We start from the raw sequence: 116,735 nt of genomic DNA, 5'->3' as shown, positions 1-116,735 counted from the left end.
TAAGACCGATCATGACACTCTGTTCGTAAACGGACCTGCAAGTCTTCTGGGACTTCTTAAATTCGTGTCCTTGCTGGTGAACTGCTCTAGTTCCAAAAACAGATGTTAATGAGGACTTTTCTGATTGCTTCAGCTTAGCGACCCTGCAGAGAACCCCTTTCCTCTTGGTGACCTAGCAAGAAGATAAATTGTTGCTTGCGGTTTGAATTCACTTTCACAGGTCACCTCTATCGTTTGGGGGAAATAAAGTAAATTGGAGACTGTAAAAAAATATCTTAGATTGCTTTGTGTATCCCCTTAGTCAAAAGAGTAGAGCTATCCTATTAAGCTCTTCCTTGGTAAATTTTTTGTGTATTACCTCCAGTCGTCGGTCTCGGGATGCTTGTGTAATGCAAGTGTTAACACTCTTTTTATGAGTGAGGAAATGAGCTCGGCTGAAGAAACTTGTTCAGGGTTCTGTGTACATAGAGCGAGTAGCCAAAATCTGGATTCAACCCCCCAGCGTTATTTAAAAATAACTTTTGATTTCTTTTTGGAGGCATCTTTTGGATAAAGTAAAATTTGCCCACCTGGGCAATTTGCAGCCACTTGCTTTATTGCTGAAATAGGTCTAGGTTATAGATTCCTAATTCTTATTCGGGAGGTGTTGTCTTCCAGGGTGGACCGTGACTACTATTAGGGGTACAACAGCTTGGTCTTTGAGTAGAAGTTGCAGAATTTGAGAAAGCCACAATTGGGGTTCCTCTAATCAATATTTGTAGGATTTCATATGCAATAAAATGTGTTGAGCTATAGACCATGCTAGGAGCTCAGCCAGATACTCTTACTTAACAGTCTTTGTGTTAATCTTGTATAGGTCTTAACCCCCATCTTCTAGTTAAAACAGATGTGGAGTGACTGGCTCAAGTTAAACCCAGTAGTAACCCTCTATTTTTGCTACCTAGAAATTAGGATGAGTAGAGCGAGCTTGAGCTTTAGGTTTCCTTCATGGGATACACTTGGCTGACTCGACTCCACTAGCTATGGACCGTGAGAGTACTTGGGCTTAGAAACCAAGACACCAGGCTTGGAAACATGGTAAGGGTATTTTAGACCGCCACAATACCATGCTCAGTGCCAGCCTTGACCTGAACTAAGTTTGATCACAGTGCGATAATAAGATGGCCACATCTCCCTCTGGCCCCATCCCCAAGCTTTTATCCCATCCGTGGGGAACAGTCACCATAACCTGTATTAGGATAGATGCTTTGGACTTTTAAGTAAAATAAAATGACTTCCAACTGGAGGAAGATCTGTCTCCCTATGAGAAGTCCTGAGGTGGGGTGGTTCTAAGGACCCAGCTGGTTATTTCCAATTTTTCTGCCCTGTTGCCCTCAGTACATTGTCCAACCACCTCACCTCCCAAGGCAGCTGCTCTGGGCCTCAACTTGACACTCCAGTATCCAGAGGCAGAAGACCTGTTTGTCCTGAAAATCACGAATTATTTCCCAGAAGCCCCTCGGCAACCTGAGTTTCTTTGGGCAGAACTGGATGGCCTGCCTACTCCCAAACCAATCGTGGCAAGAAAGATGAAGCCACAATCTGTTTAGGATTCAGCCAGTTCCTGGACTTAAATAGGGGAGGGGTGGAGGATGGAAGAGGGCAGGTGCAGTGAGTGAGTGGACAGCCGCTGCTGTGCTGGGGTCTCACGGTCTCCAAGCACCCCCTGGCCTGGCTTCACTGCAGCATCTGCTGAGCACAAGTCCAAAGTGGAGATAGAATCCACATTAAAAACTCACCACTTTATAAAGCACACAATTCAGTGGTTTTTAGGATATTCACAAGGCTGTGCAACAATCAGCACTAATTGCAGAATATTCATTACTCGAAAAAGAAACCCCGTGCTTCACAGTCACTCCCCATTCCCCCCTTCTGGACCTTTCTCCTACAGGGAATCCTAGAATGTGTCATCCTGTGACAGGTGCCCTAGCATGGGGTAGTTAAGGTTCATCTGAGCTACAGAGTGCTCTTCGTTCTACTTGTCAGATAACCTTACTTTACGGATCTATCTCCCACTTTTTAAAAGTTCACGGTATGCCACTTTGCTTTTACAAAAGACCTAAAAAGAAAGGCAAAACGTGGAAATACAGTGTTCGCTCTTGGTTTTGTCATGAGCACATCTCCAGGCAGCACTCACCCGGAGCAGCTGGGGTGGCCCTGCAAGGCCCCTTCCCCAGGAATTACACTCTGCATCAAACCACTGTACTAAGCTTTAAACTGTGTGCGTATCTCTGCTTTATCTCCATTTATCCTGTGTTTTCCATTACCGAGAGTATCCTAAGGTCTCAGAAGAGCCTGACATTTTTTGGGTCTGGGAAAGCTCAAAAATGTTTCCCTAATAATTAATGGTAATTGCTTCACTTTGTACCATTTGGCTTAGGAAAGGTTTCACTGGAATGCTCTACTTTTGGGTAGCGGGGAAAACCTGTCCCATATTTCATACATTCATTGATCAGTTGACAAACATTTGGGTTGTTTCCACATTAGGGCTATTATGAATACTACTGTATTGTGTACAGATTTTTGTGTGGACATATGTTTTCAGTCCTTTCAGGCTTATACCTTGGAGTAGAAATGCTGGGTTGAATCTCTAATTTTTTGAGGAATGGCCAGACCACTTTCGCATAGCAGCTTCACCATTTTACATTCCCACCGGCAATGTAGGAGGGTTCCAATTTCTCCACATCCTCATCACATATTTTCCCATCTTTTTTTAATTATAGGCATCAGGGTGGGTATGAAGTGATATTTTGGTGTGGCATTGATTTGCATTTTCCTTTTTTTAAAAAGTTTATTCCATGAAAGAGATATGGTGCAAGTAGGGGAGGGAGAGAAAATCCCAAGCGGACTCTGTGCTGCCAGAGCAGAGCGCAGTGTGGGGCTCAAACTCCCAAAACTGTGAGATCATAACCTGAGCTGAAACCCAAGAGTCAGATGCTTAACTGAGCCACCCAGGCACCTCTTGATTTTTATCTTCCTAATCGTAAGATGTTGGGCATTTTCCCATGTTGACCGGACATTTGTTAACTTTAAGTGTTCAAATCCTCTGCCTTTTTTTTTTTTTTTTCCCTAAATGTGTATTTATGTTGAGAGAGCATGTGCACATGAGCTGGGGAGAGGCAGAGAGGGAGGGAGAGTCCCAAGCAGGTTCTGTGCTGTCAGTGCAGAGTCCAACATGGGGCTCGATCTCATGAACTATAGCCGTGAAATCATGACCTGAACTGAGATCAAGAGTCAGACACTTAACCAACTGAGCCACCCAGGTGCCCATGCCCCCCACCCCCACCTTTTTTTTTAAGTAAACTTTATGCCCAGCATGGGGCTTGAACTCCTCATCCCATGATTGAGAGGCACACGCTGTACGAATTGAGCCAGCCAGGAACCCCATTATATACTCTGGATACTAGATTCTTACCAGAGTCACAATTTACAAGTGTTTTCTCCCATTCTGTGCGTTTTCTTCACTTACTTGACAGTGTTATTTGACACAAAGCAGTTTTTAGTTTTGGTGAAGTCCAGTTTACTTAAATTTTTATTGCTTGTGCTTTGATGTGCTATCTAAATCTGTTGCCCAGTCCAGGGTCATAAAGACTATTTAAACCTGTGTCTTCTAAGAGTTTTAAATAATTTTAGCTCTTCTGTTGAAGTCTTAAAACATTTTGAGTTCATTTTTGTATACAGCGTGAGGTAAGACTCTATTCCCTTCTTTTAAAAGCTGTTCAACTTGAGAAACTTAACAGAAGACCATGGGAGAAGGGAAGGGGAAAAAAATAGAAACAGAGAGGGAGGGAGGCAAACCATAGAGACTCTTAAATACAGAGAACAAATTGAGGGTTGATGGGAGGGTGGAGGAGAGGGGAAAATGGGTGATGGGCATTGAGGAGGGCACTTAGGATGAGCACTGGGTGTTGTATGTAAGTGATGAATCATGGGAATCTACCCCCAAAACCAAGAGCACACTGTACACACTGAATGTTAGCCAACTTGACAATAAATTATATTAAAATAGTCAACTTAAAAAAAAAACTGTCCTAGGGGTGCCTGGGTGGCTCAGTTAAGCATATGACTTGATTTCAGTTCAGGTCCTGATCTCGTGACTTGCCAGATTGAGCGCTGCATCCAGCTCTGTGCTGCAGCGCAGAGCCTGCTTGGGATTCTCTCTCCCTCTGCCCCTCCCCACTCATGTGTGCTCTTTCTCTCTCTCTCTCAAAATAAATTATATATATAAGCTGTTCTAGACCTCTCTGGGGCCCTCCAGTTTCTAAGATACTGTAAGTCTAGTTGACCACTCCTCAAATCCCTTTGTGCACCCTTCTCTACAGTTTCTCCCTATGATGTCATCCAGTGACTCACATTTTCATTCCCTGCCCACATCTCTCTTGAGTATTTCCACCAACCTTCTGTGCAGTCCCACCCAGATATACCACAGGCACCCCAAATCACGTGATCAAAATAGAACTCTTCTTGTTCACAAACCCACCTCCCCTACTTTTCCTAGATCTGGTAAAACACCACCACCCATTCCATTCCTCGAGCAAGAAACCTGAAAGTTACGACAGATACTTCCTTCCCTCCCCATCATCATACATTTCCAGTGAGAGCCTAAATCGTGGTGACTTGGCTTTGGAAAATTTTTTTTGTCATGGAAAATTTCAAATATGTGCAAAAGAATAAGGTGACAAAGCCTGGGGCGCCTGGGTGGCTCAGTCGGTTAAGTGTCCGACTCTTGGTTTTGGCTCAGGTCATGTCACGGTTTGTGAATTCAAGCCGCATATCAGGCTCTGCACTGACGGTGGGAAGCCTGCTTGGGATTCTTTCTCTCCCTCCCTCTGCCCCTCCCGCAGGCGTGCTCTCTCTCTCTCTCTCTCTCTAAATAAATAAATAAACTTATAAAAACGGAGTCTTTTGCTGACATATATATATATGGAAATATATATGTATATGAATATATGAAAAAAGGACCACAAAACCCCATGTACCTATCACATAGCCTCAGCAATTATAAACTCCTAACTAATTTTGCTTAATTTATAACACTGGCTCCTCCCCCTTACAGTAAGGTGATATATCATTGCATCCATAAATATTTATATGTGTCTTTAAAGGATAGGAACTTCTAAAACATAATACTATTAGCATACCAAAAAATAACATCAACTCCTTAATATTCTGAAATACTTAAATTCTCAAATTTCTAATTGCTTTTTTTCTTCAGTAGTTTTTTTGTTTGAATGGGAATCCAAATGGGGTCTATGTGGGGTAAATGGTTGGCATACTCTTGTAGTCTCGGAGCCTGTAGATTCCCTCCATCTCTGTTTCCCAGTCTGGATTTTGCTATTATGTCTCTGGTGTCATTTCATAGGTTTCTTTATCCTTTGTATTTCCTATTAAAAATAGGAATAGATCCAGAGGTATGATTGGATTCAGATACAGTGATAAGAAAACCTCAGCATTGTGTGCTTTCATCAAGAGACGCATCGTATTTGGGTGTCTCTGTATGTTGTAGCCATTGAAGCATAATACGTAGATTCATTAATTCATCACGGGTTGCAAAATGATGATATTCTAGTTTTGCCATTCCTTCTTCATATAATACCCGAAATGTTGTAAAGAGAAACTTTTACTCGTCTGCCATTTGGTTACTAGGAATTACAGTTCATACTGGAAAAAGAGGATACAATGCCCAGTTTTCAAAGTAACGAGTTTTGGCCAGTTTTCAAAGTAACGAGTTGGTTTACCAGCATCCTCCAAAAGTGACCAGTGGATTGTTTTTTTAGCATCATTAGGTATCATGATCACTGAATTAAACACATTTTATGTGTTTGAATTCATTGCGTTTATTCAACTTCATGATGCTCAAATTGTTATTTTTATCCAACAGGCCACCTCTTCAAGTGGCTGCTGAGCCCTTCTGATACAATCCTTTGGTAGTTTAGGTAGCATTTGGTAACTTGTTATCTAGTATGATAGGATGTTCCAGCCTTATCTTGTATATCTTCTGCTCCAGACCTGGAGTCAGCTATTTCTAAGAAAAAAACAAAATCCTGCATTCCTTTTGGTGGTGAATGGTATCGCAAGACCAAAATCTAGGCTCTAGAATGCCCATTGCTGCTGTGTTGGTCGTCGTTTCTAGGCCTTTGGGATACAAAGCTAGGACCCGTTTTCTTTTTAAGATAACACATGTTCATACTTTCTATCCAAATTGAAGACTTAAAAGCTTTTTCTTTACTATCTTACGTATTGTTTCCTCAACATTGAGAATCCCAGTTCTCGTTTGTAACCTGAATTATGACATTAGATCATCCCAGTTATTCAGGTGTGAAACCCATATCACACAACAGTATCAGAATAACAAAAGGGAGTTTAAGGTTTTGTTTGTAGTTCTTTGTTTGGGGGATAGTTCACTGTGTTTTAAACTTACTTGGAGCCCCTGGGGGGCTCAATAGGTTAAGTGTCCACCTTCAGCTCAGGTCACGATCTCACAGTTCGTGAGTTCGAGCCCCGTGTCAGGCTCGGAGCCTGGCACCTGCTTCGGATTGTATGTCTCCCTCTGTCTCTGTCCTTCCCCTGCTCGTTCTCTCTCTCTCTCTCTCTCTCTCTCTCTCTCTCTCAAAAATAAATAAACATTAAAAAAAATTAAACTTGCTATAGTTCCTCTCTGTGTGGCTTGCCACTAACTGGATACGCATTTACATTAACCTCCCTGTTTTAGTTTTCCATTTCTTGAGTTTCTTGCACTTGCTTCAGTGGCAGCATATACTAGAATTGGAACGCTACCGAGGGGACTAGCACGGCCCCTGCCCAAGGATGACACGCAAATTCGTAAAGCTTCCATACTTCGGGCAGCTCTCCAGCGTCCTGCCACCCTTTGTGGGTTAACTCGGGGGACATGATGAGAGTCAAAGTACAACGTGTGGCCCTGAATAATGAAAATGTGATATCTCACTGTGAGAATATTCCCGTAAAGCCTTTTGTGACATGTGAGCAAAGCTGAGTTACACCTGGAAATTCTATATGCAAATACGTCCTTTCTACAGATCTCAGAAATGAGAAAATGTCAACTCGCATTTCCTTACAGAATTAAAAAAAGAATTTCAGTTTAATTATGTAAACTATTGACATAGTTCCAAGTCTAATCTACAAAACAAGATCGATTCAAAGTCTGATTTCTATTCCTCTGTCCTCCACTTTACGCCCTCCCTTCCCATTTAGTGGCCTGTTATGTTCGATTTAATCATTCCCATCTTTTTAAAAATTTAAACATAAGTATGGCATAGTTCCCCTTTTTTCTATAAAGACAGCATACAATACATTTCTCCACCCTCCTTATTCACTCAACAGTGTGTGCTGGAGAGACGTGGACATTCCTCAGTTCTTACACAGCAACGCAAAATGAACTATGTTTGGCCTCTACCCATCATACTGTTTCGTGTTATATTTACATGTATTCCGTGTCTTTTATATATAGTCCTTACGTTGCCTATTATTTTTTCTCTTTTTGTTTTTCTTTTAGCTGTTTGATTTGGGTGTTTTCGTCCAGTGGTTAACTTTATATTATTACTGCCTTTATGGAATAACAGTCACTGCTTCCAGCCTCACTGACCCTACCTCTTCGCCTTTTCCCCACCAGCCACCTCTTCTCTCACCTCTCCTCCTTCTGACTCAGCTCAGATTTCATTGCCTGGCTCGAAGCCACACTCTGCTCCCTCCTCTTCTTCACACTCACGGCCCCTCACCGGCACCCGCACCCACACAGCTCAACACTGCAGAGCACCCACCGCCAGGCTAACCCGACTCACACCATGGGTAGGACTGCACTTCAAGTGGGCCCTCGGCGCCGCCAAGCTCTCCTGTTACGTGTCCCTGAAACACTCCCCTTTCTTCGCTCGGATAACCTACTTCCCACCTTCATCTTCTCTCCCGTCTCCAACACCCTCTTCGATGACTTCCCTTCAAACTTCAGTTCTGGACAACACAGTCAGAACGGAGTGACTTTGTCTTCCTCTTCCTCTACTACCTACAGCGTAGTGTGGCCACACCCCACATCCCCTCCTACTCTGGGGGGACCCTCTCTCTTCTCTAAGTCCAAGCCTTCAACCTGTGATCTGGACCCATCCCTCTCCGTTCTGAGACTAAACCCACGTGCAGTTGTCCCCTGTCTCTCTTGCCTTATCCATTTCTTCTCTGCTGGGTCATTCCTACCTGCAAACACCTTGAAAGCATCTTCCTTTGGCTCTCTTGAGCCACCACCCCATTTCTTTTCTCCCCTTTACAGCGAAGCTCCCCAAAGAAGCATATTCTCCATCACCATTTCCAACCCTCCATTCTCTCCTCCACCCACCCAGATAAGGAGGCTTTTGCCCCCACCATCTATTAAACAGGCCACCAATGGTGTGTATCTTGCCAAAGTTTCTGCCTTTCCGTTTTCTTCTTTTTTTGAGAGGGCAAGGGAGAGGAGCAGAGGCAGTGAGAGAGGGAGGGAGAGAGAGAGAGAATCTTAAGCAGGCTTCATGCTCAGTGTAGAGACTGACATGGGACTCGATCCCATGACCCTGGGATCATGACCTGAGCCAAAATCAAGAGTCTGATACTCAACCGACTAAGCCACCCAGGTGCCCTACTCCTGTCTCTTTTCACCCAACCTCTTTTCTTAGGTGTCCAAAACCAGTATTCTGACTTTAAATACCATGCATGTGGCAGTAACTCAAATTCTGATCTCCAGATAGAACCTTACCCCTCAGATCCAGAGTTAGACCACTTAATAGACTTCACCAATTTAACATGGGCAAAAAATTAATTTTCCTAGCAAAGTATCTTCCCCTCAAGCTTTCCCCATCTAAGTAAACACCATCATCCACCAAACCTTTAATTTCTCCCTCTCCCTCACACTCCATTATCAATCCATCAATGTATCCTCTTGGCTCAATTTTTAAAATCTGCTTTGGACCCAACAAGTTGCCACCTACCTGCAATGAATGACACAAATCCTATGGGTTCCCGTAGATTCCTCAACTTCGTCTTTAGTGCTCTCATTTGGGCCCCACCTGCATTAAGTCACACCTCCATTTTCACACTTGGTTGAAAAACCACTCCTAGGGACATGAGATCTGGCTTCCTCAGAGGCAGCCAAGTGGCTAATTCAGTCCAGAACTGTGGAGACGTTAGCTCCCCAGAGATAAACGTTGAAAAATAGGAAATGGTGGATGGAAAGGGAGGGAACTAGGCTAACTGCCTCTTCCTTTTCTCCAAAAGTTCTCCTTTCACTTTTCCAGAAAAGTCTTTGTACCAATTAATCCACTTGCTGAGTGACCTACCATGCCTCTTTGCAGCTTGTTGAGAAGCAGTAGCCAGGACATAATGCACCACATCTCATTGCTTTGCCTCTTCCCTTCCTCGCCTTCGGCGCCCTGGGCTTGCACCTTCCAAATAAAGTACCAGCATGTTAACCCCTTCTTCAGCCTCTTCTCTCTTGAGGGCCGAAGTTAGCACCAGGGTAAGACGCAAGGCACCAATAATTCTGGGACCAGCGCCTCAGCATCCCTGTGAACTTGTTAGCGGGCAGTTCTCGAGCCCTGCCCCAGACTCACGGAGTGAGAATCTCTGGAGAAGGGGCCCAGGACTCTGGCTTTAAAAGCTGTTCAGATGATTCTTGCACCCACCAAAGTTGGAGAAAGATTGAGGAAGGAAAGGAGTTTCCAGAGGAGAAGGCCTGTTGCCGCCCCCACCCCCCCCCCCCCTTCCTGCTTGACTGTGTTGTGCGAGAACATGAAGCTTGGGGTTGCAGCAGCCACGTTGGGATCATTAGGTTAATACACTGAGGATGGCAGAGCAGAAAGAGCCTGAGATAGCTACCCAGCCAAGTCTAGAACTACCAAATCCAGACACTTAAGTGAGAGAATGAAACGCCTTTATTGGTTTTGTCAGGTAATCTGTTACTTGCAGCTAAAAACAGCCCCCGATGACTCAACAGATGGTGTGGTTTTATCCTCACATTAACTTAGGAGTGGGAATTAATTTCTCCATTCTACAAGTGAAGACACAGGACCTTGGAGACCCAGTGTGGCCCAGCCAGGAGTCCAATCCAGGCCTGTCTGGCTCTAAGGCCCACTCTCTGAACCATGACTCTGTTCTGCAAATACTCAGATAGCATTTGCTGTGTGAATTAATGAATTGGGCTTGAAAATGTGAATGGAAACCATCAGAGTCCGCACAGGGCCCTGGACTGAAAAGTTGAAGCATTACTGACTGACCACGGCAGAAACACTCCCTTCATTTTCCCACACAAAACGCCGAGGGTCGAGGACCCTGTTCTCAGCGATTCAAGAGCTTTGTCATTCCTCAGGGCTGCAGGTACAACTGAACAGAAGGGGGCTGGCCTTACGCTGCCCTCTAAAGAAGCTGGGTCAGACATGAGAGAGGAGGACTTCCAAAACCAGAAAGAACCCCCAGGGGTCACTTGCCACATCCACAACACAGGAAATTCCAGCAGGTCTGCCTCGTTAATGGGCCCTCACTATAAGCCTGGCGCCCCTCTAAGTAATTTATTTGACTTATCACGTTTCCTTCTCACAAGTTAGTGTCGTCGTGGCTCCCATTTTACAGATGGGAGAATTGAAGCACCGGAGTGTTAAGTAACTTGCCCCAAATCACATAGTTGGCAAGCGACTACACCTGATCTGAACTTGGATGGGCTGAGCCTGAAGGAAGGCTGCACTAGAAAGCTCCACACCATTCTGAGGCCCCCTGGCGTGCCCTGGACCACGCCAATGGCAGAATGGAGACTAGAAGCCACCCCTGCCTCCACACTGGTCTGATCCCCACGATATGCCCCCGCCCTTAAAGCTGCCAACTGCCACCCCTCTACCCACCATGTTGTACCACTCAACTTCTGGAAGTGGCCACTGCCCCAAGACAGGGACTCGGATAACTGTCTCTTTCTGCTCCAACCAGACAGAACACTAGCCCTTGGGATCCCATCCCCGATTTCCCTACGTTTAACAGGAAAAATCTTCATCCCCTCTCACCTCCTTCATGAGGGCTACAGGGTTTAGCTGAGCAAAGACTGGTTCTTAGAATATCCTTATTCTTACCCAAGTTTCTTTGTGCTAATTGTATGGTATACATTATCTCATTTTGAACCCTCACGACATTTCACACAAAGGAACACTGAAGCCCATAATGGCTAAGTAACTTGCTCACAGTAAGTTGGCCAAACTCCTGACCTCTATGCCACGAGAAGGCAGGGTTCTCAGTACCACAGGGGGGCTCCCATGTTCCCAGCATAGCCCCCAAATTGAACTGAGACCCATCCAAGGCCCACAGCAGGCCTCATGCCAAAGCAAAGGCCCCATTTTCCACCAGGGCACTTCAGGCACAAGGCTAAGACCCCTCACAGCCCCGGGCCCTAAAACAACCTTTTTGGCTACTCTGATCTCTGGTTACTCTGGGGCTGGGGCAAAATGGTGAGACCTGATAGGGCCTGCACTGCAGAGGGCCAGCCCAGAAGCCCGACATCTCCCCAGAGTTTCAGCAGCGACTGGGAGAGTGGTCACTGCTAGGCAGTGAGTTCATGACTTCTGCTTCTTATTCCTACTTACCTGCCTGCACATTCTCAATTTTCCACACTAGCCAGGTACTCCTCGGGTGGGCTGGGAGGAAGGTGCGGGGGCGGTGTTTTCCTTTCCTTCTAAACATAAAGGTCTTGCCCGCTTGCTATGAAAACATTTTTTGAAACAACTCAATACAGACATATAGAGGGCAAATGTGAAAATCTTCTTCACCTCTCCAAACCCACTCTCCTCCCAAAGGCACCCACAGTCATGTTGATGTGGACCCTTCCAGGCTTTTTCCTGGGCATTTACAAACACAGAGGAGTCCAGATGTCTTCTGAGGCCTCTTTGCCTCTGAGATATAGCGGACAAACTGAGCTGGGCTCCCACCTCCACCTCCATGAATCATGGGAGGCTGAAAGTCACCTCTCTGAGTCCCAAGAATGGCATTGGGGAAAAAGAAGGGGACCCTTATGTGTCCGGTCTCCTCAGTCCCTGGTCTTTGCTTCTGCCCTTACTTCTTTTCCCTGACCCAGATGAAAAGCTCAGCTTCTTTCTGGATTCCACCCTAAAACTCATGCACACAGACATTGGTCAGTCGAAAAGACTTCACAGAGGGCTCGAGGGTCCCCGAAGCGTTCACACTGTACCCAAGGTAGCAAACAATTTTAAGCATCATCTCTGTGATGGGTTCATATCCTTTCAGCCATCCTCCTTCCCGGGGAGGGGTGCTCCCTGGCCCTTTGCCCCATGCATTCCACCACCTTGGCCCTTACCCGTTCTTCCCCGACTGGGGAAATTAAAATCCTCCTCCCTTCCCAACCCAAGCAATTCAGTCCATCAGACTCCTCTTGGAGCTAACACAAAGGCCTCCCATTGTTCTGGGCCCACTCTCCTGAGCAGGCATCTGTGGCACATTTCATTTTTTCCTGCTGCTCTCATGGATTGGGGTTGGAGCTCTCATAAGGGGAGGAGACTTCTGTTAACATCTGGGTTACATATTTAACATATATAAATAGTTTGGGGGCGGGGGGTTTCTATGTTTGCACAAGTGAAATCATGTTGTACACAGTGCTCAGTGACTTTCTTGTTTCACTCGACCCAAAGTACAGATATCTTCCAGATCACTAATAAGAATAGCTGAACTTCATTGGGAACTTGTGCCCCCCGGCACTTCATATCTGTGCTGTCCCAATCTGGTAGCCACTAACCACATGAGGTTCCTGAGCCCTTGAAATGTGGCTGGTACTACGGAGGACCCAAATTTTAAGTTTACTTAATTATCTTATTTATTTATTTAATGTTTATTTTTGAGAGAGAGAGAGAGAGAGCGAGCACAAGTGGGGGAGGGGCACAGAGAAAAGGGGACAAAGGATCCAAAGTGGGCTCTGTGCTGACAGCAGAGAGCCCGACTGGGGGCTCGAACTCAGGAACTGTGAGATCATGATCTGAGCTGAAGTCAGACACTCAACCGACTGAGCTACCCAGGTGCCCCAAATTTTATTTAATTATTTTAAGTTTAAAAACAAAAATATTTGTCTGTTAAATACAGCTTTATTTTTTGGTAGGACGTGGCTTTACGATATTATTGTTATGTAGCTGAAATGTGCTATAGTAAATACACACCGGATTTTAAAGACTTCGTAGGAGTGGGAGAGAGCCAAAGCATAAGAGACTCTTAAAAACTGAGAACAAACTGAGGGTTGATGGGGGGTGGGACGGAGGGGGGGGTGGGTGATGGGTATTGAAGAGGGCATCTTTTGGGATGAGCACTGGGTGTTGTATGGAAACCAATTTGACAATAAATTTCATATATTAAAAAAAATAAATTAATTAAAAAGAAAAAAAGACTTTGTAGGGAAAGAAAAGAACAAAATATCTCAGAGGTGCCTGGCTAGCTCAGTGGGTAGAGCATGTGACTCTTGATCTCAGAGTCGTGAAATTAAGCCAACGTTGGGCATAGAGACTGCTTTAAAAAAATCTCAGTAAGGGGCGCCTGGGTGGCGCAGTCGGTTAGGCGTCCGACTTCAGCCAGGTCACGATCTCGTGGTCCGGGAGTTTGAGCCCCGCGTCAGGCTCTGGGCTGATGGCTCAGAGCCTGGAGCCTGTTTCCGATTCAGTGTCTCCCTCTCTCTCTGCCCCTCCCCCATTCATGCTCTGTCTCTTTCTGTCCCCAAAATAAATAAACATTGAAAAAAAAATTAAAAAATCTCAGTAATAATTTTTATATTGATTTCATGTTGCAACGATATTTTGGATACATTATGTTAAAATATATATTATTGGGGCACCTGGGTGGCTCAGTCGGCTAAGCGTCCGACTTTGGCTCAGGTCATGATCTCGCGGTCTGAGTTCAAGCCCCGCGTCGGGCTCTGTGTGGACAGCTTGGGGCCTGGAGCCTGCTTCGGATTCTGTGTACCCCCCCCCCGCCCCTCCCCCACTCACACTCCTGTCTCTCAAAAATAAACAAACATTAAAATATTTTTAATAAGTAAAATATATATTATTAAAATTAATTTCACCTTTTTCTTTTGACTTTTTTTTTAACATGGCTACTAGAAATCTCAAAATTATAAGTGGCTTGCACTGTATTTCTATCAGACACTAGTTCTATTTTATATGCATGATCTCACTATTCCATAGATTTGTTCAACAAATACTTGTTGAATAGCATATATGTGTCAGGCACTGGGCTAGGCACTGGTGATACAGCAATGAACAAAACAGACCCAAATCCCACTCTTATCAAACTTCCACGCTGGCTTGCTAATTTCTTATAACTTTACCAGGCCCATACTATTATTATCCCATTTTATAAATGAGGAAACTGGGGGAGAGAAAAGTTAAATAACTTCCCCAAAGTCTCAGAGCAAATAAGAGGTCAAGGTGGGATCTGAATTCAAGCATTCTGAGTGCATCCACAGGTGCAACCATCCTGTACAACCATGGATACCCGGTATTGTATGGTATTAATGTATTGTAAGTTATTCAACCTGGCCTTTACCACTGCGGGCTATGTAGGAACCAAAAGAGACAAGCTTTAGGTCTGAGGTCATAAGCAGGATCAGAGATGTGCAGGGCCTGCAACTGCGCGAGGGGCAGAGAGAGAGTGGGAGACACAGAATCCGAAGCAGGCTCCAGGCTCCGAGCTGTCAAGTTCAGAAGCTGGGGGAAGGGTTGTCTGGAAAGAGACCACAAACAGGGTTTGGGGGTGCGGGGTGGCCTGGCAGGCTGAGGACCCACACAAGGTAGGACAAAAGGACTGGAGAGGAGGCTGCACGTAAGGGGCAGCACAGGACAGGGCCAGGTACCAAGAAGCCGATCCTCAGAGGCCACCATTTCCAAGCCAGGCCCTGTGCTAACAAACCTTTTATACGCATCTGATCAGTCAGCTGGGTCACTCAACACACATGTACTGAGCGTCTACTGGCACCAACCTCAAGACAACAATCTTGCAAGAGCCCTCATAAGATGTTTTATTTCACCCATTTTACAGCTGAATGACATGGGGCTCAGGGAGATGAAGTGATCTAGCCTAGTCACCCGGTAAATTTGTGACAGAGCTGAATTTAAACCCGCGGTCCACTCTTCTTATCAGCTTGGGCCTGCCTTCTGTGCCCTGACTGCCCATGTCTGGACATCCCCAGGGGCCACTGGGATGGGGCTGGGGGTAGGTCTGTCAGTAGCTCTGGCCCAGCACTGGAGATGTGGTAGGGGTTGAACCTCACTCCTGAAGATAAGGAGTTTTATGCATACCTTAGATCTGGAAAAAGAGCATTCTGGGTCTCCTAATGAAGAAAGCATTTCCATCCTGCCCGCAGAGGGGTCAACAACATGCTGGGGACGCAGCTGGTGCAGCAGGAAAATGCCAGGCTTGGGGTTTGGGCCGGCCCAGTTTCTAATCCTGGCTCTGTCCCTGACTGTATGACCTCTCTGAGGCCTGGCTTCCTCATTAATAAAATCGAGATAAGAAAGTATCCTTCCTCCTGCTCCAGGCTAGAGCAGAGAGGAAACCCCCACTCCCTGGTGATCACCACCAACCAGAGTATGAGAAACAGCAGACCCCCACTGGGCAGAGGGAGTTCAGGAAAGGAGATAATAACACTTACCTATACCCAAATAAGGTAAGTACTATTATCATCCCATTTTGCAGAAGGCAAAATTGAGGTATAGGAGGCAGCAGATCTGACTGGAACCCACGCACTCTGGCCCTTAGGTCTATGCTTCTAACCACTGTACCACACTGTCCCTCAAGCTCTTACTTCTTCTGTGTAGTACAATATGACCCCCCCCCCCACACACACACACACAGGGCACCCAGAGCTTTGGCTATGAGAAGCACCCTTAATCCCCAAGGCTTCCTGCCTGCCTGGCCTCTAGGGTGCAGTGAGGAGAACAGGCTTCAGAATCGGCAGACCCAGATTTAACTCCCTGATCAGTTCTACTGATTGTGGGCAGTCACTTCTCCTCTGTGAGCTCAGTTATACCTTGTTTGTTTTTTTGTTTGTTTGTTTTAAAATTACTTTGTTTTATTTTTATATTTGAGAGAGAGACAGAGAGACAGAGAGAGCGAGCGAGCAGAGGAGGGGCAGAGAGACGGAGACAGAATCGGAAGCAGGCTCCAGGCTCTGAGTTGTCAGCACAGAGCCTGACACGGGGCTCGAACTCATGAGCAGTGAGATCATGACCTGAGCCGAAGTCAGATGCTTAACCTACTGAGCCACCCAGGCACCCCTGTTTGTTTGTTTTAAATGCTTATTTATTTATTTTTGAGAGAGAGAACATAACTGGGCAGAGAGAGAAGGAGACACAGAATCTGAAGCAGGCTCCAGGCTCTGAGCTGTCAGCACAGAGCCTGACGCGGGGCTCAAACTCACAAACTGAGATCGTGACCTGAGCAGAAGTTGGACTATTGACCGACTGAACCACCTGGACGCCCCTGTTTATTTATTTTTAAGTGAATCTGTACACCCAATGTGGGGCTCAAACTTACAACCCCAAGATCAAGAATTGCATGTTCTACCAACTGAGCCAGCCCAGTGCCCCAGTTCACCTATCCTTAAAATTTGGGGTATATGACCCAATACAAGGGGATAAGAGAGAGGTCTGGAAAAGTGCCCAGCACAAAAAATTCCTAGAGGACTTTCAGGGGAGCTGAAGTGAGGGGAAGAAACTCCTGAGTGAAGATGAGGGCAGGCCACCCGGGGAGAGGCTGGGAGTAAGGTGGGGAACGGGACCATCACGGCCTGGTGTCCTCGGTGGCCTGGAGTGACCCTGAGGTGCGTGCCACACCCTGCCTCTCACTCTGGCCCCTCACAGGTCCTTGAGCATCCTCCAACACCCTGGACTGATCGGTGCATCTGAAACCCATGTCCCTTGCCTCTGCCTGTGGCCCCACTAGTCAACCACTCATCAGACTCAGAACCTTGGAGGCCTTCAAATCACTCCTCCCCATCCAGGCCGTGTCCCCCACAGCTTTCAAAATCCATTTCCAGGGCATCCTCCTCCAGGAAGCCCTCCCTGATGCCCTCACCAGGTGTGACCTGCCCATAGCACGGCTCACAGCTTGTTTCACTCCAGAGTCAAACAGACATTCACACGCCCCCAAGACTGCAGAGCTCGGGGGGCAGGCCCAGGGCCCAGCGCCAAGCAACGGCTCAGGGACGGCTTCATTCAACGGAAGCCCTACCAGGCCCGGAGACCTATCACTTCCTCTCTCAGGACTTCTGTCCCTCGCCTGTGCACAGGCTGTATCCTCTCCCTCCCAGGTCACATACCTTGTCCATGGTCTCCCCTTCAACCTCTCTGTCCCACCATCTCGGCAAGATGACACCTGTTTTCATCTGGTTCTTTCAATAATTATTCGTACAGCAGGTGACTATAGTTGACGATAATGTACTGTACATTTGAAAGTTGCCAAGAGAGTACATGGTAAAAGTTGTCATCACAAAAAAATAAAACAAAACTGTAACTGTTGTGGTGATGGGTGTTAATTAGACTTATTGTGATCATTTTTTCTTTTTTATGTTTACTTATTTTGAGAGAGAGAGAGAGAGTCAAAGTACGAATGGGGGAAGGGCAGAGAGGGAGGGAGACACAGAATCGGAAGCAGGCTTCTGGCTCTGAACTGTCAGCACACAGCCCAGTGCGGGGCTCAAACTCACGAACTGTGAGATCACGACCTGAGCCGAAGTCAGACACTTAACCGAGCCACCCAGGTGCCCCGATCATTTTGTAATATATATATAAGTATGGAATCATTATGTTGTACACTTTAAAACCAATCCGACGTTCTAATCGATTGTATCTCAATAAAACACCAGAACAATTTTTTAAAAAATTTGCCGAGCCCACTTCTGCATGCCAGGCCCAGTCCTAGTGCTAGGGACACAATGACGAGCGAAAGAGGCAGATTCCCTCCCTTGCAAACTCACCCTCTATGGGGGAATCTGACATTAAACGGGATCCCACCAATGGCCACAATTGCAGACTGAGGTAAGAGTCTGCAGAAAAAGAATATGGTTGAAGGATCAGACTGGGGCCAATGGGGATGGGGAGAAGGGGGAGGGGGGAGGGGCAGGTGAGGAGTGGCCAGAAGGGGCGAGGCTGGGGAGAGGATGTGTCAGGCAGCAGCAGGAGTGATCAGAGTAGAAAGGGTGTAAAGGAAAACAGGCCGGAAGGGGAAGGTGCATGGTGACACTGGTCCTGTGTGCAGGTAGAGACCCACTCTCACCCGGTCATTCCCCTGCTCCCACATCTTCTGTGGCTCCCTTTGGCCACACACTGCACAGCCCATAGTTGGCCTCCAAGGTCTACACTAGCAGGAGAAACCTGCTAGTCCTCATCTCCTCCCTTCCTCACCTCCCCCTCACCCCACTGTGTCCATTTACAAACATTTTATAAGGTGTCTCTGGTAGCTAGGGACATTGGTAAGCTCTGGACATGCACACAGCAGGGCACAAAACAGACGCGGTGTCTCCCCTCACGGCACCTGTCCCAAATGGCTCCTTCCAGCCCTATAGCCATCACCATTGCAAACCACCCTGCATTCACCTTGATCTTCACGGTGGCTTCCTCACCTGCGCCGACTGCACACGTGTTCCTGGATGGCCTCTTCTCTTCACAGGAACGAGGGAAGTAGTTTGAAGACACAAATCTGTGTTTCTTAAGTCTGAGTCCTCCTGCCTGCTGTGTTCATCTTGGCCTCAGGTGTGTTTCCCTCGGTAGCTTTCACAGTCTGTAATTATTAACCTGCTTACTGGTTTAGGAAAAATGGAAGCTCTGAAAATTATGGCAGATTGAACATGTGGACCTAATGTCATCATGCCCTCCCAAAACCCCACCAAAACTACAGTAAAGAGATTTTGTTTAAGGCACAAACTCACTAAGACGAGGAGAACGACGGAAGAGACCAGAGCATAGCATCGGGAAGTTGGAAAACAGATGGTTGGGGAATCACTACACAGCAAAGGCAAGGAAATCTTAGCCTACGCTGGACGTGGGGAAGAAGGATCACAGACACCCCCCCACACACACACACACACAGATACCTGTTTAAATATAGGGGGGTATGAAATAAAAAGAGTTTGGAAACCGTTTTAAGATCAGAATTGTCAAAACCACAGTGAGGTACCACCTCACACGTGTCAGAATGGCTAAAATCAACAACACAGAAAACAACAGATGTTGGTGAGGATGTGGAGAAAGGAGAACCCTCTTACACTGTTGGTGGGAATGCAAACTGGTACAGATACTCCGAGAAACAGTATGGAGTTTCCTCAAAAAGTTAAAGAGAGAACTACCCTACGACCCAGCAATTGTACTACTAGGTATTTACAAAAGGATACAGAAATGCTGATTTGAAGGGGCAAATGCACCCCAATGTTTATAGCAGCATTATCTACCATAGTCAAATTATGTTAAGAGCCCAAATGTCCAGCAACTGGTAAATGGACAAAGAAGATGTGGTATATATATATATATATATATATATATATATATATACAATGGAATGTTACTCATCCATCAAGGAGTGAAATCCTGCCATTTGCAACGACGTGGATGGAGCTAGAGTATATTATGCTAAGCGAAATAAGTTTGCCAGAGAAGGACAAATATATGATTTCACTTATATTGGAATTTAAGAAACAAAACAGAGGAACATGGGGAAGGGGGAGAAAAGAGGGGAGGAAAGCAAACCATAAGTGACTCATAAAACTATAGAGGGCAAACTGAGGGCTACTGGAAGGGAGGTGGGTGGGGGGTGGGCTAAATGGGCGATGGGCATTAAGGAGGGCACTTGTGATGAGCACCGGGTGTTATATGCAAGTGATGAATCACTGAATTCTACACCGGAAACCACTTTTACCATATATATTAATAAACTAGAATTTAAATTAAAAGTTGGAAAAAAAAATCAGAATTGTCAGGTTCCTTCCTGAATCCTGGCAGAAGACTGGAGGTTTACTCTGGAAAGGATGAAAAAGATTCACCGGAATGGGGAAACCGCAGGTGCAGGGGAGGGCGGGAGCGTCCTCCCCAAGTCAGGCGGTGACATGAATGTATATGCTGTGAATGCTGGACACCCCCCAACCCTGTTTCCCAGCCGGCCCCCCCCAGAAAGCTGGCAGCCAAGACTTTGCTCTCCGGGCAGGGGATCAGAATAAGTTTTCTCAAAGGTAATGTGACCAGGCCAAAAAGACCTACTGTTAATATCTTCAGAGAGAGAAGAGAATATCGTGCATCCATGAAGCAAGAGCAGGATGTTATTTAAAAAGAACAGGGGCGCCTGGGTGGCTCAGTTGGTTAAGTGTCTCACTTCAGCTCAGGTCATGATCTCACAGCTTGTGAGTTCAAGCCCCACATCGGGCTCTGTGCTGACAGCTGGGAGCTAGGAGCTAGGAGCTTGGAGCGTGGAGCCTGTTTGGGATTCTGTGTCTCCCTCTCTCTCTCTGCCCCTCCCCTGCTTGTGCTCTGTGTGTGTGTGTGTCTCTCTCTCTCTCAAAAAATGAATACACATAAAAAGAAAAAAGAAAAAAGAAAAAAGAAAGATATCTCCAAAGTGCTCAGTGCATGGATGAAAACAGACCAGTATCAAGATACTGTTGTGACCTGTCAGAACCCTGGAGAAACAAAGAAGATCCTACACCTTCCAAAGTGGAAAAGACATTCCATACAAAGCACCAGGAATCAGGATGCCTTTGAACTTCTCAGTAACAACACTTAAAGAAAATAATCTCCAACTAGAATTTTTTATAATAGTGATAGCAAAACTCGTATAGTACTTATTATGGTCAGGTCCTGTTCTAAAGGTTGTTTTTTTTTGTTTTGTTTTGTTTTAAGTTTATTTATTTTGAGAGAGCAAGCGAGAAAGCACGAGTTGGGGAGGGACAGAGAGAGAATCCCAAGCAGGCTCTGTGCTGTCAGTGCAGAGGCCAACATGAGGCTCAAGCCCACGAACCGTGAGATTACAACCTGAGCCAAAATCAAAAGTCAGACACTTAACCGACTGAGCCACCCAGGCGCCCCTAAGAGTTGTTGTTTTTTTTTTAAAATATATTCTGTACCCAGCCATATTATTAAGGGTGAAAGTAAAATGAAGTTATTTGCAAATATACAAGGTCCCAAGAAGTGACATTTCTTTCTTTCCTAAGAAACTACTGGAACGGGTGTTCCAGCAAGAGGATGGAGTAAATCAAGAAAGAAGTGATTGCAGGAGAACCCAACATAGGTGTGAGGTGAGCCCAGTCCCTGGGATGATTGTGAAGATCCCAGGATCAGAGGAGAACTTCCTGAGAAGCTCCTATACCCTAAGCTCCAGGTTGCTGCACTTCCCTGGGGCCCTGTGAGGGCTGGGGGTTGTAGAGTATTCTGGGTGGTCAGAAGCCAAGCTGTAATCAGAAAGCATTTCTGCTAGATTGTCTGATGAGATCTCAGAAGAAAAGGTCCCGAGTGTCTAAGGGATTCAAAGCTCCAGGGATTCATTGGTTTATCTTATCAATCTAAATAAATTATACCTAATTTTGTATTCTTGTTTTTGAAGAGTCCCCAGCTTGCAGAAGCTTAAAAACTTGAAACCCTACAAATTCCAGATCTTTCCCTGCCCAGAGTGCTAACTGTTCGCCAGGTGTAAAGAGAAAACACTCCAGATTGGAACAGAAAGTTCCAGGAAGACTTCAAGAGAAGTTTCCTCAAGGAGATGCATTTAACAGAATACATGAAGTGGTAGATAGAGACAGAGATGTGTCCCCAGAGGCCACTTCAAGGAAGGGCTTGCTGCCCAGCAGCAGGAGGTCTGGACAGCAGACTACTCCCAACTGTCAACTCCTTCAGGGTCAGCCCCAGATGCAGAGCAGCCTTGCGCAAGACAGCATTCTTCCCTGGGGCAGCCCCCACGATGTGACTGTGAGCCACGCAGGGTCTAAGGACCTGACCATTTCAGCCGGGCTTGGGACACTCTGATGGGCAACACTTGCTCCAAAGCTCCTTGCCAGTTTGGGGGAGGCTTTACCAGGCCTCACCAAAGTCCCACATATCCCTCTGCCCAATCCTGCTTCCGCCCACTTCCTTTCCCAGCTGTTGATCCCAAATAAACATCTCTATCTCCCCGTCCGCCCCCAGAGATACCAACCTGAGGCACCTGATGTGTGTGAACATTTTGGGAAGAGATTTAGATAACTGGTGGAGAGTGGGGTACATAAAAACTTAAGCAAGTGACAAAACAGGACAATTATTAACTGGGGAGAACAGCAAGTTGTACAAGAAGGGAAAGTAATCATAGCTTACATACACTAACGTACACAGGGATTACCGAACCAACCAAAATGTTGGCCGTTTGGGGAGCTGGGATTATGTGTATGGTGAGGCACGTGATGGCGAAAGAGTTAAAACTTTATCTTCCTTGGTAGAAAATCAAGAGATAGTGCTTTAAAACTGAAACATCAAAAAAAGGCAAAACAAGCATGCTACTTAAGAGATAATGGAGATAAATGTAAAATACAGTCAGCTGAAAGAATTGAAAGTAGGTGCCTCAGGGAAAGTAGAAATGGGGGAAGAGTGTGATGGGCTGCCTTCTGTTTTCATAGAAAACCTTATTAATACTTGTTAACCTCTTTAAACCATGTGTATATCTAATTTTTGCTTAAAAAAGAATATGGGGGGGCGGGCCCCTGGGTGGCTCAGTTACTTAAGCGTCTGACTTGATCTCGGCTCAGGTCATGATCTCACAATCCATGAGTTCGGATCCCGTGTTGGGCTCTGTGCTGACAGCTCAGAGCCTGGAGCTTGCTTTGGATTCTGTGTCTCCCTCTCTGTCCCTCCCCCACTTGCGCTGTCTCTCTCTCTCTCTCAGAAATAAATAAACATTAAAAAATTGTTTTTAAAAAGCCAAGACTCAGAAATTTAAACGTTAGCTAGCTGTGTGACTTTGGACAAATTACTTGACCTCTCTGAACCCCAAACTCCTCATCTGTTAAGTAGGCACGTCTGTTAAATAGCTCAGCCTTAGAGGGCTGTGGTGAGATTTTAATGTCCTCATGCATATACGAGTACTCGGTAAGTGCATAGCACACAGCAAGCCCTCCTTAAATGTTACCTGTTCATTTTCGTGAGAATGGAGAGCCACGAATTTGAGAGGGCTTTCTCTACTTATTATTTTTTTAATGTTCATTTATTTTGCGAAGGAGAGAGAGAGCACGCAAGAGCAGGGGAGGAGCAGAGAGAGTAAGAGAGCGAATCCCAAGCAAGCTTCTACCGGCAGCACAGAGAGCCCCACGCTGGGCTGTTTCACAAACCCTGAGCTCAGGACCTGACCCAAGATCAAGGGTCGGAGGCTTAGCCGAATGAGCCACGGAGGCGCCCCTCTCCTTATTTTAATGATTTATTTTTGTGTGTCTTTCACATAGCAGGCGCTTAGGAAAAGCTGGTTGGTTGTTGGTGGCATTGCTGCCTTTGGGAGGGATCCTGCTCTTCCTCACCAATACTCGGTGAGCAGGATGGGGGCGGGCTCGGGGTATCCACACCCAAGTCCCACGAGGTCCTGATCCGGATTCACAGTGGCCGAAAGAAGGACGGCCAAGGCAACCTCAACCCCATTCCCAGAAACCGGTTCGAGACGGGCGGGGTGTCGAAAGCCGGTCTCCCCCGACGGCGGCCTGCTCCTTGATCAGCAGGGTCTGTTTTCTCAGCCTGGAGTCCTCTCCGCGTGCTAGGCGGGCGCTGCTCCCTGCGGCCACACGGTGGCAGCGCAGAGCCGAGCTCCTCCATACCTGGGAGGCGCTGGAGAGGCAGCGCCCCATCAGTTGGGCCTCCTGGGCCCGATTCCCCAATCCCGCCAGGGCAGGTCACCGCATTCACGATGAGAGAGCCGCTGGGCCTGAGCTCACGTCTATACCCCCCTTAGGGCTCTGGGTTCCATATCCTTGATCGGACATTCCCAGCTCACGTGACTCGCCCTCCACCCTGACCCGCGTTCCGGGGTCCGCCCCGCCTCGCTGCCAACTCGCTCAGCGCACCTGGCGGGGACCAAGCCAATCCATGCTCAGACCCGGGCCCCGTGCCTGCCGGGCCCCACTGAGCGGGCCGGAGGAAAGGAGGTGGGCGTGGGCTCGAGCTCTGCGGCCCTCACCGCCCTGACCTCGGTCAACTCCACCCTCTGCTTCCGCCTCGGACATGCATATTCTCCGAGCTTCTCAGAACGCCCTCCTTCTCAACCAGCCGAACGGGGGCTCTGAGGGCTGACAGACACAAGGACTGACTTCCAAAGGGGTCGCCTTGCAGGCCAGAGAACCTGACGGAGCACGCGCGGGCACGTGGAGGGGCGGGGCCTCGGTAGGGGGCGGGGTCTCGGGGCGGGATCCGCGGGCTTAGGTTCCAGCGGACCTCGGAGTCCGCGAGGCGCGCGCGGGGTGCCGGGAGCGGGAACTATGCGGAAATGAGGCGCGGGGTTGTGGGGGGAGGTGCAGGACTGGGGGGCGGGGCAGAGGTCTGCCCCGGGCGGGGCGGGCACCCGTGGTGATTTGAGGGAGCGCGCGGTCGAGTAGAACTGGGAGGTGAATGGGCTGGCGGTGGGGTTGGACTGGATTTGGGGCCCAAATGCAAGAAGGGCCAGAAGGGGGAGTGGAGGAGGCAGGAACCCCACCCACTTTCCGGGCCGGGTTCTTGGAAACAGCCAGGATATCCTGGGACTCAATCTGGGGGCTAGATCTGGAGGCGAGGGTTTTATAGAGCCCGCTGATAAGGGCCCCCCGGTGTGTCATCGCACTCATTTCCCCTGCATTCCAGGAACTGCTCAGGCATGTCCCCCAAGTGTTTGAGGACTTAGCGGCTCCCTCCCTTCACACGCTGAGGGGCGGGCCCTACCCTGAGAACCCAGCGACGCCCAGCTGTACCTTCAGAGCCCTCCCCCTTCTTCAATTTCAACAAGATTCAGGGAGGACGGAAGTCTCCGGGGCCACAAGCCCCAGGGCCTTCTCTTCTCCCAGACATCTTCACGGCTCCCGCAAATCTTACCCCCCAGAGCGGAGGTATTGAGCGGTCCCCATCGGGAGGAAGGAAGGAGCAACCTGGCTCCTTTCTGTTGCAGCCCTTGCAAAAGAGGACTTTGGCTAGGGTGGACTTTGAGGGCTGAAGACAGGGTGCTGCCGTTAACCCCTTCTCGCCAACCGAGTAGTGGCTGGAGCTCACCGCACAGAGAGAGGACTGCGGTGCGGAGAGTCTTGGAGTCATGTCCACGACGACGGTCTGGAAATCCGGGAAATCATGACCCGAGCCAAAGTCTGACCCTTAACCGAATGAGCCAACCAGGCGCCCTATGTTAATAATAATCTTGATGGTGTTTTATAAGTTACAAATATGTGCTCATTTAAAATTTTTTAAAAATATGGGGTGCCTGAGTGGCTCAGTCGGTTAAGCATCCGACTTGGGTTCAAGCCATGATCTCGCGTCTGTGAGTTCAAGCCCCGCATAGGGCTCTGTGCTGACAGCTCAGAACCTGGAGCCTGCTTCTGATCCTGTGTCTTCCTCTCTCTGCCCCTGCCCAGCTCACGCTCTGTCTCCCCTCTTGAAAATAAATAAATATTAAAATAAGTAAAAGTTAAATTTTTAAAAAGTAGCGATAAAGGCAAAAAAAAAAAATAGTGATAAAGATAAAATGAAGTTCCCCATGTTCCTACCAGGTAGAAATAACGCCTTTACTTTGTAAGCTACACTTTACAGAAAAATTACTATATGCCAGATACCATGTGAGTAATTCACAGAACAGCAATCTGAGGGTTGCAGAAATATCTCCAGTGAGGCTTTCCCAAGGTCACACAGCTACGAAGCAGCAGAGCCAGGACCTGGGCCCAACTTTATCTGGTTCCAAGGCTCTGCTGGTCTCTGTTCACATTTGGGTGAATTTCCTTCCAACCTTTTTTCTATGCAACAGGACAAAAATAGTTGCATGTAAATATTCATGGCTTTTCCTCCTTCCCAGACTTAGTTCTAAGGAGTCTTTGTAAGGAGGGCAGAGAGAGGAACAGACCTAAGCAAAAGAGTGGAGCAACCTCGTGAAATTTCCTCCCATCCCACTGAGGAAAAGCTGCTCCTGGGAGATGGGAAGGGAGTGAGCTGGCAGAATTTGGGTGGTCAGGAATGTGGAAAAAAGAAAAAGGAAGAAAGAAGAGGTTTGGGGAGCTACTCTGATAGCGTGGAATGTTGAGGAAGAGAGATTTTGGAGATTCTGAAAGGCTGTCTTGCTGTGAGGTATGTGATGTGTAATTCCTTTGCAATGTCCTCTGCAGACCTTTGGTGAAGATTTTTGTTTTCTGACTGCTTTTTGGAGCTGGATCAATTTCTTTTGGGTGAGGAGGGAACAATCAAGTCCAGCTTTATTTGGGTTCACATGCATTTTGTATGATATTTTTTTCTTTTACAAAAATGGAATAGCATGTCTGCCCTTGCTCTCTGTGTGCCCTCCACTTGGAATACCCCGCCTCTCCCCTGTCTTTCTCCATTTCCCTCATTCTCTAAGGCCCACCCCTTTGCAAGTCCCTCATTATAGCCAAAGTCTGGACAGGTGACCGGCCCCCCTACTGATGACCTGGTGGGTAGGCCATGTTAAGTGGTAATTTTGCCACCACTGGAATCTTTTTTATTGTAAGAAACTGTGCTGGATTGGTGGTTTTCTAAATCTCTTGGTGTCGACCAAAGTACGGTGCACCAGTTCTCAACCCCAAGAGAGCAGAGTACTGTGCACCTGTTATGAATCCCAGGGGAGAACTCTAAACCCTCTAACCCATTGAGTCTTGGTATTTGAGTCACCAAAGTAAACGCATGCAGTCAAGCATTGGATGGAACAATGCTTCACTCACATAGCGAAGAGCTAGAGTGAGATCACCTTCAATCTGGGGCATTAGATTAGATTGGCCATATGGTCAGCGGATCTCTCCCAGCGGTGGACACAGGGCAATTTGCCTATGCTCACTCTTCTCGTGCAGTGGTGGAAGGGGCTTGTCCCCTTCCAGAGAACAGACAGAGCAGTGCAGTTGGCCAGTCGCCATATGATGTGCACACTCTAAGAAGAGACAAAAGAATATTCACTGCCCTTAAGACAAGGAAAGATAATCCCACACAAGGTGATAAACCCAGAACAAGCTGTGTGGGCTCTTTATCTCTTAGTTAGGAAGTGTTCCAGTCCTATGGCCCGTTCTTATGGAGCCTGAGTGGGGATCGAAAGACTGCAGGCAAGAGGTTGCCTTTCTCAATACTTGGCTAGCATGACTGTTGTTTCTCTGCTTTGGCTGCTAAAAAGCTCAGAACTTCTCTATTTCCTCATCTGTCTTTTCTCTTTGTCCCAATTTTCTTAATTATTTGCTTTTAGCCTTTAAAAAACCTCTCTATTATGGAACACTTCAAACATACATAAAAATAGAATAAAATGAATTGTTATGTACCTATCACCCATCTTCAGTAATTATCAATATCTTGCCAGTTTTGTTTCAATTACCTCCTCGCTTTTCCCTCTCTCTGGAGTATTATAAAGCAAATCCCAAACATCATATCACTTCACCCAAATTATTTCAGCATGTATCTTTAACAGATAGGGCTTTTGCAAACATAACTATCATAGCTAACAAAGCTAATATGAATTCCCTAAAGTCACTTAATGCCTAGTTCATATTCAAACTTTAATAGTTGATTTGTTCCAATCAGGATTCAAATAAGGTTCACACATTCCAATTTTTGCTTGTTTGTCTTTTGTGTTTAAAAAAATTTTTTTTTAATGTTTATTTTTTGAGAGAGAGAGAGACAGAACATGGTGGGGGGGGAGGTTGGGCAGAGAGAGGGAGACACAGAATCCAAAGCAGGCTCCAGGCTCTGAGCTGTCAGCACAGAGCCCGATGCAGGGCTCGAATTCATGAACCGTGAGGTCATGACCAGAGCTGAAGTTGGACACTCAACCAACTGAGCCACCCATTTGCTGATATATATCTCTGAAGTAACTTTTAATCTGCAACAGTTCCACCTTTCTTTCCCTTTTTTAAAAAAATGCTATTTATTTGTAAAAACAAACAAACAAACAAACAAACAAACCCCAGCGCATTTGTCCCATAATGTTTCCCAAGTCACAGAAGATTTGGCTGATTGCTTCCTGATGGTGTAGTTTAACTTGTTCTTCTGTCACTTGTATTCCAGTAAACTAACAGTTAGCTCTAGTGGCTTGATTATATTAGGTTTAATGGTTTTGGCAGGAATAACTTATTGGTAATGGTGCTGTGTACTTATTACATTTAAAAGTTTTTTAACGTTTATTCATTTTTGAGAGATGGAGAGAGACAGAGCACGAGTGGGGGCAGGGTAAAAAGAGAGGGAGACACAGAATCCAAGCAGGCTCCAGGCTCTGAGCTGTCAGCACAGAGCCCGACGCAGGGCTCAAACCCACGGACAGGGATATAATGACCTGAGCTGAAGTCGGATGCTTAACTGATTGAGCACCCAGGCACCCTTGTGCTGTGTACTTATTATTAAGGCACATCTGGAGGCACATAATATTTAGTTAAAACGTTGTTACTGACTGATCTGTCAATCAGGGCTCTTGGCCTGCTCTCTTCATTACAAAATTCCCCATCAACGTTTAATCTATTAGTTTGAGCATCCACTTATGATCCAGCATTTCATTAAATGGTACAAAGAGGTAATTTTATTTTTAAAATATATTTTTAAAGCTTTTGTTTATTTTTAAGTAATCTCTACTAGACCCAATGTGGGGCTTAAACTCACCACCCCAAGATTAAGAGTTGCATGCTCTGCCCACCTCCCGAGCCAGCCAGGTGCCCCCAAAAGGTAATTTTCTAAGTCTGTCATTCCTTTTTGCATTCATTACTTGGAATTCTTCCCTAAAGAAATTTTCTTCATTCATGATTTGATATTCCTGAAATACAGTTTATACAAGACAGGATAAATGCTTGGTTTCTCTTATGTATGTTTATAATTTGCCTGAACTCCTTTGTGGAACAAAGTGTGGGGAAAAAAGGCAGGCAGAACAGTGGCGTGGAAAGAGCCCAGGCCTTGGACTCCGACAGCATCATGATTCCATCACTTGTTAACCTGTGTGACCTTGGCCAATCCCTCTGAGTCTCGGTTTCCTTAACTGCAAACTGGGGATTCTGATCTCTAACTTCTCCAAATCTTTAGGAGAATCATTTCCAGGCCTAGATCAAGCAACTCCTTGTACCGGAAATAAAATGTATTCATTGTAGGAGGCTTGGAGGATGCAGATAAACACAAAGAAGGGAACATAAGCCTTGTGAAAAGCATCTAACACATGCCTGGCATATAGCAGGTCTTTTTGTTGTTTTTTTTTTAACTTTTAAAAAAATATTTATTTTTGAAGGAGAGACAGAACGTGAACAGGGGAGGGGCAGAGAGAGAAAGAGGGAGCTACAGAATCCAAAGCAGGCTCCAGGCCCTGAGCTGTCAGCACAGAGCCTGACACAAGGCTGGAATCCACGAACTGTGAGATCATGACCTGAACTGAAGTTGGATGCTCAACTGACTGAGCCACCCAGGCGCCCCAGCAGGTCTTTTTTTTTTTTTAAAGGTTTAATTAAAAGAAAATTTTAAAGTAAACTCTATGTCCAATGTGAGGCTCGAACCCATGACCCCAAGATCAAGAGTTGCATGCTCTACCAACTGAGCCAATCAGGTGCCCCCATATAGCAGGTGTTTTTGACGACTCGGCTTGCTTCTCAGGGGCTCCCTGGTAACATCCGCTTGGAAGAGAGTAAATTTAGTCAGGGTGATTACAGCCTCAGCCCAAGAAAATCTCAGCAAGAGTGAGAGAGGGGGCTGCAGGGAGGGAGCAGGAAGTAAGTTCCTCTAGTCTTATGTCAAGAGCTAGTGAACTGAAGTTAGGCAGGTCTGCCACAAACTTGCAGTGAGATCCTGAGAAAGTCACTTGACCTCCCAAGCCACAGTTTCTCTTCTGCAAGATGGACATTATCAAGGTCAACCTGCCAGAGTTGCTGGGAGTCATGTGTGTGGACATGGGCACGCCCACCTCAGTGCCAGCCATTGGGAGGTGCTCAGGGAAGGAGTGGTAGCCGGATCTGAGTCTAGGAGCTCCCTTTCCGAACTTCCCTTAAATGTAAAGTCACTCACGAATTGTGTCCTGTCACTGAGGGGCTGTGTGAGGCGTGGCTTGGAGCCCAGCTTTGTCCTAAAAGTGCAATGTTGAGTTGGGTAAGCCTCTTCCTCGCTGGAGCATGGATTCCTCCACTTGTGAAATGGCTAGATCGGGGTCCCACTCCAGATGTCCCCAGGAGCAGGCTGGTAAACAGAGAGTCAAGTGGGCGAGAAGCTGAGACAATAGGGTTTGGTGGGGGCTGTGGCTATCTAATGAGCTTGCCTTATTTCAGAAGGGCTGCCACTCCCCCTGCTGATGGTTACAAAACACGAATGTGAGCCCAGGTTGCCAGACTTTTAAAAAGGCTGGACAGCTATATTTTTAACTTTAAATTAAAGCTATGGCAAGTTATTGGAGTTATTCAGCAACCTGGGTGGACCAAACAGAGATGTAAAGCAGGGTTAAGAACATGAGCTCTACGGTAAGAGATGTTCATGTGCCAGTCCCACCATTTAATATCTGTGTGTCCTTGAACAAATCATTTAGCCTCTCTGTGCCTCGCTTTTCTTATCCGTAAGATGGGGAGGGTTATTGCACCGTCTTCACTCAATTGCGGTGAGGGCGAGATGAGCAAAGATGGGAATAGGGTAAAGTTAATGAGGAATCACCTTGGGTACAAACTTTAAGGGGGACACCAAAAAAAACTCAACAATTAAGAGACCCAATTAAAAAAAAATTGTTTTTAATGTTTATTTTTGAGAGAAAGAGAGACAGAGCTCAAGCGGGGAAGGGGCAGAGAGAGAGGGAGACACAGAATTGGAAGCAGGCTCCAGGCTCTGAGCTGTCAGCCCAGAGCCTGATGTGGGGCTCGAACTCACGAACCATGAGATCATGACCTGAGCCAATGTCGGACACTCAACCAACTAAGCCACCCAGGCGCCCCATCCTGTCTTCATTTTTAAAGTGAGATGGCACACAAGGAGAAAACCTATCCCACTGCCAGGCCCAGTGGTTCAAGGGTAAGAGACAGCAAGCATTTGACTTTGTTCACTGACATATTACCAGCACCTACAATGGTGCCTCACATGTGGTAGGATATTAATACATGTTTGTTGAATGACACACACACACACACACACACACACACACACACACACACAAAGAAGGGGATGATACATGTCAAACCTTAGAACAGGCCCTGGCACCAAGTAGGTGCTCAGTAAAATAATAATGATGATTATGGTTGAGAAGATGATGTCATTGTCTGTGGGTCTTGTCCTGTCTTCAGGTCAGTGGTAAAGCTTGTGTATCTGACAGCCAGAATGGATCATTTTTTAACCCCAACATGACAGAATTTTCTTCAATAATAATCATGAAATAAAACAAATAATAGGGGCGCCTGGGTGGCTCAGTCAGTTAAGCATCCGACTTCAGCTCAGGATATGATCTCCCAGTTCATGGGTTTGAGCCCTGCTTCAGGCTCTGTGCTGACAGTTCAGAGCCTGGAGTCTGCTTCCACTTTTGTGTCTCCTTCTCCCTCTCTGCCCCTTCCCCACTCGAGCGCTGTCTCTCTCTCTCTCAAAAATAAATAAAACATGAAGAAAAATTAAAACAAAACAAACAATAATGACCAGAAAAGAAACACAGTAAAAATTTCCTTTTATGGACTTCGTATTACACACTCAGACTGATGAAGACTTAAAAAAAAATAAATAAAAATTACAACACAAAAGAGAAAAAAAGTAATGGACCAATAGTTTTTAGGTACAGAAAGTTTTTTTGTTTTTTACAAAAAGGAACATGCACACACATTGCCCATGAAGTGCCTCCAAAGGAGGCAGCCGGGCAGGGTTCAGAGGAGGATTTGCACAGAGCGAGAGAATTGTGGTCACTCGAGTTTCGTTCCTTTGTTTTTACAATCACTATACCACCACTGTTGCCTTCACATCTGCTGTTTGCACACAGGGATGGGGGGCTCCTGAGGTGAGCCCCAATGACTCTGACCTGCTATGAACTTGCCAATTGAAGGCATATGTTGGGGCCCAGTTGTGTAGTTGGGTGCTCTCCAACTTAGCCTTCACGTAATATAGATTATTTCTCAAAGGTGAGGTAACGTAAATGTACTAATCTGAAGCCTACATATATATTATACTCTTAAAACTCGTAATTAGCACAGCAATTATTTAGAACTTAGACTGACAGAAAGATCTCTTCAGGAGGGAGGATTTTATCACCAACGTTGTGTAGAGTTGCCAAGGCCTGGTGATAGCAATAAAAAGCAGACCTACCCGGTTTCATTAATGTTTTTAAATTCTTCACAGACAATGCACGCCTTATTTCTTGCACATGGAAGATTCGCCACCACCCTAACCTGATTCACCTCAGCCCCAGGCCACCAGTTTTCCATGTCTCGCTAAGACAGTCCCAAAGGCCCTTGCAAAGCTGACACTCCACTACTTTCTAATTCTGGATCTGCAAGCTATTTCAAGCTGTGTGACCCTGGGTAATTCAGGTAATTTCTCTAAGCCTCAGTTTCCTCCTCTGTGACATGGGAATAACCCCAACCTGTGACTTATCCCTGTAAGAGCTCCATGAGGGAGGGTGGAAGAAGCCTTTTTATAAAAAGGGAGGCACTGCACATAGGTGGCAGGTGGACCCGTGGCAGGCCTTGATGACAAAGGCGATGACGTTCCTCTGAAGTTACGCAGAAGTCGTTCTTACATTGAGGATCTGAGCGAGGGGAAGGGGATCCAGTGGGTGCTGAACTTCGCAAATCATTGAGTGTGACTTTTTCCTTTTGGGAAAAGCCTCGCTCCTCTTGGTCCAGCAGCAGAGAGCTGATCACAATGACCCCAGCTCCTCTGTGCCTGTAATGTAACCCAGCTGGATGGAGCATTTCCCTTCAGGGGGTAGGTGGCGGAGGTAAAAGCAGAGTGGGAGGAAATGCTTATGCCAGCTGGCTCTTCTCTTCAGAAGCATCCCCAAATTAGCTTACCTGCTTGTTTAACTGTCTCCCCCAAGAGAATGCAAGTTCCTAGAGCAGGGCTTGACAAACTTTTTTCCTAAAGAGCCAGCTAGTAAACATTTTAGGCTTTCCAAGCCATATGGTCTGTGTTGCAACTACTCGACTCTGTTGTTGTAGTGCAAAGCAGGCCTAGATGGCGTAAATGGAGCATGGCTGTGTGCCAATAAAACTTTATTTGTGGATCCTGAAATTTGAATTTCATGTAATTCTCACATGTCATGAAATATTCTTCTCTTGAATTTTTTTCAATCATTTAAAGATGTAAAAACCATTCTTAGCTCGCAGGCACACAAAAGTACTAGATCAGGGGCGCCTGCGTGGCTGAGTTGGTTGAGCACCCAACTCTTGGTTTCGGCTCAGGTCATGATCTCAAGGTGTGTGAGTTCTAGCCCCGCATCGGGCTCTGTGCTGACAGTGCGGAGCCTGCTTGGGATTCTTTCTCTCTTCCTCTCTCTCTGCCCTTCCTGCATGCATGCTCGCGCTCTCTCTCTCAAAATAAAGTAATAATAATAACACGTCACATAAAAGTAGGTCAGACTTGGCTCATGGGCCCTAATTCACCCACCCCTATCCTAGAGGGCAGACACCCTCTCTGTCTATTCCTTTGCTGTATCCCCGGTGCCTGCCACATAGCTGGTGCCCGATAAGTACCTACTGATGACCTATGCTTCCTCTTCTGTCCCTCGACCTCCGAGTCCTTTTCCACACTCTCTAACAGACAGGAATAAGCTTCTGCATCCCCCCTAGACTCCAGGTCTGTGGAGGAGACTACTGGCCAATTCTCCAGCAGCCTTGGGGCTGTCCCATCTGCAGGCGCTTGTCCCTCCTCTTCCTTTCTGACCACTACATCTTTAGCCTCATTCTTTACCAGCCTTGTGATCACAGTCATGCGACTTCCTTTAAACTGAAGTCTCTTCTCACACCAACAGAGAGTCCACCCAGTGAATCCTCCAAGTCCAAGTCTCCTGCCCTCCCCTCCTTTGCCCAGGGCAAGAATTAGGGGGCAAGAGAAATGGGCTAATTTCTATTGAGCACCTTCATGTGCCAAGCACCACACAGATCTTTACCGCCCGATATAACTTAATACTCACAGCCACCCCTTTTACAGATGCGGAAACTGAGGCTATAGGGGTTAACTAAATGCTCAGAGTTACATAGCTAGGAGGTGGGAGAGCTGGGATTAGAGCCCAGGTTGGTGTGGCTCCATTCAAAAGTATGTTTTGAGGGCTTGCAATATGCCAGATGTATCCAGGGATACAGCAATAGACAACACAGACAAGTCCTGCCTCATACAGCTTTATTCTACTGGGAGAAACAATAACACAGGTAATAGGCAATATGATTGTTGGTAGAGGCATGCCATTAAGCAAGGATAGCATAGGTGATGCCACTGATGGGGAGCTAGTTTAGATAGGGCCAGTTCTCTCTGGAGAGGTGACATTTGAGCGGAGGTGTGATTGTAGTGAGGGAGCGAACTCTGAGAGCTGGAAAAAGAACATTCCATGTGGAGGGGAGGGCAGGAACAAAAGCCTGAGATGGGAGCTACCTGGCATGTCAGTGAGCAGTCAGGATGCCTGGTGGCAGGAAGGCAGTGAGCAAAAGGTAGGAGAGGAGATGCCCGAGGGAGCAGGGGGCTGGGTCCCGGGGGGTCCAGCAATCTTTGGGTTTTGTTCAAAATGTGATTGGGGAGCCACAGGAGCGTTTCAAGCAGGGGAGTGATGCCACCCCCGTCCCCCAGACCTGGATGAGGGAGACTAGAGACTCCACCTCTAGTCTCACCTGTTCACCACTACTCACTGCCTGTGCCCCGTCCACCCCTGGGCCCCTTTCTGGGCTTACAGTGTAGTGAAGTGATCAAGAGCACTGGCTTTGAGTCTGAGCACTGGGTTCCCAGACCAGCTGCAATACTTACCAGCTATCCGACCACCGGCAATCCTGTCCCTCTGTGAGTCTCAGTTTTCTCATCTGGAAAATAGGGATAATAATTTCTATCTCTCGGTGGTGTTGGGATGACTGCGTGAGCTCTCGTCCATAAAACAGCTCCAGGCAGGCCATACTGTACTCTCTCAATAAGCCCTCATGGCTGGTGATTATTATTTAAATTCTTAGCCAAGCTCTGGCCTTTTGTAATCACTTGTTAAAGACAACTACCATTATGATTATCCCTCTCATTGTGTTCCACCTGCTGCCCCGAGACACGGATGCCAAGACCCTCCTCTACTGAAAGGCTAAGAAAGAATATGGACAGACTGTCCTCCTGCGGCATTGCCCTGTGCTCTGCTCTTGAACATTGTAGCATGCACATGCTATATGTGCAAGGATGCATTCGAAAGACCCAAAACCCAGTCCTCAGCCCCTGTAGTTCACCCCCCTGCTCCATGCCAGAAAAATCTCTTCAACAGGACACAAAATAATAACCTCACTTGTGTCCAGCAAAGCCCTTTCATGAGTCATTCATTTAACAAACACCTCAAGTGACCGCCCAGAACAGCCTGTTCTAACCCCATTATTATTATTATTATTATTATTATTATTATTAATAGCTAGCACTTATCCACTACTCAGAGTGCAGCATTTCAGAGCATGGGGTTGCATTGCCTGGGTCTGAGTCCTGTATTTACCGTTTCATACCTAGATGATTCCAGAGTATCACTTAGCCTCTCAGAGTACCTACTATGTGCCACATAGTGTGCCAGGTGCCAGGAAGACCATGAAGAACCAAGGAAACGTGACTCCTGCCCTCTCAGAGCTTACTAACCAAAGAGCCAAGTGTTAAGCAAATAATCCCAAAAACACATGTAAAGGTACAACCTTGAGAAGTATTCATTGCTATGAGTGTGTGTAACAGGAAGCTAAAGGAAGATGTCCTGGAGGAAGCGATTGTGGAGACAAGCTGGTCTGAAGAAGAGCAAGGAGCAGCATGTTCCAAGGCCCTGTGGCAAGAGAACCGAAGGAAAGTCAGTGTGGTTGGAGTCTAGAGGGAAATAGTGACAACTGTGAGCTGAGGCTGTGGCAGGATCACCGCCTTGTAGGTGCTGGTTAGGTCTCCATAGCTCTGTGCTGAGTGACTGCTTCACTAGGACGTAGATAGGCAAGCCGACCTGCCCAAGCTGCCCAGGCAGGGCCCGGGTGTCTTCCGGGCTTCCCTTTTCCAGAATGACCCACCACTGCCTTTCCAATACCCTTGGGAGAGGGACACAGGAAGTGAAACTTATTCACAGAAAAGCACGATCACTACTCAGTCCTCAAGTGGAGATGATGCACTTGATAGGGAATCCTTTCCTATAAGAAGAGAAAGCAAGAGGGCCAGGGGTCCCGGGAAAGGGGCAGACAGAAGACAAAATGACTCCTGCTTTTCCCTCACCTCCTCTACCCCTGCCCATCTACTCCATCTCCCTCACCCAGTCTTTTGCCCTAATGCTCTGGGTCTCAGTGTCTCTTCCCGGCTTGCGGTCAGATATTTGGCACCTGTGTGTCATCTGTTCTGTACCCTGAGTAGGACTACTAGCTGTAGCAAATCAAAATACGGGACGCTCAGTTAAATTTGCATTTCAGATAAACAGCAACAATTTTTTAGTCTAGGTAAGTCCACATTTTACAATGTTAGCCCAGAGCAGCAGGTCCTGGGGCATTGCAAACTGGTTCCAGGCAACTGAACTGACACCTACACCGATGTTAATAATGGCTGCCATCCCCTGGTCCAAGCTGCCTCTGGTTTAGCCCCAGCCTTTTCTCATCGGGGAGGTGGAGAGTGAGTGAACAAGAGAACAAAGTCTGGGCCCATGCTGCCAGAGTTGTCTCTCAGCTCTGCCATTTTCTAGCTATGCAACCTCCGAGAGAGATCCCTTCTCCGGGTCTGAGATGCTTAACTTCTGTCCTCAGTTTCCTCATCTGTACCCTGGAGACAGTAACAGCACCTACCTCATAATGTTGTTGTGAGGATTAAATGGGTTTAGACAGGGGGCGCCTGGGTGGCTCAGTTGGTTAAGCGGCCGACTTTGGCTCAGGTCATGATCTCACGGTCTGTGAGTTCGAGCCCCGTGTCGGGCTCTGTGCTGCCAGCTCAGAGCCTGGAACCTGTTTCAGATTCTGTGTCTCCCTCTCTCTGACCCTCCCCTGTTCATGCTCTGTCTCTCCCTGTCTCAAAAATAAATAAAATGTTAAAAAAAAATTTTTTTTAAATAAATGAGTTTAGACAGGTAAAGTGCTTAGAACAGTGCCTGTTCCATAGTAAGAGGTTCATATTAGCTGTGATAATCTATTTAACCACACCAGACTGAATGTAAAATCCACGAGAACAGGGACTTTGTTTTGTTCATTGCTATATCCTCAGCATCTAGAAGCAGTCCCGGTATACAATATATGGTCAGGAGAGGGCCTGGCATGTAATGTATGGCCATACGTATTTATTGAATTAAAATGAATGTAGTCCTCATCTGCATTATAATTCTTTCACAGATAAGGAAACTGTGGTTTAGAGACATAAAGTGAGTTGATTTCCCAATGTTAAGCAGGTGATAGGGCTAGGATTCAAATCAAGATCTGTTGGGTTCTGGAGCAACTGGCTGGCTCAGTCTGTAGAGCATGTGAGCCTTGATCTCCGGGTCATGAGTGCGAGCCCCATGTTGGGTGTGGGGCTACTTCAAAACAAATTTGTTGGGTTCCATAGTCTTTTCCACTGAAAACTCAATAACGTGCTACCCTGGGAAAGTCATGGAATAAGGGGAACATCTGGATTTAGGAGAAATCCTCATACACTTTGATTTTTTTTGTTTATTTATTTTAGAGAGAGCGAGCGAGCACGGGGGAGGGGCAGGCAGAGGGGGAGACACCCCTCACTGCCAGCGAGAGCCTGACTCGGGGCTCCATCTCACCAACCCAGAGATCAGGACCTGAGCCGAAATCGAGTTGGACGCTTAACCAACTGAGCCACCCAGGCACCCCAAGAACAGATCAGGACTTTAAAAACATCAGAGTGTAGAGGTGCCTGGGTGGCTCAGTTGGTTAAGCGTCAAACTCTTGATTTGGGCTCAGGTCATGATCTCTCGGTCATGGGATCGAGCCCCATCTCGGACTCAGCACAGAGCTCGGAGCCTGCTTGGTATTCTCTCTCCCTCTCTCTCTCTCTTTCAAAAAAAGAAAAAAATTCCTAGTCTGCCTGATCTGTTCTTGACCAGTGGTGTGACCTTGGGTAAATCACCTCATCTTTGGGAGGCTGTTTTATGGTTTGTAAACTAGGTGGTGGTGACAATTCAAAGAAATCACAGGTCCATAGAGCTGGTTCACAGGTTTTGGATAAACAATCATTTCCATCCCCCTGCCTTAGAAGAGCTTTGCAAATAACTGGCCATTCTTCCCCACCCATGAAACCTGCAAGCCCATCCCTCCACGGCCCCACCTGTGAATAAATCTCACCACACCTGGACCCCTAACAGCTCTTTAGGTGGAGGCTGAATCTCTCCAAGAGGAATCCTTCTCCCTGGCCTTTTACTCCAAGTGCAGCCCAAGTGTCTGTCAACCCTGGGAGTCTGGTCCCTGTCCTCCTCAGAGTGGGCACAAACACAAATCAACGCGGAGCTGGGCCTGAAGCTGGAGAGATTCTGGGGAGACATGGCTGGAAAGAGGCCCCCTCAAGCACAGATTACAAAAAATGAGTATTAAGAAATCACCCCGGGGAGGCTGTGGGTACTGATGGTGGCAACAGAAGAATAGGAACCTACCTGGAGCTGGGGCGCTAAGATCCCCAGGGCATCCAGTGTTGGCTTCCGTGTAGGGGGATCTCTAGGGCCTCATGAGGTGAGGGCCTGAGGAGAGTGGGGCCCGGGCTCTTTTCAAGCCTCTGCCTGGGTCAGGCCCGGGGACATTGTGTGTGAATGAGTGCGTGGTGGGGGGGGGGGGGGGTGGTGGATGGGGGCTAGGGGAACAGGGGGTTTCATTCCCTCAGGAGGGAGAAGGAATATCTGGGGCATGATCCCAAACTAACAGATGAGGGGAAACAGATGACCCTGGCGTGGTCCGTAAGGAAGGACAAGGTTTGGGAGGGAGGAGTCAGGAAGGCCTCTTCTAAGGCGTAGCAGAGCACCGGCCAGGGGCTCGCGGTAGAGGCGGGGCCAACGCTCCCGCGCGCCGGGGGCGGGGGTCCGCTCCGGGAAAGCCGCGCCGCGGGGGCTGGGGCGGGGCTTAGGCGGCCCCGCCCCTCGCGCAGGTAGCCAATGGGCGCGGCGGTGCCGGGTGACGGAGGGAGCCGAAGTGCGAGTGCCGCGGCGGCAGCGGCGGCGGGCGGCCCTGCCCGAGCGTGAGGGTCTCGCCGGGGGGCGGGGGGCGCGAGGGCGCAGAGCCAGGGACCCTGGGACCCGGGAGGCGGTGCGGCCCGGGCCGCGGGAGGAGCGCGGGCGGCCCGGCGGCGGCGCGATGCCGCTCGCCCAGCTCAAGGAGCCCTGGCCGCTCATGGAGCTGGTGCCGCTGGACCCGGAGGTGAGTGAGCGGGGCGGAGGATGGGCGCCGGCGGGCGGCCGGCGAGCCTGGGTCCCCACAGGGGCGGGGCGGCTTGCGGAGCCGCTGCAGCCTGGCGGGCGCCCGCGAGGGCGCGAGTGCACTCCGATCACTTGCCTTCTCTTCGGCTCCACCAGCCCCCTCCATATCGCGTGCGCGCGCGTGTGTGTGTGTGTGTGTGTGTGTGTGTGCGTGTGTGTGTGCGAGGGACAGTTCCTCCAAGCGCCCAGGACCCCTTTAGCCTGGAGAGAAGATCCCGCGGGGCCGTGAGATCTGCCCACCTCACCCCACACACCTAGGACCCGTACCGGGAACTGTCGGAGCTTCCACTATCAGAGCAGATGGGCAGGGCTGAGGTGCCAGATGTCTGGGATTCTCCAAGAGAAGAGGGTCATGGGAACCCCACTTCTCCTTGACGTCTCCCAGTGCCCTACCCCAAGAGCTCCCGCGTCTGCGCTGCTGACCCTAGCAGGATTACCCCTCTTGACCCTTGGCAGTTGTGGAATGTGGGGTGACACCACCCGTCCAGGGCTGAAACTTGGTTTTCTTTGCCCCGAGGCTAGGGCCAGAGGACACCTGTATCCCCTACCCCAGGCTGTGAAGAGAGTGGGGAAAAGCCCTTAGACCTTGTGAAGATTATTCCTGGAGTCAGGGAGGACCTCGGTGCCTGCCTCCTTTCTTGGGAGCCCTCGCTTAGGAAGGGCTGGGCCCCTGGGGCATTTGGCCTCTGTCACCTAACCTCTACCAGAAGCAGCTCCTGCCCTCCTCTGAGGATTCCGTGGTGCCAGGCCCTGGGATGCAGAAGGCCAGTGCTTCCTGTGCCCATTGACCCTCAGGGTCAAGGTCAAGACCCTGAACCAGCAGATTGAGAAAACTTTCCCCTCAGCCTCATGCTGGGAAGGAGGCAGGCGACACTCCTTTTCCAGAGGGGATGTGGGGGGTATACTGAGAGGGTGTGAAGACCTCAGTGAGCCCAGGAGCCAAGGTGATTTTCTCCTGGCTTTGGTCCCTAGCCCCTGCCTAGCTCCACTCCTCTGCCTTCTCTTACCTGGGGCAACCACCAAGTACCCTGCCTCTCAGGGCCACAGGTTGTGATCAGACTGAGGACCCCAGGTCCCCAGCACCCCAGGTGTGCTACCCCTTTAAAGGGACGGTCATGGCTGACACTGGCTATTGGAGGGTGGGCGCGGCAGGATTAGGTAACCAACCTGAAGGTGCAATTTGGAGTAAATTGCTCTGGGATCCCTGCCATGGGGTTTTTACAGGCCCTGCACGACTCTCGGAGGTTCTCTCGCTGACTCACCCTCTGAGGTGAGGAACACTGCCCTCTGCAGTACCCCCCCCCCCCTGCAGCCCTGGGGTATAAGGGCCAGGTTGGGGGGGGGCGCTCTGAGGTGGATTCCTTTGCCCTGGCATGCCCCTGAGACTTAGGCCTCCCTAGAGGAAGGTAGGCCGGGAAGGACTTAACCCAAGGACTTACCTTGGGTTATACTAGTAGGAAGGCAGACACCCAGGAGCTTGATTCCCAGCGCAGGGCACTACTTCCTGCTTCCCTTTGGGGAATCCTGGGGCAGGGGCCAGCTTAACCAGGATTAAATAGGAAACTCAATTCAGTTTTGAGTACTACTGCACCTGAGCTCTGTAAGAGGCAAAGCCTGGTTTGCTTCCTAGGATTGGGGGGGGGGGGGGGGGTCATGATTTCTCAGAGTTTCACCTTGGGAAGACTGTGTGACCCTCAGTCGGTCCTTAGCTTCTCTGCACCTCTGTTCCTCCAGTGGCCAGGGCTGGGTTCTAGCTTCATGCTTCCTGGGCCTGAGAGGTGCAGAGCCCTGGGCGCTGTTGCCTCTTCTCCCCCTCCCCCACTCCATGGAAGTGCCAGGCGACTGGGTGTTATTGTTTGGGTAATAGGAGCCATGGGGCAGCCAGGGCACCGGTTGGACTGTTCTCACTGGAGAACAGGGCCTCGCTGTTCTTAGCCAGGTGACATGTAAGCGATATAGTAGCCTGACCTACAGGTACAGACGCTGCCACCAGCTCCCGGCCAGGAATGAGGCAGGCAAGGGGCCGGTGGGGGCATTTGGCAGAGGCTTGGGATCTAGACTGCCCTGTCCTCCCCATGACGCTGCCGAAAATGGGCTGCTGGGAGGCAGGGCCTGGCCCAGGTGGAAGTGTGGGTGAGGATTCTGCCTGGGCCTTCCCTGGCCCTGCTGAAAGCAGTAACCTTGTGTTTAGGCCCAGCCCTGCTGTGCACAGAGCTTCCGTATGTGCCACCTACCCTGCTTCACTTGTGTCACCTCATTAAAATAAAATAATTCTTGAAACAACTTCTCGAAGTAGGGATTATTGCCGGGCCTGGCTGGCTCAGTCAGTAGAGCATGCGACTCTTGATCTCAGGGTTGTGAGTTCAAGCCTCGTGTTAGGTGAAGAGCCTCTTAAAAAAAAAAAAAAAAAAGGGATTATTACCCCCGTTTTCATATGGAACAGCTGAACTCGGAGAAGAACTTGCCTGTGAATTAATGCAGAGACAGACTGGGAACCCAGATCTCTCACTGTCTTCCACCAAGTTTTTTTGGGTGGGGATGGGGGTGGGGGTGGCAAAGTTGGGGAAGGGCTGGGATCACACTGGCCCAGGTGGAAGGTACTCCAGGAGAGGCTCCGGATGTTGGCAGACTCTCCATGTCCCGCAGGGCCTCTGTCCAGCCTTTTCGGAGGGCTGGTGGTGCCAGCCAGCCCTGGCACCTGGCCCCCAGCCTCCAGCAGCGTGCAAGGCTGCCAGTGCTGGGCTCTGAACCCAGCTCCTGGGGCTGCTTCCTGCCTGTGGGGCACGTGCTGTCTTTGTCCATCTGCTGCCCGGCCTCTCCAGACGCTGCCCTGGGCCCCTCTTCTCAAGGCAGAGCTGCTTGCGTGGGAAGGAAGGATGCCTTTTGGAATCCATCTCTGAGTTCTGGGGAGGGGGCACAGTGGTCTGGGGGCCTTAGAGCACTCCTATGAACAGTGCTGTCTGAGGAAGAGCAGGGAGAGTAGGAGAGGTCAGAGAACCCTTCCTATACCAGATGTTTTAGACAAGGTCTTTCATTAGTATTCTGCAAGGTCAAGATCATTGTCCCCTTTCATTCATTTACTCATTCATTCAGCAAATATTTATTGAGTACTGTCACGTGACAAGTTCTATGCTAAGCAACAGTGCGGCTGTGAACAAGACAGACCTGGCTTCGTAATACAGATGAGAAAACTGAGGGTCAGAGAAGTGATATGACAGACCCAAGGTCAGAGTGTGTGGCTGGCAGAGCTGGGATTAGCAGTATGTCTTCATTGCTGCAGAACTGTGTTCTCTCCACCGTCTGTGCAGTAGTAAGGCCAGAGAGGCACTTGGACCCTGCCTTCTCAGGACCCTGGCTTGGGTGGGGCGGGGGGGGGGGGGGGGGATACTCACCTGTGGTCTCTTTGCACTCCCAGTCCTTTCTCCAGGGCTGCCTATCCCCTTCTAGAAGACTTGTGCATCAGCTGTTACAGGCATGGGGTTCCATAAGGATGACACCCAGGCCAGAGACCCTGGGGCTGGAGGCAGCCAAACAGGGCCTGTGGGGTTCCTTGAATCATGCAGGATACTGCTCAGGAAGCCCACACTTCTGGGTACATCCATGACCTCATCACACCCCTCATTGGGGATTTAGGCTTGCAGCCATGTGACTTTGGGTTATGGCCCCATGTCTGTCACATGCTAGCCGAGGGACCTCATGTAAGTCCCTTAACTCTCTGAGCTTCATCTGAAAAATAGGAGTAATAGACCCTGCTCTGGCCTTCTTGCTCTCTTTACTGAGCCGAGCTTTCATTTGACAAACCGTGCTCTGGACCCTGAGCTGGGTGCTAGGGAGGTAATGATGGATAAGCTATGCTTCTTCCTGAGTTAACCTATGGCTTGCTCGGTGCTGTGGGGCCCAGAGGAGGGAGGAAAGGACTTGAGGCTTTGTGAACAGAGAAGAGGACATTGGAAGTGAGGCCTGAAAGAAGACCAGGAATTTGCCAAAGGGACAAAGCAGGAAGGGTTTTCTTGGTATTAGGAGCCACCATGAAGATGGCTTGGGGCTATGAAACAAGCTGGTCTTCTCAAGGTCCCAGGTCATTCAGTTAAGCTCAAGAAGAGGGCCCAGTAATAATAATGGCTATTGTTTGTGAACCAGTTATGTGTCAGGTGTAGATATTTATAGGCATTATTTTGTTTGCTTCTTACAGCCACCCAGTGAGATACATTACTTTTATCCCCATTCCACAGATGAGGAAACTGAAGCGCTGAGAAATGAAATAACCTCAGGGTCATGCAGCAGTAGAAGCCAGAATTTGAACTCAGAAGTTCAGGTTCTAGAACCCACATACTAATCACCTGTGTTGGGCAGTTGGGATGATGGCCTTGGATGTCATGCCAAGAAGCTGGGTCTTTGTTCTATAGACAGTGAGAAGTCATGGAAGGGTTTGGGGGCTGGTACATAGAAGGTTCTCAATAAGGAGTGAATCACCAAGAGAGTTGATTGCTCAAGTGCAAGGGTCACAGTTGAGTTTTAGGAAGGATAGGGGTTTGGAATGGGGAAGGCAGGGGGCTGGTGTGCATGTAGGCTGTTGTGACCATCTGTGGATTCCACATTTCCATAATTGTGGAATTATGTCAAGAGTCTAGAATGCTGGGTGAAATGGAACTCAATATATAAATGCACCGTGCACCCCACCCCTCCTCCCTGGCCCTGATCAACCCAGCCCTCTCCCCAGGTCACTGAAAGAGGACAGCATGTATATGTATGTGTGTGTGGAGGGGCCTGCAGAACAGTGGTCCCTGGGGATGACTGGGGGCATTAAAGAGGCTCACGGGGGCAGGATGTCCTGGGAGCGGCAGGGAGGAGCTGCTCCAGGAGCAGGGAGATTATGTAATGGGCAGAGCACAGCTGTGCCTGCTTCTGCCAAGCAAAGCCACAGCTGCCCTGTGGACCCAGCCCCTGGTTCCAAAGTCCTGACCTGCCCTAGGCTGGGTCTTGCTACCGGTAGGAGCCTCTGTCTGCCTCACCACACTTTTGCTTGCCAAGAGGGGTGGGGACAGCTCCTTTCTGCTTCCCAAGGCCTGGTTACTCACCTCATATCACACAGGAAAGGGATGGGCTGGGTTTGGTGTACCCCTGAGGGCGAAGTCTAGGGGATGGAAAAAGCAGGACTACCCAGAAAGTGGCCCATTGCCCGCCTCTCTACAGGTAGTTCCCCCGCTGGGGTGTGGGCTCCTTTTCAGCAGACCTTTTTTTTTTTTTTTTGAGCACCTCCTGGGTGTCAGAGACCAGATTTTGAATCCCCACTTACCAGTTATGTGACCTTAGGTGCCATCATACGCCCCTCTGAACCTCAGTTTCTTCTTCTGCCAAATGGGGCCGGGGCCTACCTCCCAGGTCATGAGGATTTAACGGTACCACAGGTGTGAGGCAGCGAGCCCAGGGCCTGGCATGTGGCAGGGGCTTAGAAGAGAGCAGCTGTTAGCACCAAGTCCTAATCTCTGTCCTCCCAGGACTCCCCGTTTATTAGAAAGGGCGAGCCTATGTGTAAATAGTCCCTGCAGCGTGGCATATGGTACAGTGAAGGAACGCAGGGGCACAGTGGGGCAGCAGCAATTCTGCCTGGCAAGGACAGGGAAGGAGTCCCAGAGTGGGGCAAGGACAGGGTAGCCACCATCTCCAGGCTGGACTTTCCCAGACTTTGTCCCCTTACATCCCTGCAGCAATTCTGGGAGGTGGGTGTGACTATCCCCATGTTACAGGTCAGGGGACTGAGGCCTCTTGCTGTTGGTTATTTGGTACAGAATCACGCAGTTTGTCTCCGGCAGAGCTGGGAGCCACACACGTCTTTTCCTTCTCACTGGGGGGAGGTGACATTTAAGCTCAGTCTTCAAAGATGAGGGGTTTGCTAGGCAGAGAGCACAAGGGAGGGAGGATTGGGAAATGCTGGTGAGGGACTGTCCCAGGAGGGCACTTGATACCTGTGCCCTTACAGTGAAAATGGAGGTAGAGGGCCCCTGCCTACATGGCCTCCCTAGCTACTGGGGGCAGCCATGAGCATGGGTTCTGGCAGGGTCTGTTTTCGCTCTGTCCCACACTGGTAAGTCCTGGTAATGTTTCCCTATCTCCCTTTTCTTTTCCAGAATGGACAGGCCTCGGGGGAAGAAGCTGGACTGCAGCCGTCCAAGGTGAGGACCAAGGCAGGCACCCTGAGCAAGGGACCATTTGCATGGCTTTGGAGGAGGAGGGAGGCCTGCCCAGCTCAGCCTTCCTCTCTGGTCCCACGGAATCCTCGAGGTGACCCTGTGCACAGAGATCACTTGTTCCAACCTTCCTATTTCTGTCTTTTTTTTTTCAAGACTATTTTTTTTTAAGTAATCTCACACCCACCGTGGGGCTTGAACTTACAATTTCAAGATTAAGAGTCACATGCTCTACCGACTGAGCCAGCCAGGTGCCCCTCAACCTTCCTATTTCTTAGGTGAGGGGACTGCAGCCCAGACAGGGTCAGGAGCAGAACCCAGGCTAGAACTCTGGCTTCTCATTACTCAGGCCACTTCCTTGGTTTATTCACTCACAGAAGTAAGGAAAGGGCTGACGGGGTGATGGGAGAGGCTCAGATCAGCTGGGCTTTCATGAAGGCCTGGAATCATCTGGGCATATGGTGCTGGTACATGAAGGAAGGGAATCTGGTGGCCTCTCATGTCTAACCAGGGCCCAGTGCCTGGCCTGTGGCCCATCGGCCATTTCTCTGGGTTCCCATCTCCCAGCCCTGGGCTGGTTCCCTCACCCCTACTATCTTTGCTTCCCTGGGCACCTCCCTTTAGCCCTTCAACCCCTGTTCCTGGTTTTGTGTGTTGACAAAAGCACCAGGGGCTGGGTGACAGTTGTGTGACCTTGGGTGGGTCCTTTGTGCTTTCTGGGCTGGGCTTTCTCATCTCTGGGCCCAGTTTTCAGGAGCTGTGAGGTTCCAGAACTACTGGCTGGGGTAGGGGTGCTTTGGAAGTTGCTTGGGCAGGACAGAGGATGGGTTCTGGCAGTAGAGCAGACCGTTCAAGTCCTGGTTCCACCCTCACCATTTGGCCAGAGGTCTTCTCCCTTCTGAGTCTCCGTTTCCTCATCTGTAAATTGGGGATAATGGTATCTACCTCACAAGAGTGATGGGAAGGACAGATGAGGTGGTAACTGCCTGGCACACTGATTTCAGCACCAGCAGTGTGAGCACTCAGCTTCAGTTCCCTCCAGTGGCCACACCCTCTACATCTGGGTTGGCCTGGGCACTACACCTGCCGTAAGCTTGACCTTTGAAATAGACTCAGGGCTGGTCCAGATGTTTGTCTTATCTCATCCTCCTAAGATAAGGGAGCTGAGCTTCCCAGGATAGGGCAAGGTAAGATCAGTAGGCTTCTTCCCCCTCCTCTGATGGTTACTGTGGCCACCTTGGCCACCAGAGGCCAGACCAAGTGGTAGGGGACTGGGTCCCTTGGTTTGCCTCGGCCCCACATCTGGAGAATCTCCACCCACAAAGTAGCGCTTGCTAGTTGCTTAGTAACAAAATGAAGGGGTTCAAAGAAGAACCAGGATGTTCAGATCTTGGGGCTTAAGTTCTGGGGGTTGCAGAAGAGCTTGCAGCTTTGGGGGAGCAGGGGGTAAGTATAGCTTCTCACCTCAGGAGCTAGAGGGGCTTGTTGGGAAAGAGTGGGAGCTTACCCCGCCAGGTAACCTACATTTGATCCCAAGCCTGTGACCCTTGCTCTCTGGCAGAAGACCCCGGGATGGGAAGAGAGACAAGGCTGGAGATGGATAGGCAAGGAGAGCTTTGAATGCCACTTTAAGGGATAGAAAGAGCTTAACACATACCAGGAGCTTTGCGTTTAGTTTTTACAACACCCCTGATACAGAAATTGTTACCGTCCCCATTTTACAGATGAGAAAATTGAGGCCCAAGGTCACATAGCTGGTGAGCAATGGAGTCAGGTCTTGCTTGACCACAGAGCTCACACTTCTCCCAGCCCAGAGAACGCTGCGTGCTGAAGAGGGGGCATATTGGATCCCTGTGATCCCAGGTTCCACCATTTCCAGGCATCTGCTTCATCTATCTTTTCTGTTGCCCCTAGAACCTCACAGTATCCCCATTGCCCACTTCTGGGCTCCACACACCAGGGGGCGCTCAGCCCGTGGTCAGGACCTCATCGCTTTGTGCAGTGGAATGAAGGGGCAGCAGGCCAGTTTATCCTTTGCTTCATCAGACTTTTGGTGCACCTTGCAGCGGCACTAGGGGACCCTGAAATGAGGTTAATACCCCCAGCCCCAGGGAGCTTGCAGACTTAGGGAGAGGGTGGAGACGGGAAAGCTGTATGGTGGGCACTGTGATGGGGAAGAACATGACTGTAGGCACAGAGAATCTCCATTCTGTGCCAGGCCCCATTTTGGGCACTTTCCAGGTACCCACATTTCTCCCGGTGACATGGTAAGATGAGCACATCCTGGGGAGCCCAGCCAGGGGCATCTGCGCTCAGGGCTGAGCATGGACCACATGGATGGTCACTGCTGTGTGTGGCAGAGGAAGGAGAGCTGTGGTGGGCTGTAGGGCACCAGGCCACCTTCTCTGCAGAACTGGCACTTGGCTGGGCCTCGAAAAGCAGGATTCGGCAGCGCCAGAGAGAATCGGGCCTTCCAGGCAGAGAGGAGACGAGAAGAGGCACTTGGGAGTCAGGTGTTCTGAAGTCAGAATCCTGCCCCTCTTTCTTGTTTGCTGTAGAACTTGGGCAAGTGATTTGCCCTTCTGGGGGTCAGGTGCTTTTCCTATAAAAGAAGAATAGGGTCCACCCCTCAGGGCCACCTGGAGGAGGGAATGTGACATGGCATAAATTAATCCCACAAAGTTTGGGGTGATTGTTTTTTTCCTTAAAGATTTTATTTTTAAGTAATCTCTACACCCAATGTGGGGCTCTCACTCACAACCCCGAGATCAAGAGTTGCCCGCTGCACCAACTGAGCCAGCCAGGCCCCCCAAGTTTGGTGTAATGCGTGTTTATTTTATTTATTTTAGGCAGAAAGGGGGATTGGGGTTTTAGCAGCCATAGTATAGACAGCAGTCTAGGGCAAGAGCCCCCGGATCCCTTCCGCGCCCTTGTGCACCTGGTGCCCTCAGGCACACTGGGGCTCCACTCACCCTCCCTCCCTCCATGACAGTGGACGAGGCATCCCAGGCCCCCTCCCCCGGCTATCTCCGGAGCTGGACCCCTTTGAAGCGCCTGCAGGTCTATTTTGAGAGCTGAGCATTTCCCCCCTCCCCTCCTCTCTTCCTGTTTATGAAACCCTGATCCATCCCGGATCCCTCATGCTACCCTGGCCGGAGCACAAGCAGGATGTGACTGTGGACTTCGGGGAGCCTTGGAAGCCTCAGGTGTTGGGGGGGAACTTCCCTTGGACTGGCCAGGGTAGGCTAGCCCACCCTCCCAGGTCCTGGAACCACGTGGCTGGGCTGTGTCCCTTCGGACTGCCCGAGGGAACTCTGCAGCAGGAAGACTGCCCATCTTATCAAGGGAGAAGTCCTGTTTACAACATCCCTTTGTCTCTGTGGCCCGCTTTATTTGCAACAGCCTTCCGAGGGTTGAACATTTAGTTTTAACCTCTGCTTTACAGAGGGGGAGACTGAGGCTCAGACAGGGAAGTGAATTCGCCTGGTAGCATTCAGCTAATGAGTGGACAGTTCTTAACTTCCTACCCTGTACTCCTGGCTTCAGCCGTTTCATGCTGGTCCCTCTCTACATGGAGTGTCTTTTTTTCCTCTTTTCTGCCTGGCCAACTCCTATTCATTCTCAGGGTTTAGCTGGACCGCCCTCCCTGTGGAAGGTACTTTGGGACCTCACCCTAGGCAGATAGTTACTGCCTCTGGGCACCTACAGCACCTCCACTGCAGCCTGAGAGTTGTGTTTTGTTATATATATATTTAAAAAAAAAAATTTTTTTTTTAACATTTATTTATTTTTGAGACAGAGAGAGACAGAGCATGAACGGGGGAGGGTCAGAGAGAGGGAGACACAGAATCTGAAACAGGCTCCAGGCTCTGAGCTGTCAGCACAGAGCCCGACGCGGGGCTCGAACTCACGGACCGCGAGATCATGACCTGAGCCGAAGTCGGCCGCCTAACCGACTGAGCCACCCAGGCGCCCCATGTTTTGTTGTATATTTTCAAGAGCTGCCTGAGAACAAGGCTTGAGTCTGTGCCCTCCTCCGATTGGCTTCCTGGCTTGGGGACCGAGGAGGAGCCCAGTATCTGTGAGCGATGCCTAAAGGGGAAATAGGCTCGCAGGGAGGGTGATAATGAAACGCTTGAGTGTAGGCTTCAGTCCCCCTTTCTAGCTATGTGGCCTTGGGCAAGTCACTTTCTGAGTCCAGTTTTCGCATCTCTGGAATGGGGTGACAGTATCTGCCTCGGAGCTAAGGCACAGGGCCTGGCAGAACCCATACCGGTAGAGGCTGAAGGAAAGGATGACCCTGGTGCAGTATTTGCTCAGTTTGTAAGGAGCACAGTTCTCGTCGTCACTCATGCCAGGCCTGGCCCAGTGCAGCAAGGCCACCTGGGAACTGTGGCCCCCTCCTCACCTCCCCAGAGGCCTGCTAGGAGACATAGCCAGAGCTCTCTGTCCTCTCAGAGGGGGCGGGCCTGGGAGGCCCTGCCTATACTGCCAGCCGGGGAAGGGGCTGTGGGTGTCCGTTACAGCCAGAATTGGCAGCTGGGCTCCAGCTGGTGGAGGGAGGCCTGGGGTGGGGATCCTGGGGACCAGGGATCAGGCCAGGGGGCTCTGGGCTTCTCTCCCAGCTGCCCTGTGGGAGGAAGTAGATAAGAGGAAGTATCTATAGTGGGGAATGGGGCAGGGACCAAGGGATGTGGTCTGGTGCCTGTCCTCCCCCACTCCTGCCACCAGAGGCCTCACAGCCCCAGCACATACCCTTCAGCGAAGGCAGCTCTGAGACTGTTTCCTTCCTGTTGCCCCTTCCTGTACCCTGCTGGCCACAGAGTCTTCCTTTGCTTCTGAGGGATTTGAGGGTTGGTGGGGGGCCCAGCTGGCTCTGGCCCAGAGCACTTTGGGGCTCCCAGGGCCGTCCCATCCTCCAGACCCCTGCCTGCAGAAGCTGGGTACAGCGAGCTGTCTAAGGAGACGTCTTTCACAACCCGCGGCAGGCCGTCATCAGGCTGTCGTTGGAGCCCCTTTGAGGACTGGAAGGGGAAGTCCGTGTGTACGTGGGAGCGTGTGTTTCCACATGTCTGTGGAAATGGTTTCCGATCATCAGCCTGTTTATATTTGTGGGCGTGCCAGTTCCTGTGGGTGTACTGGTGGGACTGGTGCGGCCAGGCCACGTGGAAGGGGGCTGGGCCTGGTCAACCCCTGCCCTACTGCTACCTGCTCCTTCTCTCAGACTTCTGTGAGGTCCTTGCTAGGCCCTTTTGCCCCCCCCACCCCCACCCCCGCCCATCCCAGGGCCCTGGACTGGCGGGCTTCTGCAAGGCAGGGCTGGGGGCGGTGCTGCCTGTGCTGTGGGCTGCCATTTTGGGTGGGCCCAGCCATAGGAAGGTCACTATGGGGGGAAGAAGCTCCTGCACTCTGGGCTGGGGCATTCAGAGTCTGGCCTTGCTGACTTCTGCTCCACATTCTCTCAAGGGGATGTTTGCAGGTGCTGGGATGCCCAATGTATCGCTACCTCATTGCTTTGTGACTTTTATCTGTGTTCTAGTCTCCCCTCCTTAGGATCAGAGGAGTCGAGGAAGGATTTATCCCTGGGCCCCCCCGGAGTCATGGGCTTGGGGTCTACAATGTCCCCTCCTCAGCAGGGGAGCCTGACCCATCTTCTGTCCCTCCTCCCTGCAGAGGGGGAAGTGAGAAGGAGGGGGTCAGGGACCCTGCCTTCTGGGCCGGGAAGGCTGAAAAAGCAGAAGTAGACGAGTAACAGGGCCCTCTGGCCACCGGCTTGAGCCCCACCATGCAGACCCCGGCAGATTTCCCCAGGGTTGAGAGAGACTCACTCCCCTGTCCCAGAAAGGTGAGCAGAGGGTTGGCCTGCCTCCAGCAGCGTCTGTCACCATGACCCTGGGCAAGGAATGGGTTTGGGAGTGGCTCTGTCCCCTGGGGTTTCCGGGTGACTGCTTCTGTCCCGAGGGAGTGTTCTCAGAGGCAGACAGGCAAGTGGAGGCTCAAACCTCAGGGCGGGGTGGGCAAGGGTTGCTGTGTGGCTTTGGCTCACCTCAGCCCCTCTCTGAGCCAGGCTTTCTGCCTGTCCCACACAGGGTTATACTCAGGGGCCTGATTAGCATGCAGCTTCTTAGAGCTGCAGCTTTTGTGACTGTTCAAGGTCCCCTGAAGATGGGGCTGTGCCTGTCAGGGTCTAGACCTAGAATGGGAAGTCCCTGGACCAACCCCAGTACTGAGGGAGGGGGTGGGCTTGGATGGGCAGGGCAGGGCTCTGACTGACTTACCTGCCCACCCTTTCCTGGCACTTGAGGCCCGCTGACCCCAGGCCAGGCAGTAACTGGAGGAAGGATTTGAGTTTAAGCCTGCTCTGCCACTGGTTCACTTTCGGCCTGGGTGAGTCACTGTCCTCTGGGCCTCGGTTTCCTGTTTCTGAAATGGGGATAACAGCTTTTGGGAAATTTGGATCAGAGTCAAAGCCATCGAATTGCATTCAGAAGATGTTCCTCTCAGTCCACTATCTTAGTCCAGGGCCCTGGCGTAGGAAGAGACCTCAGAGGTGTGTCTGCCACAAATGTTGGACTGTCCCCCCCAGCGCTGGGTGTTTGCAGGTGATGTCTCTGCACCTCTTTTCCCACCCCCTGGCAGACCAGCAAGAACCCAGAGCTCTGCCATTGAGTCCAGGGTCTGACTTTCTGCATGTCTTTCCTGCCTGTGTGTATGGCTTGGGTATCTGTCAGTCTACTTGGGCCTCACTGTCTCTTTCTGCCACCCACCTGCTTCTGTTCCTGTTTCTGTCTCCATTTGATGAGTGCCTATCTTCACCTGTTGGGTACATCTCACATGTCGGGTGCCTGTTGGGTTGTGTCCCCTTCTGTCTCTGCCTGTTGAGTACGTGTCCCATCTGTCTCCACCTGTTGGATGCAAGCCCCCATCTGCCTCTGCCTGTTGGGTCCCCATCTGTCTCTGCCTGTTGGATATGTGTCCCCATGCACCTCTGCTTGTTAAATATGAGTTCCCTCCTGCCTCTGCTTGTTGGGTACTTGTTGGATATGTATTCTTCCTACCTCCCCTTGCTGGGCATGTGTCCCTATCCATCCCTGCTTTGTGGGCATGCGTCTCTGCCTGTTAGATGCCCACCTTCATCTGTCTTTACCTATTGATGCCTGCCTCTGCCTGTTGCGTGAGCCTCTTTATCTGCCTCTACATGTTGGGTGTCTGTCTTTGCCTGTTGGGTACCTGTCTACCCCTCAGCAGCTGGGTTGGCCTGGGGCTTTCCCTTTGGGACCCACAAGGAGGGTTGGGGGGAAGGGCCTGAGGGCAGCCCTCAGGCAGTGGGGAGGGGGGAAAAGAGAGGAAGGGAACGTGGTGAGATTGTAGGCCTGGAGCTGGGAAACCACAGGCCCTGAGTGATTGGCGGCCCTGAGCAGGGCCCAGCCCCCGCCCTCACCCTGCACATCCGCCTTGGGCCTGGCCACCTCCGAGGCAGCCCCTGACGCTGCCTGCTCCTGCCATGGTGCCTCGGCCCTGCCGGGCGAATGGAGCAGGATCCCAAGCCGCCCCGCTTGCGGCTCTGGGCCCTGCTCCCCTGGCTGCCCAGGAAGCAGCGGCCCAGGATCAGCCAAACCTCTCTGCCTGCCCCTGGCCCTGGCTCTGGCCCCAGGCAGGACTCGGTGAGTGTGCCCAGATGTCTGGTCTTGGCCTGGCTGTGGCCCTTGGAGCAGGTGCCTGGGCAGCCAGTTTGGCCTCAGTTGGCTGTGGACTCTCCAAGCCCAGGCCTGGCCCTGCTGGATGACTGGAGCCTGCCCAGGTTTGGTTCCTAGGGAAGTGAGGAGGCACTTCGGGGCTCTAGGGCAATACCAGCAGATTGGAGGGAGGGCAGAAGGGTCCTAGAACAGCTAAGACCGGGCAAGGGGTTTTCAGTAGACTTCTATGAAGGAAGTTTCTATGGGTGAATCGTGGAGTCTCTGGGCTCTGCTCCTTTCTACCCCAGACTGGCACTTGGGTTGGCCGGGGGAGCCTCTGGTGACTTTTGGGTCCCTGTGCATCTCAGCCCTGTCCCTCTGGCCAGAAGGGTCCTGTCATCCATTCTGACCAGGAACAAAAGCCCAGCTCTACCTCCCCAGTCTGAGCACAAACTCTACTTCCTATTGTGGCAGAACCAAAACCTTTGCAGCAGGGGAGGGGAGCCCCACAGGGAGGGCCTGCACAGAGCTTTGGGCCTCAGCCAGAGCCTGGGGTTGGCTCCACCTGGCTGTGCCTGGGCATCCCTTTGGGCCTCTCCAGGCCAGCACAGCTGGAGCAAGAGGAGCAGTGCCTCACCTGACTCAGCACCTTGGTAGTTTACCCTCCACGGCCCTAGAGGCCCTTTTGGTATTGATGAGCCAGGAGGCTGGCCCCTTCAGCATAGCTGTCTGGTGCTGCTGGCAGGGCCCTGTCTGCTGAGGTCTAGTGGGAGCGGGCTTGGATGGGGACCATTCCCCCGGCTGGCCCGGATGAAACCCACCATGCCCACCAGCTCTATCCCTCTATCAGGATGAGGGCATCCTCAAGGAGATCTCCATCACGCACCACGTCAAGGCTGGCTCTGAGAAGGCCGACCCATCCCATTTTGAGCTGCTCAAGGTTCTGGGCCAGGGATCCTTTGGCAAAGTGAGTTCTGAGCCCACAACTGGGAGGGCAGCACTGGTCATGTCAGAGGTGGGGATGAGGGGTCACCCCGGGGCTCAGGATCTGAGGGCAAGGGTTGGTGGGTCTGAGGGGAGGACAGGAGGTCACCTTGGTACCCAGAGAGGGCAAAAGGTCAACCTGGGACTCGGGGACGTCAGAGGTCAGCCTGTGCCCTGGAGGATGGAAGCTGATGGGCTCGGCCCCCCTCCCCAGCTTGTCCTCTGCTTTTTCCCCACTGCTTTCTCAGGTCTTCCTGGTGCGGAAGATCACCCGACCTGACAGTGGGCACCTGTATGCCATGAAGGTACTAAAGAAGGCAACGCTGAAAGGTGAGTGGAGGTCCCCTCCCCATGCAGAGCCCAGACTGGGCCCAAGATGGTGGGAGACAGCCCAGCTCTCAAGGTGTTGGGTCTGACGGAGAAGGCAGTTCTATCTCCAGGAGTACCTGGTCTGAAGGTAGAGAAACAGGCCTGTCCTCAGCCACCCCTTACTCCCTATCCCACCCCATTGCAAAGACAGGGTCCCTTTCGAAGAAAAGACTTCTGGGGAATAACCGCATCCTTCCCCTCCCCCACCCCCAAGCCAGCCACCAATTACCATAGCTGAAGGTGAATGTCTGGAAGGAGGCAGGGGGTGAGTGCAGTATGTTTGTGGCAGGGGCCTTTACACCCCTGGTACTCAGGTTACTTGGGCAGAGTTGCTTCATGAGGGAGACCTCTCAGGGTGGAGAAAGGTGTTGGGGAAGAGGCAGGGAGTCCAGGCAAGCAGCTAGGGCAGGCAGGAGAGAGTGAGTTGAGGCAGGGCCACAGAGATGGACAGCAGGGAGGTTCAGAAGGGAGCCCAAGGCCAGGTCTAGAATTCCACGGCTCACAAAGTATATTGCTGTGGTTGGTGGTGGACTCTGGGCTGGCAGTGACCCTGACCAGGTGGAGTAGGCCCTGGCTGAGGGGAGGGAGGGAGGATCAGAAGTGTTGGCCTTAGGGACTTTAGGGGTCACGTGGCCCATAAAGTGCTGTCTGTGGGGTACTGTGGTTTTGGTGCCCTAAGGCCAGGCTGGTAGGGGTGGAAGTCATTCCCCAGCAGGGGTGATGGGAGCCATGAGGGAAAAGGATGAAGGACTTGGTCACTGCTGTGAAGGTCCCCAGGCTGGGGCGGGAGTGGCTGTGTTGACCCTGCAGCGTGGTGCGCTTGGTGCTGTGAGTGAGAAGCCCAGGGGAGAGTGGGTTGCAGCCTCACCGAAGGAGTAGCCATTTGAGCTGTGCCTTGAAGGACCAGTGAGGAGTTCTCCAGAATGAAAATAGTAGAGGGAGGGTTCCCCAGGAAGGAAGAGCTGTTGGCCCGAGCAAAAGTGTAAAAAATGTAAGGTATATTTGGCCAACAGTGGCAGGAATAGTTAACTCCAGCATGGTCCGTGCCACACCTGGCAAGGGAAACGAAAAAATTAAAATAGAAGGCAAAAAGTGCTCTGAAGGGGCAAGCACGAGCCCTGCAGGAGAGAGGGCCCTAATTTAGCTTGGCAGTTTAAGGAAGACTTCCTGGAGGAGACGAGGCCTAAGCTGAGTCAAAGAAGAACCTGCTGGTGATCAGAATGCCTAGGGACTTTCATTTGTTTTAAAAAAAAAAAAAAAAAAAAAGTATGTGGGGGTGTCTGCTCAGACACACGAGTCTGAATTTTAGGCCCAATGATTTTGCCTAACTAGCTCCCAAGTGACTGTTCTCTCCATCCCCCCAGACTGGAATTAGGGATTTTTGTGCCAGGTGAGGAAGGGTCTGGTACAGGCATCCCAGGGGGAACCTCAGGGGCAGAGGCTAAGGGCACACAGGACAAAACAGGTTGCTGAGATTGGCTGGATTGGATGGCCTTTGATGGGGGCTGGGGGGAGAGATAGGGCGAGAGGGATGGGCAGGGGGCTAAGGGCCCAGCCCTGAGTACTGCCATGTGATGTGAGGAACTCGTGGAAAAGAGAGCCCTTCTTAGACAGGGCTTGGGGCTGACTCTTTAGGGGGAAGGGCTAGACTCTTAGTGACTGTCTTTCTCTTCTGGCCAGTGCGTGACCGTGTTCGGACCAAGATGGAGAGAGACATCCTAGCTGATGTAAACCACCCGTTTGTGGTGAAGCTCCACTATGGTGAGACCGCAGTCCACTTGAGTTCGCAGCCTACTTGAGTCCGCACCCTGCCTGCCAGCCTTTGCCTTTGCCTGTGGGCCACTGCCTTCCCCGTATGTTGCCCCCACCCCCAGCAGGCCAAGGGAGCTTAGAGTAAAGGGGCAGGGCCCAGGACCCAGCTGGCTCCACCATCGCCTTTTCCCCTCTCCCCAGCCTTCCAGACTGAGGGAAAGCTCTATCTTATTCTGGACTTCCTGCGAGGCGGGGACCTCTTCACACGGCTCTCTAAAGAGGTGAGCTAACACCCCACTGCCCCAGGGCCCCGAGATGGAGCTGGAGGGACAACGAGGCATCCCATCCCAGAGCCCTGTGAACAACCTGTCTGGTGTGGCTTGGACCTGGGACCACCCAGGCCTGCCTAGCAGTCCCTGGCCCAGGAACTGACACCCAGTGTCACCCTGGGACAGAGCGTACAGCTTGGCAAAGCCTTCGTTCCTCCCAAGATGGGTGAGGAGGATCAGGCCCTGGGTCTCCTTGATTCCCAGGAGCTAAGGGATCTTTCATCTCTCTGCCTCCATTCTTCCAAGGCTGCCCTGGGCAGGGCTGTGAAGATGGGCAGAAGCTTAAACCCACCCAGAAAGCTAAATATTTTAACATTATGTCCCATGTGTTAACCAAAAGGATTTTAACTGACATAAAAGAATTCGAGCCAGATATAAAAATGGGACCATTAGGGGTGCCTGGGTGGCGCAGTCGGTTAAGCGTCCGACTTCAGCCAGGTCACGATCTCGCGGTCCGGGAGTTCGAGCCCCGCGTCGGGCTCTGGGCTGATGGCTCAGAGCCTGGAGCCTGTTTCTGATTCTGTGTTTCCCTCTCTCTCTGCCCCCCCCCCCCCCCCCGTTCATGCTCTGTCTCTCTCTGTCCCAAAAATAAATTAACGTTGAAAAAAAAATTAAAAAAAAAAAATGGGACCATTGATACAAGTCAAACTTTAGAAGAGAAACAAACTTTAAAAGAAAAAAAAAATTTTTTAATGTTTTTTAATGTTTATTTATTTTTGAGAGAGAGAGACAGAGAGACAGAGTGCAAGCGGGAAGGGACAGAGAGAGATGGGGACACAGACTCTGAAGCAGGCTCCAGGCTCTGAGCTGTCAGCACAGAGAGCCTGACGTGGGGCTCGAACTCACAAACTGTGAGATCATGACCTGAGCCAAAGTCAGACGCTCAACCCACTGAGCAACCCAGGCACCCCTAAAATTTTTTTAAATGTTATTTTAATGTTTGAATAGGCAATACACTCACATGATTGAAAAGTAAAATGTCGGGGCGCCTGGCTGGCTCAGTCGGTTGAGCGTCCGACTTCGGCTCAGGTCATGATCTCGCGGTCCGTGAGTTCGAGCCCCTCGTCGGGCTCTGTGCTGACAGCTCAGAGCCTGGAGCCTGTTTCGGATTCTGTGTCTCCCTCTTTCTCTGGCCCTCCCCTGTTCATGCTCTCTCTCTCTCTCTCTGTCTCAAAAATAAATAAAATGTTAAAAAAAAAAAAAAAGAAAAGAAAAATGTCATTGAGAAATCTTCCTCCCACCCCAGTCCCTCTACCCGCCACAGGTAAACACTTTTACTGATTTCTTGTTTAAGCGCCCCATGTTTCTTTGGTAATACAACCCATTCTGATACATGTTCTGAATTCCAACCCCCATTTCCTTACATAAAAAGTACTAATCTATGTATTTGTTTTATATCTTGCCTTATTCAAGATAGCAGATCATGGAGATGGATCCATATCAGAACATGGAAGTTTCCTTGTTCTAGTTTATGGCTGCCTAGCACTCCATTACACATGGGAGAGATGGTTTATCCCAGTGTTCTGCCCAACCCTTTTGCTATTTCCAAACAACGCCACAATGAATGACTCATATGTTAATCATGTCATACCTCAAACCTCTTTACATATTGTTTTAATTTTTATTTATTTTTTCATTGTTTTAATGTTTATTTTTAAAGAGAGACAGTACGAGTGGGGGAGGGACAGAGAGAGAGAGGGAGACCCAGAATCTGAAGCAGGCTCCAGGCTCTGAGCTGTCAGCACAGAGCCTGACGCGGGGCTTGAACCCATGAACCGCGAGACCATGACCTGAACTGAAGTCGGGCACTTAACTGACTGAGCCACCCAGGTGCCCCTCGTACCCCTTTATACAGAGCATGGTGTGTGGCCCTGGGGTGTCTAAGGGTCCTCCCCGAGGTGGGCCCTGGAGACCAGGAAGCTGCTGACTGCAGTACCTGAGCTCCTGAGGAAGAGGCAATCGCAGCTGTCGTCCCCTCCCGCCTGTCGTAGGTTATGTTCACAGAGGAGGATGTGAAGTTTTACCTGGCTGAGCTAGCCTTGGGCCTGGACCACCTGCACAGCCTGGGCATCATTTACAGGGACCTCAAACCTGAAAAGTGAGTGAAGCCCCAGCTCCGCCCCAGCCTCCCTAGCCAGGGCAGAGGCAGGCCTTGGGGTCTTTCCTGACAGGGGTGGGTGTAACTCTCCCCAACAAAGTCTCCCTATGTGTGGCCGCCCCGTGGATAGGTGGGTGGGACGGGTGGTGGTGGCAGCAGGGCCCTCTTAGGGGTCTGCCTAATTACCAGTGTCCGTTAAAAGGGCTGGACACCTCCTTACAGGTACGTTGCCTACATTTTTTTTTTTTTTTTTTTTGCTAATCCAGTGCGATGTCTGAGATGCCACCACTAAAGGTCATTCTTTGTTTGATATGGTCCTCTCTAGAATTTTCCTGAATATCTAAACATCCTCAAATGGTAACTTGACAGCCAGGGGCAGGTGCTGGGCTGAAATGAGATCTGACTTTAGAGTTAGGCAGACCTGAATTCAAATCTTGTCTCCGTCACCTTTTAGCTCTGTGACCGTGGGGTGTTGCTTGACTTCCCTGAGCTTTAGTTTCCTCGTTGTTAAAATAGGGCCACAATAGCACCTACCTCATCCAGTTGTTCCGAGGATTAGCAAAGAACACAGGCCACACATCTGCATGGCACCACCACCACCCTGCTCCACCTGCCATTTACCGGATGGATCTGGGTGGATCGCCTTCTCTGGGCTGGGCCCAACCCCCATGGCCCCCTTGGTGTCACCAGAACCCAAGGGGCCACAGCTGAGGGGCCCCAACTCCCATCTCTCCATTACAGCATCCTTCTGGATGAGGAGGGCCACATCAAACTCACCGGTGAGTAGCAGGCACCTGCCCCCTCAATTCCCAGGGGAGGTCAGGATGGGCTCTTGACGGGCCTGGGCTGAGCACTAGGGGATCCATTCTTCCCGAGAGGCTGTGCCAGGCACTCGGAAGTGGTCAAAAGCCCAGACCCTAGACTTGGGATGGCCTGGGTGTGAACTCCAGCCCCATGGGAGTGATGCCCTCAGGCCTGTGGGCAGGGGGCTTTGGGTGTGCAGGGGTTGGCAGCGAGGAAGGCAAGGGGGGGGGTTCCTAAAGATGTGTCCTCTTGCCCTCCTTGCCACAGACTTTGGCCTGAGCAAGGAGGCCATTGACCATGAGAAGAAAGCCTATTCCTTCTGCGGGACGGTGGAGTACATGGCCCCCGAGGTCGTCAACCGCCAGGGTCACACCCACAGTGCAGACTGGTGGTCCTATGGGGTGTTGATGGTGAGTGGCCAGACAGGGGAAAAGCGTTCAGCCCATGCCTCAGGCCTCAGTTTTCTCATCTGAACAGTGAGGGGGTTGATAGTCTCTAAGACTTCCTCCTGTCTTCTCCCAGCCAAGCTGCCTCAACGTCCACCCAGCTGCAGTTTCCTTCCTTAGGAAGATTCCAGGCTTGGCCCCACCTGGGCTGCCCCTGCCCCAGGACTGGGCCTCTCCTCAGCCTCAGGCCCCTAGTCCTGCTTTCGGTGTTCTGATTGACAAAGGAACCAGAGACAGTCACAATTCTCGACCCAAGTGGTCCTGCCACAGGCCAGCAGGAATCCTGGGAGTGAAGCTGAGTGGTTTGGGTGGGAGGAGGTGGGGGACATGGGAGATGGAGACCAGAGCCTAACAGACCCTTGTCTTTTACAGTTTGAGATGCTGACGGGCTCCCTGCCCTTCCAGGGGAAGGACCGGAAAGAGACCATGACACTGATTCTAAAGTAAGCACCAGCCCTGCCCTGACACCTCAGGGTCTCCCCTGATGTCTGGCCCCGGTTTGGGGGCCAGAATAATATCCTGTACCTGCCTCAGATTTCCCCATCAATGAGACCCTCCTCTGGGCTAAGCATTATGCTTTCTGGGGCCCCCTTTTCATCCATCAGGGCCTGTGGGTGGGGAATCCCTAAAGTCTTTGGGAGGTGAGTTAGTGGATGGTTTGTCTGGATTGAGCTGGAAATTAGACCTGGACAGAGCGGGGAGGGGAGATGGGCCTCTGGGGCAGGCTCAGCCCTGATGAGACCTGGGGGCTGTTTTAGGGCGAAGCTAGGCATGCCCCAGTTTCTGAGCACGGAAGCCCAGAGCCTCCTGCGGGCCCTGTTCAAGCGGAATCCTGCCAACCGTCTCGGTAAGCAGCTCCAGCTTGGGAGGGGAGCGGGGTACAGCTGCAGCCTAGGCCACAGCGTCACATCTGGGGCTGAAAGGGGCCGTTGTCCTTTGTGTGGGCAGACAATGCCGCCGGCCACCCTGCTTTCTGGCTCCATGTGTGGTGTTTGGGGCGGGGGGGGGGGGTGACCTATGTATAGGGGGAAGGCAGGAACTGAGTCATCCCTACTCCCCCTGGGGACAAGGACAGAGGCCCCCACACAGGTCCGCCAAGGCTGCTGGCACAAGAGAAGGCATGAGCTCAGGAGTCAGAAGGCTCAGGTCCCAATCCTGTCCCCATGGCAGGTCCTCACCGCCCTGCACACAGTGGTTCCTCCATAAATATTTGTTGAGTGAGTGCCATTTATGAGCTAAGTGACCCAAGGCAGTTGACTTCACCTCCTGGAGCTCTGGGTCCTCGTCTCCACGGGAGATGATGATCCAGATCCCTCTTGACTGAATGCAGTTGCATGAACATGCCTGGCATGTAGTAGCTTTTCAGTATGTCTCGGCCCCTTGGATCCTGGGTTCATCTGGACCATGACCAGCTTTGTAAGGTCCCAGTTCAGGTCCCTGGGGTCGAATGGAGTGAGAGTCTGCCTGGTGGCTGAGAAGGGCAATGGGATGGATAAAAGCAATAGAGATGAGGCCTGGGTTGAGAGGGAGATGGGAGTCCCCTGCAGATGTCAGAATAAGTCTGACTTCTGTTCTCTGTGGCCTTGGACAAGTTGCCTGACCTCTCTGGGCCTTTCTTCTTCCATGAGTACATTTGGAGCTTGATCATAACGGTCTCCAGAAAGTGGAAAACGCTGAGTGGGCAATAGGCCTCTGGGGTGACGGCTGGGTGGATTTGGGGCGGGGAGAGCCTATCGTCCCCCCTGCTCCCAGTAGATAGCTGCAGCCGCTGGTCCCAGACCACGGTGAGGTCACTCAGCAGACCGGGTGGGTGTCTGGGAGTTGGACCATCCAGGGGCAGACCCCTCGTCTGGGCTCTTTCAGGCTCCGGCCCTGATGGGGCAGAGGAAATCAAGCGGCATGTCTTCTACTCTACCATTGACTGGAATGTGAGTGTGTCTGTCCACCCCACAGCCTCAGTCAGGGCTTCACCGGTGGTGGGAGGGGGCTTCCTCCGATGTGGAGCAGAGGGTGACAGCGGGGCCTTGGAAGCAAGGGCTGGCCTCCCCCGGGCAAGCAATTATGCCCCCGTCTGTATAGCCTGCATAGGCAGGGCTAGTTACCTTCTCCTGCCTGAGGCTCCTGGTGGGTTGTTGGGGGTGGGCCGTGGTGACCGGAGTGGCCACCTCACCTTGCAGAAGCTGTACCGTCGCGAGATCAAGCCACCCTTCAAGCCAGCCGTGGCACAACCTGATGACACCTTCTACTTTGACACTGAATTCACGTCCCGCACACCCAAGGGTATGTCGGTTGTCTGGCTTGTCTTGGGCTGGCACAGGAGGGAAGCAGGGAGTCAGGGGCCCCTTGGGATGTAGGGTGGTCAGGGACTCTGGCAGGCCCAGGTGTGTGGGCAGACTGAAGGGTGGGTCTCTGACTCTTTGTCCCCATCTCATTCTGCCTGACTCTCCCACTCCAGGGCTCTATGGGCCTCTTTGTATATGAGTGAGGGGGTGGGGGGAGTGGGTGGTTAAGGCCACAATAGAAAAGTCAGGCCCCCTGCCCCGGGCATCTTCCAGCCCACTGGGAAGACCAAACACATCGGGCTCACACTCACGTCAGGGCTAAAGAATCTGACCCAGCAAAAACATGAGGTGGAGACAGTCTGTCAGAGCAGAGGTGACAGCGCCCACAGGTCAGGGGCAAGTGTGGGAAACGCCTTTGGCTGCTCTGATCACTGGACCTCAGTGTGTTCATCTAGAACATGGGCTCGGTCACAGACCCCCTCAGTCCCTGGGGTTATTGCAAGAAGCCAAGGAGGGGGCTTCTGGGAGGGAGTTTGGTAAATCCCAATATTCTGGTCAGATATCGGGGGTTAGTGTTAGTTCTGGAAGGCTTCCCGGATGGATGGGTTTTAGCAGAGGGGCTGCTCTTCTCACTGCGGGTTGCACAGCTCTGATGACAGGGAGCTTAGCACTTCGCAAGCAGTTGGTCTCATCTTTATTCGCTTACCTGATCAGTACATACTAGCTTTCTACTGTGTGCCCCTGATCAGCCATGAGGGGATTGCCCCGCCTCCTATGGCCTAGACTGTGGTCGGGGGAAAGGTGTGAAAACTCTACTGGGCAGTGTGGCAAGTGCAGCATCATAGGGGTGAGGAGTTGGAGGAGCAGGCTCAGGCAAGGCTTCTCAGAGGAGGGTGTGCCAGCTGAACCGTGAAGGTCAGACAAACAGTAGAGTATCTGGTCAGAGGGAACGGCATGTGTGGTGGCTCAGGGTCTCCTTTAAGGATCTGGGAAGTCTGGCGTGGCTGAGCTGTAGAGTGGGAAGAGAGGAGGCTAAGATCATAAGGACCTCAGTCACCAGGCTGAGAAGTTGGGCTTTTGGGCTTTCTTCTGGGGCAGAGAGGAGCACTTGAAGGGTTCTGGCAGGGGGTAGATTTGCAGCTGGGACCATCCCTCCCGCTGCCTGGGAAGAAGATGGACCTGAAGGGGCAGACCCGAGGCAGTGAAGCAAGGGGGAGGCTTCCAGAAAGGGATGAAGTGTCTTGGCCTGGGCCGAATGCCCATCGTGGGGTGTCTTTTATGTTTCTTGTGTGTCAGGGCTGGGCTTGTCTAAACGCACATGAACAGATGGCCTAATTGAGGTCTGGCACGAGAGGCCTGCCCAAGCCCTCTCCACAGCCCTGGTCTCCCTTTTCTGGGCTGCCTCGGGGTCAAGGGCACCTTCTCAGGGTCACATCCTCCTCCCACCCCTGCAGACTCCCCAGGCATCCCTCCCAGCGCTGGCGCCCATCAGCTGTTCCGTGGCTTCAGCTTCGTGGCCACTGGCCTGATGGAGGATGATGGCAAGCCTCGGCCCACGCAGGCACCCCTGCACTCCGTGGTACAGGTGAGGGGGCAGGAGACTGCTGCTCCGTTGTCTTTTCTACCCAGAAGCCACAAAGGCAGAGAACACAAGCTCTAGAGTTCAACCTCTGATTGCCACCGTGTAGCCCATCGGACCTCCAAACCTCCTTGGGCCCCACTTTTTCCGTTTGTAAGACAGGGATGGCAACACAGATATAACAGATTTCCTAGCACAGAGCCAGGGGCCTTGTGGAGCCTGGATAAATAAATGCAAGGCGGTGCCCAGGGTGGTGGTGCTGTGGGGTGGCTGTCAGATCCCTGACGGGGACGGGTGGCAGAGGGCTCGTGTGTCCTCACACTTGTCCCCCATTAGTACACTTTCCGTGGAAGATCTAGAATTCAGAGGCATGAGGGTAGACTCTGGAGCCCATTGTCCAAGGTAAGGGACTTTGGGCGAGACACTTACCTTCCCAGTGCCTCAGTTTCTTCATCTGTAAATGGGGGTGATGATAGAACTTTTCTCCATAGGTCGTTGCATGTGTAAAATTAAGGTGACTGTGTAATTTATTCTACAACTGGGACATCTTTGTCTGGGACAAATATTAAACCAGACCGGATACAAGGACAACAGGCGTAAACCAGGGCTGTCATATGGCGTGTGGTCACCTGCCGTAAAGTGCTGAGAGCAGTGCCTGCCGCACATAAGCACCACAGAAGCATTTGCTGTTGTTAATGTCTCAGAACTTTTAGACACGTCATGACGTGGGCTGTGACGCCCCAGAAGGGGGGAGGCAACTCGTCTAAGTTCACAGGATGTGACAGAGCCGGGACCCAGCTCAGGTCTCCCGTGTCTCTCAGACCTACCCAGCTTTCTCAGAGCCACAGACCCCTCGGTGCGTGTGTTGCGTTTCTGTTCACCACAGTGCGGGAGCCAGTGAGTGTGCCCGTATAGAGTAGAAAATTGAGGCCCAGAAGCCAAGGCCTTGGGTACTGGGGGACGAGCCCTGCATTCTAGAGCAGAGGGCCAGCCCCACCTGTTGGTCTTCTGCAGCAACTCCATGGGAAGAACCTGGTTTTTAGCGATGGCTACGTGGTAAAGGAGACGATCGGTGTGGGGTCCTACTCCGTGTGCAAGCGCTGTGTCCATAAGGCCACCAACATGGAGTATGCTGTCAAGGTGGGCCTCTTGACCACGTCTCGGCCTAGGCTGCTGGGCCAGGGGGAGGCCACTGTAGCCTCAGTCCTTCGGTGGGAGTCGGGGGATGGGTTGGTGCCCTAGGCTCTGTGGGTGGGTGGAAGGCATGTGGCTAAGACCCCCAAGCCCTGCAGTGTGGGCTCCGTGGCAGGGAGGGACTCTGGAGACGGTCCCCCTGATATCTCCCATGTACCCCCTTTCCTCAGGTCATCGACAAGAGCAAGCGGGATCCCTCAGAAGAGATTGAGATTCTTCTGCGGTATGGGCAGCACCCCAACATCATCACTCTGAAAGATGTGAGTGGGGGTCCTTGAGACTGAGATGGGGGCTGGGAACTTGACTCCGGGATCTATCTCAGGACTGTCATTCCTTTGATTTCTGATTTTCCTCTGCTCCTGGGAGCGAAGGATCTCTGTGCCTCGGGTCTGGCGATGCCCCAAGGCCGTCCACTTCAGACTCAGGCATCCTCTGACAGCTTCCCTGACCCTCGGGGGACCAGTGCCAATCTCCTCCCGTCTAGGGGGAGGACAGAGGCCCAGATAGGTGAAGGCCCTGCCGGGACCACGGAAGCACAGAGCAGAACCCACGTCCAAGGCTCATGTTATTCTTTCCTGGCCCAGTGAACCGGTAACTGAGGGGCCCCGGCCTGGCACGGAGGGGAGGGACCTGACGGTGAGGTCTCTGGCAGGTATACGATGATGGCAAACATGTGTACCTGGTGACAGAGCTGATGCGGGGCGGGGAGCTACTGGACAAGATCCTGCGGCAGAAATTCTTCTCAGAGCGGGAGGCCAGCTTTGTCCTACACACCATCAGCAAGACCGTGGAGTATCTGCACTCCCAGGGGGTAAGTCTGGGGTAGGGGGCGCCCGGTGGGGATGGCGGGCCGCCAGGGGTCATACCAGCAGTAGAGTGCACGAACCGTGGGCTGGCCCAGGCAGTAGCGGTCTTCAACCAGCCAGACCATCCCTAGGGAGACTAGGGATGGTGGGTGGGTGAGCAGACGGATACGAGGAAGGGAAACGGCAAGAGATGAGGCCGGATTGTGACACGGAGGGTCTACACCGTGCTTACTGTATGCCCTGCACCGTGCCAACTTGTTTCCTTATGTTACCTCAGTTGATTTTCACAACAACCCTATGAGGTAGGTGCTGTTATGGCCCCCCCCCTTACAGGCAGGAAGACCAAGGCTCAGAGATGTGAGGTCACTTGCCCAAGGTCACACTGAGGGATGTGGTTGGGGAGCTGCAGACAGGGAGTGGGTTTTTGAGCTGGGAAGCAGCAGGGTCAGCAGGGAGGTGAATCTGGTTGTGGGTTCAGCTGCCAGGACAGAGGGAGTGAATGCAGGAGTAAATGTTGCTGGAGACACAGCAGGTGCTACAGAAGAGGTATTTGTCCAAATGAGAGGACTTGGCCTTTATCATTGCCTAGGACGGAGATGGAAAATTTCCTGATGGTGTATAGAAGCTGGAAACAGAGTTAGCATGAGTTTCTCTCTGGACGAGATGATGTTTGGGGCGCTTCCAGTCAGACGGTTGTGGGGGTTAAGAATCCAGGCTCTGGAATCCGACTGGCTGTGTCCAAGTTCTGTGTATATGGTTGGGAAGGGCTCTCACCTCTGAGCTGTTTCCTCGTCGGCACACTCATGATCAAGGGAGCTGCTACCTCGCAGGGTGGATTGGGTTGAAGCAAGGCGCCGCTCCGGGAGGGCACTGTGGGCCGGGGCAGCCCCGTGGGAAATGCTGCACAAACTTCAAGGGAAATAGGGCCAGATCATTGCTGTGCCTTTTTTTTTTTTTTTAAATGCTTATTTATTTTTGAGAGAGAGAGAGAGAGAGAGAGAGAGAGAGCATGAGCAGGGGAGGGGCAGAGAGGGAGAGAGAGGGAGACACAGAATCCGAAGCCGGCTCCAGTCTCTGAGCTGTCAGCACAGAGCCCGACGAGGGGTTTGAACCTACGAACCGTGAGATCATGACCTGAGCCAAAGTCGGAAACTTACCCAACTGAGCCACCCAGGTGCCCCAGGTGTGCCTTTTTTTTTTTAAATTAACTTTTTATCAGAAATGTTAAACATATGCAAAGCTGTGAGAAAAGTATAATGAACCTTCAGACACCCATCTCCCAGATTAAAGAACTGTTGAGATTTTTATCTCCCTTCTTCCTTCTCTTTCTTTCCTTCTCTTTTCCTTTTCTTCCCCCGTTTCCTTCCTTCCTTCTTTCCTTCTTTCTTCTGTCCCCTCTCTCCCTCTCTTTCTTTTTTTTTTTTTTTTTGTTGTTGTTGTTGCTGAAGTATCTCTCCCAACTTTTTACTGAGGAAGACATTCAAATCTATAGAAAAGTTAAAAGATGGGGCGCCTGGGTGGCGCAGTCGGTTAAGGGTCCGACTTCAGCCAGGTCACGATCTCGGGTCCGGGAGTTCGAGCCCCGCATCAGGCTCTGGGCTGATGGCTCAGAGCCTGGAGCCTGTTTCCGATTCTGTGTCTCCCTCTCTCTCTGCCCCTCCCCTGTTCATGCTCTGTCTCTCTCTGTCCCAAAAATAAATAAAAACGTTGAAAAAAAAATTAATAAAAATAGATTTGAAAAAAAAAAAGTTAAAAGAATATTACAATGAAAATGATTTCCCTTCCAAATTCACCAAATCTTAGCAGTTTGCCACATTTGCTTTCTCTCTCTCTGTCTTTGCCTCTATCTCTATACCCTTATCTACATATAAATATATATTTTTTATGGGTGCAACTGAGAAGCGTTGCAGACATTATGACCCTTGACCCACAAATGCCTCTAATTAAAGGGTTTTATTTATTTATTTATTTATTTATATTTATTTATTTATTTTTTCAATGTTTTTTATTTATTTTTGGGACAGAGAGAGACAGAGCATGAACGGGGGAGGGGCAGAGAGAGAGGGAGGCACAGAATCGGAAACAGGCTCCAGGCTCCGAGCCCTCAGCCCAGAGCCCGACGCGGGGCTCGAACTCACGGACCGTGAGATCGTGACCTGGCTGAAGTCGGACGCTTAACCGACTGCGCCACCCAGGCGCCCCTCTAATTAAAGGGTTTTAGAGAGAGAGAGAAAGAGTGAGAGAAAGAATGAGCACGAGCGGGGGAGGGGCAGAGGGAGAGAGAATCCCAGGCAGGCTTCACGCTCAGTGTGGAGCCTGAGGTGGGTCCCCATCTCACAACCCCTAAAGCATCTTACAGCGTGTCTCAGACCTCACATAATCTTAGCTGTGTATCTGTAACTCTATAAAAGACATTCTTTCGTAACAACTAACAGAATTAACACTTACTTGTGTTCACATAGTACCCAATCCACAGACACATTTCCCTGTTGCCCTTTCAAAAAATCTTTTTGCCATCAGTGTATTGGAATCCCAGTCTCTGCAGGATTTACTCCTTTCAGTCACTTGTTAAATCCTTCAAGTCTCTTTTCAAAAACTGAGATAAGGGGCGCCTGGGTGGCTCAGTCGGCTGAGCTTCGAACTCTTGATTTCCGCTCAGATCGTGATCCCAGAGTTGTTGGATCGAGCCCCACATCGGGTCTGCACTGAGCGTGGAACTTGCTTAAGATCCTCTCCCCCTCTCAGGGGCATGTGGCTCCGTTGGCTGAGCATCTAGATGATCTTGATTTGAGCTCAGGTCATGGTCTCATGGTTCGTGAATTCGAGCCCTGTGCCCAGCTCTGCACTGAGTGCAGAACTTGCTTGGGATTCTCTCTCTCCCCCTCTCTCTGCCCCTCCCCCACTCATGCTTGCCCTCTCTCTCTCAAAATAAGTAAATAAACTTTAAAAAAAAAAAGATTCTCACCCTCTCTCTGCCCCCTTTCCTCCAGCTCGCTCGTGTGCATACTCTCACCCTCTCAAAAAAAAAAAAAAATACTGATAAAAAATTTGCGTACAGTACATCTTTTTGTTACATGTGTACATCTACATAACCTCCATAGTAAAACCTTCCTTTTCTTTTTTCTTTTTTTGTTAAATGTTCTATTTATGTATTTTGAGAGAGAGAGAACAGGGAAGGGGCAGAGAGAGAGAGAGGAGAGAGAATCCCAAGCAGGTTCCGTGCTGTCAGCATAGAGCCCAGTGTGGGATTCGAACTCACAAACAGTGAGATCCTGACCTGAGCCAAAACCAAGAGCAGAACACTTAATCGACTGAGCCACCCAGGCACCCCAGCTTCCCTTTTCTGTGCCACTGGAATGCCCCACATTCGGAATGTGTCTGCTTTCTTGGGGCATCATTTTAGTTGTTTCTCTGGCGCCTGTATTTCTAAAGTCTTAATAATATTCTGCTTCAACTTATTTTTGGGAGCGGGGAGTTAGAAAAGACTTCGTGGGGCGGGGGCACCCGATTCAGTCGGTTAAGCACCTGACTCTTGATTTCGGCTCAGGTCATGATCTCAGGGTTCATGAGATCAAGCCCTGTGGCGGGCTCTGCACTGAGACCACGGAGCCTGCATGGGATTCTCTCTCTCCCTCTCAGTCTGCCCCTCCCCAGCGCCCCCCACCGTGCTCAAAATTAAATAAATAGACATTTTTTTAAAACAACAAAAAACCACTTCATGGGAGGTGCAATGTACTTCATATGACATCACATCCCCAGGCACAGTGTCCCTGTGCCCCCCTTAGTCATTAGTCCTCTCAGGCGGTAAGAGTCTAGGGACGGGTAATGACTTCATCCTTTCAGGATCTTTGCCTGAATCAATCGTTTCATTAGGGTTTGCAAAAATGGCAATGTCTGATTCTGTCTAATCAGACATTAGGGAGGATTTATTAGGGAGGATTCTTTTGTAAAAAGGAACCAGAGCCTCAATTTGATTACCACATGCACCGTTTTTAATGGTCATATTTGAAGTGGTTTTGGTTTTTGAAATGGCCAGTGCAAATAGACTAATATTTAAATATGTCAGGCCAGATAGTAAATGTTTCCTTTTCCTGCTTTGTTCTCAAGTGAGTGCTTGTTAAAGTTACCCTCCAAGAAGGTTTAGAAGACAGAGCCAAAGCAGTGAGTTTCCAGTGGGTCACCTAAAGCTCAGAGCGAGGAAGGACTTTCTAGAGTAAGAACTGCCCCCTCTACTAGGGACAAAGAAGTTCCAAATACAGACAACCACTTGGTGGTACTGTGATGGGAGAAAGTTGTCTCTTCCCCAAAGCTGTGAGTCCATGGGTCTCTAAAGTTTCTGACCCTTTTAAGGGCGCCTCAGCGCCTCGGTGGCTCAGTTGGTTAAGCATCCGACTCCAGCTCAGGTCTGATCTCACGGTTTGTGGCTTCCAGCCCTGCGTCGGGCTCTGTGTCAACAGCTCAGAGCCTGGGGCCTGCTTTGGATTTTGTGTCTCCCTCTCTCTCTCTGCCCCTCCCCCTCTCACGCTCTGTCTCCAGCTCTCAAAAATGAATAAATGTTAAAAAAAAAATTTTTTTTTTTTTTAAATAAAGTTTCTGACCCTTTCCAAATACCAGGGGAGATGATGAGGAAATGGGAAACTCTCACTGAGGTATTTGGAGGGAGATTCTTTGGGCTAATTACGAATTGCAGTATCTGTGGTCTAGAAGCTGGGAATCTCATAGAGGGACAGGAAGGGGGTGACCAGAAGCAGGGTCCACTAGGACCTCCTATTTGTTTTAATGTTGCCTTTTTAGTGAAGTATTATACAAACACAAATCATAATGTACAAGTCAGTAAATTTTCAGAAAGTGGATATAGCCAGGTGATCAGCACCCAGACCAAGAATCCCTTCTACTCCCTGCCCCCTCCCAAGCATAACCATTCTAAGCTAACTGCTAATAGCTTAGATTGGTTTTGCCTGTCTTTGAATCGTATATCAACATACTCTGTTATACGTGGCCTCTGCCATGCCACAGGCTCTCCGGGGTTCATCCGCGGCGTTGTGTGGCTACAGTTCATGCATCCTCATTGCTGTGTAATTTCTGCTGTATGAACAGGCAATACTTTAATTGTCTATTCTGCTAATGGACGTTTGGGTTGTTACCAGTTTTTGACTCTGACAAATAATGCTGCTGTGACATGGGACCGCACATGTGGGTTTTAACACTGTGTGCGCCCCTGGCAGTGGACCCGCCAGGTTGCTCTGTGTGTGTGTGTGTGTGTGTTCATCTTTAGTGGGTGATGCCAAACAGTTCTCCAAAGCTGTTCTGCCATCTTTTTTTTTTTTTTTAATTTTTTTTTTTTCAACGTTTATTTATTTTTGGGACAGAGAGAGACAGAGCATGAACGGGGGAGGGGGCAGAGAGAGGGAGACACAGAATCGGAAACAGGCTCCAGGCTCTGAGCCATCAGCCCAGAGCCTGACGCGGGGCTCGAACTCCCGGACCGTGAGATCGTGACCTGGCTGAAGTCGGACGCTTAACCGACTGCGCCACCCAGGCGCCCCTGTTCTGCCATCTTACACCCCTCCAGAGCATGGGCTTTTGTGTCGTTTTAGTCTAGTCATTCTGATAGATGTGGCGTTTTTTCTCATAATGGTTTTATTTTTGAAATTTTTTTAATGTTTGTTTATTTTTGAAGGAGAGAGAGACAGAGAGTGAGCAGGGGAGTGGGAGAGGGAGAGGAAGACACAGAATCCGAAGCAGTCTCCAGGCACTGAGCTGTCAGCACAGAGCCTGACGTGAGGCTTGAACCCATGAGCCGTGAGATCATGACCTGGGCCGAAGTCAGACGCTTAACCGACTGAGCCACCCAGGCGCCCCACGGTGGTTTTAAATTGCCTTTCCCTGAGGGCCAGCGAAGTGGAGCACCTCTTCGCGTGGCTCTTGCCATTTGGGCAGCTTCTTCCGTGACATGCCTGTTCGAGTCTTATGTTTATTTTTAAAAATCGGGTTGTCTGCCTTTTTCATCTTATTTGGCCAGCGTTCTTTGTTTCACACACGGAGCCCTTTTAAGCCTAGCTTCCCTTGTGTTGTCACCCTGTTTGAGAACTCAGTAGGGAGTCACACTTTGGCTTCTGTGTTTAACCAGATGATTTACACAGAAAAGCTTTTTTTTTTTTTTTTTTTTTGTGGCTGGTCAGAGGCACCGAAATGCACATCCTCCAGTGATGGTGATGAAAACAAAAGGGGCTGCTGCTCTGGTAGCCAGCACCACACAGCACTTCCCACAGGCCAGACACGTCCAAGCCCTTTATAGGTCAACTCACTTAGCTGTTCCGACAGTTGGAAGTGGGTATTGTTGCTATGCCCACTCTACAAGTGAGGGAACTGAGGCTCCGGAAGTAAGTAGAAGTCTCACAGCTAACCTGGCTTCCCTATCCTGTTATTGACGTCCTCTGATCTGTAAGTGCTTCTTTTTTTTTTTTTTTTTTTTTTTTTAATTTTTAAAAAATGTTTACATATTATTATTTTTTTTTAATTTTTTTTTAACATTTATTTATTTTTGAGACAGAGAGAGACAGAATATGAATTGGGGGAGGGACAGAGAGAGAGGGAGACACAGAATGGGAAGCAGGCTCCAGGCTCTGAGCTATCAGCCCAGAGCCCGACACGGGCCTCGAACTCACGGACCTCGAGATCATGACCTGAGCTGAAGTCGGACGCTTAACTGACTGAGCCACCCAGGCGCCCCATTTACATATTATTTTTGAGAGTGAGAGTGCGAGTGGGGAGAGAAGCAGAGAGAGAAGGAGACACAGAATCCGAAGCAGGCTCCGGGCTCTCAGCTGTCGAAACAGAGCCCAGCGTGGGGCTCGAACCCGTGAACTGGGAGATCGTGACCTGAGCCGAAGTCAGATGCTTGGTCGACTGAGCCACCCAGGCGCCCCTGTAAGTGCTTCTCAATAAGCACTCACTGCATCTTAATGTCCGGCATGCTGGTGGGTTCAGCCCAGCGAGTGCTGGAGTTACTATGACAGCAGCTGTCATCTCCCAGGCCCTGCGCTAAATATCCCTGGTACGTAACTCATGTGCTCCTTCCTGCCTCAGCACTGTCACCAACCCCATTTCTGAACCCCAGGTGAGAAAACCGAAAGCTCGAGAGGTTAAGTGACATGCCCAAAGTCACATAGCTACTGCCGGTAGAGCCAGGATTCACACTCCGGAGTGACTGAAATCACAACTCTGCCACAGGCCACAGCCTGTTACTCAGGGGCTGCATCTGACCTGAATACATGTTTTGTTTGGCCTGAAAGATGTCGGGTGGTTTTTTGTTTGGGGTTTGGTTGAGTTGGGTAGTTTGGCTGCTTTTGAAACCTGGGCCTGAGTTGCTACGTGGGTGACTGTCAGCTGGAGTAAGTAGCAGGTGCCCCTTTAGACTGGTTGGCATGGCTCCGTCTCAGCCTGGCTTCGCTCATTGCTTGCCCAGCCTGTTGTGCTCTTCAGTGCAGAGAGATGCGAGCATCTGCTACCCCTTCTGCTGCACAAACGCCTAGGGGACAGGTGTCAGAGTCACCGGTGGGGCTACCTGCCATAGTGAGCCACGGTCACCTGAAGGAGTTTGTTGTTTCTCTGTGTTGTGTTAGAGCGGGGTAAAGATTGAAAACTTCCCTATCCCTGTTTCCCGAAAGTGTCATCTGTGTCACACTAAACTGAAAAGGCTGTGGAATGAAGGTCAGAACCGGGTTCAAGTCTCACCTCTGCTTCTTACGTACATGAGCAAGTCAAGTTTCTTCTCATAGCCCCGGTTTCCTTCTCTGTAAAACAGAAGCCAGCAGTCCCTGCCCTGCCCACTTACGTAGGTGTAACCAGCAGCCCCCGTGAGGTCATGGTCAGGAAAGTGCTTTGTGAACCAGGAAGATCACTTGTACAGGATAGTCCGTGTCCTCAGCCAAGCTGAGCCTCCCTGACCTCTGGGAAGCTTGGCTGGGCCCTCCACAGGGAAGAGAGTCTACATCCTTGAGGCCGGGCCCTGTCTTTGGGGTCACAGACTTGTATTAGGAAGGAGAGGCCTAGGAGCTGGTCAGGCACTGCCCAGGAAGGGGCTTCCCATGGGTTTGGATACGCTTTGCAGCACGTAGCTGGGACCACCCTACCAGCACAGCGCTCATCTCCTCATCTAGCGCTGTTCCCTCTGGGGAAGTGGACTATCCTGGGCCATGTCTACCCTCCAACCTACCCGCCCCACAGGCACCTGCTAGAGGGCTTGGGACTCAAGTGGGACTATGGAAGCATCGTCTCATAAAGCCAACTAATCTGTGAGAGTCAACTAATGTAACCTGTGAGATCTCTGTGTGTTTCAGAGGTGTGATTTGTTTATTCATTGCACAAAGTTCACTTAACACTCGCTCCGTGCTGGGTGCTAGAGGTGAGCAGGCGTTCCATAGATAGATGCAGTTATTTGTGGTTGAAGGCTCCTCTGCTGGCCTGAGCTCAGAACACTTGAGGAGATGTCGTGGACGATGAGGCTGAAAGGGATAGCTGAGCCTCCCACACCAGGAAGGGGACTTTGAGCTTTATCTTGCAGGTCGTAGGGAGCCATTGAAGGTTTTTGACAATGCCCTGTTAGCTTATGGGAGGAGGAGCACGAGAGTAAGACCAAGTTTAGTCTGGGATGTGTTGGGTTTGAAGGTCTGTGGAACATTCAGTGGTTTCTATCTGATAAGCAGTTATACGAGTCTGGACTCTGGAAAGTTCTGGGCTAGGGTCAGCGATCTGAGAGAGTGGCTATACATAGAACCATACCGAGGGAGGGGGGAGGATGAAGAGTAGAGTGTGGTTCAGCCCCCTCAGATTACAGAAGAGCAGGTGGGAGCCGGAGGACTCCTTTGCTTCAGGTCTCAGAAGTACGTGTCATTCAGGGCGCCTGGGTGGCTCAGTCGGTTGAGCGTCTGACTTCAGCTCAGGTCATGATCTCGCGGTTTGTGGGTTCAAGCCCCATGTCGGGCTCTGTGCTGACAGCTCAGAGCCTGGACCCTGCTTCAGGTTCTGTGTCTCCCTCTCTCTGTTCCTCCCCTGCTCATGCTCGCTCTCTCTCTCTCTCTCTCTCTCTGTCTCTCAAAAATAAATAAACATTTAAAAAAAGTAAAAAAAAAAAAAGTGTCATTCATCCACTCAACAGATACTCATTGAATACCAACTGTGTGCTAGGAACTATTCTAAATGTTGAGATATAGGAGTGAGCAAAAACACTTATGGAACTTATATTCCAGAGGGTAGATTCAGAAAAACAATTAAATAAATATGTCAAATGGTGGTAAATGCTATGGATAAAAAGCAAGTAGGGTGAGGAGACTAAGGAGTACTGGTTGGTGATTCGTATCTTATATGGAATGGTCCAAGGAAGGCCTCACTGATAAGGTGACATTTGAGCTGAGACCTGAAAGAAACAAGAGAATAAGCGAGGCAGATGCCTGAGGAAAGAATGTTCCTAAAAGCTGGAACAGTAAGTGCAAAGGCCCTGAGACAGGAGTGTGCTTGGCATGTTGAAGGATGTGCAAAGAGGCTGGTGTGGCTGAAGCTGATTGAGCAAGGAGGAGGGAGGGTGCTTAGAGGACAACAGAGTGCAAGAGACGTGGGTGAGGGGCACAGGAGATCAGGCGGGGCCACTTAGGCCATTGTAAGGACTTTGCCCCTTAAGACGATAAACCTTGGAGGGGTTGCAGTCAGAATGACATGATATGACTTATATTCAACAGGCTCACTGTGGCTGCTGTATTTAGAACAGACTGTAGGAGGCAGGACAGAAGCAGGGAGACCAGTGAGGAGGTGTTTGCTGTCATACAAGGGAGGGACGATAGGGTCCCTTGTTGGGATCACTGCTGCCAGTAGAGGGGTTGAGAAGTGGTTCAGCTCTGGATATATTTTAATGGTAGAGACAGCAGAATTTGCTGATGCCTTGATTGAGGAATATAAGAAAAAAAGAGGAATTGGGAATGACTCTTAGGATTTCGACCCAAGCAATGGGAAATATCAATGGAGCTGTCTTTAGGATAAACTGTGATGAGCGGATCTGAAAGGAGAAATAAGGAGAGTTCGGGGGTGGACAGGTGAAATGGGGGCTGCCTCGCAGACACTGACATGAAATTCAAGTCGGCAGTACCAGCAGCACAAAGGGCCCCATTCCAGCCCCTTCCTTCCACATTCTGGGTCCTTCTATCCCTTTCTGGGCCCATCTTCGTAACTCTCAACTCTCTCACCTCTGGCAGTTGACCTGGGCCCCTGGCAGCCTGCCCACATGGAGAACTGACCGGACTCTCTGCCCCTAGGTTGTTCATAGGGACCTCAAGCCCAGCAACATCCTGTACGTGGACGAGTCTGGGAACCCCGAGTGCCTGCGCATCTGTGACTTTGGCTTTGCCAAGCAGCTGCGGGCTGAGAACGGACTCCTCATGACACCTTGCTACACTGCCAACTTTGTGGCACCCGAGGTGAGCGCTCCAGCCTCCTCACCTGCGAGAGTGAGGGGCCCTGGCACAGGAAGCCTCGTGCCCTTTACAGAGGCCCCACACTATCCAGGATTCTAGTCTGTATGGTCTTGGCTTAGGTACCAAGAGAGGATCCAGCCTTGGGGCGCCTGGGTGGCTTAGTTGGTTAAGAGTCCGACTCTTGGTTTCGGCTCAGGTCATGATATCGCAGCGTGTGAGTTCGAGCCCCGCATCGGGCTCCGTGCTGACAGCGCAGAGCTTGCTAGGGATTCTCTCTCTCTCCCTCTCTCTCTGCCCCTCCCCCATCCACTCTGTCTCTCAAAAATAAATAAGTAAAACTTTAAAAAAATAAGAGAGAGAGAGAGAGAGAGAGGATCCAGCCCATGGTTGGGATCCTTGTCTTACCCTCTGTGGGGACCATGCAAGTGTTTGGGGCCACTTGGTGCTGGACGTCTGACTAACCACCCTCCCCTACCTTCCTGCCAGGTGCTGAAACGCCAGGGCTACGATGAAGGCTGTGACATCTGGAGCCTGGGCATTCTGCTGTACACCATGCTGGCGGGGTGAGTGTCCCCTTCCCCCCAGCCCATTCCTCCAGCCCTAGTGCACAGGCTGGGGTGGTCTGATGGGAGAGACTCAGCTCTGCTCAGGAAGGTCTGAAGATACAGATGTAGCCCTGCCTTCGGGAGCCTCACCTGGAGGGGGAAGATACCGCCCTGGGGAATACTCAGCCTGGGAGGGAGACACAGCCCCCCCCATCCCACCCTTAGCCCCAGGATGGGGGCCAGAGGCTAGACCCAAACTGGGTGGACCTTTCTCCAGATACACTCCATTTGCCAATGGACCCAGTGACACACCAGAGGAAATCCTGTCCCGGATCGGCAGTGGGAGGTTCACCCTGAGTGGGGGAAACTGGAACACAGTTTCAGAGACAGCCAAGGTAAGTCTGTGAGGCCCAGCTCATCTGGGATGGGGAGGCAGGGTCCCATCCTAGGGTGTTTTAGCAGTTCATGAACAGATGGCCTGCAACCTGGTTTCTCCAAGTGGAATGTTCCATAAATCCCTGTTGCTATATTCCTCCAAGTGGAAGACTCCCAGGAGGACTGCCCTCCTGCCTTGTTTGGACACCTCGGTGATCATCACTGGCCCTTCCCATGTTCTGAGCCCTGTGGGGGACAGAAGGCTGCATAATCGCAGCCCCTGCCTTGTGGGACCCTGGTGTGCGGAGAGATACGGGCTTGCACACAAGGAGCAGAGATGTCTGGCAGCAGAGAAAGGCAGGCCCTCCTCCAGGGGTGCAGGCATTAAAGGCATGGAGCAGAGTTACTGACCATGTGAAGCACAGAGGCCTTCTCAGAGGAGGGAATATTTGAGCTCTCAGTATTAGCAAGTTTCCAGTTGAGGGAGCCTCTGCGCCAGGCAATGGGTTAAGCCCTTACTCAGTGGTACCTCACATCCAACTTATGAGGCAGATATTTGTTATCCCTCTTTCTCAGAGGGGAAACTGAGGCTCGGAGGGTTGAAGTAATTTGCCCAGGATACTCAGCTGATCAGCAGAAGAATCAAGTTTTGAACCTGAGCCTACCTGATCCCAGTCTTAGGTTCTCCCCACCTTCCTGCGTGGCTTCTAGAAGGTGAAAGAGAAAGGAAAGGATGTTCCAGGAAGTCCCAAAGAAGGGCATGTGCTTGGGGAGGCCTTGGGATGATCTGGAACATGGATCGCAGGGGCTCCTGCAAGGGTTCAGGCAGGAGATGGTGGGAGATGGCCGCCTTGTCCATTTCTCACCAGTGGGACACAGCCTGGGCTCCCCTGCCAGCTCCTCCCACCAGCCCTCTTGTTTGCTGTGCCCCCCAGGACCTGGTGTCCAAGATGCTGCATGTGGACCCCCACCAGCGCCTCACAGCTAAGCAGGTGCTGCAGCACCCATGGATCACCCAGAAAGACAAGCTCCCCCAGAGCCAGCTGTCCCACCAAGACCTGCAGCTCGTGAAGGTATGGCCACTCCGGGCTGCTGGGCATCTGGTGGTCCAGGCCAGGGTTCCATGGGTAAGAACTTGGGTGGCACAGCCAGGAGGTGTCATATCTGTCTGTCCTCAGGGAGCCCCAGTCTAACATGCAAGAGTGTCAACTGTCCTCTGGGGGACATAGGCTCTGACTCTGAAGCCTCCAGTGTGGTGGAGGAGGCAGGACTAATGACCATGAAGGAACGCCAAGGCTGAATTAAGAGATGGCTGGGCGGGTGTGGAACACAGAGAGGCTGGGGAGCACACGTCCCCACTCCCGCCTATACATCCCACTGTTGTGATCTGACCTCCCACCCTCTCTCCCAGGGAGCCATGGCAGCTACATACTCTGCTCTCAACAGCAACAAGCCCACCCCCCAGCTGAAGCCCATCGAGTCCTCTATTCTGGCCCAGCGGCGGGTGAGGAAGCTTCCGTCCACCACCCTGTGAGAGGCCAGGGCGTCCAGGCCGCAGGGCGGTGCTAGCTCGATGGAGGCAGCATACTTCCCAGAGGGAGCAGGCCTGAGTCACGGGGCCAGAGGAAGCGGAGCCCCCGAGGGACCCAGGAAGCAGCCAGCCCGGATCACCCCCAATGAGGGTGTGAGAAGTGCCTTCTCCTTCCCCGGGATGGACTCTTCTCGGCTCATGCACTGCTGGTTGAAATCAATTCACTGTACAGACTCTTACCTTTTTTTTAAGGGAAAAATGGCATCAAACTGCCATGGATTTTTACAAGATCCATTTGCCTTTCTGGGAGCAGAAATAGCCAGTGAGGCCCCAGGAGGGGCACTGAATCATACTAGGGCTCTCTGTGGCTGAGACTCCTTAGAGCTTTGGCATCCTCCCCCGGGGAACCCCACGATTGGCCATCTGTAGCCATCTGCACATACCTCCAAGGCAGTCCAGCACCACCTTCCAAAGCCCTTGGCTGTTTAGCAGAATTGCTCTATCCGCAGTCAGCTCCTTTTCCGTTCTGTTCTGCTGGGGCAGGGGAAGGGTCTAAACCTCTTCCTGCTAGAAGAGAGGACCAAGACTCTGTGGCTCCCAGCTCCAGGCACCAGCATCTACACCGGCCCTGCCAGTGGGTTCCCTGCAGTGAGATTGGGCAGCCCCAGGAGGAGGATCGAGAAAGCACTTTTTGGCTGACTTGTGTTGGAGTCTGCTACAGGACAGAGTTCGCAGGAGGCCTGTGGGGCTGGCCAAGAGAGGCAGGGGCTCTTTTTCATTTCTTCCTCAGCTGGTATCTCAGGGTTCACCTGTCCATGGCCTTTCTAATAAACTTTCAGTTGAGTTGAAGCACACTGGCCTCTCTTCTCATCCCTGAATTGGCCCTCTCTGCTGTTGGGTGTTGAGGACTTTGCAGCCACAATGGGCCAGGGCCAGCGAGCCCAGCTGCTTAGAGCTCAGGTCACTCGGGGAACAGGTGGGACTCCCACCGGGGGTTCCCATTATGGTATTGGCGATAGTGACGGTGTTATTAGCCACCAGTGACCAAGTGTCAGGCACTGTGCCTGGGTCTCACGTGTATGTTTCATTTGATCTTAATGTTGTGAGGTAAATGCTCTTCTTTCATTACCTCCATTTATAGATGGGGAGACGGGCCGAGAGAGGGGAATGACATTTTCTCCACAGTAAGCATTTTCTGAGCACCTGCCCTGGCCCTGCTCCAGACACTGGCGAACCAGGTAGAAAATAAGGTCATTCGTTGTTTTCATGGGTCTTCTCTCCTAACAGGGGAAATGGGCAAACTGAGGTCAGCTACGGATAAGACGTATGCAGAATTAAATTGGGATGCGAGGTGGCATGATCAGGAAGACCTCCCTGGGGTCTTCTGAGGTGACCCAGAAGCTGAGATTGAATGATAAGGGGCTGTCCAAGACCGGGAGACAGGGTAGTGTCGGGACAAACGCCCCAAGGGGGAAACAGCCCGAGCATGTTCAGGGAAGGACCAAAGAAAAGGCGATATGGCTGTGCTATCAGGGCCGGAGGTTTGCATGAGATGAGGCTGGAAAGGAAGGTGGGGCCGGTCATGCTGGGCTTTGTGGCCCAGGGTAAGGAGTTAGGGTTTAGTTCCAAGAGGAAGCAGGTTATAGGCTACTACAGTGGCTCCGATAAGAGATGAGGTGGCCTGGACTAGGACGGTGAGAGAGGCAATGGGGAGGAGGTGGGCAGGTAGGATATGCTTTGTAGGTAAAGTAGACCGCATTTGCTGGCAGTTTGGGTAGAGAGGCTAAGAGAAAACGGAGATTCGTGAGATCTTCCAGATTTCTGACTGGAGCAGTTGAATACTGAGGGGAAAGTTGTGGAGGAATAGGCTTGAGACGCCTGTGGGAGAGATCTTTAAAATCTCCAAATAGAAACGTCACCTAAGAGTCGTAACCAGAAGTCGGAGTTCTGGAGAGAGGTCTGGATTGGAATTATAAATCTGGGAGTCATTAGCTTGGAAGAAATTTGTAGAGCCAAGAGGCCGGGCTTTTCCAAGAGTGGCTCACGGACCAGCAGCGGCGGCGTCTGGGAACTTGTTAGAAAGGCAGGATCCCAGGCCCATCCCCAGACCTACTGAGTCAGATTCTACATTTTAACGAGATCCGCATATGGTTTGTGTGCACACCGAAGTTTGAGAAGTGCTGTTCTGGGGACTGAGAGCAGAGAAGAAAAGGGACCGCCACTGAGCCCTGGAGCATGCTAGCACTTCGGGGCGGCACAGAGAAGGGAGAGCCAGCAGAGGAGACAGCCAGCGAGCGAGACCTGCCAGTCTGGCAAGATTCGAAGCGTTATGAACCAGGGCTTTTGCTCCTGTTATGTCTCAGCCTTCCCACTCTGCAGGTTAGAAAACCAGGGCCATAGAAGTGAATAAATCCTGTTAGGATAGAAGGAGTTTCTGACCCTAGCAGCCCAGCTTCAGAATTGGCCTAAGCATGCGGATTCTGAGCTAGCCACCTCCCCATAGGAGCAGGGAAGGCAGTAGTGGAGTCCCAGGGGCTGAGGAACCCTCCTGAGCACCCACTGACGCACACAGTGCTGAGCCCCTGACCTGGGTACGTTCCACTCCCCTAAGACTCAGTTTCCCCAACTGTGCAGTGAAACCAACATTCCCTGTCCTGCCCACCACCCAGGGTTGTTCACCCTGGACCCCCTCGCCCCACCTGGAATCCTGGGCATCATCCCTGACTCCTTCCCCCACTTCCCATCCAATCTGCATCCTGACCCCATCAATTCTGTCTCCTAAATATTGGGGGGGGGGGATTTATCTCCCCCTCTCCATCCTCCCCGTCCTCATATTTTTGTTCTTTGCCACAACCTGCTAATTCCCTCCAGTCTTTTGTGTCCCCAACACCCTCCATTTAGAATTACAAATCTGGGGGCACCCGGGTGGCTCAGTCGGTTAACCATCCAACTTTGGCTCAAGTCGTGATCTCCTGGTTTGTGGGTTTGGGCACCGCGGCACAGAGCCTGCTTCAGATCCTCTGTCTCCCTCTCTCTCTCTGCCCCTCCCTTGCTCATTCTCTCTCTCTCTCTCTCTCTCAAAAATAAACAAACATTTAAAAAATAACAATTAGAATGACAAATCTGACCCAGCAACTGCCTGGATTGGCTCCTCATCGTCCACAAGATGGAGCTCAGGCTGACAGTGTCCTGTGGGATCTGGCCCCTGCTGAGCATCAGCTCTCAGAACCTGCCCTTCGGCTGCTCACAGAACCTGAACTTGCCATGCTCCTGCCTCCCCTGGATTCCGCTGCGACATGTTCTGGTTGACTCCTACTCATTCTGTAGGGAAATTTGAATGACACTTCCGAGAACCCCACAGACTCCGGTAATCCTCCTTTGGGATCCCCAGACACGCTCATCATGCTCCATTTCTTTGTACATCACACTGTTTGGAAAAAGCTGATGATGTCTTCCCCCCACCAGACACACACATCAGACTGTGAACTTGAGGATGTGGACGTGTTTTGTTCATTTCTGTACCCCAAGCACCAAGCATCAGGGCTGGCCCACAATATTTTGGTCCTTAGCTAGCATTTGTTGAATGGGTGAGCACAAGAGAAAACAGGAATAGGGACTTGATGGTGGGACTGGGGGAAGCATAGAACCTATGTCCTTGGGGCGCCTGAGTGGCGCGGCCGGGCGGTTAAATGCCTGACTCTTGGTTTCAGCTCAGGTCATGATCTCACACTTCATGGGTTAGAGCCCCACGTCGGGCTCCGTGCTGTTGGTGCAGAGCCTGCTTGGGATTTTCTCTCTCTCTCTCTCCCTCTTTGCCCCTCCCCCTGCTCACTCTCTCTCTCCAAATAAACAAACAAACTTAAAAAAAAAAGAAAGAAAGAAACTATGCCCTCAGAGTTGCAGGAGACTGGAACTGCATCTGGGGAGGAGGAAGAGAAGCTGGTGCTCTGAGGCCCAAAACAGTCCGTATTGGCCCCCGGCACCAAAGGGAAGAATCAAGAACCAGGAATTGGTGATGGGTGGGATGGGAGCCCATAGGTGTTTACTTAGCAGCTAAACTCTAAAGCACAAAATAACTCGCCTCTCTGAGCCTCAGTTTCCCCACTTGCTAAATGGGATATAATTCATGTCCATCTCACCATGTCACCTGAAGATCAATGAGCAAATGAATATGCATACGTTTAGGAAATGAAAAGTGTAGCTTGTACCATTAAGCTTGTTCTAATGTTCCCAAAGTCAAGACAGCTCCCCAGGACCTCAGTGGATTCCAGAAACACAGTTCCCCACCAGCAGCATCTCAGCCAGGAATTTCCTTCTCTGAGGTGCTGACTCCCTGGGCAAAGCCCACTGATAGAAATAACCTGGCTTGGGGGGAACAAACTGTGAATCCATTATGTCCCTAAATTCCAAAGTCACTCTTCCCTCCTCATGTGAAGGAGATATGATCAGTTCCGATTCATACATGGGAAAATTGGGGCTTGGAGGTTAAGTAGTTTGCCCAAGGACACGGGTGAGTGGCAGAGCAGAACTCAAATCGGAGTCTGTGTGATTCTGAAACTCTCTCAACAGAGTGTGCTGTCCCACCTCTGTGCTTCTGAGAATGTTCAAAGTCTAAATGTTCCACAGATCTGCCGGGTCATCACTCTTCCCCTCAGCCAGCCATGTGATCATAAACGTTCCTATGATATGGGGTCGGCTCTCAATTAGAGGATGTAGTTGTTAGTTCCAGTTCCCAGCTGGCAAAACAACGGAGAACACGCTGGGAAATGTGGGGAGTTTCCTACAGATGGTCTCAGAAGGTAGTGAGTTCCCCATTGCCTGGGCTTCACACAGAGAACTAATGAGATTTGTCAGGATCTTACAGGAGATTTTTGTTCCCAGCCGGGGACTGTTTAGATAGCCTATGTGTCTCCTCTTGAGTCAGGGACCCACAATTCTCAACTGTTGGCACCGACATCAAAGTCCCTGAGCGTTTCTTGCATTTTACCCCCTTTATGTACCATGTTCTCCATGCTTGTTTCTAAGACAGGCAGCCTCGGAAAAAAGGGTGGTTTCCTACATATGTTAGGTATCCAAACATTTGGTACTTTGGTTAACGCTTGGATTTCTCTGACCCAGCCCTCATAAAAGACTGCCAAAGGACCTGCCAATCTGTGATTTGGCCATTCATTTAATGGCCGTAATAGTAGGAACGATTTATTGAGTTCCTTCTTTACACGGAGCACGACATACACAGGCAGCTACCCCCATTTTTCAAAAGAGGATTTTCACCGATTCGAAAAAGGCGAAAAGTGAAAATAAATAGTACTGAGTGTTTGTTTGCAGTGAGCTCTTATAGAGGCAGTGCTCACCCCAAAGCAGCCCCACCAAACTCCTCCCAGGGGAGCTACACTCAGCATCAACCCACTATAGGTTGTTTTTTCTTTTTTTTACATAAGCTCTACACCCAGCTGGGCCTTGAACTCAGGACTCCAAGATCAAGATTGCGTGCTCTACCAACTGAGCTAGCCAGGCTGCCACAAGCTACCATAGCTTTGAACTGGGTCTGTGAACATCTGTGCTTGATTTCGGTTTGTTCTGTGTATCCGTTAGCAAGATGGGTCCTACAGTATCAGAGAAGCCTAAGAGGTTATTTTTGGGGTCTGGGAAAGCTAAAAAAAAAAAATTCCATATACATTAACGTTAATTGTTTCTTCACTTTACATGTCACTTTGGCTTACAGAAGCTTTCATAGAAACATTCGTACTTTCGGATAGTGGAGGAAACCCGTACTCAAAGCAATCTCATGAGGTAGGTATTGAAATTTCCGTCTTATGAGGCTAAGAGAGAAAACTTGCCCACAGTCCCCCAGCAAGGAGATGACTGAGTCAGGTTTTGAACCCAGGTCTATTTGGCCCCAGATCTCATAGTATACCACCCTGATGCATAGGCTGAACTTCATCCCACAGTGACTCACAGAATCTCACAGTCAAAAGGGCTCTCGAAGACCTAGACCCAAGCTCCGCCCACTACAGGAATCTCCCATAGATGGTTATCCTGTTCTGCTCAAATACCCCCAGTGACGGAGACCCCACCACATCACAAGGCAGTCCCTGCACGGTTGGAAAGTTCTTCCACTTTGACTGAGGTCTTCTGAGTAGCTTCTATGTCTTGAGGGGGTTCCCACTACCTCCAAGGGACTCAGGGGAGAAATGACTCAACAGTAATAGGAGAGAAGTCTAAATGAGCTCCCCTGCTCACCCCCAGGGCAGGTAGCTACAGAAGCAGGCAAAAGGTTGGCGCTAAGGCTGTGTCTCCATGAGAGAAAGACCCTGTGAGGTGAGCAAGAGGGCTTCGTGGGCTATCCCTCCACCCCCAGCCCCCAGGCCCATGCAGTGGGTCCCCACCTGTTCCCTCCTGCCTTGACTCCTGCCCAACTCATCTGTGAAAGCAGCAGCGAGTTAGTAGTGGGAACAGCACTGGATGTGGAGTCAGACCTGTAATCATACTCTAGCCCCAACACCGACCTGCCGTGTGACCTTGGGCAAGTCACTGCACTGCTCTGAGGTTCCCTCAACTGCCAACTGTCCAAGGGCTATTGTGAGCATTAAAAGCTGGTGTGTAAAGTTTCTTCCCAGTTACAAGCTTCTCAGTTACGAGCAAACAGCAACCAAAACGTCTAGTGTTCTGGTTAAGTGCAGACTCTGGGGTTAGGCTATCCTGGTTTTTGTTGTTTAACTGTTTGCTTGACATACAGGCAGTACTGGGTTAGAATCCAATTTTGACCGCTTATCTGTGTGACTTTGGGCAAGTCCTTTAACTTCTCTGCCTTGATTTTTCTCATCTTTAAAGTGGGGATCGACAGTGGTGTCTTCTCCTTGGTGAAGATAAAATGAGGTAATGCATCAGAAGCATATAGCCCAGGGCCTGACACATGCGAATTACTTAAAGTACTTAACGCTTGTTGACTACTGTCCATTCCCTCCTCCCAGAGCCCCTCAGTTGTCTCTCTTTCTCCCTGTCCCCACCACCCTTTTAAGTAGAGGGAGCCACGCCCAAAGCCTGGAGAGAGGGCCATCCATCCAAGCATCTTTGCCCCCCAGGGAGAGGATAGAGCCCTCTCTTTTTTCCCCTCCCACCCCAGCGCCTCTCTCTGAGTTATACTTCATGTGTGTGACTCAGTCTGAAACTTCTTATTCTAAATAATTTCCTGTTTCTCTTTCCTTCTTCTGCTCCACACCCACTGCCCAGGCTGTGGGCCAAATTGAGAAATTGAGGGGCAGATGACACATACTTGAACTGGGCCTGAGGGCTGTACTTGTGATGGGCCTGGAGTCACTCATTCCTACCATCACGACCAGCTTTACAGTAATCAGACTATTTCCATGGGCTTCAGAGAGCCCTCGAAGGGGATTAAATTCTCACCTGGAGGCGTGAGTAGAGGGTTGGAATCAGAAGGCACGAGACTGAAGTAAAAACTTAACACCAGCCAAGACTAGCTCTGTGGTCTTGGGCAAGTCATTTGGCCACTCAGTCTCATTTTCGTCATCTGCAAACCATCCTCAAAGGGTTATATGAATCGAGGCTCTGACAGAGATTAGGTGTAGAGCAAAGGGTAGCCAAGTTGCAAGAATGCTTGATAGAACTGCAGAGCTAGGTGAGACCCTCCAGAACCAGAAGATCTTAACTCGGGGTCCATTAAGCTTCCCAGGAATATGGAAATTATATGCATATGTAAAACAGCATATATATTGGTATTTTTCTGGAAGGAGAGGGTACAGGGATTTCAGCAGATTTTGAAAGGTGTTTGTGACCCCCTAAAATGTTAACAACTATTGCCTCCAGGAGAGCACATAACTAGCACTTTTACTTTACGAGTACTCAGGACAGACTTTCTGTCCCAGCACTGGGCATGAGTTCATGCAGAAGACATGAATGTTCTGGGCACTGACGATACAAAGACAAATCCTCCTTGCCTTTCTGGAGCACTGCGCGTCAAAGAGGTTAAGTCGGTTAGCCAAGGTCACCCACTTCTGAAGGAAGCCCACTGTCAGGATCGGACCCCGCTGTTAGGATTGGAACCCCAAGTCTCTGACTGCAAAGCCAGCCCCTGTGTGTCTCCGTAGAGGGCCCTCCATGTCTGTTGCGTGCCAGAGTTTCCTCTGGTCCTGAGACCAGCAGGCAAAGCCCTGGAGACACCAGGAAGGAGCCAGATAGAGGCTAGGGGCACACCTGGGTGGGGGTGGGGGTGGGGGGTTGCTCAGGAGCTGCCTGTGGGTGGCAGGTCATTGACTGTAAACAGCCCTATTGTGAGCTGTCTGGGCGGGGGGGGGGGGGGGGGGGGGGGTTCCCTTCCTAAACTCCACCGCAGGCTGACAGACCAAGAGGAAATTCCACATGTGTATTTATATCAACCATACTGAGGTTTGATTTACAGTAAAAGGCACACACTTTGGACAGTTGAATGACTTTTGACAAACACACTGGTGAAGTCCATAACACTCTCGAGATCTAGAACATTTGCATAACCCAGAGAATTCCCTCGTGTTCCTTTCTCAATCTCCCTCAATGTCAGAGACAGCCACTATTCTGATTTTTGTCACCACGAAGTAGTGTTGCCTGTACGAGAACTTGTACACATGGAATCGGAACGGCCGGTGCTCTTTTGTGTCTGACTTCTTTTTGTGCAGCATCATGTCTGTGCAGATCCACCCATGCTGTTGCGTGTTATCAGTGGTTCATTCCCTCTTGCTGCAGAGTAAGTACTCCATTGAGTGAATATATCACAATTGATTTAATCCATTCATGTGTTGATGGGCACTTTTCCACCCAGTCTTGGGCTAAGAGGAATATTCATGTAGGATCTTTGTGTGGAAAAATTTTTCTTTGTCTTGGGTTCATATATAGAAGTGGCATTGCTGTGTCACAGAGTGGGTGTACGTTTAACTGCATAAAAAAAATTTTTTTTCCAGGGGTGCCCAGGTGGCTCAGTCGGTTAAGCACCTGACCCTTGACTTAGGCTCAGGTCATGATCGCAGAGTTTGTGGGTTCAAGCCCGGCGGCAGGCTCTAGACGAGAGCCTGCTTGTGTTTTCTCTCCCTCTCTCAAAGAACAAAACAAAACAGAACCTTTAATTAAAACAAAAAATTACTGCTTCTCAAAATACATTTTACACTATGACCAGCAATGTATGAAAGTTCCAGGTATCTTAGGTATTATTAGTCTTTTTGGCTTTAGTCATTCTAGTGAGTGGGAAGAGGTTTCCTTTTGTGGTTTTAATTTGCATTTCTCTAATGACTAGTGATGCTGAATATCTTTTCATGGGCTTCGCAGTTATTCTGATATTTTCTTTCATCTGTTCAAATCTGCTGCCCTATTTTAAAAATTAAGCTGTCGATTGTAAAGGATTTGTTGTATATTCTGGTACAAGACCTTTGTCAGATACACGTATTGGGACTATTCCAATCTGAGACTTGACATTTTATTTGAAGAGCAGAAGTTTTTAATTTTGGTGAAATTACAATTCATTTCTCAAGTTTTAATTTTGTTTCATGTTTTCCTATCCGAAAAGTTTTGTTGTTGTTGTTTTACCTGTCTAGTGGTCACAAAGTTGTGTTTTAAGGGAGACCCATAATTTTTTTAAGTTTTTTTTTTAATGTTTTATTTATTTTTGAGAGAGAGAGACAGAGTGCGAGCAGGGCAGGGACAGAGAGAGAGAGAGACACACACACAGAATCCGAAACAGGCTCCAGGCTCTGAGCTGTCAGCACAGAGCCCGATGTGGGGCTTGAACCCATGAACCATGAGATCATGACCTAAGCCGAAGTCAGACGTTTAACTGCCTGAGCCACCCAGATGCCCCAGGGAAACCCATAATTTTAATGAAAATTGTACCTAACAACATGAGAAAACCTAAACAATGAGAAATTAAATAATTTACTCAAGGGCCCACAGTTAGGAAGAGACAGAGTTAGGATTCAATTCAGGTCCATCTATCTTGGAATTCTCTGCTCCTAACATTTACTACTTTATGACTTCCATAATTTCAAACCCAGGTGATGGTTATTCTGGAAATTTTAATTTTTTTTTTCAACGTTTATTTATTTTGGGGACAGAGAGAGACAGAGCATGAACGGGGGAGGGGCAGAGAGAGAGGGAGACACAGAATCGGAAACAGGCTCCAGGCTCTGAGCCATCAGCCCAGAGCCTGACGCGGGGCTCGAACTCCCGGACCGCGAGATCGTGACCTGGCTGAAGTCGGACGCTTAACCGACTGTGCCACCCAGGCGCCCCATATTCTGGAAATTTTAAAGATCTGTAAGGTTTTTATTGAGATTGCATTAGATCTATGACTTAATTTGAGGAGCATTAATATTTTAACAATATTGATATTTCCAATTCATGAACACAGTGTATCTTCATCTGTTGAGGTTTTGTTTAATTCTGTAGACGTCAGTGTTTTATATCTTTTGTTGACTTCATCCTTAAGAATTTAATATTCTGGGGCGCCTGGGTGGCTCAGTTGGTTAAGCCGCCGACTTCGGCTCAGGTCATGATCTCGCGGTCCGTGAGTTCGAGCCCCGCATCGGGCTCTGTGCTGACAGCTCAGAGCCTGGAGCCTGTTTCGGATTCTGTGTCTCCCTCTCCTTGACCCTCCCCCGTTCATGCTTTGTCTCTCTCTGTCTCAAAAATAAATAAACGCTAAAAAAAAAAAAAAAAAAAAAAAAAAGAATTTAATATTCTGGGGGCGCCTGGGTGGCGCAGTCGGTTAAGCGTCCGACTTCAGCCAGGTCACGATCTCGCGGTCCGGGAGTTCGAGCCCCGCGTCGGGCTCTGGGCTGATGGCTCAGAGCCTGGAGCCTGTTTCCGATTCTGTGCCTCCCTCTCTCTCTGCCCCTCCCCTGTTCATGCTCTGTCTCTCTCTGTCCCAAAAATAAATAAAAAACGTTGAAAAAAAAAATAAAAAAAAAAAGAATTTAATATTCTGAATAATGTTGTCAATGGCATTGTTTCTTAAATTTCAATGACCAATTGTGTGTTACTTTTTTTTTAAGAATACAATTGATTTTTTTAAGAATACAATTGATTTTTATATATTGACCATGTACTCTGCTATTTTGCTTAATTTACTTACTAGTTCTAATAGCTGTTTTTGTAGATTCCTTAGAATTTTCCATATAGACAATCTTGTCCTCTGCAAATAAAGATAGGTTTATCTATTCCTTTCTGATCTGTATGTGTCTCATTTGTTTTTCTTGCTTATTGCATTGGCTAGAATCTCTGGAACAATATTAAATTTTAAAACATTTTTGCCTTGGGGCTCCTGGGTGGCGCAGTCGGTTGAGCGTCCGACTTCAGCCAGGTCACGATCTCGCGGTCCGTGAGTTCGAGCCCCGCGTCGGGCTCTGGGCTGATGGCTCAGAGCCTGGAGCCTGTTTCCGATTCTGTGTCTCCCTCTCTCTCTGCCCCTCCCCCGTTTATGCTCTGTCTCTCTCTGTCCCAAAAATAAATAAACGTTGAAAAAAAAATTTAAAAAAAAATAAAACATTTTTGCCTTATTCTCAATCTTAGGGGGAAGCATTCAATTTTTCCTCATTATATATGATGTTCTCTGTGGGATTTTCCTAGATGTCCTTTATCAGGCTAAAGTCCCTTCTCTTCCTAGTTTGCTGAGAGTTTTGATTATGAATGTATTTTGGATTTTGTCAAATGCCTTTTCTGTAGCTATTGAGATGATCATATGCTTTTTGTTGTTTTTGTTGTTTTGGTCTATTTGGTCTAGTGATTGATGTTAAACCAACATTGCATTACTGAGATACACAGCTATTCCGGTTATCTATTTCTTCTTGAATGAACTTTGGTCGTTTGTGTCTTTCAAGGAATTTGTCCGTTTCATCTAGGTTGTTGGCATCTAATTTACTGGCATAAAGTTGTTCATACTATACCCTTATTATTTTTTTAAGTTTATTTATGTATTTTGAGAGAGAGAACGAGCAGGGAAAGAGCAGAGAGAGGGAGAGAAAACCCCAAGCAGGCTTCACACTGTCAGTGCAGAGCCCAATGCAGGGTTCAAACTCAGGAACCTCGAGATCATGACCTAAGAGTCTGACGCTTAACCACTTAACCGCTTGACTGAGCCACCCAGGCGCCCCTCCCTTATTGTTACTTTAATGCCTGTGGTATCTAGAGTCAAGTCCCTGAAATGTCTCAGTCCAGATATTAGTAATTTATGTCTTTTCTCTTTTTTTTTTTTTTTTCCTGATCAGTCTGGCTAGAGATTTATCAATTTTGCCGATACTCTTGAAGTAGGTTTTGGCTTAATCAACGATTTATATTGTTTTTCTATTGTCTGTTTCATTGATTTCTGCTCTTAAAATCTGCACTTCCACTGGAAGCTGACTAAAACACCAACTCTGCTTCATTCTCATAAGTTGCCAGTAGAAATGCCTCACCTTTCTGGAGGGCAATAAGGTAATAACAAAATGTTTAAAATGTGTATGAAATGCGCACATTCTTTGCTTCTGAAATACTACTTTGAGGAATTTATACACTAGGATACTGGAAAATAACAACTGACAAGGGCAGGGAGAGCAGCCCTTGATTTGTAGCCTTTACTGATTTTGTGATATGAATGTTCCCACAATGGCCAATTTGAAGCTACTAACATAAATGTGTAGTTGTGAAGCAATGCCCACAGCTGGCTCTCAGGAGCCAGTACAAATAGGCTCCAGAATACCACTGAATTTATGTTAAAGAGAAAATTAGGAATAAGAATAAGAAATTATGTACAACTATACCCCACAGCATTATTTTGTTGGTGGGAAATTGGTCAAACTTAAATATACACCAGTGATGCAAAAAATGCAATATGGGGGTGCCTGGGTAGCCCAGTCAGTTAAGCATCAGACTTCGGCTCAGGTCATGATCTCGAGGTTCCTGGGTTCCAGCCCCACGTCAGGCTCTGTGCTGACAGCTTAGAGCCTGGAGCCTCCTTCAGATTCTGTCTCCCTCTCTGCCCATCCCCCACTTGTGTTCTCTCTCTCTCTCTCTCTCTCTCAAAAATAAAATAAAACATTAAAAAAATTTTAATGCATTATGGTATAGCTAGCTGTATGATGATATATTATGCAGACACAAAATTTTGTTTGGGAAAACTATTAAGAACATGGGGAAATATTTATGATATAATGTCTTAAGCAAGTGTAATACAGTATAAGATTAATTTATTTTTACAATTTTATACATATAGGAAAAAAACCCCAAATGATAGACAACAAAATATTAACAGTGATTCTTTGTATTTTTTAAATATTTGACAAACTTTCTAAAATGAAGCTACGAATCTAAAAAAAAAAAAAAGCCACAAACTCCTAAGTAAAAAAAATTGTGTGTGCCCTAAGTACGTGTCCTAAGAATTGAAGAGGTAGGGAGACTCAGAAGTAACTGACTGTTCCTATGACCACAGTCATAGAGCCACTTTCCTTCTTTCAGGATCTCAAAGGAGAGTCTTGACTAATCCCCACAGCCTTTGTAGGGACACTATGGCAAAAAGAAAATGATTTACCGATCCCCAACTAAGAAGCTAGAAAGCCTGACTAGGGACAGGCAAGTGTTCTGATTGCCTAAAAAGCAATGTGTTTTAGAAAAATGAAATTTAAAAAAACGAAAAATGGAATTTATTATGCTGTACATTACAGTGATGTTGGCATCTGCTCATTTGTCAGTCAACAAATGGGCACCTACACAACAGCGAATTTTTTGGAGGAAAAAAAATATGACTTTAGTTTGGTATTTCTTAAAAGGCAATCTCTGTTCCTTCCTCCCATTTACCACACGCTAAGCACTTTACTAGAGGCTTTAAAGGCTTTAACTCATTTAATTATTAAAAACAACACACACACACAAATGAGGGACGCCTGGCTGGCTCAATCAGCAGAGGAGGTGACTCTTTTTTTTCTTTTTCTTTTCTTTCTTTTTTTTTTTTGAGAGTGAGAGTACAGCAGGGAAGGGGCAGGGGAAGAGGAACAGAGGATTTGAACTGGGCTCTGCATTGACAGGCTGAGGACAAGCCCGATGTAGGGCTCAAGCTCATGGGCCACAAGACCATCACCTGAGCCGAAGTTGGGTACTCAACCGACTGAGCCATCTAGGTGCTCGAGTATGTGACTCTGGACCTCCAGGTTGTAAGTTTGAGCCCCACATTGGGTGTAGAGATTACTTAAAAATTAAAAAAAAAAAAAAAAAAAAAAAAAAAACAGCAAAGACGGGGCCCCTGGGTGACTCACTTGGTTAAGCATCCAACTCTTGATTTCAGCTCAGGTCATGACATCACAGTGCATGAGAGGGAGCCCCAGGTGGGGCTCTGTGCTGGCAGCACGGACCCTGCTTGAGATTCTCTCTCTCCCTTGCTCTCTGCCCCACCCCCACGTGCACGTGTTCTCTCTCTCTCTCTCTCTCCCTCTGTCTCCGTCTCTCTCTCTCTCTCAAAAATAAACTTTAAAGGGGTGCCTGGGTGGCTCAGTCGGTTAAGCGTCCGACTTCAGCTCAGGTCACGATCTCACGGTCCGTGAGTTCGAGCCCCGCGTCGGGCTCTGGGCTGATGGCTCGGAGCCTGGAGCCTGTTTCAGATTCTGTGTCTCCCTCTCTCTGGCCCTCCCCCATTCATGCTCTGTCTCTCTCTGTCTCAGAAATAAATAAACGTTAAAAAAAAAATTAAAAATAAATAAACTTTAAAAAAACAGCAAAGGAGATATTATTATTTCCATTTACATATGAAAAAAACACTGGCATGTCAGAGAACTTTAATCAAATGGTATAAAAGAACTTAAATCCCCTAATCAATAGTTCACGTTTACTGAGTGCCAATCACTGCACCAAATGCTTTATTAGTATTTAATGCCTTTACTTACTTACCTATGGAGAGAAGGCTTTGATTATACTCATTTTACTTATGAGTATGAGGTTAAATTATCTGTGGGTTAAATTACCTACTGAAGGTCATCCTGTTGGAAAATGATAATTCTGGTACCAGAACTGGTCTTAGCATTTGAAGACCTGGGTTCAAATCTTGTTTCTATTTTATTTTATTTTTTATTTTAAAATAATGATTCTTCCCCCCCCCCCCCCCCCATGTTTATTTATTTTAAGAGAGAGAGCACGAGCCCTGCTCGAGCAGGAGCAGGGGCGGGGCAGAGAGAGGGAGAATCCCAAGCTGACAGCACAGAGCCTGATGCAGAGCTCAAACTCATGAACTGAGTCGGGGCTCGAACTCATGAACTGTGAGATCATGACCTGAGACGAAACCAAGAGTCTAACTCTTAATCAACTGAGCCACCCAAGCACTCCAAATCTTGTTTTTACAATGTGATTTTGGGCAAGCCGCCCAACAGCTCTGAGATTTAGTTTAGCTTAGTTTTGTTTTGTTTTATGTTGTTTTGTTTTGCTTTGCTTTAAGGTTTTTTTTTGAAGCTTATTTATTTTGAGAGAGAGAAAGAGAGAGTGACTGAGCCACCCAGGCACCCCTATCATCCCCTCTATATTACACCTACTTTGCAGAGGTGTTTCAGAGGACCAAGTTAATTAAATAAAGTGCCCAGCACCATCTTTGGCGTAAAGCAGTTGTTCAATCATGGTAATTTATTTTATTTGTTAGGTGCTGTAGGCAATGTTCCCTCAGCCTGTGTCCCACCTGAGTCTATTTCCTCCTCTTCCTGAACAAGCAGGCAGCCAGACTACATTTCCCATGTTCCCTAGCTGTTAGGTGTGGCCATGTGACAGAGTTCTAGCCGATGGGATGTGAACAGACATACTCTGTCTGCCAAATCATCCTCTCCATGCCCTTTCTTCTTCCTGTGGTTTGAAGAGCCTGGGCACTTTGGGAGCCATGCAGTGAAGATGGGCAGAGCCATGAGGTGGACGGAGCCTGGGTTATTGAATCACTGCTAAAAGGAAGGTCACATGTCAATCAGGGACACTTGTTTTGGATTTTATGTTAGCAAGAAAGAAACTTGTTTTGTGGGTTAGTTTGTTTTAGCACTAAGTACTACTGTAAGTGATCAATGAAGGGTCCGTTCTCATTGTTGGCAATCCCCAGGCTCCAAGCATCACAGGTCCTGTCTTTGTGGTCCTGAGAAGTCCACACACAGGGGCTGGCCAGGGTAGTACTGCTCACCCCAGACCTCTTCATGCCCTGCATCACCACTAAGTAGACACCAGTTATCAAATGATAGAAGAGCCAAGGACTGAACTCTGCATTCTCCTGGAGACATGATCTCCACCTAAAAAATTAAGGCTCTGATGATAACATTTTGACGTTGGCAGGTTTCCAAAGGAAAAAACTCTGAATGGGATGGTGGGGTGCCTCCCAAGCCATATTCCTGTGAAGTCCACCTGCTCCCTGGTAACTAAACTCTCTTGCTCACAAACCTCCTATGGCTGTCTTTCCAGGTTTCCATCGAAGGCTTTCCTCCAGAAAGCCTTTCTTAACCATTTGAGTCCAATTGCTTGCTCTTATCACCTCTTATTTTTGTTGTTTGCAACACTCCTTTCACTATTGCTTTTCCATCTTTTTTCTTATTCTTCTTTGCTATTCCTTAACTCTGTGAGCTGCTTTTCTTAACTCTTTGAGACAGAGAAAAATGAAGGAGTGAAGTAGAAGAAACAGTGTCCCATGGAGAAATCATCAGAACACAGAAGCAGAGTTATTATCCCAGTCTGTTATTTACCAGCTATGCGACACTGGGCAAATCACTGTCCAGAGAAATGAGGGATTAAAACCCAACCAATGGGGGCGCCTGGGTGGCTCGGTCGGTTAAGTGTCCGGCTTCGGCTCAGGTCATGATCTCGCGGTTTGTGAGTTCAAGCCCCGCGTTGGCTCTGTGCTGACAGCTCAGAGCCTGGAGCTTGCTTCTGCTTCCGTGTCTCCCTCTCTCTCTGCCCCTCCCCTGTTCACTCTCTGTCTCTTAATAATAAATAAACGTTAAGAAAAATATTTAAAAAAATAATAAAACCCAACCAATGGTTCTGTTTGTTTGAAAACCACTAAAGCCCCCTTCGGGTTGTTTTTTCCTTTTCAAACCCTGTGAACTACAATCAAACCACATTTGCTGATGGGAGCAGTGGAAGAGAGTGGAAGGAGTGGACGAGATTTGAAGTCAGTTAGATCTAGGTTGGGATCTCAAATCCACAGTTCATTAGCTGTATGACCTTAAGTAAATCGCTTTCCCTTTCTGAGCCTGAGTGATGCTGCTTCTCCCTTTCCTCTTTCCTCTTCCCTTATACCCTTTTATTCCTTTTGTTTCCTTTCTATCCTTCTATTTTTTTTTAATTTTTTTGTAACGTTTATTTATTTTTGAGACAGCGAGAGACACAGCATGAACGGGGGAGGGGCAGAGAGAGGGGGAGACACAGAATCGGAAGCAGGCTCCAGGCTCCGAGCCGTCAGCCCAGAGCCCGACGCGGGGCTCCAACTCACGGACCGCGAGATCGTGAGATTGTGACCTGAGCTGAAGCCGGATGCTTAACCGACTGAGCCACCCAGGCGCCCCTATCCTTCTATTTTTGAAATCAAATGTACTGTTTTAATTTTCATATAATAAAACACACCCATTTAAAGTATACAGTTGGGGGTGTTGTTGGGCTCGTGCTGAGCATGGAGCCTGTTTAAGATTCTCTCTCTTTTTCTTTGCTCCTTCCCCCCACTGGGGCTCTTTAAAATAAAGAAAAGAAAAGAAAAGAAAAGAAGAGAAAAAAAAAAAAGAGAAAGGTAAAGAAGAGAGAATAAAATAAAATAAAATAAAATAAAATAAAACACCCCAACCAAGATATGGAACAATTATATTAGTCCCCAAATTCTCTCATTCTCCTTTATTGTTAATCTCTCCACTCCCAGGAAATCACTGATATGCTTGATGTTACATAGGGTTGCCTGTTCTAAAATTTCATGTAAAGGGAATAATATAGTATGACTCATTTTTGTCTAGCTTCCCTCATTAGCATAATGTTTTTGAGAGTCATCCATATTACTGCAGAAATCAGTTTCGTTTGTTGCTGGGTAGTGTTTCGTTTTATTATACCACAATTCATTTATCCATTTACCTGCTGATGGACATTTGGGTTATTTCCAATTTGGGTCTAGGTTTATGCTGTAAACATTCATATACAAGACTTTTTATAGACATATGCTTTTATTTATCTCAGGTAAACATCTAGGAGTGGAATTGCTGGGTCATAAGTTAAGCGTATGTTTCATTTTACAAGAAACTATAGAGCTGTTTTCCAAAATACTTGTAGGTACCACTTTACAATCCCACGTGGCATTTGAAGGTTTTAGTTGTTCGATTTCCTCACCAACACTTGGTATTATTGTTCTGTTTAAATTATAGCTATCTGATGGATGTATACAGATTTCTCATTTTAATTTTTTTTCAACGTTTTTTATTTATTTTTGGGACAGAGAGAGACAGAGCATGAACGGGGGAAGGGCAGAGAGAGAGGGAGACACAGCATTGGAAACAGGCTCCAGGCTCCGAGCCATCAGCCCAGAGCCCGACGCGGGGCTCGAACTCACGGACCGCGAGATCGTGACCTGGCTGAAGTCGGACGCTTAGCCGACTGCGCCACCCAGGCGCCCCATCTCATTTTAATTTTTTAAAAGATTTTCTTTGGGGAATAAAAAACGTTGAAAAAAAAAAAAGATTTTCTTTTCTTTTTTTTAATTTTCTTTTTTATTTTTTTAAATTTACATCCAAGTTAGTTAGCATATAGTGCAACAGTGATTTCAGGAGTAGACTCCTTAGTGCCCCTTCCCCATTTAGCCCATCCCCCCTCCCACAACCCCTCCAGTAACCCTCTGTTTGTTCTCCATCTTTAAGAGTCTCTTCTGTTTTGTCCCCCTCCCTGTTTTTATATTATTTTTGTTTCCCTTCCCTTGTGTTCATCTGCTTTGCCTCTTAAAGTCCTCATATGAGTGAAGTCATATGATTTGTGTCTTTCTCTGACTAATTTCACTTAGCATAATACCCTCCAGTTCCATCCACGTAGCTGCAAATGGCAAGATTTCATTCTTTTTGATTGCCGAGTAATACTCCATTGTATATATATCCCACATCTTCTTTATCCATCCATCCATCCATCAATGGACATTCGGGCTCTTTCCATACTTTGGCTATTGTTGATAGTGCGGCTATAAACACGGGGGTGCATGTGTCCCTTCGAAACAGCACACCCGTATCCCATGGATAAATGCCTAGTGGTGCAATTGCTGGGTCGTAGGGTAGTTCTATTTTTAGTTTTTTGAGGAACCTCCATACTGTTTTCCAGAGTGGCTGCACCAGCTTGCATTCCCACTTTTCTTTTTTAAAGGTAATCTATATACCCAGGGTGGGGCTCAAACTTATAATCCTGAGATCAAGAGTTGAATGCTATATGGACAGAGCCACCCAGGCACCCCTCATTTTAAATTTTTTTATGTTTTATTTATTATTTATTTTTGACAGAGACAGACCACGAGTCCGGGAGGGGCAGAGAGAGAGGGGGAGACACAGAATCCGAGCTGTCAGCACAGAGCCCGACATGGGGCTCGAACTCATGAAACGTGAGATCATGACCTGAACTGAAATGGGACTCTTAACCGACTGAACCACCCAGGCGCCCCACCCCTCATTTTAATTTTAATTTGTATTTTCCTGATGCCTAATAAACGTTGAGCACCTTGTCATGTGCTTATTAGAAGTCCCTGTATCTTCTCTTGAAGAGTCTGTACAAATCTTTTGCCTATTTCTCATTGGGTTTTCTTATTATTGAGTTGATGAATTCTTTACATATTCTGGATACAGATCCCTTGTCGGAAATATATATTACAAGTATTGCCCCCTAGTTTGCAGCTTGCCTTCATTTTCTAAATGGTGTCTTTTGAGGCGCGGAAGATCTTAACGTTAAGGTCTAATTTATCAGGTTTTTCTTCTATAGTTAATGTTCTTGTTTTGTTTTAAGAAAACTTTTTCCATCCAAGGTTTCAAAGAGTTTCTGTTTTCTTGCAAAAGTTTTAGCATTCATGCATAGGTCTATGATCCATTTCAAACTATTATTTTTTGTATGACATGAGGTAAGGGTTAAATTTGTTTTTTCTCCTCATGTACCTCAGTTGCTTCTACACCATTTTTTGAAACAGACCATCCTTTCTTCGGCGCTTTTGCTGAAAACCAATTGGCTGTATGCGTGTGCCTCTGTTCCCAAACTCTATTCTGTTGGTCTATATGTCTTTATAATACCACACTGTTTAATTGCCATAGCTTTATAATCTTGATATCAGGTAGTTTAAGTCTGCTTCACCTGTACGTTTTTTGTATTTTCTCTTCTTCGATTTTGTGCAGTTTCACTATGATGGGATTCTTCTCTTTTTATTTTTATTTTTTTTTCAACGTTTTTTATTTATTTTTGGGACAGAGAGAGACAGAGCATGAACAGGGGAGGGGCAGAGAGAGAGAGAGGGAGACACAGAATCGGAAACAGGCTCCAGGCTCCGAGCCATCAGCCCAGAGCCTGACGCGGGGCTCGAACTCACGGACCGCGAGATCGTGACCTGGCTGAAGTCGGACGCTTAACCGACTGCGCCACCCAGGCGCCCCATATTCTGGAAATTTTAAAGATCTGTAAGGTTTTTATTGAGATTGTGACCTGGCTGAAGTCGGACGCTCAACCGACTGCGCCACCCAGGCGCCCCTCTTCTCTTTTTAATATTGACCCAGGAATAGAATTACTGGGACCTAGACTATAGACAAAATGAATGTGACCGTGTAGTGACAGTTGCTCTCCAGAATGGCTGCACTAATTTAACATTCCCAGTAGAGCCCCTATATTCTTCCCATTTTGGCAGACACTTAGCATTACCTAGCTTTCTAATTCTTGCCAGTCTAAGGTTATAACCTAATATCTCCATGCTGTTTTTAAAAGCAGATTTATTGAGATAAAACTGATAAATAATGAACTGCACAGAGAACAATTTGTTGAGTTCTGACATTTGTATACACCTGTCAAACCATCTTCACAAACAGATAATGAATGCATTCTTTACCCCCCACCCCTGCCAAAAGCTTCCTTGTGCCCCTTTGAGTCTGAGCCTTTTCATTTGCAAAATGCAGCTCAGTTGTGAGGACATGTGGTGTGACCTTAGTTTGAGTTCTGGCACATAGAAGGTGCTGGGGAAATAGGGCTAGAAAAAATGCAGCCACACAGCAGGGTAGATACATGTAAGGCCCTGGAGCCAGACTGCCCGGATTCAAACCCATCTCTGCTATTTGTTACTTGGACAAGTTACTCTGTGAATCCTTTTCCTTACCTGTAAAAAGGGAATCCTAACGGGATACCTACTGACAGGATTGCTATGAGGATTAAAAGAGTTAAATTTTTTCCCATCGCAGGTAATTGAATGATTTTAGCTAGATTTTTTTTTTCTCGAAATTCTGAAAATATTCATTAGCACCTTCTCTGACAGGTAGGGGTTTGGGACTCCAGCTCCGTAGCCTCTGAGTTCCATGTGGTCTCTAGGAACTCTTACAAGTCTGGTCCTGTAAGGTCCGGGACTTAGGCGGCAGTGGTAATTCTAGGAATGGCCGCAAGGGGGAATAGGAATTTACTCTTGTGAACTGTGAGAACAAGTCAATATTTTTTATCTACCCACGTGGAAATAACAATATTGATATCTGAGCAGCGGCTCCTTCTTAGTATGTCGCATCCAGGGCTTATGTGAGTGGTTCATTGTTAGTGTTTTGCCCATCCTGAGTCTCTGTGGTTGAGCATTATAATGCACATACGAACAGGAGGACTAATCAACAGCCTTTTGGAGAATAACCTGTTGAATAAGTAGCAGTTGTAGTAATAGTGTAACCAATCCTATAGGGTAGTTATTCTTATTTCTTTTTTCTTTTTTCTTTCTTTCTTTTTCTTTTTCTTCTTTTGAGAGAGAGAGAGAGAGAGAGAGAGAGAGAGAGCATGAGATGGGGAGGGGCATAAGGAGAGGGAGAGAGAGAATCTTAAGCAGGCTCTATGCCCAGCACAGAGCCCACTATGGGGCTCGATCTCACTGTGAGATCATGACCTGAGCCCAAATCAAGAGTCAGACGCTTCCCACATTGAGCCACCCAGGTGCCCCAGACACACCTTTGGAGTAAAAGGGACTAGGTTCAACTCTGACTCTTCCAAGTGCCGTGTGACTTTGGATAAATTACCCAGCCTCTCTGAGTCTGTTATTCGGGTGTAAAAAAGTTAAATACATACACTTTATTCATAGTGAGTTTGTGAGGTACAAATAACCGAGCTTTTATACAACATCCCAGAGTTTCTAGCATATAGTAGGAACTGAGAACAGGCTTAGGTGGATGCCGGGGGAGCCTCAGAAGGAGACCGTGAGACAAGGATTCCTGGATAAGAGATTTATTAAAGAAATGTTCCGGGGTGCCTGGGTGGCTCAGTCGGTTGAGCGTCCGACTTCGACTCAGGTCATGATCTCGCAGCTCGTGAGTTCGAGCCCCGCATCGGGCTCTGTGCTGACAGTTTGGAACCTGGAGCCTGCTTTGGACTCTGTGTCTCCCTCTCTCTCTCTGCCCCTAACCCACTTGCATTCTGTCTCTGTCTCTCTCAAAAAATAAACATTAAAAAAAATGTTTTTAAAGAAATATTCCAAGTCAGTAAGGGTGTAGGGAAAGTGGGACAGGGAAGAAGCAGCAGCAGCAGCCGAGCGAACGAGATTTCAGGCAGTTGCAAAAAGCACAGCTTAATCCCTCAGGGATCTCAGGAGTATAAATTCTACTGGAGACAAGTAAACTGGGCTCTCATTCAAACTCTCACATCCAATTAGTCATTTGCTGAAGACGAGGGAAGGATCAAAGCCATTCTGGTAGCCTGAGGACCATCCTCCTTAGAAGAGCCTCAGGTACTGGTTATTAGAAGCAAAAGCAAACAGCAACCAAAGGAGGGATGGGATGGAATGGTAAGAGATCTGAGAGGATCTGGGACGAGCAAGAATAATAATAATATCTACTACAGGGTTTGGGTTTTTTCCCTCCTTTTAGAAAAGCTGGGCTTGAGTCCTAGCTTTGCCACTTAGTACAAGATTTGTAATTCCTAAGGAGCTTTTCATCTAGTGAAGGAGTCAGATAAGGAAATCAAAAATTACCTAACTCTATGATAAGTGACATTATTAAAGCATGGTGGGGAAAGGGAGCCATTGGTAGGAAGGAGGGTATGGCCAGTTCGATCAAGGGGCAGGGTTTCAGGGAAGGTCTCAAGAGAAGCTGATGCTTAAACTGACTTCCCAAAGATGGGGACAGATTTATCAGGCAGACAGCCAGAAAGGGCGTTCCTGACAGAGGGAACAGCCCAAGCAAAATCAAAGACATGTGAAATAGCCTGACAAATCAGACTTGAAGGATCAACACGGAGACCTTGGATGCCAAGACTAGGGGTTTAAACTTAACTCCATAAAGCAGTGAGAGCCACTGAAGGATTCTGAGCTGGGGAATGGTTTGGCCAACCTTGCATTTTAGAGTGATCATTCTGGCTGCCACTAGTGTGAACAACGTGGAGGAAGAGACACCCCAGACAGGGAGATCAGACAGGAGACATTTAGAATAGCCAAATCAAGAGCTCAAGGGAGGCACCCATAGAACTTGGATTCCTGAATGGAGAGTGGTGCCTTTTACCAAGATTACAAAGTATTATTTTGCCAAGACTGAGGGGGGAAATAAAAGGTTTTGTATTTTCCCTATTGATTTCAGACAAGAAACCAGGGTAATGGATAAGACTGGGGAGAACCTGTAGACAAAATTAATTATTAATAACAAATCATATGGAATATCACATTCCTCAAAGTACTTTCACATCCATTATTGGATTGATCCTTGAACAACCCTGGGAGGGGAGGGAAGCAATTGACAGATAAAAGGCTAGAGCCCTATAGAGCTGAAGTGAGTTGTGATGGTCAGGCAGGATTTGTGGGAGTTTTAAATGTTTTTTAGTAAAATGAGGAATGAATAAGAACCTTGGCATCTTTTAGGGGAAACAAGTTTTCCTTCCATTACACAAGCTAATATATACTTGTTAAAAATCAATTTGGAAAAGACTAAAACCTAGGAAAAAATATTTAGCCCCTTATGCCCTCACAAAGAATTACCAGTAATATTTTGGTGTGGCTTCCCCCCCTCCCCCCAATTTTTTTTTTCCATGCTTAGGATTCTTATTTTAGGTTTAATCTATTTATTTTGAGAGAGAGAGTGAGAGAGAAAAAGCATGAGTGGGGGAGGGGCAGAGAGAGAGGGGGAGAGGGGGAGAGAGAGAGAGAGAGAGAGAGAGAGAGAGAATCCCAAGCAGGCTCCGAGCTGTCAGTGCAGAACCCGACGCAGGGCTTGAATTCACCAACCGTGAGATCATGACCTGAGCCGAAATCAAGAGACAGCCACTTAACCGACTGGGCCACCCAGGCACCCCTATGCTTAGGTTTCAATCTGCTTTTTTTTTCATGTTGTATTATAATATAAGCACTTCATCGTGTAGTCATAATTTTTTAATATAATTATTTTTAACAGCTTCAGAATATTCCAAGTGGATTGTTTTGACTAATTACTAATTGGCAGATATTTGGGTTGCATATTTTAAACATTTTTTCCAACATAAAACGATCTTTGTGATGAACAGCTTTGCGCACACGGCTTCTTCTGAATTTTGAATTCATCCCTTAGAACAGGTTTCCAGGAGTGGAATGACGAAGTCAAGGTGAAGAACGTTCTCCCACTCTTGATAAAATATTGCCAGTTGTTTTCAAAAAGGATTATACCGGCCTTTCTTGGACTCTCCATAAGTATTCCTGATATGAATCCCATTTTTGCTACCTCACAATAATAAAAAGAGAGTGATACTCTTAAAAGAAGGAAGATTTTAGCTATGCCAAAAGCCTTCAATCAGCTGAGGGACAGTCTACCTCATCCATCTCGTTTGTCTGCTGTTATTTCTCTTTTGACCAGCAGATGGCAGGATAATCCCACAACAGGTGGTCATGGCTTAATTTAATTGCAATGAGGAGAAAATTGCTTCTTTTCCCACATGTATTTCTTTCCTGAGATAAACAGCAAGTAGGGCATCTGCCTCCTTATTGGAAGTAAGACATGGAAGAAGGTGGCTTTTCAGCAAGGAACATCACGGTAGCCGATATAAATTCTGAGCCTTAGGTTATATCGTACTCTGTACAGAAACAAATTTCTCGGAAAGAAGCAAACGGAGGTTGAAATTCCACATATTCTAGATTTCGCCCAGTTAATAATCATAAAAAAAAAAAGTTTATAGCCAGAAAGTCACAGAGGCCCTCCTGTTGTAATTGTTAGAGTTTAGAGTCAGTGGGAACACCCTCCTCACCCAGGGGGTTTTAAAAGCCACTCCCACCCTCTCGCCACAATTCTCTCCCCTACCACTCATTTCCCATCCCTTCACAAAATTGCCAGGGTAATTGACTCTTAGAGGAGATGAGTTTGACTTTCTACCCTGATTTTGTAACGAGTTCTTTTGGTGAGGTTCTTTGTTTGAAAATGCACAATAAAAATGGCTTTAGAATGACTTCAGAGGATTCTTTTCTTTTTCTGGTGCCAACAACAGATTCCAAAGCAGCTATTATTCGAGGTGGGTGATAGGATCCCTGGAGACGGTTTAAGCATCGGTTTTCAAAGTGCTTAGGAACCTGAAATGTCCTGTATGGTATATTTGCAGGTGCATAATTGGCCAAGTGCTCCAGGGGTTCTAAAGACTGCCTTCCTGTAGTCGGAATAGACACATTTAGCCTCTTACTGAAATTGAAGGCTGCAACGCCGATAACAAATCTGATTCTAACTCTCCCATGTCACCGCAGCCCAAAGGTGCCTTTGTCTCCTAGGAGAAAGAGGTTGGAGGTAAGTGAATGGCCCTTAACCAGAGCCATGTACAAAACATTGCTAAGGAAAACTTTTGTCCTAAGAGTGTAGGTTTAGGCTGTTGTGTGCGAAGCAAATTTGCTTTGTTCTCAGCCAACCTGCCTGAACGCAAGTATTGCGAGTTGGCTGGAGCTGGAGAGCAGCAAACTGCTTTAAAAGCGGGCTTTCAGTGGGAAATTTTAAACATACAATGGCTTTATTTTTGTTAGGCAGAACTCTCCAACCTGGCTTTTTTATTGCACTAACCAAAATAAATCTGGATAAACTTAAAAGGCTGCCTTGATGTCAGGAGAAAATGGATATTGTCTCTCCTGAACATGTTTGAATGGGAGCACATAATCCTAGCTACATCCAGATAAGAGTCCACCTCCTCCCGTAGAAAGCTTTCCTGGAATGGAATACCACCAAGAGTATTCACTTTGCGGCCTGACGGTTCCAGCCTGTCTTACTAAAACTTCTAAAGAAATAGTTTGCCCACTCCTTCACTCTTCCATTTGTAGTTAATACTTATGTGTACTTAGTGGTGTTCTGAGCTCCTTTTATTTCTCAAGTCCCCTGGCATTTGATGATACCTGTGCAGCAGGAGTTTTCATCACAGCAAATGCAGGGTGGTGTTTAGTGGAGAAGGGGCGAGGAGAGAGGAAAAATCACCTATGCATTTTCCTGAGTCAGTTGACTTGAGAAACCAGTAGTCTCCATTTAAGATTCAATGTCTTTAAATATTAGGGTCCCTGGTTATGAAGACGTGGGTGAAACTGCTTCCCTCAGACAAACCTGAGGTGGAGGATGTAGGTGTCACATATAAATCAAAGAGGTGCCTCTCAACAGGGAAGATTTAATCAGCTCTCCTTCCCAGGATCAGCTGCCAGGTTTGAACATTTACTTGTCTGTGTTCCAGGCAGGAGACACTGCTAATTATGGGAGCAATTCCCATGGATACAGAGAAGAATTGTCTAAGCTGGGGAGTCAAAGCTCTGATCGAGAGGGTGCTGAGAGGAAAAATGCCCCCAACATTCTCAGAGGAAATTCCAGAGTTGTCTAGGGACATGCCTTCTCTGCAGGAATGCCCCATATATCTGGCATTTGAAGATCTGGAAACAGGTTTTCCTTTACCTTCCTAACTCATGCACTAAGGATCCCTGTATTTGAGAAATGGAATTTAAAAAGTGGTCTCTTTTATTCAAACATTATCTGCTGAGGTTATTTTGAAACAAACAAACAAACAAAACCAAAAACCAAAACCCAGGTTTTACCCAGAGTGATTCTCACAAATGACAGTACCTGAAAAGAGGCAGACTGGGCCATGGGGGCAGCCAAAATGGCACGAGCACTTGAAACCTGTTGTCTTATCCTTGGCAAAGCTACCACCTGATCCATTCTGCTGTATGTAAAGCAAGCTGTGGCAAAACTTACCTTTCTTGTGACACAAAATCTACATTCTCAGATGAGCTTCTCCAACATCAGTTTGAATTTATATTCTGCCCCTCCTCTTTCTCCATTATGCAGAGCACCTGCTCCCTGTCCCTCCCCCACTCCTCCAGCTGTCTGTCTGTCTCATTTGTGTCAATTAAGAATTCAATACTGCTTGATTTAATTGAATGACTTTCCCTGTATAGAATCCCAACCACAGATAGAGCATCGACCATCACTCCCATTGCCCAGAATAAAAACTCTAAAACTCCAAAGGCACGCAAGGGTGCCTTAGAAAAGAGAAGGGGTCCTTGCTGGCTTTCCAATGAAGCCAAGGAGGGCAAGACAGGGTTCCCTGGCAATATCAGTTATGTAGTTGGTGGCCTACCAAAAGGCAGCATTGCATAAACCAAGATCATTTGGGTCCACTCAATTTAGTTAAGGATTTCAGAAGTGGTTCTTAAGGCTTAGAATTCAAAGAACCAACTGGAAGAAATAAACTTCCACGCCACTTCTTAATTTACAAAGTGATTTCCCATCCTCAGAAGACTGACTTTGACTTTCTGTTTCCTTAGTCTTTGAACAAATAGGCTTTGTTCTTTAGTCATCTGCCTCTGTTCATTGAGCACCTACTATGTGCCAGGTGGTGTTCTAGGAGCTGAAAACCATGTTCTAAGAACAGAAAAGTTCCTGTCCTCATGGGACTTAGATTCTAAAGGGTGTGTGTGTGGGGGGGGGGTGCCAAACAATAAACAAGTAAAATAGTAAAAGGGATTATAAAGAATCAGAGAGTTAAGGGAGATGGGGATTATGGTTTGAACGGAGCTTTTCAGTTTAGCAAGGATGGACAGAAAGGACTCCCCGAGCTGAGACATAAAAGAAGGAAGGGAGAGGGGGGGCGCCTGGGTGGCGCAGTCGGTTAAGCGTCCGACTTCAGCCAGGTCACGACCTCGCGGTCCGTGAGTTCGAGCCCCGCGTCGGGCTCTGGGCTGATGGCTCAGAGCCTGGAGCCTGTTTCTGATTCTGTGTCTCCCTCTCTCTCTGCCCCTCACCCGTTCATGCTCTGTCTCTCTCTGTCCCAAAAATAAATAAACGTTGAAAAAAAAATTTTTTTTAATAAAATAAAATTAAAAAAAAGGAAGGGAGAAAGTCAAATATGACAGGGAGGAGAATTCTAGGCAGAGGGTACAGCAAGTGCAAGGGCCCTGAGGCAGGAGTTGCCCCTTTGAAGGAGACCAGTGTAGTTGAAGAGAATGAGCCAAGGGAGAGATGTAGGATACAGGTCAAGGAAGTGGGAGAGCATGGGGCAGGCTTTGGAAGGATTTGTAAGTCACTGTAGGCTTTTACTCGGAGATGGAAAGCTACTGGAGAAATGACATATTTTATGATATGATTTATGTTTTAAAAGCTTTATTCTGGGGGCGCCTGGGTGGCGCAGTCGGTTAAGCGTCCGACTTCAGCCAGGTCATGATCTCGCGGTCTGTGAGTTCGAGCCCCGCATCAGGCTCTGGGCTGATGGCTCAGAGCCTGGAGCCTGTTTCCGATTCTGTGTCTCCCTCTCTCTCTGCCCCTCCCCCGTTCATGCTCTGTCTCTCTCTGTCCCAAAAATAAATAAACGTTGAAAAAAAAAATTTAAAAAAAAAATAAATAAATAAAAAATAAAAAAAATAAAAGCTTTATTCTGGCCACTGGGTAGAAAACAGAAGGTGGGAGAACAAGGGCAGAAGCAAGGAGAACAACAGTTGGGAGGCAATTGCAGGAATCTAAGCAAGAAACAATGGCGGCTTAGGTCAGAGTGGCAGCAATGGAGATGATGACAAGTGGTTAGATTTTAGAGGTAAAGGTGCCAGGAATTGCTGATGGACATGACGGGGGTATTTGAGAAACAGAGAGGAGTCAAGTATATTGTGGATGTTGGTTGGGCCTGAGTAACTATTAGATAATCTAATGGGATGAGCAGAGGCCTTGAATCAGGGGAATCTAAATCTCAAATCCATGGCTTCTGGGTTTTGTGATCTTGGGCAAGTCCCTGAACCTCTTTGAGCATCTGTTTCTTCAGTAAGAAAAGTGACGATGATGATAGTAATAACTCTCTCACAGGTCTATGGTGAGAATTGAATGGGATGTGAAAATTCTTAGAATAATACCTGGTAGAGCAATACTCAACAGACGTCCCTTGAATCCTGGGAGTAAATGATGCCTTTTGAAATATTATGAATCTCGTGTCTTCTCAATACTTTTCTCGTTAACTTACAACCTGTAACGTATAACCTGGCTTCCCACTGTATTTTGAATAAAATCCAAACTCCTTCCAAATCCAGGAAGACACTTCATGGTGGAGCCTCACCTACCTGTCCAACCCACCAGCCACCTTGACCTTCTTATCTGGCTGATAAAGAACTTGACAACTTTCCAGTTTCAGAACTATCACATAGTCTCCTCTCTCTGCCTGGAATGGCCCTCATCCAGATGGCTGGTGCCTTCTGATCCTGCGAGAAACTACTACCTCAGAGTGGCCTTTCCTGACCATCAATTTAAAAACAGGTTCCCAGGTTCCCACCATTATTCTTTCTTTTCAGGGTTTGTTCTTTCCATTCAGGAAAGTTAATCACAATTTATAATTCTGTTTTCCTGTGTATCGTCCGTCTCTTCCACTAGATGGTGAGTTCTACGAAGGCAGAGACCCCCAAGAGTGTGGTCAATGCCTGGCAGAATGCTTGGCTCCCAGTAGGCTCTCAATAAATATTTGTTGAAAGGCTGAGTGACATAAAAGGCTTTTATTGGTATTCTGCTGCTATTCTTTCTAATTTTCTTTTTAACGATTTTATTTAAGTAATCTCTACACCCAATGTGGGGCTCAAACTCACAACCTCAAGATCAAGAGTCACCTGCTCCACCGACTGAGCCAGCCAGGTGCCCCTCTTTTTCTTTTTTTAAAATCTCACTTTCTTTGCATTTTGCACAATTCTATAGTGCCTTTTGTTGCTGAGTGGAAACACTTCTCCCTGTTGAATCATAAAATCCCTTGACTCTTTTTTTCTGTACACTATGCTGGGCTTAATGTCTATATATATAGTACTAACACTGATGGGTTCAATTTTTTTGTGCTCACTTCTTAAGGATGTATTTGTCTTTACAGGCAGGTGACACAAAAGAATAGACCTCAGCTTCAAATCATCTAAGAATCTTATCCATCCAAAGTATTTGTAGAGGCATAGGGAGTGGGGAGGGCATTCCAAGAAAAGGAAAGTGCCGGCAAAGGCATGCCACATGTTGTGTGTAGGATAATTAGAGAACACAAAATTTTCGGTGGTTGGGACCACAGTGTCAAAGATCTGGCTGGCTAGAGACGTTCTAACAAGATGGAAATATGCCCTCTTCTTCTATATTCTGAAAGAATATGTGTTAGATTGATGTCACTTCTTCCTTAAATGCTTGCTAGAGTTTGCCAGTGAAACCTTCTGGGCCTAGAGCTTTCCTTATGGAACATAATTGATGACAAATTCAATTTCTTTAATAGAGATAGGGCAATTCACATTTTTTCTTTCATCTTGTGTCAGTTTTAGTAAGTTACATTAGATAAGGTCTTGAATGCTAGACTGACTCCTCTTTTATTGAAATTAATTCTATTTTAGGGTCATTAAAGGTCTTCACGCAAAAGGATGACAGTACTTTAGGAAGCTTAATCTGGAGAATGTACAATAAAGGTTTGAGAAACAGGTCAGAGAAAAAGGAGAAACAGAGTTAGGAAACCCAGATAGCAGGCTTTTACAGAAACGTGAGGAATAAGTGACAAGGGTCCTGACTCTAGTGGTTTTGGAAATGGGGGGAAAGAACCACATTCCAGAAATATAACCACTTCTTTCTCTATATCTCCTTTTGCCTGAACTAGGGTATTGATAAATTTTAGTACTTAATGGAACATTATGCTGCTTCTCAGCATCTCTTCTGACCAAGGTGGAAAGCATTCCTTGTACCAGAGCCCAGTGGTAGAAAGGTATAATATTTCTTCTGTGATTTAGACTTCCAGCCTTTAAAACTGAGGCCTTAGGAACTGGTGCCAGCTGTCTGTCCTTTTGGTTTTTAGTTTAACTTCGCAACTAGCTTTTCCAATATACTGTTGATATTTTTCTTTTTTATGTGACAGATGTGGTTTCACAGGGCATCTAGAGGCTGCTTAAATTCTGTAAGTAAATACTGTGGTGTAGCTGTTTTCCTAAATTGGGAACCGAAGTGGCAGCTATGATAGAGGGAAGAAACATGGGATTTAAAGTCAAAAGGCTTGAGTTTTAACACTGGCTCAACCACTTATTGGCTGTGTGACCTAAGGCAAGGCACTTAATCTCTCTGAGCCTTAGCATTCTCTTATGTAAACTGAGCATAATACTAGTCTTGCACATTTCACAATTTGTTCTGAGAACCGAATGAAAGAAACTATTTTTCATGTTTTAAACAAATAATCCATTTAAAGTCCAATGTCTAATTATTTATGTGAATAATGTTTTAAGTTAAAGTAAATTTACAAAATGAAAATCTTTGGGCTGAAAACTGCAAGAAGTTTTATTTGTTTGTTTTTTGGGTGGATTTCCATACCTCTAAGTGACTACAGTAGTACTATTTGGCTTTCAGGGGAAAAAAATAAAATTTACTTTTTGATATGAAAATTTCAACGAAGCCTTAGAAGACTTCATAGCTTTAAGGGTTGAGTAACTTTCAAAGGGGAAGTTATTGTGCATTTAGCAAAGATACTAGAGTTAGGTTAGAATTTGCAAGTCCTGACTCTTAACCTATGCTCTGAGAGGTATTAAACTAGTTATCAGGAACTCTTTTTTTTTTTTTTTTTAATGTTTATTTTTGAGAGACAGAGGCAGAGCATGAGCAAACGAAGAGCAGAGAGAGAGGGAGACACAGAATCCGAAGCAGGCTCCAGGCTCCGAGCTGTCAGCACAGAGCCCGATGCGGGGCTCGAACCCATGAACTGCGAGATCGTGACCTGAGCCGAAGTCAGAAGCTTAACCAACTGAGTCACCCAGGTGCCCCAGGAATTCCTTTTTTTTTTTTTTTTTTTTTTTTTACCAGATATCTATATGGCTGGCTTGCTCCCTCACCTCTTCCAGGTCTTTACTCCAGTGACACCTTCTCAGTGAGCGCTTCCCTGCCTATTCAGTTTAAAATTTAAACATTCCCCCCTCCCAACACTTCTCATTTCCATTCTATGACTGTTTTCTTCTCCACAACATTCATCATTCAACAAACCATATAACTATTTATTTTGTTTATATCTTGCCCTTTCCTCATCCCTGTCCTCCACTATAATGTAGCTTCCACGAATTTTAGCTGTTCATTGTTGTATCTCTAGAATATAGGACAGTACTTGGGACAAAATAGCATTTGAGGGGTGCCTGGGTGGCTCAGTCGGTTGAGCGTCCGACTTTGGCTCAGGTCATGATCTCGTGGTTCGTGGGTTCGAGCCCCGCATCGGGCTCTGTGCTGACAGCTCAGAGCCTGGAGGCTGCTTCAGATTCTGTGTCTCCCTCTCTCTCTGCCCCTCCCCCACTCATGCTCTCTCTCTCTCTCTCTCTCTCTCTTTGTCAAAAATAAATAAACATTAAAACATTAAAAAAAAATAGCACTTGATAAATTTATTTGTTGAATGAATAAAAAAAAAACATTTCATGGGTTCTCTCTTTGAATTTAGTAGTGTGAGAATATGGAAAATTCAGAATATGGCATTTTGACAAAACGGCGATGGGACTCTGTGACCTAGATGCTTCTTCTGACACCAGCCACAGCAGACCAACATGTCCACATTTAAACAAAAAGGCTCCCGTTCCCTCAGCTCTGAGAAAAATGACTGGAAACTTTCATGGTCATTGTTTCTTGAGGACGGTAGAGTACAGAAGGTAGCAAAGAGGTACTCAGGGGGTCATCTTCTAAGAAAATGCTCCCCCGAATCTTGGGATCTGGCCCTCTGCCTATCAAGTAAGGTTGGGAGTCATTAAGATAATCCTCTCCTCTCACTTCCAGAGGATTCTCTCTGAAACACAAGTACCTCAGGAGGGGATCACAGCTTAATCCTTCATCATTTAACACTTGAGCTGGATTTAGGATATGGGGTGAGGACTGGGCAGGAACATTTTACCAATTTTGCCCGTTGTGCCTGGGGCAGAATCTGACCAGCTTTTTTCACATGCCCAAGACTCCCTGCCTGTAAATATCAGTCCTCAAATACTACAGATTGCAACAAATGGAAAAGGATGGGAAATGAATCCCTGTTTCTAACCAGCTACAATGTTGTCAATTCTATCAACCTGACCTCTGCAATTGCAATTACAAAGAAATCATAAGGTGAAAGGAGATTTGGATTCCAAACATACCAGATGCCACAAAAGGTTAACCAGGTTATCTGCCTTCCAATTTGTGCCCTGAGGTGTAAGTCTGGCAGTGGCAATGCCCATTGATAAGGTCACTGTGTGATGTAAATAAGTACATATATTGTTTATACCCAAATTTTCATACTCAAGCCGAGTGACTCTTTCACTGTTTACTATGAGCAATGATTCTCCAACTCTCATCAGGAGACTGCTATACCTGGAACACCTGCAAAAAATACAGATTCCTGGGTCCCATTTTGGACCGAACAAAACAGAATCTCAGGGAGAAGACAACCCAGTAATCTGTGTGTGTGTTTTTTTTAATAAAAAAAATTTTTTTAAATGTTTATCCATTTTTTGAAAGAAAGAGAGAGAGAGAGAAAGAGAGAAACAGAGTGCAAGTGGAGAAAGGGCAGAGAGGGAGGGAGACACAGAATCCGAAGCAGATTCCAGGCTCTGAGCTGTCAGCACAGAGTCTGATGCAGGGCTCAAATCCACGAACCAAACCATGAGATCATGACCTGAGCCGAAGCCAGACTCTTAAACAACTGAGCTACCCAGGCGCCCCTAGGCCCCCCTCTTAATTCTGAAACTCTCTCCAGAAAGGAAAAAAACTACCAGAAAGACCTGTGTGTATCTTTTCACTAAACTCTCTTATACAATTTTTTTCTACCTCCAATACAAATTGCCTTTGCCTCTTCCTTTCGAAATCAACAGAAAAGTTCCCAGGGAACCTGAAAGCTGCTTCACAACAGAGCAATACCACTTTTTTTTTTTTTTTTTTTTTTTTTTTTAGTTTATTTATTTTAAGAGAGAGCGAAAGAAAGAATACCAAGCAGGCCCCGAGCTGTCAGCAGAGAGCCTGACTCAGGACTTGAACTCAGGCAATCAAGAGTCAGATGCTTAACCGACTGAGCCACCCAGGCGCCCCGGAGCAGTGTTTCTTTCCAGCGGTAGAAACCCTCTAAGAGTCTGTCTGTAACCCTAAGGTAGTTTTCTAAATCCTGAATACATATTGGTCTGGAAATTCCCCATAACTGAAGAAGAAGTTTACTTACGTGGAACATGAATGTATTACTCTCAATTTTTCTTGTAAAAAGATTTGTGAGCTGCGATCCTATAGAAAACCATTTTGAGAGAAGGGCATGGGGTTATGGCATGTACCTAAAAAGGTAAGCGTTCTCCCTTTCTCTTCTGTTTCTTTGCTCGCTACTGAACAAGAAGTTTCAGAAGCCAATGCTTGAGCCAGAAAACCAAGCTCCTGAGTGATTGAGGATTTTCTGGTTTCAAATTAAACAGAAAACTAAATTAGCAAATTAATTGTTGGATGTGTTTTCCTGGGCCCTTCATCAGCTGCTGCAGGACCAGTGGCCAATCAGAGAAGACTTCTGGCTGCCCTGGAGAGGGGGCAGGGTTCAGAATCAGGTTCTGCTAGCTACCAAGTGTCAGACATGTTAATTTTAAATTACTTTTGTACAGCTTGGTGTCAAAATGATTAAAGCATGAAGAAAAAAAACAGAACCAAAGGAGGGAGAAGGGAAATTATTTCCCTTGCGTTTGGAGCAAGGACACTTGCAATTCTATTTCCGCTGGCCTTCTATAAATTATGTTAAGTTCTAAGCTTTAGGCCCTTTAGTGCTGAGAGGGTTGGTTTGTGTGTGGGGGTCGTGGCTCTCCATCCCCTTTGTCTAATGTTGCTATCTCTCTATGGCAGAAGCTATAGCGCAAACACTATCACGTGGCCACAATTTCTGCCCTTCTCCAATAAAACTGTATTCTGATGATGTTATTAGTTACTATGTGTCAGACACTGCCCTAAGTATATTTTACATGTAACCTATCCTATAATCCTCACAAAAATGCTATAAGCCTCACAATGACGCTATGTATGCTATTATTTCCATTCCACAGATGGGAAAACTGAGGCCTGGAGAGGTAAGGCCAGTGGCTCTAGTCACTCATCTAGCCCCAGCTTTGTCCTGCTTTACAGCTGTATTGCCTCCTCTCCATTTTCCCTTTGGGGTTGGAGGAGCCAAGAGGAATTAAGTGTGATGCTAAGACAACTTCATTGTCCTTCTTAGCAGTCACGTTTTCTTTTTGTTGAAGACGCTGCTGAGGTCAGCCTTATTCTCCGTGACATAGCAACGTTTTTACAGAACTACTTTCCCAGGGTAAGCAGGTAATCAGATCACTGGTTGGCTTGTCTTTGTCTCTGTACCCAGCTCTCCCAGTTGGTTTCTTGGACTTCGTGACACCTTTTGCTCAAGATGAGCCATTTCCTCTGTGTCTCGTATGTGAAACGCAAGGCTGACCTCAGCTGCTGTTGCTTTTCAACAATTAACACAAAGCTATGCTGCTGGAGTTCTCTCGGTCTGCCAGATTTTATTAAGTTTATTTTCTTCACCCTTCCAACAGTCACCTCACATTATCTTATCATATCGTTTACCTCTGGAATCGCAGCATAGTGCTACAATTCAACTTGTAAGATCCTGACGGTGTAGAATTCACAAGATTGCTCCCCGGATGCTACTAAATAAGTTTTAGTTGCATCGGGATATCCTAAAGTTGCTTAAGTGATACCCAAGCCACCATTCAGGATAATATTGATAATGCCAAAAAGGTGATCTATAAACACAAGGCTTAAATAATCTCCCACTGATAAATTTATAAAGACTAAATCTTAGAACTTCATCGATGTTATTAGCAGCTGACTTTTAGTGAGTGCTATTACTTATAACGGTGTGTGCTAAGTGCTTCTCAACAAACTAATGAGGTGCGTTATATTGTTTTTCCTCTTTTTACGGTGTCTAAGTGAATGTCAAAGCAAGGATGAGAGGCACCTTGAACATTATATAGTCCAGCCACCACGTGCATTTTGTATGCTTCTAGTGATGGATGTGGATGGAGATTGCTACATTCTAAGTCTATTACATGACTTCTTCCATATTCCGAACTAAAACATGTGTTTCTAAAGCTCCTAATCATCAGTTCTAGTCTTGGGGCAGCCCCAGGATGAGTTTAATTTCCTTTTCATTCAGTAGCCTTTCAGGTATTTCAACATGGTTCTTCTATCACTCATGAATTCTTCAACTTTTCCTCATTACCCAGGGGTTCAAGTCTCCTCACCATCTTGGTTGGTTGCTCTTTATTACATCCCTTTAAAAGTGAACACGTCACTTAGATGTGGTCTAATACAGAATAAAGTGGATTCCCACCCCCACCCCCCCCCCCCTTGTTCTAGATGCTATATTTCTCTTAATCCAGCCTAAAATTCTACTTAATTTATCTGAACTCCCTATGGGGGAAAACCCAACCTGACTCCCCACTGCCTCCCCTTGCCATGTCGTTTTTAGGTTTTATGTTCCTTTTCTAGTTCTGTCGTAACACATGCACATGCTTTTCTTCTTCTGCATGACCTTGATCTTCATTCTTGCAGTGTAGTACTGATCTCTGCATGTGCACATATGTTACATTCATTTTCTCTTGGTTTCTATCACCTTATCTCTTCCCACTTCACCTCCTGCTTTCTACCTAGTTCAATATCAGAGAATCCAAATTGCTTTCTAACCATCTTTTTTCTTTATAATGCGAGGTAGGCATGTTCTGAATCCGGTGAGTTTGGACGCGTCTGTCCTGGTTAGCATTTACAAATACATATGCTAGCAGTTTGAGGCTGGCTTCCAAGAGAGTAATTTGATTTGGGAATGCTTTTCATGAGCAGATCTCAACGAATTTCACTTTACTGGAGTTCCAGAGGAAAAAAACACGGCCCAGAGGGCGCCTGGGTGGCTCAGTCTGTTGAGCGTCCGACTTCAGTTCAGGTCATGATCTCATGGTCCGGGGGTT

The 116,735-nt window shown here is 48.4% G+C and overlaps 1 protein-coding gene, 1 long non-coding RNA gene and 1 other non-coding gene across 7 annotated transcripts; all 3 read left to right on the top strand.

Moving 5' to 3' along the window:
• The first annotated feature begins 6,779 nt into the window (after positions 1-6,779).
• LOC125174215 (U6 spliceosomal RNA) lies at positions 6,780-6,881 on the top strand. The gene has a single exon (XR_007155338.1). It is a non-coding gene; the product is annotated as a U6 spliceosomal RNA (small nuclear RNA).
• Positions 6,882-39,474: 32,593 nt separating this feature from the next.
• RPS6KA1 (ribosomal protein S6 kinase A1) lies at positions 39,475-80,023 on the top strand. 4 transcript variants are annotated; one of them, XM_047871196.1, is made up of 22 exons: positions 39,475-39,691; positions 45,879-45,923; positions 54,465-54,581; positions 54,847-54,928; positions 56,648-56,728; positions 56,921-57,000; positions 59,040-59,146; positions 59,888-59,925; positions 60,218-60,360; positions 60,769-60,839; positions 61,155-61,243; positions 62,260-62,324; positions 62,574-62,676; positions 64,133-64,263; positions 65,272-65,397; positions 65,622-65,711; positions 66,104-66,262; positions 76,565-76,726; positions 77,210-77,286; positions 77,546-77,663; positions 78,579-78,716; positions 79,055-80,023. In XM_047871196.1, exons 1-22 carry the CDS (start codon positions 39,629-39,631, stop codon positions 79,175-79,177), a joined length of 2,208 nt encoding a protein of 735 aa, XP_047727152.1. In that variant the 5' UTR covers positions 39,475-39,628; the 3' UTR covers positions 79,178-80,023. The 4 variants fall into 4 exon arrangements, with proteins under 4 accessions (XP_047727152.1, XP_047727153.1, XP_047727154.1 ...); XM_047871197.1 differs by lacking the exon at positions 39,475-39,691 and adding an exon at positions 51,612-51,783 and having other exon boundaries at positions 45,887-45,923; XM_047871198.1 differs by lacking the exons at positions 39,475-39,691; positions 45,879-45,923 and adding an exon at positions 53,309-53,602 and having other exon boundaries at positions 54,448-54,581.
• Positions 80,024-83,672: 3,649 nt separating this feature from the next.
• On the top strand, positions 83,673-106,290 carry LOC125172735 (uncharacterized). 2 transcript variants are annotated; one of them, XR_007154819.1, is made up of 4 exons: positions 83,673-83,973; positions 84,897-84,964; positions 104,906-105,084; positions 106,004-106,290. It is a non-coding gene; the product is annotated as an uncharacterized LOC125172735 (long non-coding RNA). The 2 variants fall into 2 exon arrangements; XR_007154818.1 differs by lacking the exons at positions 104,906-105,084; positions 106,004-106,290 and adding an exon at positions 85,421-87,331.
• The last annotated feature ends 10,445 nt before the right edge of the window (positions 106,291-116,735 follow it).

The sequence above is a fragment of the Prionailurus viverrinus genome, chromosome C1 (genome assembly GCF_022837055.1).
Source record: "Prionailurus viverrinus isolate Anna chromosome C1, UM_Priviv_1.0, whole genome shotgun sequence".
NCBI lineage: Eukaryota > Metazoa > Chordata > Mammalia > Carnivora > Felidae > Prionailurus > Prionailurus viverrinus.
This window is presented reverse-complemented; position numbering and strand designations above follow the sequence as displayed.

What these genes read in the sequence shown, in the direction of transcription:
- RPS6KA1 (XM_047871198.1), top strand. Translation starts at nt 53,443, where the DNA reads ATGGTGCCTCGGCCCTGCCGGGCGAATGGAGCAGGATCCCAAGCCGCC. An exon ending in TGTGGTGAAGCTCCACTATG is followed by an intron (nt 56,729 to 56,920) that starts GTGAGACCGCAG and finishes CCCTCTCCCCAG; the next exon opens with CCTTCCAGACTGAGGGAAAG. An exon ending in CAGTTTCAGAGACAGCCAAG is followed by an intron (nt 77,664 to 78,578) that starts GTAAGTCTGTGA and finishes TGTGCCCCCCAG; the next exon opens with GACCTGGTGTCCAAGATGCT.